At 45.0% G+C, this 109,550-nt stretch overlaps 1 protein-coding gene, 1 long non-coding RNA gene and 1 pseudogene across 4 annotated transcripts; all 3 read left to right on the forward strand.

Annotated features, from left to right (window-relative positions):
- Nucleotides 1-434: 434 nt before the first annotated feature.
- On the forward strand, nt 435-86,618 carry ARMC3 (armadillo repeat containing 3). Of its 3 annotated transcripts, XM_090049844.1 has the most exons (16): nt 435-514; nt 14,315-14,383; nt 14,722-14,897; nt 16,112-16,306; nt 20,355-20,538; nt 31,682-31,834; nt 31,962-32,067; nt 58,135-58,384; nt 59,567-59,703; nt 63,092-63,260; nt 65,476-65,576; nt 67,318-67,419; nt 71,539-71,628; nt 75,446-75,649; nt 83,095-83,257; nt 86,138-86,618. In XM_090049844.1, exons 1-16 carry the CDS (start codon nt 487-489, stop codon nt 86,345-86,347), a joined length of 2,337 nt encoding a protein of 778 aa, XP_089905970.1. In that variant the 5' UTR covers nt 435-486; the 3' UTR covers nt 86,348-86,618. The 3 variants fall into 3 exon arrangements, with proteins under 3 accessions (XP_089905970.1, XP_089905971.1, XP_089905972.1); XM_090049845.1 differs by lacking the exon at nt 71,539-71,628; XM_090049846.1 differs by lacking the exon at nt 83,095-83,257 and having other exon boundaries at nt 86,138-86,249.
- Nucleotides 42,405-44,372, forward strand: LOC149864986 (uncharacterized; annotated as a pseudogene).
- A 12,921-nt stretch (nt 86,619-99,539) lies between the features above and the next one.
- LOC149864987 (uncharacterized) lies at nt 99,540-103,515 on the forward strand. Its single transcript, XR_016442704.1, has 3 exons — nt 99,540-99,941; nt 101,255-101,415; nt 103,316-103,515. It is a non-coding gene; the product is annotated as an uncharacterized LOC149864987 (long non-coding RNA).
- Nucleotides 103,516-109,550: the final 6,035 nt, after the last annotated feature.

The raw sequence follows: 109,550 nt of genomic DNA on the forward strand, positions 1-109,550 counted from the left end.
TGCAGTTCTAAAACTCTACTCAAGTCCTCATTGTGACATCACATCCATGAACTATCAAGTTTTATTTATATGGGATGCATTATGTTAATTTCTGCTGTGGCTTAGGGTTGGAATTCTATTACAGAATTTTAATTATGTAATCTTATGTTTAGACTTTTATTTTAGGTTATTTTTTTCTCATTGAAATGTTTCTCAGCATTTGGTAATCCATATAAAGAGATTGGTAACATATTATAGATAAATTGATATCTGTAGTATAATATCTATAATCTCTTTATGTAGATTATGAAATGTAGAGGGACATTTCAAATGCAACTAAAATGTGTTATGTTAGAACAAAAATAATTTCAGTAATTTAAATAGGATTCTTAACTTAATTACTGTCTAGGTGATGAAAACAAAGTGACACTTCTGAATCTTGGAGCTGTGGAACCTTTATTTAAACTAATCTCCCATGAAGATCCAATTGTTCGCAAAAACGCTACCATGGCATTTGGTATCATGGCTTCGAATAGTAAGACTCTTGAATTTTGAAAAATTTTCATTGAGTTGTTATTTTTATGAACAGAATTGGCAGAGATCTATGGGATGTTAAAAACAAGGAAATATTGGTACATATTAAAATATCCTGTTAATGTTTGATATCTTACTAAAATAAAAACATCCACATGGGAAAAAAAGTGGGGTGGGCAGGGGGAATTTGTCTGTGGTGTAACTCAATTGACTTAGGGTAAAAAAGTTTCTGGTTGAGCTCTAAACCACTTAAAATGATGTGACTGTTCAGTTTAAATTCTAACTGCTGAAAGCCTAGTATGTCTAAAAAAGCCCGAGCATATGAAACTCCTGGCTAGCCAGTATGGGTAGAATACATTCTCTCCTTTCACAGAAGACAGAGAGAAACAAGAATTGGTATTTACCGTCTCCAACAAATGTCTTAATTAAATTACAGCTAATGGTATGTCTACAGGTATATATGTACCTAAGCTAGTTTTTAACTAGCTAGCTCAGAAACTGATAGCACTGTAACTGCAGCAGCACGGAGCTTACCATGGGCTACAGAACACACCTAAGAAGGTGGGTAAATACTTGGGTGGTTTGTTAGTGGTCTAGCCACTGCAGCCCCAAACTACTGATACCCAGGCTCACTGAACTATGTCCACACTCCACTGTGATTGTCCTATGAAGATAAAAGAAATATATAAGACAAGGTGAGTTTCAGTGGACACTTTTTATATTTTAAACTTTTGTGTGAGGCTTCATTTCAATATATCACAGTTTGGTAGATGACTGATATGACTGGAAAAATATGACTGATATGCCTCATGACTGGAAAAAATCCTTCAGAGGCTGCCTTCTGCTTTCCACATCAATTTCAAGTTTCTGTTCCTTACTTTATCTTCAACCCCCCACCTGCTTACATTTTTGCTCTGATTTCTTCCTCCTCTTCTTTTCCCTTTTTCTCCACCCCAAGCATTTCTTCCAATTTTCCTCTCATGGTCTTCTCCCATTTTAATCTTCATGTGACAACAAGATGCTAGCAGCTATGGGCCCTAGGCTTATGCCTGGAGTTTCTATACTTTCATCTGTCCCTTAATGAAAGGGACATCACCATATGCTATGACATACTCCCCTTTTTGTGCACCAGTAATTATGCCAAGGGGGCAGAAGGTCTGAGAAGCTGACTCTGAATATTCACATCTAAGTCCTTCCTTTATGTTGTTTCAGCTTTAACTGTATCATTTCAACATTTTGACATGCTGGTGTATCTCAATACAGCATCATAATTCTGTGATACTTCTGTCTGAAATAACACATTCCTGAAGTCTGCTTCTGAAACTGTGGACTAAATCCTGTTTTACTTTATGCACCTAAATGGTATGATGCAGCTTTGAAATGGTAATTTTGTCATTTATGCACAGTTTGTGATCCAGGTTTGTGTACATAAGTGTGCACATGCCCACAAGTGTTCTCTGTGGGGCTGTATGATGAAATAGGATTGTTCAGGTAAGCATTTAAGGCTGGATAGATCCCAAAACTTTAGTTGAACAAAAAAACACAACTAGCAAATGTTAAACACTAGCAAATGAGAAGGACACTTCTGCGCTTTATCCTAGCATGGTAGTTATGAGGGCACGTGCCTGGGCAGCAGGAGACCTTGGTCCTAGGTCCTCTCACTCAGAAGAGCTTAAACTGTCATCTCGCTTGACAGCACAGTGCCCTGACCAATGTACCACAGATTAGACATTTTCCAAGTGTTTCTCCTGCCCTCTTTTTGAAGCTGGTCCCATGAGAGGCATGTGGGATCAGGAAAAGCAAACATATCAAAAGTTATGTTGCCCAGTCAGATGGATCCTGCCCTGGAAAGGAGAGGGTCCTGCCCTCTAAATTGGACTATTGCTTCCAGTGGGACAGAAGCTTCCCTATTGCTCTCTGTCTTATCCAATAAATATTAAATACAAGATGTAGTGGGCCAGTTTCAAGAGGAGGGCTGTAGCAAGGTCCTGGCCCCAAGGGTGGCCTTTATGCCCCCTTGTGGCCCAGTGACTCCTGCCCCACTCCAGCTTCTTGGAGTCTCCTCCCTTTTCTTTCTCACCTGCCATACCTTGATGGAATTTATAATATTGCAGGAGGCTGCTCCAGGGTCCCGGAATGAGCCACAGTCCCTTGACTGTCTTGTGCTCCACATGCTCAACTGGTTATGGTCTTGCCTTAGGCACTAAATTGCTTTAGGAGCATTAGTCTTATCTTCCATCCTTCCCTGTAGCTATGACTCACAGATGATGCTTGATATCACTTTGGGGGGCAGGAGCTGGCCCCAATGCAACACTTGGCCCTTTCTGGCCTCAGGCATTTGTTGGGACTTCAGCTTTCTCGGCTTTGGCCCGTTGTCTCTCGTTATGCCCCCTCAGCCTGGGTCCAGTGCCCCAGACCTTAGCTTCTGGGCTCTAGCTTCATCTTGCCCTTCTTAGGCTGTTTGGGCTCCTGGTTCTGGTCTTGCCATTCTCAGACTGCCCAAATCCCTGGTGTTCCTGACCCAGGCAAGGCCTTGCATCCCAGTCCCTTTAAGGCCTTTGTAGGGCTCTGTTCTGGGTGCCTCCCAGGTGCTCCTGTAGCTTCCATACCAGCCTTTTAACCACAGTCTGGTCCTCTGGTCTTAGACTTAAATGTAACACAAATATAAGCAAAATGCTTCTTAAACTAAACTTTACCCCCACTCTGGGTCAGTTCCCCACTTAAGTCCTACTTCCTTTTTAGTGGCTCCATCTAGCTCCCCTGGATAGCATGGGTGTCTGTGGGCCTGTTTCCTGAAGCCCTCTCTTCCAGGAGCTCCTTCCCCCACAGCATGCAGGGTCAGACTACTCCTTTTTGCCTCAGGCTCTGGGCTTATATCCCCGTTTTGGTCATGTACCTCCCCAGTCATACACAGGGGCTTCCCCTTTTCCTAATAGCCAATCTGTGCTCCTCTGCTGCAGTCCCACAAAGCAGGCTTGGCCTGCTGTGCTCTCTACTTGAAGTGACAGGAGCCACTGGTTTCCTGTCACAAGGGCTAGAGGGGAGTCTGGATAATGCCTGACCTGTGGCCTGGTAACTGCAGTGTTAGACTGATGTTGTAGCCACAGTGGTCTAGGAATTATGCAAGAGTCAAGGATTTCTTTGGGTGATATCTGTTATTGGAACAATTGCATAGTTGGAATAGAGTCACACAAGTTTTTGAATGCAAGTTATTCATCTTCAGGTCATAGCTGACTTTTCTTCTCAGACCTTCCAAGCCAGGGGAATTTCTTTGCACTTATAAAAGGTATCACCCAAAGAAATCTTTGAATGGTAACTTATAGCACTTTCCTGGAGCTGTAGGTTTACATCCACTCTGGGTGAGGGTATCCTAGATCTCTTGCTTCCTAAAGCAAGTACCCTAACCACTAGACTATTGGGCTATACTGTGGGAAGGCTTCTCTTCCTTTTCCATTTTACTTCCTGCAGGTATGCCTACAGGGGCCGTGTCCAGATGAGCGAGCACATGCTTGTTGTGGCACCTCAGAGCAGTTTGAGATGCCGCAAGAAGCACATAGGGAACAAAAAAAACCTGTTCCCTCAGCACGGACTCTAAATTTGATACTGGGAAATCCTTGTATCAAAAAATATCCTGCTGGGAAAAACAGGTTCAGGGCACACTCCTGGAATGTACCTTGATGCTGGGTCATCCAGAGAGGTCTTCTAGGATGTGGACAGATTGTCTGTATGCCTGCCGCATGCCCCTGCTGCTCCAGCATGCTGCCTCAGTGCCCTGGGGCAAACAGGAGTGGGGCAAGTTTGCAGCAGCAGCTCAGACGCAGGCTCTGTCCAAGGTAAGTAGGGATGTGGGGGTGGGGGGAACTGTGGGGTTAGGGGGACTGCTTGGGAGGGGTGAATACCCTGCACAGCCCCCCTGCAATAGTGGTAGCAGCAGCAGTGGTACTTGTGGCCAGTCCTGGAAAAGATCCCCAGCTGCATGGTGCCACCTGAGACCAGGGGCTGTATATGGTGGAGGGCACCGGCCCAGCCCACCAGCATGCACCTTCAGGCAGGACCAGGCTGCTTTTGCTGTCACACAAGGCTCCTGTCACTGCATGCAAAAGCTGTGTGCTCTTGAGCCGAGTTGGGTCCTGCCTCCATGTGCCCCACGTGCTGTTGGGCCGGGCTGGCTCTATGCAGGCAGGACCAGGCCTGGCCTGATAGCATGTGGCTTCTGTGTGTGGTGCTGGGAGCCCCGCATGGCAGCAGGAGCAGCCTGGCTCTGTTTGAGAGTACGTGCCAGTGGCCTGGCCAGCACCACGTGCAGCTCCCAGTCTCAGGAGGTGCTGCATGCTGCTGGGGCTGTGCCTGCAACAGGCCATGAGTGCCCCAATGGCCACTGCTGCGGGGGGGGGGGGGGGGGGGGGGGGGATGTGTGCTGTGCAGAGGGGAACCCACCCCTCCCAAGCAGTCCCCTCCACTCTCACAGTCCCCCACATCCAAAAACCACCCTCACAAGCCCCACATCCCCCCAAACCCCACATCCCCACCACAAAGCTCACACCCTATATGCCCAGCTGCCAGACAGGATGGGATCTGCTGGTGGGAGCTATGGCCCTGCCCCAAGCTCACACCAGTGCTAGGACATGTGGCCTCAGCTTGGGGGGCTCCTGAGGCCAGGAACCACTTGCAGGGTGTGATGGGCTAGGGGTAGGGGTTGAGGTGATGGCAGGAGTGAGCGAGAGAGAGCACCCTCGGTAGGAGAGGCCACCAGAGCTGGGCTTAGAGCCCCCCTGCCCCACTAAAGTAACCTGTGCAGAGAGAGGCCGGCCTGGAAGGGCAGGGGTTTGCCCAGTCAGCGGCTTTCCAGGAACATCAGGGATTTCTGGGATCAGGGCATAGGTGCAGGGAGCAGAACAGCAAGGGCTGGCACTGCTCAGAGCCACAAAGCAGCGGGTGGGACAGCTATAGCTGGACTTACGTCTTGGTGCTGGGGCGGAGCTGCTGCTAGCAGAGAGCTAGTGGGGGTGGGGCATGCAGGGGCTGCAGGTCAGGAGTGAGGGGCACGGCTCTGGCATATCAGTGCTGCTCAGCTCCCCACATCCTGGTGAGCAAAGTGGGCAGGAACAACTCTGATTTTTTCTATGATAAAAAGGCAAAAGCAAATGCCAAAGTGTATAGATATTTAGAATTAATTTTATTATGATGATAGAGGTACTGGTAGGCTTCCAAATTGCTTTACAATTGTAAAAATATTAATAAAACATTGTCCAACTGATCTCTCTCTCTCTACATATATATATATATATAGTGGCATTTCTTTTTAATTGCAGAAAAACACAGATTTGGGGTAATTTAATGAGAGAATTTGAGTTTTTATATCAGAGAATTTGCCATTTTTAAACAGGGAACACGAGGATCTCTGTTAGTGAGGCAAGTGGCAGGACCTGGGCAGAGAAACCTGCCCAGGGCCAGCACTGGGGACCCAGCTGGAGAGCAGATGAGGTGGCAGACCTCCTGGACATTTGTGGCCAGGAGGATATACTTCAACAGTTCAGAACAGGCCACTGCAAGGAGCTGCTGCAGTGACCATACCATAGTTCATGCAGCTGTGCAGTCCCCATCCGGGTCTGGCAGGTATGCAGCCATGGGGGCTGCAGGTCCAAGAGAGCAGATGCAGTCACAGGTGACAGCAGTTCACAGCTGGGCAGTAGCTCCCACTGCCAGACTGCTGCAGTGGGTAGAAGGTGCAGGGACCACTCTAGGTTAGGGCTGCTTTAGCAGTCCAGCTGGCACAACGGGCTAGTGTCCCCAGATACGAAGTGGCTGGGCCTCAGAAGCTCCTGTCTATTTGTAACATTCAAATACCGTGGGCCCTAAGGCCCACCCAGCTAACGAGTAGCCCCTATTGTATGGGGGCTAATGGGCAAATGCTACAACAAAATACTTGGGACAACTAATGAAAAAAATAGGATAGGAGTGTCATGTGGGTCAAACGGCCAAAACATGAAAATAAGTGCGCCTGAGGGGGATATCAAACAGAGCACCCCAGGCTGCACCTACCAGTTCTCAAAGACGTCCAAGGAGCCGGAGGATGCTGCCCACTGGTGCTCTGCCTGGAAATGTGCAGAGACAAGTGAAAGTAAAGCAGCCCTGCAGTCTCCAGGCACCTTCCTGTCCAGAGCTTCCTTCCTGGTCAAGTACAGGACCCACTTGGCAAGGGCCATAAGGAAGTTGACCAGGAAGTCCCGGGACTTCGTAGGACCGTAGATGGGGTGACCAAAAACGAAAAGGTTGGGGGTAAAATTTAATTAGAACCGCAAGAGGAGGTGGAGGGGCTGCAGCCTGGTGCACTTGAGGGTCATGTGTGCTATTGTCTCCCTCTGCCCATTAAGCTCACCACATACATGCCCATGGTGACAGCTCCATGGATGATCTGCCAAATGAGTTCCCCAGTGGCTTGTGGGGTGAGGGTGAAGGTCAAACTCAGCCACTGGGGTGCCCCAGCCATGCCTTTCCCGAGCAGGTCCTGCCATTTGGTGTCTCGGCGGGACGTGAAGGCAGCATGATGGACAATGCAGTGTATGAGCATGTAGAGGTGGTGGTGATGGACGGTAGAAAAGCAGACCGGTTTGGTGTCCGCCAGCCTGCTCTGGTGGTAGAGTGGGGAGTGCCGTGAGGCCATGCAAGGCACTGGCCCCAAGACAAACTCTGGTGGGCTGGAGGACACAGGAGGGCAGGGACTGCCACCATGCAGGACCTGGTCAACAAAGGAAAAGGCGTTGAGAGGTAGGACAGATTTCACCTCTTGGACCAGATGGCAGGTTGCAAATGTCATGGGTAGACCCATGCACCAGGCCAGTGCAGCGGGGTCCACCCACTCCTGCCTATTGTAGTCCAGGAGGTCTCCAATACGGGTGACACCAGGCAGAATGAACCTGTTGCAGCTGGGGTGTCTCTGCCATCAGCACCTCCAGCTGGGGTTCCAGAGGAGGGACTCGACAAGCAGGGCGGCACCCTGAATGACTGTTGTGGGGGAACTGGCTTCCAGGCCTGGAGGAGGTCCTGATAGAAATCTGGCAGCCCTTGTAGGTCTTGCAGGGAGAAGCCCTGCAGACTGAGGAGCTGCCAGTCATATCAGAGCCCTCAGAAGTGGCAGAGGAAAGTGCAGCCCAGGTGGCCCTATGCTGCATAGCTACTGACACTGTATAGCAGTCGCTGCAGGGCCTGAAGGTGGAATGACAGGACCTGGCTGTGCAGGCAAACCAGGCTCCGGCCACCCTCCTGCAAGGGGAGGCTCAGGACCTCTGCAGTGACCCAGTGCATTTCCGGCCAGAAAAACTCCAGCGCCCATCTCTGGAGTCCCACCAGGACCTCAGAGAACACAGGTAGGGTGTGTAAGCGGTGCCAGAGCATGGATAGGATCAGCTGGTTCAGCACCACCACTCTCCCATGCAGGGAGAGATATCTCAGGAGCCCTGTCCATGCCTGGAGCCTCTCCACCACCCTTGTCTCCAGCTGTTGCCATTTCTCTGGTGGGGAGGGGTCTGTGGGGGACAGGTAGACCTCCAAGTAGAGCAGTGAGCCCATGCTTCAGCAGATCCCATGGAGTGCGGGTGGGAGTGAGCCCACCTGCCACCATCACCCACTGCCAAAACAGAGCTCTTGGCTCAGTTGACCCAGGCAGAGGAGGCCACTGAGTACAATGCCCAGCAGACCTCTACTTGTGCCAGGTCACCCGAGTCCTGGACTGTGAGGAGTACATCGTCAGCATATGCTGACAGGGCCAGCCACACCACTGGCTCCCGGAGCATCAACCCTGCCACCCGCTTCCTCAGGAGACTGAGGAAGGGCTCCAGGGCCAAGATGTACAGGTGGCCTGACAGCGGGCAGCCTTGACACACCCCTTTTCTGAACGGGATGGGCTCCATCAGGGCTAGGTTGAGCTTGACCAAACACTCTGCAGAGACGTAAAGCACCTGGAGACCCTGCACAAAGTGGGGCCCAAAGCCAAAGGCCCACAGCATGCCTGTGAGGTACCCATGATCCATTCTGTCAAATACCTTCTCCTAGTCCAGGGATAGGAGGGCAAAAGACAGGCCCTCCCAGTGCACTAACTCCAGGAGGTCCTGAACCAGGTACAGGTTGTTGATGATGGAACATCTGGGCACTGCGTACGTCTGGTCGGGATGGGTCACGTCCGTCAGCATGGACCACAGGCACAGCAAGATGGCCTTCGCTGCCACCTTGTAGTCTGTGCAGAGGAGGGACATGGGATGCCAGTTCCTCAGGTCATGGGGATCCCCCTTCTTCAGCAGGAGGGGTAGCATGGCCCTCTGGCAAGACAGGGGAGGTTCCCCACTTCCCTCGGATTTGGCCCAGACTGAAGCAAGGTGCAGGCCAAGGATGTCCCAGAAGGCCTGGTAGAAGTCCGTGCTCAGCCCGTCAACGCCCGGCGCCTTGTTGCCAGGCATCAGGTGAAGGGTGGCCAAAAACTCAGCCAGAGTGAGAGGAGCTTCCAGTCAGTCCCAGTCACCCACGCTGACCTGCAGAAGTCCCTCCCACAGGGTCTTATAGGTTTTGGTGTCAGTTGGATCCAGGGCGAAGATCTCTTCAGAGAAGGCCTGTGCATAGCACACCTAGATCCATCAGGAGGGGTGCCATCACCCGCCAGAAGGCAGGTGATGTACATCTTGGCCCCCCGCCTCCTCTCCAGGGCATAGAAGTGGGAGCCATCCCTCGAGGGAGCTGGGTGTGCGAGCGGGCAAACGCACCACAGGCGGGGTGGTTGTCCAGAGCATGAAGCTCTCCCCACCTCCCCCGACACTCTCCGTAGAGGGATGGGTTGGTTATGTTGGTGGCCAGGCACCTCTCCAGCTCTAGCACTTCCCGCTTAAGCTGCTCCTAGACCACCTCCCTCTGCCAGATGTACCCTCAAGTGTAGCTGAGGCAAGAAAGCCAGATGCGCACCTTCCTCACATCTGACCATCTGTGTTCCAAAGGGAAAGCTGCCCATTGCTCCCTCCAGGCCAGCCAGAACTCCTGGAAGGCCTCCCTGAAGCCCACATCCTCCAGCAGACTGACATCGAAATAGTGAAGGCAGGGGGGTCAGTAGAGTGACAGGCATGCCAAACATCCACTGATAGATGGACTGCAGGGAGTAGTCCATCAGGATCTCCCCAAGGATGCCCATGGTGGTCTGGTTCTGCTCCCTGCCCAACCGGTCTCGCGCATCTAGGGTGATGTTAAAGTCCCCACCAAGGACCAGGCAATTGTGAGGGTGCCAGTGTATGTGGCTGCCTGGTGGAAAAAAACCACCAACACCAGGTTCCTCACAGGCATGTACACATTCAGGACCAGCCCCTGCACCTGGACCCAGAGATGCAGTAGGCAGCCCAGCACCACCTCAACATCCTGGAAAACCTCCGGCTGCAGGTCTGGGGAGAACAGGGTGGCTACCCTGCAAGAGGTGGCTAAGAGGGGACTAAAAAGACCCTGCCTCCTCACTCTAGCTGCCAATTAGGATCATCAGTTGGAGTCATCAAGGTCCCTTTAAGAATACCACAGGGTACCCTCCCTTCTGAAGGAAGGAGAGTGCCCGGCATCTCCAGAGACCCTTCCTGCAGCCATGGATGTTGAAGATTGCAATCTTAAATGACCTCATGGCTGGAGGTGGCGGGGGTGGGTGGAGAGTAGACGGTTCAGCAGGGGCCTTGCGCATCTCATTGCCCAGTGTAGGGTCTGCTGGCTCTTGCAGTACCGTGCCATTAGTATAGAGGGTGTCTACAGAACTGCAGGCCTGCCTGTAGATCCAGGCATTGCAGCTTTTGGGCCCCTTGCCTTCGTCTGCCAGCACCCTCACAAGGATGCTGTCAAAATCTCCCCAGTGGTCCAAGGCAAGCTGTACCTTGCTGGCGGATCAGCAGGTATAGTCACGGTCAAGAAATGCAAGTAGCTCACCCCTGGGGACTGCTGGGACTGAGATGTCTGCAGGGTCCATGGGGCCTGTTGGTTCTCAGGTGTCCTCCTTTGAGTCCTGGGGCACCATCTGAATCCCCTGGTCCGCTAAGACCCTGGACTCTGGCTAGGAGTTCTGCAGCCCCTTGGGACAGGGGTGGGGGTGCAGCTCCTTCATAAGATGGTGGGGTAGAGCTGAAACCCTAGGGGTCTGTGCAGGGTCCCCAACAAGAGCAGCCTGTTGATTAGGGGACCTCACCATGACTCCCTCTGTTGCAGGACTATGGGGCAGGCTGGAGGTGAGGATTCTCTGGGAGAGGAAGGCAAGAGACCCATCAGGCACCAGGTTGGCCTCAGCTCTGCCTTGGGGTCCTGGGAAAGGGCACCTCCTCCCTCAGGACTCACTGGGGTGAGTCTCAGGGCCTCTGTATCCCCCAGATCAGAGGGAGACAGCTCTACTGCTGGGCCTTCCTTTGGGTAGGCCTCAGCCTCAGCACCTGTGGTCTCAGGGGGTAGGCCCTGGTCAGCAGAATTAAGGGCTTCCTTCATGGGTGCCTGTTTGGGACAGTCTAGCAACCCTGAAACCTCCTCCACGGGGATCACCCATTTGATCTTTCCTAGCATTGGGGTGTCAGGCACAGCTGGGGAGGTCCCCAGAGGCTGGGCCACTCCTTCCCCCTGGGTGGTGGTCTTGGGATGTGGAGAGGAGTCCTCCACATCAGAGGGCTGTCTTGCCTTTGCGCCTGGAGTGGACCTGCACTCACTCAGCCAAGGGGTGATCCTCAGGTGGATAGGCTCCAGTAGGAGAAGGTGAGGGTGAAGGGGTGGGGCAGCTATGATGAGGGCATGTCTAGGGGCAGGAGGGTCCTTCTTCCTGTCTCCCCTTGGTTGCTGCTGCCCTCCCCAAGACTCTGCCAAACTTGGTTGGGGGGTGGGGTCCCTTGAGCTCACAGCAGGGCTTGTAGATGTGACTGGAGTGCCAAGGGGGCCTGAGGTGGGAGGGGTGCTAGTGGTAGGGGCACTCCTCTTGGCAGTGGGACCCATGGATGCCCTCCCCACCTGGCCTATGGGGCATTCATGATACAAGTGCCCCGGGGCATGGCACTGGAATCACTACAGGTCCCCCATTGTATAGAAAGTCCTCACCAGAGCCCCCTGAAAAGGAACTGCCAGGCCCCACTCAGCCTCCAGCTGTGCTCCCATCACCAGCTGGATCATAACCTGGTGACAGAGAGCATGCAGGAAAAAAAACCAGGAGGGCTATGCTTTGAGAATGTGGGGGGGAGGTGGAACACACAAGGGCTGGGGAAACTCGAGCTGGCTTACTCAGCCACACAGCAAACACCAGGGCAGAGTAAGTGGACCACACAAGGGCAAGAATAGACAGAGAAGGCTTGTGAGGCAGATGTAAGAGATGGCAAGAGCAGTGGAGGGGCTTTGTTTGTTGAAGATCTGTCTAGGAGCCCCTCAGGCCTTCAGTCAGGTGTAGGCAGGAAGACAAAGGAGGATCAGATGCAGTGAGGTAGCTGTGGGGGAAGGCAGGAGCAGTCAGCCAATTTGGGAGTAATCCCAGTGCAGGTGTGGTGTTAGGTGGTGCAGCAGGGAATCTCCCTCTCCCGAGAAGGGGCAGCAGCAGAACAACAGCAGTGGCAGCAGCAGCAGTGATGGTAGGAACCATCCAATTCAGCCACTCAGCGTGTGCTTCTGGTGGAAGTGGAGCTGAAGGTGGGGGTTGGCCTGCCAAGGCAGCTGGGGCAGGCAAGGTACCTTTAGGCTCCAGCAGTGATGGTGCAGAAGGGGTCCACAGGCAGTGCAAGCTCCTTCCTCAGGCTTTTCCCTTATTGTGGCTTGGCAGCAGACTGGGCAGCAGGCCAGAACAAGGGTGCAGAAGCTGGGGTGCAGTGGGCCTCTTACTGAGGTGGGGCAGTGGCAGCAGCAGCAGCAGTAGAAGCCCAAGTCAGAAAGGGGCCATCTTACTGCCAAAAGCTCTGAGACCAAGCTAGCAGCTAGCAGTACCCAGAAGTAGGAGGAGAAGGGCTATCTTCTCCCCAGAAGCTCCTGGGAACTGAGCTTGCAGCAACCAGCAACACCAACAGAAACATCAGCAGCAGCCTGGGATAGAAAGGGGCATGGCTAGCTTCCAGAGGCTCCTCCCCCAGAAGCTCCTGAGGGCAAGTGGCCTTAGGCTGCTCACCAGGGCAGCTTTTTATACTGCTGGGGCCAGCACCTGTGCTGGCCCCAGCCTGTAACTCGCCCTGGCTGAAGATCTGGGAGGAGCCGTGCAGGGTCAGTTTCCCCAAATGGGACAATTTGCCCCACACCAAAGTGTATCCTCAGACATGTGTGCCTCAGCACAAATCTCTAGCACATATTTGTGCTGCTGCTATCTGAGCTGCTGCCAGTACATGTGCCTGCATGTGTGGATATTTGGTTCCATAGGGACAAGCAGCAGTGGTGCACCTTGCACTGCTGCTACTTGTCCCTGGGGAATGCCCATGACACGTGTGCTTTGGTGCGTGGCAAGTTGCCCCAGGTGGGGCACTGAGCTGGCCCCAGCAGCCTTACCTGGGGTCCTGAGGGGCTCCCAGGGCTGCAGTCATGGCAATTCTGCCATGCAAAGCCTGGCCGGCAGCCACAGGGTGGCCCTGGGTAGCCTGGCTCCACTTTTCAGCAGTGTGCACTGGCCGAGACTGCGTTGCACCAGTTTTTTCCCCTGCAGTTTTTTTTTTACCCCTGGGTATCTGGGGGGTCAAAAAAACCTGCAGAACCCCCAGTGCAGCACACACTCGGGGGCAGTGTGCCATGCAATGCAGAGAACACTGGACTGTATGGTATGTGGCTCTGCAGACAAGTTTGCAGACCACATACCACATGACCATGCTTGTCTGGATGTGCCCAGGGTGATTATATTTGGCTACAGGGCAAAATAAAATCTGAAACTGTGTTTAAGTGCCAAAATATACAGTTAGGTGGTTGCACATATGCCATTTAGGCATGTAAAGTAAATTTATCCCTGGTCTCCTGTTGACAGTGCTTGTGTTAAGCAAATGGCAACAATAATTAAGTCTATTATATGTAGTCTTTATCATGCTTTTAACAATACCCACCTATTTTACATGTGAGATTTGCAATGTGTGTTGTGAACAGAAAATTAGAAAATGATGGCTTTATGAAACAAATCATTCAAAGATTATTTTTAGTACAATAAAAATACTTAATCTCTGCAAAAGTGTTTCAAGACGTTGGCATTTCATGTTTGCCATCCAAGTCTTTGCAATGATTAGTGGGTTTGATAAGTTGTTAAAAAAATCATTTTCAATGAAATACTGATGGCATTTTTGGATGCTTTTTGTAAATCAATATGATGTCATAGAGGGGCCAGCAACCTTTTGCTGGCACAGGCTGGAGCTTGTGATCCGGATATCACTGTAAGGTGACATGTTTCCATCCTTCTCTGCTTCCCCCCACCATCTGAGCCACCAGCTGCCAGATACCTGGCCCCTCTGCAACAAGGATGAACTCAGATGCTGTGGAACAGCAGAGGGGAGTGCTGTGGAAGGGTGGGCAGCATAGCAGAGTTCTATGACACTGATTCTCTGTGCTGGATCTGGTATCTGTGGGCTGGATCAGACTTCTTTACAGGCTGAATCTGGGCCACAGACTTAGGTTGCCAGTTTTAGGTTCTGTGCCCATCACCATTCCACTGTGAGGCTTTCCAGCTCAGTCAATTTCTTAGGTTTAGGGATTCACATTAAGTACCCTCATTAGGGTTTTACTTAGTTTTTCATTTTCAGAAGCAGCTCTGTTTATGTGTTCTGTTGATTTAACCAGACAAAAAGCTTCATATTTATGTTTTTCATTGTAGGTGATGTCAAGAAATTATTAAGAGAGCTAGATGTCACAAATTCACTCATAGCTCGGTTGGTGCCAGAAGGTAACTTGCAATGACACTTCTTTGTACAAAAATACTGTCAGAAGTAATTTCTTGTTGCCATTTGATCAGGCAATTTAATAGAAAGCTTCCTTGTAAGTTATGATTTGTCATAACACGTTTTAGATAAGTGATTGACCTTGTGCTTTTATAGACACAGCTCAATTATTCACTGAGTAGTATGGCATGTTATGTAGATTAAATAGCAGGTTTATAGAAAAGTCAGATAAGATTAACAGCAAATGTTATTGACTTTCAAATAATATTTTAAATGGTTGGATGAATGAACATGTACCATGCTATATAAAATCTAACTGAACTACTTTATTTTCACCCTGTAGAAGATGTTATCATCCATGAATTTGCTAGTCTTTGTCTAGCACGTATGGCGGTTGAATATACCAGTAAAGTACAAATATTTGAGCAAGGTGGGTTAGAACCACTTATCAGACTGCTAAGTAGCCCTGATCCTGATGTTAAAAAAAACTCTGTTGAATGCATCTATCGCTTGGTCCAGGTAAAACATTATTTTAAATTTCCCTATGGAGATTGATCATGTTTTTTCTTCTAATAAATAGACTTAATTGATTTATTTAAAGAATTTAAAACTCAAAGCACATAATTCTTATTCTGGCTACACTTTTCCATTAAAATAACTTAGTTGACTTTGGTGCAGTTTTTTCTTGTATTATAGAAGCGTGAGATCTCTATCAAACCCCCAAATGTTAAAAAAAATGCAAATCCCTTTTCTAATTTGAAAGATTTTAGCTGAAAATTGAGGGTTATAGAACATCCTTCTTAAGCTCTGAACAAAACTGCACAGATGAAGTAATTAAAATTTGTATCTTGCCTGGTTCTGGCCAACAAGCTCTTATAGTTAGGGATTGAACTTCTTTCCAACTGTAGGTAAATAATGTTGGCACCTACTTTCCGGAATTGGAAGGAGAGTATTATCACTGGCTACTTGGTCACAATCACTGCTAATGTCACCCATACGCTGCTTAGCAAAAGAATGGTGCATTTGTATAGTAGTTCTTTTCAGAGGCTTAAGTGAATCAGTTCAATAATGAATTCAATTCATGAGGCTATCTTTTTTGGGGCATCAGAGCATGTCTTTATTCTGAATCACATTTTACTGTTTCTCTTCTCTTGCTATCTGGTTGGCTTTGTTGTAGGGTATATCTGGATAACTGCACCTGGTGCTTGCTTAAAGTGATAAGGAGAAATCATATGCTGCACATGTGCAATGTGCTATTTTAACCAATTGTAACTTCTTTGTTTCTTAACCATGTTTAATATGATTTAGCATGGAGTCTCATCAAGCAATATGTGAATGTGTGTATATATATATGTATACATACAAAATCATAAATATAAACAATCTGTTTTAAGTTTTCAAAGCATGGAAAAGAGATGAAACAGGGCAGATATTCTGAAGTGTAAAAAACCTATTTTCACATTAAAATAATTAAAAATGATCAAACTAATTTTTATCATACTTTCCCAAAAATCCACACATGAGTTATAATGAACACAAGTGTTTTCAGCTTATTTTCCCCGCTTTATATGCTAACAATAAGATCTTAGAATGAGTCTATCCTCAGCCATAATGGGGCAATATAATGAATACTTTAGTTACAAAATTGTTTGAAATTTTTTAGCATTGTTTTGGAATATTTTATTCCATATCCACTCTTACATACATTGTTACAATTTGGTATTTTACTACAGGATTTTCAAAGTCGTGCTGCAGTTCGTGAGCTAAATGTGATTCCTCCTTTGCTGGAACTGCTGAAATCTGAATATCCAGTTATTCAGCTATTAGCACTCAAAACACTGGGTGTAATTAGCAATGATAAAGAAACCAGGATAATACTGAGAGAAAATCAAGGATTAGAACATCTTTTTAAGATACTAGAAACTAAGGTATAATTTACTGGAAATATTCATTCAACTATAAAAAAATCATGAAAAAGTGGGTGTCAAATATTTTCTATCGAAACTTCACCCACAGAAAATTCCAACTAAGAGAAAGAAACATCATTGTCTTAAGTCTGTAATTGAGGGGAATAATATATTTTTTAAAAAAGTGGTAGTAGCATGTTTTATTGTATTGTTCTATTTGATGCTATCAGGGAAATGACAAGTTTAGAGAATAAATCAACTTCAGAGGATTGTATCTTTATGCTATCCCTGTGAAAAGGCAAACAAAATACTTTATTTTCTCTGAATTTTCTGGGCATGTCCACACATGCAAGCACGCGTGCTTGCAGCAGCTCAAATAGAAGCGGTCCAAATTTGAGCCAGGGCTTTTTGCTTCAGTGTACGTGCTCGGACATGCACTTTGGTGTGGAGCAAATTGTGCCACTTGGGGCAAAATAACCCTGCCTGGCTCCTCCCAGACCTTCAGCCAGGGGGAGCTAGAGACCCAGGGCCAGTACCTGTGCTGTCCCCAGCAGTATAAAAAGCTGCCCTGTCCTGGCTCCAGCAGTATAAAAATCTGCCCTGGCAAGTAGCTCAGGGCTACTAGCTCTCAGGAGCTTCTGGGGCCCAGCCAATTGGTACCTGGGGACACTACCCCTTGTGCCAGAAGCAGCCGTGAGAGTTCCCTGCACCCTCTACCCACTGCAGCAGTCTGGCAGTGGGGGCTGCTACCTGGCTGTGACCTGCTGTGCACCTGCCAGACTTGGATAGGGACTGCAGAGCCAGTAGAGGTGTCTGCCCCTTTGGGCCAGCTGCCAGTGGACTGTGGTTGCAGGGTTGGCCTCTGTATGGCACTACTGCCATGTGTGTCCCCTGCCCAGCCACCTGTTCCGGGTGTGGTGGCCTGCTGTGAACTAACTGTCAAAGCATATCCTCCTGGCCCCATTTGGCCACGAGGTCAGCCACAGTCAGCTGGGTCCAAGGTGCCAGCTCTGAACAGACAGGGTCCTGACACTGGCCTTCCCAGCAGGAATTCTGGTGTTCCCTATTCATAGTTTCATAGTAGCTAGGGTCAGGAGGGACCTGAACAGATCATCTAGCCTGACCCCCTGCCACAGGCAGGAATGAATGCTGGGTTCACAAGACCCCAGACAGGTGATCATCCAACCTCCTCTTCAGTTTGCCCAAGGTAGGGGCGAAGACCACTTCCCTGGAAGTTGGTTCCAGATTTTGGCCATCATAACTGTAAAATGTTGCCTTCCGATCTCGAACCTAAACCTATTCTCCATCAGCTTATTACCATTATTCCTTGTCATCCCAGGTGGTGCCGGGGACATACACTGGAAAACTTAAAAATCCCTGATAAAAAAAAAAATCCCAACGTCACTCTGTAAAACACCCCCAAATCCATGTTGCTCTACAAGTAAAATAAAAGACCACTATAATGAGAGAGAGAAAACAAGACAGGGACAGCAATCAGTTGGACAATATTTTATTGATATATCTACAGTGGTAAAGCAAGTCTCTTATCATAATAATTAAGTGAACGCTAAATACATGTTTCATGAATTCATGAATACACGTTTTGCTGCACTCCCACAAGTAGATGGCCCCCACAGAAGGGGTTTGACCCCCCAACAGGGGGTTCAACCCCCAAACAAGTGGTACAGCCCCCAAACAAGGGGTTCAGCCCCCCAACAGAGGTTCAGCCCCAAACAAGGGATTCAGCCTCCTAACAGGGGGTTCAGCCCCCCACACAAGGGGTACGTCCCCCAATGGGGGCCAAATGGCCCCCACAGGGGCTACCACCCCCCTTCATGGCCCACATGCCCCCCCAACTGCTATCCCCCTGGCCCCATCCCGCACTAGTTGCTGCAGCCCCCACAATGGCTGCCCCCCCAGCCCCACTCCCCCACTCCCCCAAAGCCCCCCAATGGCTTCCCATCCAACCCCACCCCCCAACTTGTACCCCCAGGCCTCCCATGGCTAACCCTACAACTCCAGGCACCATCACAAAACCCAGGAAAAAAAACAGAAAAAAAAGGGAAAAAAAGCCTCTGATTACCTGAGAAGGCAGGGTGTGGGGGCTCCAGGGCCTCCTGGTAGAGCCTCCCTGGGAAGCACAGGACAGTGGGGGGGGAGGGGAAGCAGGGCCTGGGCTGGGGCTGTTGGGGCTGTTACCCTGCCTGGCACTGCGTGGGTCGGGGGGCAGGGATGGGGGTGGTAAGTGCTGGGTTTTGGGGGTTTTTTAAGCTATAGTGTGGGGGGGTAGGGATGGGGGGGCTTGGGGGGATGGGGCTGGCCAGGGCAGGGGGGGGTCTCAGGGGGGTGGCAGGGGGAGGGGCCAGCTGTGGCAGGGGGAGGGGAATCTCAGGGGGCTGGCAGGGGGAGGGGCCAGCCGTGGCAGGATCAGAGGACTCGGGCCTGGCAGGGGGAGGGGCCAGTCTTGCCAGGGGTCGGGGCCTTATGGGAGCTAGCAGGGGGAGGGGCCAGACCCAGTATGGGGAAGGGGTCTCTGGGGTCTGGTGGGGGAGGGGCCAGCTGCAGCAGGGGGAGGGGGTCTCGGGGGGGCTGGTGTGGGGAAGGGGCCATCCCTGGCAGGGTTTGGGGGGGCTGGGGGAGTGGATTGGGCTGGCAGGGGTCCCCCCATAGTCCCCTTCCCACTCCTTCAGCCCCCCCAACCCCTTATTCAGCAGTACCGGAGCCCTGGTGGCCTGGCTGGCTACGTGTTTCAGCACCAGGGTGAGGGGCCAACCATAGAGCCACTCTGGCAGCCAGAGCATCTCCATGGAGGACCCAGCCTCCAGTTGCTTCTCTTTTTTAAACTTTGGGTTTTTTAGACCCCTGGATATCCTGGGGTCTAATTTTCTCCTCACGCTGCAAGTTTGCAGGATGGGGAACTTCTTTTCATTCCTGCACGTGCCTGTTGCCTCACCTCAAAGGGGTTTGAGGCAGGGAAAAGGGCACGTGCGCGCTCGTGTGGACGCGCCCTCTGTGTGTAACCAAAATAATACTAATATGTCCAAGGAGACCTGTTTTTCACTTGGCCATATTGAATTCAGTGCATGGAATCAATGGAACTACTCGTGGCAGGCAACTTTTATGTAGCAGTTAGACCCAGAAGTAGCAGCAGCCTAGGTTACTTCTGTTACTGCTGCTGAGAGCTGAAATATTAGTCACTGGTGCTGATGAAAATATGAGAGTGATAAATCTAATAAAGGTTTCTTTTATTAACCATCAGCTGGGAGACACACAGATTTTGTTTTGTATCTTAGCTTTTTGGCTTTTGTGCATTTCAGTATTTCAGATAAAGTAAGATTATGTAGAGTGATAGTTGACAAAGCATTTTTGTTACAACTATATAGGAGGTGAATAGGGGTATTACAAAGGTTTGTTATTTCTGGTTTCAGCACTTTAGTTTCAGTAACATTGTTTTAAAATACACCATTTGCAATTTTAAGATATATATTTTTAAAATGTTACAAATACTGTAAGAATTCATATAATAAAATTCCATGTGAAGTTTTCTAAAAAGATCCTTTTTTGTCTTGAATTTTATATTTTGCCCACTGCTGGTTCCCAGTTCCAAAGCTGTCATTTCCCTAATTCAGTTTACATGCCCATGATTCCAGTTTCTTTTCCTAACATGGATTATTGCTGTGTAATCTGGATTGTATCACTCAATCCTCTCCTACCTCAGTTTTAGCTATCTGTGAATGAGTATAACAATTTGAGTATAACTTTGCCTCATGTGAATGCCATAAAACTTAATAAAATGGAAAGACTTTTGAAATTTTAAGATGGCAGGTTTTCTACAAGTGCCAAAATTGATGGAAGTCAATGGGAATTTCTCAGTTTTCTTCATAATTGTAGGTAGATTTGGTTACAACCATATACATGTTTTAAAGATTTATAACAATATTTTAAAAGATGTATAGCAAAATTCCTTTGGTATTATGATATGCAGTAGTGAATTATGATAATTATTTGGAAGGTAGAACAGTTAGATAAGTTTTAATCCTTATTAGAAGACTGTTTTTTTTCTTATTAGGAATTTAATGATCTACATGTGGAAGCTCTTGCAGTGGTGGCAAATTGTCTTGAAGATGTGGACACTATGCAACTGATTCAGCAGACAGGGGGTCTTAAAAAGCTACTTTCATTTGCAGAAACCTCTACCATACCTGATATTCAGAAGAATGCAGCCAAAGCAATTTCTAAAGCAGCCTATGATTGTATGTCATTCTTAAATTCTATTGATTTTTTTAATAGAAACCTGTTGGGATAAATGTTCATGTAGGCTCAGAATAACTTGCCTGCTTAAGAATAGTGATTGTGCTGGGAAAAATATATCCAAAATGAGTTGCAGTCACACAAATCTTAGTAATCCGAAAACAGTCAGGTACGTAAACCTCTAAGATTTTGCCTTGATTCATGTGTAATATTTTAGTGCAAACTACACCTTCTATTCACCATGGGGAAGTAGCCTGCAAAAATGTAGACCTTTATTTCTACTTTGTGATTTTAGATAACTGACATCTCACTGGCAGTGATTATTTTTTACCAAATAGCAATAATTGTGCTAATTTTCCTCTCAGTCTCATCATTATCGACAATCCTCAAAGTCAAGAACGATTGGCTGATAAGCCAAATCTGGGATTGACAGGTTCTCCTGCAACTCTGGCATTTGTTTCCATATAGGGTGGGTAGCTCTGGATTCTTGATTCAGTCCATGACATGCTGTTTCTGCTGCTTCTGCTTTTCCATCTTCTGTTGTTGTTGTGAGGTTTCACAGTACTGACTGACATCCTTGCAGCAGGCTCTTCCTCTATTTGGGGCAGTCCTGGGTGATAGTTTCCCATGAGTTAATATTGATGTTGCATTTTTTTCAAGTTGGCCTTGAGCACATCCATTTAGTGCTTTCTTTTCTTGAGCGTACTGAGCTGGGACAATAAAGCTCGCTCCAGGAGTCTGGAGTCAGACATTTGGATAATGTGGTCGGCCTAGCAAAGTTGATACTGGACAATCTTTGCCTTAATTCTCATGCTGTTTGCTTGTGAGAGGATGCTAATGTTGGTGTGTCTGTCTTCCCACTGGATTTGAAGGATCTTCTGTAGGCAACATTAATGGTACTTCTCCGGTGAGTTGAGGTGTCTCCTATACGCTGTTCACATCTCAGCTCCATACAGTGAGGTAGGGATCACAACGACTTGATAAACCATGAACTTGGTTTTGAAACTGATGTCGCAATCTTTGAACACCTGTTTTCTCAGGCCTCCAAAGGCTGCACTTGCACATTTGAGGTGATGTTGGATTTTTTCATTGATGTCAGCTTTCTGAGAGAGATGTCTTCTGAGGTATGGGAAATACTCAGCATTCTCCAGAATCTCACTGTAAATCTGAACTACCAGAGCTGGGGACAGCTCATTAAGAGCTTGTTGATGGAAGACCTCAGTCTTATGAATGTTGAACATCAGTCCCATTTTCTTGTCTTAAACTCAAAGGGATCTGTGATAGGTCCATTACTCAGAACCACCACTTGTATACCATCATAGAGCAGGAAAAGATGATGATGAATTTTGGTGGGCATCCTTACTTCAGAACAACCCCCCACAGTACTTCTCGGCTGACAAGAGTCGAAGGCTTTCATAAGGTCAAAGAAGGCCACGTAGAGAGGTTTATGTCCAGGATGACATTCAGAACAAGACCCCAAATCAGTATTCTTGCCTCACCATTTGTAGCCTTGTCAATTCACCCAGTCCACTGAGCTTTTGCTGGATTATCACCATGTTCTTTCTTTAAGGTTGATTGCTGTTCTCTCACTGTTCTGGGGTGGATTCTCCTTGTTTGGTCTTTTATATTTATTCATTCTTCAGCCAATTGCCAGCTGATGTTTTCCTTTTCGACAGTCTCACCCATACAGCATACAAAAGAATAAAAGGTTGAGCAATTACGTTAAGCTACAGAGCAATACAAAATGGAGATTCTTAAGGCAATGCAAAACTCAAGAAAATACATAATATTAAAAGCACTAAGCAAAAGTCTATTTCCATATTAATTATCAAGCTGGTATTTATGGTATTTGCATAGCACAATGACATAATCAAGTGCCAATGCTTAGATTTTGGGTGTTGCCATGATGTCTTGTACCAGTTTTTCTGGCAGAACAGGGTGTTGGTGATAGTGAGTCCATGTTCTGCACATTTGGTCAAGAGGAGGATGCGATTGGAATTGACCTTTCCAAATTTTTCTTTGCCGATCATTCCATTCCAGAGATTTGAGCACTTACTCTAACGTTGAAATCATAGAATTTGGCATAGAGTTCCTACTTGGTTTCATTGTTGGTGTCTAGAGTCATCATGCACTGATGATTGTGGTGTATTGGCTCCAAGCCAGTTTGAGATAGCGAGTCATGAGGTGCTTATTAATTCTAATAGGGAACTCATTGAGTTGGTTTATGAGTTCATTCTTAATGGCAAAGTCAGCTGCTTAAAGTTGGTGTTCTTCCTGTTTGCTCTTCCTGTTGACCCTATTCATCCAAGTGCTAGACCTTCTTGTAACTGCTGTCCTCATGCCAGTTCATGACTAGGAGCTCCAGGCTTCACAATCCTACTCCCATTGTCACTAGCTGGTCATTGAAGGGCTTGAAAAATGTGCTAAAGCCATTTTCATGGAAGATGCCTGAGCGTCATCTCTTTTATCATAGACAAATTGTTGCACATCAGCTTCCATGTGGTTCTTGATAGAATGGGACCTTGATCCAATGGCAAGAAGGCCAAGACAACTGGAGACCCCATTCTGCTGCAGCCTTTGTCCACCTTTGTAGCCATTGAGATTCTAACATCATCTTCTGCCTGCTCTGCAGTTGAGGGCTTGTAGACCAAGGGCTGGAGTCTGGACAGACTTATTATAGGGTGCTGACAGGTGTGCAGCTCCCTGGTGTAACTTATGGCACTTCAGAGAAAGCACTGTTAGACTGACCTTCCCAACCCAACAGATGTTTGCTCTGGAGGTTGGGGGCTTAAGCTCTACTTTAGAGCTGATCCAGCTGAGGAACTGCATGCCTGCAGCTGCTTTCTCCTACCCCTACCTTCCCCCTCCCAGCTCCAGTGCTGTCTGCACAATGGAAGGGGGAGAGAAAGGAGGGGAGGGAGCTGAGGCTGGGGTTTATCCAGCCTGTGCTGGAGTTGGGGCAGGTGAATTGGAGGCCTTCCAAGGCAGTGGATTGGAGCACCGGGTGCAGGACTGGGCTGCAACAGCCCAGCCACCCAAGCAGACAGAAGGTAACAAAGTCATTCCACTTGCAGTGCCTCCATCTGAACCCTCATATAATGAGGGTAAATTTGTCATGTGATAGGGGACTTTAACACTCTCTGCAGCTGTGCACTTTTGACAGAGCTCTGCAGTTGCACATTTCTGACAGAACGCTTTCAAGGGGTCAGTCACACAACAAATGTAACTTCTGTCTGAGCCTATAGTGGCAACCTGTATTCACCATATCACAGCACTGTCAGAGGATATATGTGGATTTTCAGACGGGAAAGCATTGCCATCTGTTCTCTCCACCACAACTTGCTGTTGCTGCTGCTGTTTGGTCCACAACTGCTCATTTGTCAGATTTACCCCTGCTTTTTTCACAGCTGACCTTCCCTGAAGGTCATTCCACTATCCACCACCTGTGGATGTGCTGGGTAGCAGCACAGCTCTGCCACCAGGCCTCAGTCTACAGTACTTCATCTAAATGCCAGGCAAGTTACTGTAGCAATTCCTATAGTAGAGAAAAATTAGACTTTAAAATGTCCTGCAATTAAAATACTCAGTAGAATTAAACAGTTTCATTGTTATCGTTTTATAATTATTCATTTCATGGTTCCTACTTTTAACAGTATTTTTCTTTAATTCACTGTAGAATTCTGAATTATGCAGAATGTATTCATCACTTTTGTCCATGTGGATGCTGTTTAAATAAGTCTACTTTTGAAGTTACTTCCATACAATACCATTTTGAGCTATAATCTAAGCTTGGTGGTGCTATATAACAAATTATAAGAAGCCTTGTACTGTACATAGTATGATCCTAATTCTATCCAGGGATTGTGCTGACATAGACCAAGACAGCAGAGCTCAATATTTTTGTTCAGAGTGGAATTATAATTTTAATTTATGTAGATTTTGCAAATATATTATCTAACTTTATGTTTAGAAAAAAATATTTTTCTGCCTCCGCTGTAATACAGATCTCTTCCTTTCCTCACTGTACATATGTTTTCAATTCCTCCATCTTCTTCCCTGCTTGAATAACTTGAATATTTGCTGATATCTACACGTGTACGCATTTGGGAGCAGATTTGCTCTTGCCCCCTGCAGCAGCCAGGGAAGCTCTAGGCTCCCTCTGAGTGATAGCCCAGGCAGGGAGCACAGGGAGCTAGGAGATTGCTCCCTGCCTCCAGGAGCTGCCTGCTGCTGGGGTGGACTCCAGTGGTGGATTTCGGGCAGGGACAATGTCCCCCTGCCCTGGCAGCAGGGAGCTCCTGGCTCCAGCTTTCTGATCAGAGACAGGGGGCTCGGAAAGAGCTGCAGGGGAGGAGCAGGTCCCAGGCGCCTGCCCTCTGCCCCAGTCCACCAGTTTCTGCCCAGCTGGGGGCTTGCTGCTTGCTGCCCCACTGCCAGATTGGGGCAGGGGGCTGGGACCTGCCCCTCCCCCTCAGCTTTTTCCAAGCCCTGTGCCTCACTTGCCCAAGTAGGGCACAGGGCTGAGAAAAAGCTGCAGGGCTGTAAAGCGTTTTATGTAGATGTACCCAGTGTAAATGAAACTCCCTCTTGTAATTGAAGACATACCCACCTTGCTTTTGCTTAACATTTTGTGTTACCTTGGCATAAGCATGTAGGAATAGACTGTTCTTCAGGCACATGTAAGAAGAATTACCAGTAATTTATTACTATATCACACATGATCTTATTAACTATAAGTGTCAATGATGATGCATCTTCCCATTATCTTTCTTTATAAGCAGAATCAATGTGGTTCCATTATAGAGATTTGTTCTCTTTTTTTAGTTTGCCATAGCTGGCATAGATGCAGTAAGTTAGAATAATAGAGATTAGAGAAGAAAGCTAAGAATATTTGCTTCAAAACACTAGGATTTAGGGTTGTTAGAAGTCAAATGAAATGCTAACTTGTTATGGGGGTATGGTAGGAAACTGGTCCAGTAACTTACAGTGGCCCCATCTACATGAGATGCTGAATTTGCAGTCATTACTGCTTGGTCATTTAGTACTTGCATAAACAAGTATTAAATGACTGTGCAGTAAGTAACAAGGGTTACTGTGCAGTAGTGCCAACAAACAGCTTTTTATGACACTGATTGCACAGTAGCCTGAGACTACCGTGCAGTAGCATCACATCACAGTTTTTGCCATGTGATGCTAGTGTGCCATAGTCTTGGGCTATTGTGCAGTTAGCATCTCATGTAGACGTAGCCAGTGGGTCCTAAACATGGCACCAGGGGATGAAAGTGGTTAAATATATTGCAGATTTCCAGGCTTATTGTCTAAAATTAGCTTCTCAGCAGCAAAGGTGGTGGTATTTACTGCAGTGTGTACCAGAAAGAGTGCAGGGAAAAATAAAATAAATAGAAGTAGTTGCTACAGTATTCAAGTGAATGTTTTTGTTTGCATTTGTTTTTTGGGGTGTTTTCAGTTGCTCTGCTTTTTTTTTTTTACTGTAAAGTTCATTGCATCCGTAACGTGCCTAGTTTTGATATGAAACTACATTTAAATTCCATTGTTTTTCTAATTAAAATGTGTGTACTTGATTTATTGACGTAGAGATCCAATATAGAACATTATTATGGCTGCTTATAGACATGGACAAAAACACCCAGCGCTTTAAGCTCAGTGTATGCCTGCACTGACCAAAGTACATGCCCAGAAGAAACGTTGTGTTAGCTAGACCCAGCTCGCCCACTGTCTGTACCCATACAGATACTGCAGAGCTGGGTCGAACTAAAGTGCTGCCTCTTCCAGTAAAGTGCTGTTTTGTTTTGGTTTTTTACATCTGTTAGCAGATATAGTTCTGAGTTAACATGTGACTTCATTAAAATCTGTTACAGCCGCAGACTAGCCTGCCCTCAGTTTAGTGAACACAGCTGGATTTTGAGAACATTCTCAGCAGGGCTGAGAAAAATTATTGCCTTGCACTAAAATGCAATACTGTAACTCAGCTATGATGGTATGTGTATCTATTTTTTGACTACAACAGTTAAATATGGAGCCCTGTCAGCTTCTGAAAAGAGTGGTGTTGGCTGCTGGCTCTCAGCTCACTTTTTTTCTCTGGTGCTTCTGATGTAAGCAGGCAGTTTGTTTATTTTGTTGTTGTTAACCATTTTCTTCCTTTGAAAAGACACTTGCCTTAACTTTTCTTTGTGATAAGGGAGACATATCACCAACTGGTTACATTCAAATCAAAACAATGTAGCCAGGACACATACTGTGGTAAATTTTAACAGCATCTTTACTACAGTTATTTTTACATAAGGCATAGCTGATAGGTTTCTATCTCTAACGATTGTACCAAGAACCATTAAATGATTGCTTTATTCCACAACAAAACTAGATTTAACATGTGTCCTTCATACCGACATTATTTTGTACATTCAGGTATATACTGTTGTATATTGGCTTTGGCCCTGATTCACTCCTTATCTAGCAAACAATGCACTAAGTTACCTGAATGTAAAAAAGTGAAAAATGGGTTTAAATACTATACCTGTAGTTTAGTAATATTTTAATACCCACTCTTATCCTCACTTTGCATTAATATAAGTGATCATGCAAGGTTCAGGGAACCTTGGGCTCTTTGTTTTTAGTTTTGGAATATGAAGGAAAAGAGAAAAAATAACAAGGAATATATATGTTAGTTCCTGAAGTCCCAGTGCACCAAAATTGAACAGAAATGTTGGTGTTCCAGACTCTTCTGGCTGTTAGTGTGTGATTGCTTTGTGCAGTGTTAAATCAATATATTTAAACGAGTTAAGGGTCAATGGATTCATCCCTGCAAATATGGTGTTGGCATCTGAATAGGATAGGTGCTCCAGTGTGAAAGGATACTTCTTTATTGCTCATAAAAAGTCCATTCTCCTTTTCTGTAATAAAAGCAAAAGGGAAAAAAGCTCATGCAACTAGAAATATGGTCAGCGGGAAATATTTCTCTCTTACATAGAATTGGCAGATGGAACTTAATGGCAATGCCTTTCTTTAGGTATGCACTGTATACAGTGGATTCACATCAAAATCTGCTGTTCTAGATAATTGAAAAGTTCCCTATTTTTTGTAATATACTGTAAATGACTGCTTCTGCTTGTTAAAAGGACATACTGCATGGTATTATTGTTCACATTTTGCTTTCATAAAGGCAGTGAATATGTTTTAAATTACTAATGACATCCTAGATCGTAAATGACATTTGAAAAAAATAACAGGATATTTGGAAAATATCAAGGCAAAACTTGCTATTTTAAAGAAATACATATATTCCAATGACTAACTTTCTACATAAAAAAATACTGAAGCCAGAAGACCACCTAGAGAACATTATTAGGGATTATGGAGTAGTGTGGCAAGCAACAGGCCAGAGGCAAAGTCTATTGCTTGTCAAACTAGTCTGTAATCCTAATTAATGCCCTCTCCAGAGAGTTGGTGGCTAGCCAAAAATATAGTGGCCAAGTTTGTTTCTGCTTCTGCTAAAATATGTTATTTTTATGTCTTATATTTTTGTGATTTAATTTATGTATTTTGAGTGTATGTATATTAGAAACTGTCTGGAAAAGGGAAAACAGTTAGCCTTCTCGTATGTATGCCCTGAACCATTTCTGTTTTAACTGACTTAAATCTAGTTTCTTGGTTTAATGCCCAATATGAGAAATTTTTGGTAGCAAACCCAAAGTGATCACAGACATTAAGTTTTATTATAAAGAGTATTTGGCTGTTTTTTCCGGTAGGTCAGAGATTCACAGTCAAGTACTGCCCTCAGTTCTGAACCAGAAAAGTACTTGAGAAATACTGGCAAAAATTGTATAAGTCTCACTGAAAACTTTGACTTCTAGGTCACCTCAGCATTTTTGAAAATTTTATTACATTTGTATCACTTTAAGTGTGCTTGCATTGGAACTACTTGAATTCTTAGTTATGCACCTGTTTAAGTGGGCCCTCGTAATTAAAGGAAGAACAGCAGATGTGCTGCCCTTTGGAGCTTTTGCTATGAAGTCCTCCTGCAAGCAGAGCAACTAAGGAGGATCCACTCTGATGTGCAATTTCTGATTACCCAGCACTAGGCAGTTGGCAACAATATGCATGCTAGCTGGGTGAAGAAGGGAGCTGGATATGCCCTATAAACTTCAGACCATACTGACCATACTGGGGTGGATGAATCTAAAAATGTATTAATAAGCCCTTTTTTAAATGCTGTGGAACGATTCTGTGCTACTGCATGTACAATGGGAAATGATTTTTGATGTCCCATAATTCCTAGGTCTCACAATTCAGTGTAGTGTGTAGAAGAACTGAGCTCTAAGTTACCAGCTGTGATGTCTTTTGAAATGTTCTTTCTAGGTATGCTTTAAGAAGGATGTGCGAGTTGCTATGCGGTATCTAAAATACACTTTTTAAACCAGAGTCGCCTTTGTTTAGTCCATGCACAACTTTTACTGGCAAGGTACACAGAACAAAGATAAATGTACCTTTTATTTCTTTATTTATAAATCTCCTGTGCATTAATTCTATTATTATGCATTAACTGAGGGAAATCTATATCATAGAATCATAGAATCAATGAGTCAGAAGGGACCCAGACAGATCATCTAGTCCGACCCCTGCCATGGGCAGGAAGGAGCACTGGGCGTGGGAGGGGTCATAAGACCCCAACCAGGTGCCTATCCAGTCTCCTCTTGAAGATTTCCAGGGAAGGTAAGAGCACCACCTCTCTGGGGAGACTATTCCAGGCTCTGGACACCCTTACTGTGAAGTAGTTCTTCCTAATATCCATCCTAAACCTATCCTCCCTCAGCTTGTGGCCATTGTTCCTGGTGACTCCAAGGGGGGCCCTGGTGAACAGACTTTCCCCGAGTCCCGGTTGCTGGCCCCTGATAAGGTTGTAGGCAGCCACAAGATCCCCCTCAGTCTCCTCTTGCGGAGACTGAAGAGATTCAGGTCCCTCAGCCTCTCCTCATAGGGCTGGCCATGGACGCCCCCAACCACACGAGTGGCCTCCTCTGGACCCTCTTCAGGTTCTCCACGTCCTTCTTGAAGCATGGCACCCAGAACTGGACCCAGTACTCCAGCTGTGGCCTGACCAGCGCCGCATAGAAGGGGAGCAAGACCTCTCTGGACCTGTTAGTGATGCCCCTGTTGATGCATGACAGGGTGCAGTTGGCTCTGCCTATTGCTTCATTGCATTGGCAACTCATATTCATCCTGGAGTCAGTCCTGACTCCAAGATCCCTCTCTGCCTCTGTGCTGCTGAGAGGGTCAGCCTCTAACCTATAACCATAATGCTAGTTCCCTCTCCCCAGGTGCAGCACCCTGCACTTGTCCTTCTTGAACCGCATCCTGTTCAGATCTGCCCACTTCTCTAACCTATCCAGGTCTGCCTGGATGCGGTCCCTGCCTGCCAGTGTATTCACTTTACCCCACAGCTTGGTGTCATCAGCAAACTTGAACAGGGTGCTCTCCACACCCTCGTCCAGGTCACTAATGAAGATGTTGAACAGCACCGGCCCAAGAACTGAGCTCTGGGGGACTCCACTGCCCACACCCTCCCAGGTCGACATCAACCCGTCCATCACCACCCTCTGGGTGTGCCCCTGGAGCCAGTTTGCCACCCATGTGACTGTGCATTCGTCAGTGCCGCAGTCCCTCAGCTTGCCCACCAGAATTGGGTGGGACACTGTGTTGAAGGCCTTCTGGAAGTCCAAGAAGATGACATCGACTTCCTCCTTCACATCTACGCTCTTTGTTACCTGGTCATAGAGAGAGACCAGGTTAGTCAGGCAGGATCGGCCTTGCACGAACCCATGCTGGTTACCCCTCAACATCACTTCCCCTGCAGGACTCTCACAAATGTGTCCCTTGATAATTTTTTCAGAGACCTTCCCCAGGATAGAAGTGAGGCTGACTGGCCTGTAGTTGCCAGGCTCTTCCTCCTTTTCTTGAAAATAGGGACCACATTGGCCCTTTTCCAGTCCTCAGTGACTTGGCCCGAGCACTAGGAGTCCTCGAACAGCCGTGCCAATGGCTCCGTGATGACACCAGCCAATTCCCTCAGCACCTGCGGATGAAGGTCATCCGGGCCCGCCGACTTGGACACATCTAAGCCCTCCAGGTAGTCCTTAACTAGGTCTGAACTAATAGTTGGGGGACTCGCATCCTTCCTGGGCCTCTCTACGCTATCACCCAAGAGCACCCCATTGTCAGCGGACAGGAACACGGAGGCAAAGAACTTGTTGAAGAGTTCTGCCTTCTCTCGTGCGTCCGTCACCAACTGCCCTGCCCTGCCTTGTAGGGGTCCATTGTTACCCCGAGACTTCTTCTTGCTGCCTATATACTTGAAAAAGGACTTTCTGTTATCCTTAATGCCAGAAGGTAATCTAAGCTCCAGTGCTCCTTTAGCCTTCCTCACCAAATCCCTACAAGCTCGGGTCAGGGAGGTGTACTCTTCCTTTGTCCCTGCCCCCTGCTTCCACCGCCAGTACACATTTTTCTTTGCCCTCAGGCCAGCCTGGATATCCGCGCTCAGCCATGAAGGTTTCTTGGACCCTTTTCCTACCTTCCTGCGCAGAGAAATTGCATCCTGCTGCACCCCAAGGATAGCCTCCTTGAGGAAGGAGCACCTTTCCTGGACCCCCATACTAGCTACCCCCTGGGCTCCGAGTGCTTCCCTGACTACTGCCCTGAGCACATTGAAGTTGGCTTTTCTAAAGTCAAGCATTTGCACTGTGCTAGTTACCCTGTATGCTGTACTGAGTAATATTTGAGTAAGTAGAGAAAATGTGAAGTGTGCATAAACTTCTGGGAACAAATTTTTCATTGTATTAAGCTATTTGTGTTTAAATGTAGTAGTTAAAATACATCTTTTTGGCCTGATTCAAAGCCCGCTGAAGTCAATGATAGACTTTCCATTGACTTCAGTGATCCTTGGCTCACGTCTTTTGTGTATATTTTATAAGTGCCACTGCATAATATCAAGACTCACACATCATGTCTTACTCTCATGTTTGTGTCAAGAGCAAGAAGCAAACATAAGGTCAAATTGTTATCTTGTTGTCACACGAAGTCCCATTTCTATGAATATTAATGTTGTTATTATTTTTGTTTTATGTAAAGCTGAAAATAGAAAAATTTTACATGAACAGGAAGTTGAAAAATGCCTCATAAACCTTTTGGGAACTGATAATGATGGAGTAAAAACAGCTGTATCCCAAGCTATTTCTGCTATGTGTGAGAATCTTGCTAGCAAAGATGCTTTTGGAATCCAAGGTGAGTAAACAGGCGAGGAGCTGCAATTAGAATGCGTAGGCTCCATTCTATAAGGAGCATACTGCCATTTTGCAATTTACCATGTCTAATTTAAAGCTGCATGTATACAATTATATTTTTTTCAAAGGGATTCCCCAGTTAGTTCAGTTGCTAAGCAGTGACAATGAAGAGGTAAAAGAAGCTGCAGCTATGGCTCTGGCTAATCTGACAACAGCCAACCCTGGCAATGCACGGTAAGTGTACAGTGAATCAAATGCTGTATAAAATGCTTATCTGGAGAAATAACAATGTTTTGATTATTAACCCCCCCCCAACTACTATCTAACCCCCAAGATTGATTTATTGCTTCAGTTTTGCTTTAGCTCCTTTTCCAGAGTTCTTCAACCAATTAACCAGAACAGGTTACTTTCCATAGCTGTAACAAATCCTCTGGCATCCTTTGCTTTGGCAGAGAGAGATATGAAGTCAGTGTAATTACAGCAGAGATGTAAGTAGTGTTTGTGAGGAACATAAGGAATACATGATTGATAATCCAAGGGTTTGAACCTCTGCATATATTTGAAGAGTTAAGATCAGTAAGATGTTCTTTGAAGTTTGAGGTTTCTTGCAACATTTTAGAACCTTTGGAAATCATTTTCTGAGGTGGAAAATATTTTCATAAAACATTCTAAGGATCACTTCTGCCTTTTCCTTTCTTATACCTTCCCAATAATATAAAATGTTATTAGTGTTACCTTTTTCTAAAGACAGCAAAAATGTAATTGCTGTACTCAAGTAACAAAAGGTGGATGATTTCACCATAGATTCTAAAATAATTTAATCATAATTAACTAAATTCTGTTATCAGAGATGTTGATGAATATGCAGACAAATCAGAGTAATTCCAGAGTTCTTTGCCAGGGAATTCAGAGCATTTAAGATGTGAAATTGGCCAATATTGCAAACATTTATCAATAAACATGTTTTAATTTTTAATTAATTTTGCTTTGGTTATGTTCATGCCACATTTGTATTTGATTTCTCTGAATATTTCTGAATTGGTAAAACACATTATTTTAAGTTTGTGTGCTTGTGTATTTGGAGAAAAAGAATTTTAAATGTGCATTCTGCAAGTGTTTATAATCCTTTCAAGGAACAGAACCTAAACTGTGTGACATAGTATGAACAGTCACAAGTAAATAACACTAATCAAATGACAAGCCATACATTAAATAAAACTCCCCAAAAGTTTCTTAGGATATGTACAAATAATTGTTACATTCAAGGTAATTATGACCTATTCACAGTTAGTCTGTGAGATGAAAATCAGTCATAACTCACCAAATGAATTATTTGTTACAAATTATTGACTCCGCATTAATAGCCAATAGCAGTAATTCACCATCACCAGGCAGAACTGTAATTTGTCACAAGAGGACAATAATCTGTTCTCAGGTTCATACAGTAGCTTTTCATTATGATATTCTGTTCTCCTAAGTGTGCACATGTCCAGTCAATGTCAGTAAGAGGTGCATGCACAATAAAAAAGCAGCATATTAGAATCTAGGGGTGTGTATAGACAAAACGGGGACCCTAAATTGAAGTGGTGGGTTTTTAAAAACACTGCTTCAATGTAGGGCAGAGTAACTCCCTGTGTTGTGTACACCCATGTCTTACCTGCATCTCAGGCAGTGGGAAAGGGAGGGTGAACTACTGGCAGGCGGAGTGGTCCCTGGGCTGCGGTGGGGGGTGGCTGCTGCTTCCCTCCACAGTGGCCCCCCCTGCTTCCCCTCAGTGGCACCGGCCCACAGGCACCCAGCTTGGGCGATCCCAGAGGGCATCTCAGACACAGAGGGAAGGACCGGGTCCCTGTGCAGCTCATGCAGACAGGCAGGCTCCAGGGGGGAAAAAAAAAGATCAGGCTTGCCACTTTTATCTTTTTCCTTTGGTGGAGCATGCCTTTCTGGGCTGCTGCCAGCCTGCCTGCGCAGCCTCTGAGCCAGACGGAGCCCGGTGCTTCAATCTGCAGCAGTAGGGCAGCAAACTACAACTCCTCAGAGGTGTTTTAGTTTGCTGCACCCCAAAGTCATTTAAGGTGCATTACACTGCTGGATGTGCTACTGCGGCTGGAATTAATGTGCAATATGCCGCTGATGCGTGCAAACATCAACACCCTTAAAATGGTGCAAAAGCATTTAACCTGCCTTATAGTGTTGTGCACACATGCCTCTTATTTCATGTACACATGCTCTAGGGATCAAACTTTCAGCCATGTTATAGCTGCTTTGAGTAGTCCAGCTTGTTGAAGATTCACCCCATGCAATGAAATCCATTGATGATATTGAGCTGATGTAGCAGTTCTATGCCACCTCCTTCAGTCCCCAATGTCAGGGAGATACTAGAATGTCTTTTCAGGCTTGTGGTCTCTAAATGTCAGAGGCAGCCTTCTGGTTACTCAAAACAGGTGCTAGCCAGGTAAAGGATTAGGGGAAAGTAGCTTAAATCTACTGGATTCTTTTCCTTCTTGCAGTGTTGCATCAAGCACAGTGTAAATAAACCATATAAGCTAGGTCTACTCTGGACATCAGGGACTAATAATTGACCTTAAATATGCATAGAGGATGTATGTTGTGTATGACTTGCTAAACTTTATTTCTAAATCAAAGGCATTAATAATTCAGAGATGAGCCAAAGCCTGATAAATGAGTATGTAAGGACAAAACCTCAGCTGACACAAATTGACAAAGTTCTAGCTCACTAGCTGAGAATCTGGACCATGTTTGTTTTGCATTCAGATTAATCAGAAAGCATGAAACCAGGTTTTCAATTTGAAAATAATTTATTCCAGTCTGACAACTCTCGACCACATTTCATCCTAGAATAGGTTTCTTTTTGCTCTTTCTTATAAAAGATTAAAATAGGAATATATAATAAAAAAGTTGATATATCTTTATAATGATGTGAAGTTGTTGTATAATGATTTTCAGAAGATTCTGATCCCAACTGAAACTAATGAGAATAAAACTATTGTATTGGTTGTATATTAGACCCTTCTTATAAGCCTCCCAGAGTGTTTAATCATAAAGCCAATGGCAACATATAAATCTTAATGTGACGAGACCAGTATAAGAACTAACTTAAAGGAGTACAACTGATGATTTTTATTTCAGATATTTTTGGTTAGTCATTAGTCAGGTAGGTCACAACATTTTATTTTATTAGAATTATATACACACACTCTACATTATGACATTTTATGTAGAATGCTTTTACGACCTGCATGAGTTGAAGGATGTTTGCTCTGCCCTTTCAATGTGTAAACTACACATTACAGGATGGAAAATGAATTTTGGATGTTGCATATTTTGATACCTTTTTTGTCAAGGATACACCATCATGAAGTACCACATATATTTCATTCAATATGATAGAGAATGCTGTTCAAAATAAATTATGGAATTAAGATTCTCACAAAAATATTTTGCTGGCTGTGAAGAATAGAGCCTTCCACTGATCCACAGTACAGGTTCTCATGCAGGCAATGGACAATGCTGTCTTCCTCATGCTGCCCCACTAATGTGTATCAGCCTTGACCTTAAGGGGCTTAGCTCCAGCAATGAAACGATAGTTCAGTATCCTCCTTTAATCAATCCTTTGCTGCTCTGCTGAGACAGCTAATAAAGGTGTCAAGCACAGCGTGGGGGGAGGGGGCAGGATTTGTAATTAGAAGACCTATTCATTAGAAACTGGACAGAGACTAGCTAAGCATTTAACTGAAGTCCCCAAACAGCCATCAACTGATAAAAAAGTTAGATAAATTGGTCACTCCAGCCTTTGAAATATTTAAATTGATGATCCAGAAGGGAAAGACTTGACATTCCATTGCCAATGTTCTGGGTCACCTGGTTCCATAAGAAAAGTGTAATTTAAATGGACCTTTATTTTGACCTTTGCAAGTATGCATCTAATATTACTGTTGCTAATTTTTAAAATATTCCAGGTTTTACATATTTGCTAATAACTGAAGGCTATACTGAGCTACATTAGCAAGACAAAGCTCTCCATTCACAGAAATGCAACACGCTGGCATAGGAAAAAAATAGCAATGTCAAACGCTTCATTAGTTTGATGATTTACACAACCTACAATGATGCTCTGACCTGAACTGAGAACTGTTATATTTGTTTATTTGCAGAGTCATCAGGCTAAATAACAAAAACATACTATTGAAAAGTATACAGGAATTTAGCATTATATAAACATACTCTAATATACAACAGTCATGCCAAATATTGATTTGATGGTGGTGTTATGCATACATATGGATCATAGGTTTATATCCATCCTTAATGGGAAGCATTCCTTATTGGGATTTGTTTTAAGGCTTTCTTTTGATAAGAAGAAAATATTATCATCTCAATTGAGAAATTTTCACCCATTTTAATCTTTTACAGTAAGCAATATTAAATTTTATAACTGTAAAATGTGATATCGTTTTACCAACAAAACATTTTCAATTAAATGGCATAAAAGTCTGTGAAATCTGTCTATTTATAAAGTACCCAGACACCAGGACATACTCCTGAATGTTGTATATTGTGAAAAAATAAAAAATGTGTTAGGAGTACTAACATTAGTAGAATTGGCTTTGAGGTCACAAGATTTTTTAGGCCTAGAGTGCATTTCAGCAACATTTTACTATTATAACATCACTGCCATCTATTGGGCACTAAAATCATTCTAGGATGTATTTAAGTAGTTGTAGAACATGCAAGAAACAAGATTTGCTTGGGAATATATTTTATTAGGCCAATTTTGCAGTTGGGAGAGATGCTAGACAAGCTTTTGAATGCCAAATAGCCTTCCTCAAGTCTGGAAAAGAAGCAGATGCAGCCTAAGCTAAACACAGTACCAGTTAGAATGATTACTTTTGTTTAAAATTATGAGGCAGATGAAAGTGAACACTTTAAAAAAGGGAAATGAGTAGTAAACCAGTGTAGCGAAGAAGTTATTTGATGTAGTTACAGACTAAATGGAGAGCAGTTGAAATAATTAAACCTAACTGTAAAAAAAAATAAGACAATTGAAAAGGGAGGAGGCTTATTATCACCTGTAGAGCAAAGACAGGTTAACAGAAGGAGCGAGTAAAATATAATGGGAAATCCATGGGTTTGGTGTCCACTAAGGTTCTTTTTGTTCTCAGGTCCAGCTTCTGGCAGTATTCCCTCTTCCTTTTAAAATATGGTGCAATTCTGTTGCCTCTCAATTATGTAGGATAAACTAGCTGTGCTGAAAATAAAAATTAAACATTAAATGAAATTAGTTAGTTATCCTAGGAGGTAATGTGAACTCAAGCATGTTAAAAATCTGAAACTTGATTGGATGTAAACCTGTCTGACCATATCTTCTTTGTGTGGTGTTATTTCGTTTTAGTTGTAATTTTTAATGGCTGCCTTAGTAATGCTGGTTACATTTAATTTTAAGGAAGAAATAGGCTCCTAAACTTAGAGGTAAGCTCAGTCATTCATCCCATCCAGGGAAATAAGGAAAAAACTATGCAATTTATATTTTAATATTTAAGCAAAATGTATGGCTTTAGCTAGAATTTGTCTGGAGGGAAGAGGGAGAACAGTTCGCTTAGGATGTATCAAGGGCGACAGGGAATTATAGTACATCATTGCTACTCTGACAGAAAACAGGTCCAGGTAACCATTAGTCACCTGCCTGAGATTTTCTAAATAATACATCAGGATTTGGGGAATGGCAAACTTTCATCCCAAGAAGAGTAAGGTTACCAAATTAGAAGGTGTTTAATTTTTAATTCCTTAATTTTGATTTTTAATTGGACTAAATGGAGCTGCTCATGTCCGTAAAATTCTATCCCCATGAGGAACAGTTTAGTCTCTTTGTAGTACAGAAAACCCTCGCTATTCGTGGGTTCGGCATTCATGGTTTCAAATATTCGCAAATGCCGAACCCACATTTTAAAAACACTTGCACTTGCCGCCGCCAGGCTCCTACCACCGCTGCTAGGCTCTTGCTACTGCCGCCCCACTCCCACCACCACCGCCGTCTCGCTCCCACCATCGCCAGTGCAGCCATGACCCCCACCCCAGCCGCTCGGGGCACTGCATTCATTAACACAGACAGCATTCATAAACACAGTGCCTTATTTGCAGATTTTGCCATTTGCAGGGGATTTGAGAACATATCCCCCGCGAATGGCAAGGGTCTCCTGTATCTGTATGTCTGCTTACTCAGGTGTGTGTTTGCAGGATACAGATGTTAGACTATACATCGGGATTTTGCTGTTTTTTGACAAGGCTGCTCTAGCATCTGTTGAATAGAATGGGACTCAGACTATTTACATGAATGAGCAGGGGCTGAAGTGGCATGGATGCTAAGGTGCACCACTGACCTCCCAGAGGTTGCAAGTTTGAGGCCATAGCAGAAGTGCTTGTGGCACAGCCTTATCAGGTTCAACAAATTTGCAAATTCTGCTCAGTACTTTGTCATGACAAGAGGAGAACCTAAATGGGCTGTGGATTGTCTCTGTGCTGAAATTCATATGCTGGTTTATTGATCCAGATTATCTCTCATTCCATTGCATATGGTTAATGCTGTATAAATAATAGTAAACTGAATCTCTTCTGTGCTATCCTTTCTAAATAAAGAGTTTCAGTATTCAGCAATAACATTCTTAACCTTGGCAGAACGCTTTAAAACTGGGGAGTGCAACACCTAACTTGTTCAGAGAAGCATGAGCTTTCATAGGCTCCAGCTGACTGGGTCAGGTTCACACACAGGCAGATTAATTTATAGAGTAACACCTCCTTCATTTTGATCTTTTAGAGTTCGCAGTGAAGTATTAATGTGTAGGACTATGCAAATAGGTATTTGGTCATTTATAATACAGATTTTATAGTGTTTCTGATTTAACAGTCTGATTCAATAGTGTTTCTGTTTTAGAACAGAAATCTTATACTCCTGAAGGAGGAACAAACAAAAGAATTTCACTAGCTGTATTGTATGACAGGAATATGTCTTAATACTGCCCCCTAGTGCCAGAGTGAATTCAATTTTTATGGCATTGTGCTTAAAGAGGAGGGCTTTTTGTTTAGTTGTCAGTGTTGGTGTTTTTTACATTAGTACCAAAAGGCTCCAAAAGCTATTGGGCCATTATACTCTTCGATACCTCTGTTCCCTGCAGTGCAATCATCAGGCTTCTTAGCTGCAGAAAATAGATACTGTTTCTGGAGCCTCTAGATGCCAAATCTTAGTTGACCAGGATAGTTTTCCTTAAAAAACACAAGACTGTCTACCTCTAGGTTGGAGACTGTTAAGCTTGAGAGTCAAAATAGATTTTCATAAAGTAGTAGATGTTGCACACCTCTCAAACTGTTGAATGTCACTGATAGATGCAATGATTTACTGAGTATTACATTTAGTGAATAATCTTATCAGGCAGTCTTGCTGAGACATTTGTATTTATGTGCTAAAAATATCATTAAAGAAACATATGTGTTGTAACATCAAACAAAATCAGAAATAGAAGGTTTAACAATACACCGTAAAGATGTCATTCTACCCTCTTGTGAATCGTAATGTGACACAGCTCCTTTGGAGAAAATATTTGATCATGTATTTGGAGACCGTGTCATACACACAAGAAGTAGAATCACGGTTGCATAAGGAAACTTAAATCTGGAATTTTCGTAACTGTTAAGTGCTTGACTTCACAATCTCAGTAACATTGCTTTAATTTTGTGCTTTGTGTCTAGTTTCTTAGAGGTTATTTTAAAGACAAAACAAAATCTGTAACAATTCCTCCCTTATGAATTATTTGAAGGGTTTGAACTTCCAGTATGGCAATATAGACTGCTGCCATTTGAGCTAAATTAACTGTTGGCAGGGAAAGACTGTCATTTTAAAGACAGGATGGACCTTCAAAGCCAGGGATGGTTGTGGAGAGATCTGCCTGGCACAGCATTGTCCTTTATGCCAGGAGCTGGGGAAATTCCTGATTCATTTGGTATACCTAGAGGAGAAGATGGGTCACAGGAGCTAAGCTAAATCTAGGATGTGGCTGACAGTAACCTGGACCTGGTTCTCTCCTCACCTTTTTAAACTTCCCTGTTACTACTAATCTGGCATCTCCTGGATGTTCCCACAGGAGTGTCTGCTACTACTATTTGAGCAACAGTTTGGATTCCTGCCATAGGATGTTCATGTTGAGTTAATAGTTTTCACATGCTCCAAAATTATTTTGACCAGCAGAAGTGTGAGAAGGGAAATATGAGAGGTAAGGGAGTTTTGCGATACCACTTACTGGGAGAGATACTGAACAAGCATTTGGGCCCAAAGTGACCTTCCTTTTGAGAAATAGTGATGCTTTGACAACTAAACCATGGTGCAATCTCAGAGGTCAAAAAGTAGTTTTCTAAACAAAAGCTTTTATTTTCTCTTCTTATTTTTAAGCTGTTTTGCAAACAGTGTGGTGGTAGAATTTCTCAAAAAAAGTTGCAGAATATTTCAGGATGACGAGTTCAGCTTCCTAAATACAGAGTTCATAATGGGAACCCCTGTAATATAGAATCAACCTTCAGTATGTTGTAGTGTTATAATTGACATCATGGTAACTCTGTGAAGTAAATTTAATGAAAGCTGTTGAAATGTGTTAGTAGATCTCTGAACAAGTGTCTGCTATTCTAGTCCTCATCAACCCTGGCAGTTTAAGGCCTAGTGGCTCTGGATCACTAGGTTTATTGGTAACAGGACAGAAATTTGTCCCTGAAGCAGAAGATGAGTATTGCTTGCTTAGTGATATCTAAATTGTAAGTTATTCTGTCATTTTTCTCACTGTAGCATCTATGTAAATGCTACAATTAGGGGATCTAAATCTCACTGGAAGGTGGTTTCTATATACTCCTAATACATACATTTGCCTTAAGCTCACTTGTACATCACAAAAATCTGAAACACTAAATGATGCCTTAAATGATATTGTAAATGCTGAATGAATGTGTATTAAGTAATAGGTTGCTTTTAGAAATGATTAAATACCAAAACAAGGTGAAGTTTCTGATACCCCCAAAAACATTTATTGCACATGATTAATCTTGTCATATTATAAGACTAATTTAATGAGGAGTCAACAAACCATATAATAAAAACAGGAAGAACAAATATGCTTCATTAGGATTGCAGGCTTGTTTGATTCTGCTGTTTCCTTGGGCTTTGAATTTGCTTTAAATTCAGGAATTATGTAATTGAACTGGATCAAAAATGCCTGGTGTGAAAATGAAGTAAAATCATTTAACACGGATAGGGCCTGATTTTAAAAAATGAGTGCATGTAATTAGATGCATAATTTGTATGCATAATTTACATGCAATTATGTATTAAAATAAGGTATGCACTTATATAAATGGCCAGCTAAGCACCTCACACAATCATGGTAATTTTGCACAGAAATTAAACATGCAGTTGCAAGTATATTTTGAACACAAAGTCCATAAGGAGTCCGGCATCATTTTTTGGAAAAATAGCATTTGATAGCTACAATTCAGTGAAATCTTTCTCTTGACAACTGTGTCGTAAGGGCTTCATAGAACAGAAATGAAAATAGAATATAAACAAATATATTTAAAGTAGTGGTAGAGGGGGCAGAGACTAACATACTGGTTATTTGTCTTTTGAGTGCCAATCGTTTGGGTGTTAATTAAGCTCAGCCCTAAGTAAGCTGTGGCGCAGGGCTGCATCCCCCAAGATAGCTATGGCAGGGCTTTTGTGAGACACAACAGATACAACCCATCTCCAAGCTTACCAGTGCACAGGTGAATGCACAGTCCTCACCATATATTTGAAATATGCTTCTGCTTCCCTCAAGTGGCACAGACATGAGAAACTAGAGGCATGAGACCATCTCTCTGTCTCATTTAGGATACAATATGTGGAACTGTAGTTGCTCAAACTTGCTTGGGACTGTAGTTCTGCTGGACAAGGGTCAGGGACAGAGGAAAAATGCTCCTTGGGCCCTTTCCTTCACATACATTACCTGAAGAAAGTAGCTCATTACTATTATTGCAGTGCTATTATTATTATTGCAGCCTAAGGGGCCTGCTGTGCCAGGCGTTATACAAATGCAAAACGAGGATGATCTTCTCTCTAAAAGGCTTGCAGTCTAGATGCAGGGAGTTGTTTTCTAGCTTTCACTGATGCAGATATTTTCATCTCTCTCTATGTTTTCATTTGGACAAAACTGTGATCTCTCTTACTGTACCCTCAAGTTACCAGATTTATAAATTGACCTTTCATGTGATCCACAGGAGACATAGGACAGAATCCTCTTGTTGCAAGTAACCACATAAGTAGCCCATAAATGCCACCCATGCATCTATTTATGATTCTACTCCACATTTTTTCTGAATGAACTAGAGATACACATGTGGATGAACTATGTAGCTATGCTGTAGCCATGTAAACTGCTTGTGTAGCCAGGGAGCATGCTTAGTACAATTACATGCCAGCATAGTAGCTGCATGCATTCCAAAGGGATTCTCCTATGTAGCATTAGCTGTCCACAGTCAATATGGGCCATAGCTGGGTGAGAAAATGTGATTGTACTAACAGGATGACTAGCAGGACTTTGATGTTCACCCCAAATACTGCTGCTGAATCACTTAGTAACCTAATTGCACCTAGAGCACATAAAAGGGGCTGTAGGGAGAGAAGCATGTGAGACACCTGAGCCAGGCAGCTTGAGGCAACTGAAGGGACTCCAGAGACAGCAGTTAGAGATGGGTTTAGGATATGCAGTTTAGCTGTAAGAACTGGAGGTCAGACTGGGACTAGAACATAGAAGTGGACTTATGAGGAAGTCAGCCCAGGCTGCGGACAGACCTGATAGCCTGCATGACCAGGATGCACCCAGGCAGATGAGTGGGTGACTGGGAGGGAAACCTGAGGGCAGCTGGATGTGTCTACATGAGCCACTTAACTGTACAATAACCTTGTTTACTGTGCAGTAAATGCACATGTCTACACATGTGCAAGCTTATTGTGCAGTGAAAATTGCTCATTGTGAGTGCAAATGGGGGTAGCAAATTTACTTGTGATTAGTTACTGTTCAGTAACTCACATGTAGACACAACCTGGAAGCATATATGCTCCCAGGTCAGCCCTGCCACTAGGGGGCTAGCCTGAGGCTAGCCCCAGGGCTCCGGGCTGGGAGCCTCTCCTACCTCAGGGCTCGGCTGCATCTATGGCAGCCCCTGCCTCCATCCCTTCAAAGCTTGTATGCATTTTGAGCCCTGGGGCACATGAGCAGGGAGCCCGAGGATACTCCAGAACCCTGTGTCCCCCCTGAACAGGCCACAGCCTATCTGTGCCAGCCTGCCTGTACCCCATTGCCCCTGCCTGGCACAGCAGTGCTGTGCAGCTGCCAGGTTTGTAGCATCCGGGTCTGCAGGGTGCTGCAGACTGCTGCAAGCTGTTGTAGGCTGTTCCCAGACCTACCAGCACCCAGGCCCAGCTGCAAGCAGCTTCTGGTTTCTGCGGCCAGTTCCAGCTGCCCGCAGCCCACCCCCAGCAGCTTGCCCTGAGCCTGCAGGTGCTGTGGGGCATTGCCTCAGCTGCACGGTTGTCAGTCCCATGCCATTTCTTTGTATTGGGTGCTGCAGGCATTCACCATGGGATAGCTGCACAGAGGCCTAGAGAGCTGGTGCAGGGCCTCCAATGGCATCGTCCTTGCCTATGCCTTGCCCACTCCCATGCCTTCCACCCAGGGCTCCAGATAGTTCATGGAGCAGACTGGCAACCTCATGGCACTGTGAGGTGGGCAGAGGTACAGTGCAAGTTTTTGGAGAGTGGGTGCTCCAACACCCATGTCTATGAGGGGCTGTCAGGCCAGATGCAGGACTGTGGGCACGACTGGTTGGTGTGGCAGTGCTGCATGAAAGTCAAGGCCTTGTGGGCACAGTGGGTCATTGTGACTGACCACAGTTGTCGGTTGGGGAGTGCCCACAAGTCCGTGCCCTTTATGTAGCAACTGACAGCAATTCTTGTACCCTGAGACCCAGGCTGCAGCTATACTGTCTACAGCATCATGAACAGCCTGCCTGAGTCCCCACCCTGGCCTGGCACTTACAGTGACATATCACCGAGGGAGGGCCCCTTGGGCCTGCAGTAGCCTTCCCCACTTGCAGCCTCCACTGGCAGCTCAGGGAGCCAAAGCCAGCCCCTGCTCTGACAGCCACACAGCCTCAGCCCCAGCCATGAGGTGCAACCAGCCATGTCACTGCTGGCTGCCAGTAGTGCCAGCTCTTCCCGGACAAGGGCCCCTGACTGGGCACCTGCACACCATGCCTTGCCATCCAAAGACACTGCCCAGAGCTGCATGCTGTCGCTGCCAGCCTGACCCAGCAGAGTCACCGGCCATGCTAGCCCCACCTATGTGGTAAGGGCCACACTGGGGGAGGGCCCTCCCTGCCCTGGCCCCTGCCTCCCTGTACTTCCCTGGCCCCAGGTTGCCCACAGCACAGATGGAGGCAGGAGACCATGCAAAACTTTACTGAACAACCCATGCCCATGTGCACCTTCTTATGTGCTGAGTAATGTGTTGAGGTTGGCAGCAATGTCCTTCTCAGCTGCAGGGGGCCAAAATGTGTAGTGCAGCCACAGGTAGCCCTCCAGGTGCTGGCAGAGGTTGTGGAGTAGCCTCAGCTTGTTCCCTGTGCCGTTGTAGCTCAGGGTCTCTGCCATGCATGCAGGTACACCCGAGGCACCATGGCGATCATCACCAGCAGGGCATAGTGGGTTGGGAACCCCTCGGTTCATGCAAACAGCTCCTCATGCACTGCTTGTGATGTGCAGCAGGGGCATGCTTGGGCTGTAGCACCAGCATGAGGGGGGTGGCTGACCTCCCTGGAGAGGCCCCCTGTGGGGAGGGTCGGGGCACAAGCAGCTCCTTGTCTCAGTCATCCATAAACCCTGTGCCTGGATACCTGGGCTGGGCTGCAACATATGAGAGCAGCTGGCCTGCAGGAGAGACGGGGGATCAGGGTCTGGAGCAGTGGCAGCAAGTGCTGCCAGGACCCTAGCCTGTCCTGACTGGCAAATGGGGTGTAGGAGGCACACTGCCTGCAGCCAGCACCCAGCAGCCCATCTGCCCCTGGGGAGTGAGTGGGGACAGGGGACACAGCCAGTAGCCACATGGGCCCAGCCCAATTTACTGTGGTCCCTGGGCACCCATGCAGACATGACACCCAATCTGAGGTTGGGCACCGTACAGCCCCTGGTACAGAGCGCCTTATCTGAAAAATGTTGCAAACTCTCACAAACAGCTTTCTCATGGCTTTGTTGGTCCAGTAGCTGTACACAGGGGAGAGACCACACTTGGCAGCCAGGATGTGGGCTCAGGGTTGCTGCCGCCCACAGCCGGGGCCCTGCAGATGTGCTGGCTCTGCCAGAGGTGGACTGAGGACCACACTGTCCTCTGGGACCAGCTGGTGATGGCATCAGAGGACCAGCTAGTGGATTTCATAGATTTCATAGATTTAATTGACATTACAGCTGGAAGGGACCTCAGAAGATAATTGAGTCCAGCCCCCTGCCCGAGGGGCAGGAAGTTAGCTGGAGTCATAGGATCCCAGCAAGATAAGCATCCAAATTTCTCTTCAAGGCGTTCAGTGTAGGTGCTCGAACCACCTCTGGTGGCAGGCTATTCCAGACCTTGGGAACTCGGACAGTGAAGAAATTCTTCCTTATGTCCAACCTGAAACAGTCTTGCGGGAGTTTATAATCGTTCAACCTTGTCGTCCTTTGGGGCGCTCTGGTGAACAATTGTTCCCCCAGATCCTGGTGAACACCCCTTATAAACTTATAGGTGGCCATCAGATCACCCCGGAGCCTGCACTTTTCCAGGCTAAAGAGTCCCATGGCTCTCAGCCTGTCGTCGTAAATTCTGTTTTCCTGACCTCTGATCATGTATGTGGCTCTTCTCTGGACTCTCTCAAGCTTCTCCACATCCTTTTTGAATTGTGGAGCCCAAAACTGGACGCAGTACTCCAGCTGCTGCCTCACCAAGGCCGAGTACAATGGGAGAATGATGTCCCGGGATTTGCTTGAGAAGCATCTATGGATGCAAGCCAGTGTTTTGCTCACTTTACTAGCTGCAGTATCACATTGCAGGCTCACGTTCATCTTGTGGTCAATCATGACCCCCAAGTCCCTTTCATCTGTAATGCTAACCAGTGTAGCACTGCCGAGCCTATAAGGATGCTGTAGGTTTTTCCTCCCAAGGTGGAGAACCTTGTATTTTTCAGTGTTAAACACCATCAGGTTCTCATCTGCCCATTTCCTGAGCCTGTCAAGGTCAGCTTGGATCGCCCTCCTATCCTCATGGGCCTGGAGGGCAGAGGACATCACTTGCAAGGATGCACGGGACCAGCATGAGGAGGCGCAGGACTGAAAGGACCTGGAGTTCTGAGTGCAGCTCCTGGCCCTGGAATGTGAGTGGGTGGAAGTGGTGCTGAGCAGAACACCATCCTGCCCAAGGCAGTGCAGGCCATGGATGACAACTGCCAGTTGCTGGACACCATTGTGGCCCTGGCAGTTGCCTTCATGTCACCTGCTGCCCAACTCCTGGCTCTAGCCCTGCCTGCCCCCTGGCAGCCACCTGCCACCCAGCAGAAGGCCCCTGGCCCAGCCCCTGCCCAGGTCTGCCACTCACCCTGGATCCACATGGGCATGGAGCCAGAGCTGCCTGCAATGGAGCCAGGACTGCATGCTGGCCCTGTTGGGCCTGGATACTGGCTGCCAGAGGGGGATTCACCCATGCCAGGGGACCACCACCTGCCATCGCCCCTGGGTGAGACCCCTACCTTACTGGGCTCACCATGCCATGCACACCTGTGGGGGAACAGCCAGAAACCAGGGTTCTGGCCACCTATCCTTGGACTCTGCCCCATAGGCACTCCCACCCTGGGATGGCACACACAAAGTACATTTTGTAAATAATTTGCATAGGGAAGAGGGTGTGTTATTGTTGGTGGGTGGAGTGGGTGCTAAGGAGGGAGGGGGAAGGTGGGCTGTGTTTGTTGAGGAGGGAAGGGGAGGAGGCTCTGTTTGATGTGAGGAGAATAAAAACATTCTTATGAGATGTGTTGGCAGTGAGCGTGGTACTGGGGTTGGGCAGTGGGCGGGTAGGGGTTCAGTGGGTGGTGGTCCAGGCTGGCTATAGCAGGGAGTGCAGGAGAAGGTGGTCAGCTAGTGCCTCTCACGGGGCTTGCTGCAGACACATGAACCCCCATGGTGCCTCTAAGCTGGCCCGGGTAGCCTGTTGCCTTGCTAGCTGCCACCCATGCACACTGAGCTAGGCTGCTCTCACTGATAGGGCTCAGCTTCCCTGTTACTCAGCTGCAGCCTCTGGGGAGGGTCTCACCCATGACACAGGCCTGTCGTACAGCTGCCTTGGCTGGGGCTGAATGGGCCAGCCCGGGTCTTAGGGACAGCTCAGTGATAGCCACTCCCCATGCCCAGGTTGGGCTGTGCTGGGCAGTACCACACAGAGCCCGGCCCCCCCCCCCAACCCTGCAGCAGTGGTAAGGGGGACAGCAGGAGGAGGAAGAGTTCCCCTCCAGCACTGCACACAGCCCCTCTCCCTGCCCCATGGTGGGAGGAGATGGAGGTGGAAGAGTCCCCCCCTGAGGCCAGGCAGCACTATACAGTGCCCCCTTCCCCACCCCATAGGGAGAGAGGGGGAAGTGGAAGAGGAAAAAGTCCCCTTTGGGGCTGAGCAGTGTGGCAGAAAGCAGAGGTGCGGAAGATGGAGGAGGAGGAGGGGGAAGAGTCCCCTTCTGGGGCCTGGCAGCACACCACAGAGCCCCTGTCCCCACCCCATGGTGGCAGAGGGTGCAGGGGAGGAATGAGGAGGTGGAAGAGTCTCTCCAGCACCACACAGAGCCCCCTCCCCACCCTGCAGTGGGGAGAGGAGGAGGAAGAGTCCCCCTTTGGGACTGGGCAGCGTGGCACAGAGCCCCTCTCCCCACCCCACAGCAGAGCTGTGTGCCTGGATTTCTCCCAGCTGTCAGGGAGCTGTTGCAGCAGACATGGCTGTCCTCCTCCTTCTTCTCCCCTGCCACAGGGGTCTGGACATAGGGTTACCATACATCCGGGTTTTCCTGGACATTTCCTCTTTTTCGGCCCCCTGTGTTGCGTCCAGGCAGGGTTTTAAAATAAGAGCAAAACATCTGGCTTTTCTGTTTTCTTGGGCTGGCTACCTGGGGCTAGGAGCAGAGGGCAACATGACTGACTGTCAGGGGTTACATGCTCCCTGTGCAGGCTCTAGCAAGCTCCCAGGAAAGAGACAGAAAGCGAGAGAGAGAGAGAGTCTGCATGCATACGATGTGGGAACTGCTTGGGCCATAGGGTGAGGGGACAGGGGTCTGCGGGTCAGGAGTGAGGGGCACTAGCAGGGCTGTGGGGGCAGAGGCTGTGGGTTCAGAGTGCAGGACACCGTTAGGGTTGGGGGACAGAGGCTGTGGGGGGGCAGAGGCTGTGGGTGGGGAGTGAGGGGCACCAGCAGAGCTGGGGGGCAGGGCAGGGCAGGGTGGGGCACTGCAGGTCTGGGGTGAGGGGTACTGGCAGGGCTGGGAGGGGGACAGGTGGCTGCAGATCAGGAGTGAGGGGCACAGGGCATGGGATAGGTGACTGTGGCTTGGGTGTGCAGGGCATTGGCAGAGCCAGAGGGCTGCAGGTTGGAAGTGAGAGGCACCAGCAGGGAGTGGGGGCAGGGGGGTGGGCAGGGTACTTCTGTTTGGGAGTGAGGGGCACTGGCAGGGCTGGGGTCAGAGGGTCTGGAGTGAGGGACAGCAGTGGGGGTGGGGGGGGCAGGTGGCATTTCAGTGAGGGGCAACAGAATGGGCAGGGGCAGGGCACCAACATGTTATTGTGCCCCCTTATATTCCCCCTGCCTCTCCCCCTCCCCCCCAATTACAGGTGTCCTCTCTTTTTTGAACCCGGAAATATGGTAACCCTAGCATGCCCCTGCCTGGCCACACTCCTTCTTTCCCCACCTTCCTAACCCTGCAGGCCAAGGTGGGGATTGAGACCCCTCCTCAGTCATATTCAGGCCTGCTAGGGCCTGGCCACACCCCTTTCCCCCTTTCCCAGCTCAGCTTCCCTGTGGAAGGGAAGTGAGGGCTGCTCTAGTGCCCCCAGGCTTCTGGCCTGAGCTACTGCAGGCATGTGCATACATTTCCAGAATGAATAGTGGATGTCTGTCCACTTGCAAATCAGTTGAATTTCTGCAGGTTAGACAAACCTGCAAAGATTGAATAAATTCAGGCTCAGGCTTTTTGAACGTCTGTCCCTAGCCCAAGACTGTGCTCCCTTTACTTGCAACTACCGTGTTTCCCCGAAAATAAGACACTGTCTTATATTTATTTTTCCTCAAGAAGACACACTATGGCTTATTTTCAGGGGATGTCTTATTTTTATTAAGTATAGTACAACAATCTACATTTATTCAAATACAATTAAGTCGTCTTCTTCTGGAACGTAGGTAGGTAGGTGCCGCCTGTGGCAAGGGAGCGCGGGCCGGGCCGGGGGCGGGGCGGGGCCGGAGGCAGGGCCTCGGCCGGGCGGTCCAGCTCCACGGACAGGCGCCGCACGCGCTCCCACAGCATGGCCGCGCGGGGGTGGGGGCGGGGGCGGCCGCGGTCAAAGTCGGGACGCGGACCTCGCACCGGGCCGGCTGTCACGATGGGGCAAATGAGAAGGGCTGCCCGTCTTATTTACCGCTTCGCGCCGGTACGCTTAGCCACGCCTATCACTATGTCTTATTTTCGGGGTATGGCTTATATTGCACAAATACGTAGAAATCCTGCTACGGCTTATTTTATGGGTATGTCTTATTTTCGGGGAAACACGGTACTAGTCGCAGGCCTGCCACCTCCTGCATTGTCCGCGTGATTTGAACAACGAGGCACACAAATTCATCCTTCCTGGCCTGTTTCCCTGTGTGTCCCATTGCTCAAGCTGCAGGACAATGCAGAAGGAATTTGGGACACCTATCCTGAGGGATGGAGTGCCCTGGAGTGCTCAGGGTAGAGAGGACTCCTAGGCTGGCTATAGCAGGGAGTGCAGGTTGATTAACTTGTCTAGAGACCACTCTTGAGAACCTTGCAGCAGCGCCAGTGCCCAGGGGCTCACTTTCCCTGGAACCACTGGTGTCAAGTGGGATGTATTATCCCATGATGCTTTACCTACCTCTGTAACAGAGGTAGTGTATGGTGTGTCAAGTGAACAGAGATCTGGGCCAGGCACCTCAGGGCTGAGTTCCTCTGAGCCAGCATGGGTGGCTTTGAAGTAAAATGAAAATTTTGTTGGGTTTCTAGGCTCCTTCAATGAACTATCCAGCAGACTGTGCTATGTTCACCACCACTGGGGCTGTAGGAGTCTTGTACACACACCCTTGGGGCTGTAGGACACATGACACTGCTGCTGTCCTGGGAGTGGGAGGGAGTACTTGAAGTCAGGCAAAGGGTGATGGCTTGTGGGCAAGGAGAATGTAGGCCTGTGCCCAGGCTGGCCCAGACCAAGGGCAGTGTAGGTGACCCTGGGGTCATGTCATTTGATGGGATGCCTCACAACACTTCCCCCACTGTCATATGCTGGGCCATATGCTCTATGCCTGCTCAGCCTAACAAGGCAAAATGCCATTCCCAGACCCCTGCTGTACCTACTCTGTCTTTGGTGGTATATCAGTGCTGCATTGACCTTGGGAATACTGCTGGCCTCCAGTGACTGGAAGCTTCCACATATACGTGGATAAAGGCCCCTTGGTCAAAGCTCTTCTGTACCTCCAGTACGCCATGTTAGAGAAGTGTCTTGGCCAACCACCTCAAGTCGCTCCACTTCTTTTAGATGGACTCTACAGTCCATCTCTGGGCTCCCATGGGGTTGACCTGCTGCTGAAATTTTCCCCACAGGCAGACATGCTCACTGTGGGGGTCAGAAGGAATCCCATCCCCCTCAGGTGTTGGGCCATAAAGTCATTGGTGGGCCTGTAGCTCCTCAGAGATGAAGTTTTGGTGACGTAGAGGAACATCATGGGACTTTCTTTCTGTCTTCTCTGCTAAGTTGGCTCTGTACCTCAGTGCACAGCCACTGTGTATCTAGATTAGGGGTGTGTGTAGAATTTAAAATTTCCTGGGCTGTGCGCCAAAAGGGAAGCAAAATCAGCTGAATCTCTGGGCACCTAAGTTGCCCTGTTTCAGACTTCCTAACTTAATCAGCTATGTGGGCAGCAAGGGCTTCTCCTGTACAACCTGGGACTGAGAGTAAGCAGCTTACCCTTTTTTAACCCAGAGCCATGCATGTCTGAGACCATCTTCTTATCAGGGATGCTTTTTTCTACAGCTACTGAGAGCAGCTCCAGATATTGTGCAACCTACATGAGTGATAAGCAGCTGACCAGGCTTCAAGAGTGGGTGCACTGCCTTTCTTTATGGGAGGGCAGGTGTGAAATTGTCCTCTAGAGACATCTCTGCATCTCCCAGTGCATATAATGAGGGCACTCATAACCCTCGGAGCAGTAAAATCACACCTACATTTTGGTCATGTACCTGCAACATATACAAAATCTACACTAATTTGCATACTCAGCCAAGTTAATAGGATTCTGCCTATTGTGTTTCTTCCTTCCAAACATCTTATAAAAACTGATTTTCTTATATGTGCCAGTCATAGTTTTATTACAATTGAATTGAATTGTACACTAAAAGCAGTGATTCAGTTCTTTTGTTTCACATAAAAAATAGTGCTATCTTCCTCAAACTTAAACGTTTATTCATTGAGCTGAGAATTATTTTTCTGGTAAATTACAAATATGTTAATAAATTTGTGAGTTGAAATCCATTTTAAAATGGTTTTTTTTATGAAACTTAGTATTTGGTGACAGACCTTTAACTCTGTCCTTTGGTAACACCATAAGAGAAAAACTGAAAAAAGAAGTCTTTAAAAATTAAGTTTTATCTAGTCTGAGACCATGAATGCTAAAATGCATTATTTATAATTGTATGATTATAACATGGCCTCATTACAAGGCTGTCTGTCTTAACTTTGTATTACATACCTTAACCTTAACATTAAATTAATTTGTTTAAAGTTTAATGTTAATTCTGAATTATTTAACTTATAACATTTATTTTTGGATTATGTTCTTGTCATGATTTTAGTCATAGATTACAGCCTGAGATTACTCTCAGATATTGCTCCATATCCATGAGGTTTTTGTCTGAGAATACTACTAGAGGGTTTAAAGAAATGACCTGGTTTTCAAAGGAATACAGAAGATGCTTTGTATATACAACATAATCTTTTTTGTCATCTTTTTTCCATTCTCCTGGTCCTTTCTCCTCTGTAACTGTGTAACTTGCTTCTTCTTGAAGCTGTAAAATTGAATGGAAAATGATCTCAGAATTTGTATAATTTACTATTTTGCATATTCAGGCTTTTTTTCCTAACCAAAAGTGAGCCTCTCTTATGCCTGTAAAACATAATCCAAACTTGGGGCTGGTGCTGAAGTGTGCCACCCCAGGGAGGCCGGGAATGAAGCATAAAGCAAATGTATTCCTAGAACTCTGGAAGAAGCAGAGAGAAAGTTGTTGCTACAACATCCTTGGAGAGGAGGCTTCTCTCCAGCTCCTTTGGAGAAGCTAATCCTTGAAGATAGGGAAGAACAAGCACTGTGGCGCCCGAGGTGCCTCCTTCCACAGGGCTTTAAGAGGATAAAGTCCTATACATCCAACTGTAACACTGAGTCTACTGGTAGTGTCCAGTCTCACAATCTTTAATGTATTTATGCCTCCACACTCCTCTGAGGTAGGGTAGTACTATAATTTCTTTTTTTTTTTTGCACGCAGAGAGAGAGCAAGAGAGAGAGAGAGAGAGATAGTGACTTGCCCAAGATCTAGAGACAGACTGTCACGGCAAATAATTGCCCAGAGGTCTCTCTCTCAGGCTGATGCTCTAACCATGGGACTGTCCTTCTTCTTTACAACTCTCATCCCCAATTACGCAACTGTGCAGGGCTTTTCCTTAGGTTTTTAGTCCCCCTAAGTATTTAAGTACCTCAAGTACCTCAATTCCCATTGTCTGCTAGGTTGATTTTTAGTATGGGGGTTTTTTTTGGTTTTTGTTTTTTGGTTACTAGTTCTTTGGTGGGAATTTTTAGTATTCTTTAGAACATTACTTCTGGCTCTCTGGTGTGTATTACTTAATTAGACTGTGGCAACAGCAAAACCAAATATACCAAGTTTCAGAGTGTACTTATACAAAAGTCAAACCCAGGACTGAAATGTACAGGTCTAAAGTTCTAACTGATGTTACCCCTCTTTTCCATTGGCAGAATGAAATTTCTTGTAATGCTCATGTATCCTTTTATCAGCAGTTTGATATACTGCCAAACCTATTCAAAAACTTCAAACTTCTCTGTTGCAGGAAAACAGTAGGTATACTGGTAGTGGGGGAGTTGGGTTTTTTTTTAGTTTTTAGAGAAAGACCAGAGATATAAATAAGAAATCACAAGAAAAAATTCAAATTGCCATCTGCACATTTTCTGTGTTAAGAGCATTGCCAACTTTTTGTTTAATAAACAGATGATCCTAATGTAAAATTACTAAGAAAAGATAGTAAGTTGGACATATGCCTCAAATCATTTGATCAAACATCATATATAAACTTATGAGAGAAAGGACTCAGTTCTTAACAGCATGTTTCCAATAGGAACACTAGGATTAATAGTAAAAAGAAATGAGGTGCTTATTGGTGCAGATGAAATTAGAAATCCATCCAGTCTAGCATGGAAGGGGGTCTTGGCAAAAAAGAGAATTAATGCCTTAATATACAGAAGGAACAAGTACCTTAAAAGTGTTTTAAGGAAGTAAGCTCTAGGCCTACCTGTCTGGTTTTGTCAACGGTTGATAGACTTGTATGTTCCCGGAAAGTGTCTGTAGTGGGCTGGTGGCCTAAAATGGTATATATTTCCATAAGAATGACTGAGCTTTTCTGGGAGCAGGACAGCAGTTTCTTCCTTGGTCCAATCCAAGTTCTCTCTTGGGGCTTGAGTCAGGAAAAATCAAGATTTGAATACTTTAACAGGTGATGTCACCAGCTACATTCAGGATTTTTTCTTTATTCCAGATGTTGAATAGGGAAATGATAATGAACATTTTCTGTATATCAGTGGTGCTCCAGGATTTGGCTCTGCAGGCCAGATGAATAGTGCAGGAGCTGGTCTGCAGGCTGGATCAAGCCTGGCACCACATGCTGGAATTGGGCCCTGGGACCCCTGTCCAGTCTTGTATGTTGGGAGCAGGCCCTGTGCACCCAATCTAGCACACAGACTTTTTGGGAGCCCTGCAAGTCAAATGATGGGTGTCAGGGGCTGGATCTAGACTGCAGACCAGTGGCTGAATACCAGCAGTCTACATTATTCTTATTTCCCAGTTTGTACCAGCTCTTTTCATTAGACATTGCTTTCTAAAAGATTAAATAGTTCTTTCCAACTTGGGCTTCAGGGTGAAAGTTATTTGGGTAGCCCGGAGTAAAATATTTGCAGTATTCATCTTGTTTTCTGGTTTTTCCAATGTGGTTGCTGTTGCAGAATGATTTTTAAGAAACTTTTCACGTCTGAAAGTTTCTCCTTGTAGGCAGAATCTTATTTCACGGCACATGCCCAAATGGGAGTTTTCTAGCCATCTGACATTTTTGGCATGTACGCATATTGTGTGACCCTACTCCCTATTCAGTGTGAACACATAAGCATCCATGCAGCTATTGAGTGTGCCCAGTAAGCTGTGCACTGGCCAGACACGTTCATAGCTCTGCGTGTTTATTCAAGTCATGAAGTTCTATCCAGCAACAACCCATGATTAGTAGAGCTGTGTGAAATTTCACTGCCAGTTTTGTTTCAATGCTGTTTTGACTTGTTTCGAGGTTAAAACAGTGAAATTGAAATGAAACAGGTATTGTTAAAACAGCCTCGAAACAAAACGAGGCAATTTGGAATGTTTTGAAGCTGTTTCGACATTTTGCCCATAGGCTATTATTGGGAAGGTTGAAACAGCCTATAACTTTGTCATTTCTCACCGGATTTGGATGGAACTTGCAGGAACAGTAGCTCCTTGTAAGGGCATGAAGTCTGCCAAGTTTCAAGGAGATACATATAGGGGGGTTGGGAAAACTGCACCCCAAAATCTTAAAAGCAAAACTCATGTCACGTGTATGTGTTAAGCCACAGCAGGGTCAAAACTACATGCATGCTAGCCCCTAATGAGGCCACAAAGCCTGCCAAGTTTCAAGGAGATAGGTTCAGGAGTTTGGGGGAAATTGTACCTTAAGCTGTGGACAAGCAAAACTCATGACATGAGTGACACTGTGTGTTAAGGCGCAGCAGGGTGAAAGCTGCAGGCCTGCTAGCCCCTGCTGAGGTCACAAAGTCTGCCAGCTTTCAAGGAGATTGTCATGGAAATTTTTTGAGTATGTGCTGCCAGCACAGAAGAGGTTAAACTGACATGCCCGGTTTGAAGCTGTGAGTGGAAATTTCCAAGGCTCACCCAGTCCTTGCCCCCTGGGTGACCTGCGGAGCTGTCAATCATTGTTGACCTACTTTCCCCACAGACATGCTCAGATTGTGTCAGCTCCTGACTGAGAGCATGCTCAGTCAGAACCTGACATGAGGTAATCGGACTAGAAATTTCTCTGCGGAGAGCACGTTGATTGGCTACTAAATTGATATAAAAGTTCTGTGAGCCCCTCCCTCGGGGGGAGATCGCGTGGACCAGAGACAGAGGCTGCTGCTGCAGGGACTGTTCTCTGAGTCAGGCTTCAGGGCCTATTGATCTCCTCCTTCGGTGGCTTCATATTGCTTATTGTATTACGGTTTTGACTACGTTCATCTGGCTTCCTGACTTACCTTTCGAACTGATTAACGGCTTACGATTTCGGATCACCCTATGGACTTTGTTTAACCCGGTTCTGGATCATAGACCTCGGCTTTCTTCACCACCTACGACTCTGCTCATCCCTCCAACTGACGTCTCCACTGCATCACCTTCTGGCTACTGACCTCAGCTTTTCTCATTCGACCACCCGATTTGTCCATTGCTGTGGACTGGCGTCACGCGGTTCATCATCACCGTGTTACAGTTCGTTTTATTGTTTGTTTCGTTGTTTGTAATCCCCATTTATGAGCTGTTGACCAGCCCTGGGACTAGGTCTTCGGACTGAACCTCGTGGGCCAACAGACCCCTTTGTTGTTAATTGTTTGTTTGTGTTCCAACTGTAACTGAAGACCTTTCTGCCTACGCCTGAAGCGTAAGTCAAATAAATTCACCTGTCTTTCTCAATCCGCTCCGAGTCCCTAACTCCAGACTCTACGCCGCTAATCCCACCTGTCCGTATCTAATTGCCACCCCGGCCCACCGTGACCTTGGGGCCCGATCCTTCGGTTTTCCCCGACAGAGATAGGTGCAGGGGTTCTGCGTTCTGGGGCCCTGCACCCCTAGCTGCTGACAGGCAAAACTCATGACACGGGTGCTTGTGGGACTGTATCTGTGTTGAGGCAGAGCAGTGTGAAAACTGCAGGCCAGCTAGGCCCTGCTGTGGCCACGAAGCCTGCCAGCTGTAAAGGAGATAGGTGCAGGGGTTCTGGGGCTCTGCACCTCTCGCTGCTGACAGGCGAAACTCATGACATGGGTGCTTGTGCAACTGCTGCCTTTCATCAGGCAGCGGGACTGAAGATCCCCATCACTTGCCACCACAGACCTGCGGGTAATAATTGACCACAGTATGAACATGAGCTGGCAGTGCAATGCTGTAGCCAGCAGGGCCAGCAATACCCTGGCATGCATCAATTGATACATTGCCAGAAAAACCAGCAAAACTATTGCAAAGAAGTGATTCTCTTGCTCTACTTGGCTCTACTTGGCATTGGTGAGACTGCAGCTGGAGTACTGTGTTCAGTTCTGGGCTCTACACTCTAACAAGGACGTGGTAAAGCTTGAGAGAGTCCAGAGAAGGGCTACCCATATGATCAGAGACTTGCATGGCAAGCCACATAAGGAAAGGCTGAGGGACCTGGGACCCTTCAGCCTGAAAAAGAGACGGCTGAGAGGGTACTTGGTAGCGGCTTACCGCTACATCAGAATTGTACTTCTAGGGCTCGGTGAACAACTGTTCACCAGGGCACCCTGGGGGAAAACTTGGAGTAATGGTCACAGACTCCTGGAAGATTGTTTCAGGCCTATTTCAGGCTTAACATTAGGAAAAACTACTTCACAACTAGGGTGTCCAGACTGTGACCATCGCTCCAAGAGGTGAGAGCACCAAAAAAAGGAGCTGTCTGCAACCTCTCCCTTGAGGGCAGAGCAGGGGTGGATTGGCCCACAATGTAGCGAAAGCCACGTTCTAAATCAGTTCTCAGCTGCAGTGTGAATCTTCTAGGGATTTTTGGAGCTCAGCATGCTCTAACCTTTTTCCTTTCAGCTCCCACCTCTTGCCCTGATACAGCTTCCAGGGACTACAGTGTATGCCCTCACTGCCCAATGCAGTACCATGTGGAGGTACCTGAGCTAGTTCAGCTACTAGAAGCAGTATAGCAGCATTAGTACAAAGTGCCACATAGGCTAATTTACTCCACAGAGCTCTTTAGTCAAGAAGTTACACTGCTTATAGTACCGAAAAGCTACCTCATTGAGAGCTAACTCAGGTAACTATACAGATCACCACATTGAGAAGAGGTGATGGAGGACCGCTGCACTAGATTCATGGCCACCCAGGTTATCCCTGACACTGGGAAAATGAAGATTGCAGCCCAGGAAAATAAACTATATGTGCAATATAGTTAATAGTGAGAAAAAAAAGAGATTGATTTCAGAATTACTGAGCATTTGCTGATCTTCTTGACTAGAAGTGGAATTGGACACTAAATAACTTGCTTAAGACCTCAGAAGGAGGTCCATAAGTGGGGTTGAACTCACATGTTTCAGATCTTATCACCTGTTCAGATTATGCTTCTCTGTTTTACCCAATGAATTCTGTTTAATTTCTGGTACCAGAAAGAGTGTTTTTCATGTTTGTTGCATTTACATACAGTAATTTAGGATATAAACAATCACTATTGCTGTTTTCTAATATTTTATTCATGTTCTGCTGAGATGCAGTATTGATTTAGTTTGTAAATTTAATACATTAAGATTAAAAACATATATTTGACTTTAAAGTAACCAAGATTTCCCCCTCTCCAATTTTACTAGTTCTGTCGCCGAAGCTGAAGGAATTGAGCCATTAATAAATGTCCTGAGTGCTAAAAGAGATGGGGCTGTTGCTAACGCTGCGATAGTACTAACAAATATGGCCATACAGGAGCCATTACGTCTCAGCATCCAGAGTCATGGCATTATGAATGCAATTGTAGAACCACTGCAGTCTACCAACAGCCAAGTACAAAGCAAAGCAGTGCTTACTGTGGCTGCATTTGGTTGTGATGCTGATGCAAGAACTGAGGTGAGGCTTAGAAGTAACTCCTGTCTGTTTTGTGAGATGTTGGTTATTCATTACATTTCTTTTTTTAAAATCCTGATGTTTGTGTTTTTCTGAAAAATCCTTCAGTTCATATAAAGTATGTCATTTTGTGCTTCTTTAATGGATAAAGTTTTATTCTGGCAAGCTCTGTTCAGGTTGTCAAATATTTAGGAGTTTCTCTAATCTTGATTTTCATTGCTGTAGATATTTGTAAATTAATTGGGCTGAATTCATCTATTGTGGAACGCCTATTTCAATGAGCTTTCACCACATATGTATGTCTAGATTCCCAGACTTGAGAAATAGTAAAAATTAATGTATGCGTCCAACAGGACTCTCAGTCCTATTTTGAAGATGGGAAACCCTTATCTCCTTTGTTCTTTTACTATCTACCTCAAGGCTTTGGTGTCATAGTGACTGACCCTGTGATTAATGAGTGGCAGACATGACTACAGTAAATATAATTCAAACAGAAGGTAATTTTAGTGGGACCTAGTAAGTAAGCCTGGGCCTACCTATTTATCAATAGACATGTTGTCTTCTGTTCATTATCCAAGGATGGTGTCTCACACATTCACACACCATAAATTGGAGCCTTCTCAAGGGTCAGGGCAGCTGGGCAGGTCATGAAATAGGGGCATGGGATAATCCATCTGTCTGTCTTTATATATTTAAAACATATCTCACTAATAAAATCAGAATGAGTGATATTTCCAGGAGAACTTTGGAAAAATATTGTAGCACAAAGGATGGGTATTAATAACATCATATGTACAAGGGAACACAACATTTATAGATATAATGATGTAAATTAGTTGTCAGGGGCATCAGGACTTAGAAAGTGCTGTACAACTCTTCATGGTGACCTCAGGATGCACAGTATTTAGAGTATAATATAGTGGTTGACAAGACCAGAGGCAGAATGGGAATGCATATGTGTAGGTCCAGCCACACTCAAGCTCCCTTCAGGGTCAATATGAGGGCATGCAGGGATATTCAATATGAGGGCATGCAGAGATATTCCTCCTTATATAACTGTTCTTCCAATCCCCTCCATCTACTTCTATATTTTATCTAAGGGCTTTCAGATGGGGGCTTGCACAGATCCACATTTCTGGGCTGAATGTAACCCTTCAGAAGCAATCTCTTTATGTCTGTTTCTAGTTAAGAAATGCAGGTGGACTGGAACCGCTTGTTAAGTTGCTGCATTCTAGAAATGAAGAAGTCCGAAGAAATGCTTGTTGGGCTGCTGTGGTTTGTGCAAGTGATGAACTAACAGCAGTTGAATTATGCAGGCTAGGGTGAGTAGAAATAGTATCAAGAGGTGGGGGGGATAGTGTTGTCAAAGACTGACAAAGCTTATGTTTACATATTTGTGCCTGTAGGCCAAAGTTAAATGTGCATTTCTTGAGCAGAAGTAGTTCTCACAACATAACACTTATTTCAGAGGGAATGTTCTTGATTCTATATATCAAGTGTACTGAGAAAAACAGTACCTTAAATTGGGCTCTACTTGTCCAGAATTCTAGAAGTACAGTTAGTGCTGATATTATGACTGAACCTAATAAAACTATGAGTTCACTTTTAATATGAACCATATCAACAAAATTAGGATTTACCATGCAGAGATCATATATTTTTTAGACTACCACTTGGCACATCTACACAAGGTGCTAACTGTGCAGTAGCTAAATAATAATGCACAGTAGCATGTCACAGCACTGACAGTGATAATATGCTTCTGTACAGCATTATTAGGCTAGTGTGCAGTAGTGTCACTTAAAAGGCGTTCATGGGCACTACTGCTCAGTAACTCCAGTTACCGAACATTTATTTAGTACTTATTTATACAAGTACTAAATAAATGTGTATTAATCACTGTGTAGACATGCCCACTGTGGGCCAAATTCAGCTCACACTGAACACATTTCATGAGAGGAGAATCTGGCTTCCATATCCTAATGTAATGTAATGAAATATCCTAAAAAGTAGCTGTGCTGGAACAATACAAAAAGTATACTGTGCAAGGGAATTACCGTATATAATTCCTCCTCAAAGACTGCAGCTTCTGCACATCAAGCTTATACATGTGCTCTGGGAGTGGGCCAGGGGGTGCTTTAATTAGAGCAGCTCTTGGAGCTGTGGCTGTCAGAGCCACTCTAATTAAAGTGCCCGGAGTGTCTTGTGTATCAGCATCCCTGAACTTCAAGATGGTGGTGGGAGCACTTTTTGTAAAGCTTATCAAACAAACTTTAGATAAAGTGCCACCACTCCCATTCTGAAGAGCAGGGGCACTGATACATGAGATGCGGGAGACTGCTGGAGCACTGTAATTGCCACATTCCAGCAGACTTGATTAATCCAGTCTGCTCCGCCACGCTGAAATTACAGTGCATCTGAGCAGCCTTCCTGCTCGTGTATATGCACCCAAACGTTTCAGCTGAGGAAATGATGTTAAGCTGGAGGGTTTATGACAGAACCAGAACTTTCCAGAATGATTATATATATTTTTTACTATAAAATGCATCTAACTCTCATAGCCCTGCTATTAAAACCCATACTGGATACTCACCAACCTGCTCCATTTGGACCCCACCATGTTAGATAAATGTACTTTCTGGTTATTCAGGTTTGGTTGACAGGTCTGTAATTCCTTGGCTCTTCCTTTCTCCCCTTTTTAAAGATGGATATTATGTTTGACTTTCTCCAGTCTTCAGGGACTGTCCCTGTTCTCCATGAGTTCTCAAAAAACAATCTCTAATGGTCAGAGATTGTGTTAGCTTGTTCCTAAAATACTCTGGAATAAATTTAATCAGGCCCTGCTGACCTGAATATATAATGTATCTCAGTATTTTTAATCATTGTTTCCTTGTTCTGGTCTTCATTTTTGTCTCCAAGTTGTTAATATTAATTGAGCTAAGCTTTTGATCATAATTAACGACTTTTGTGAAGACTGAAGTAAAATATTCTTTGAACATATCCAACTTCCCTTTGTTATCAATTATTTGCTTTCCTTTTCTGTTAAGTAATGCATCTATGTTTTCCATCCTCTTTCTCTTATTTCTAATGTGTTTATTATCTTTTCTTATTGTTTTTTATGTCCCCTGCTACTTGGTAGCACTACAAATGAACATCTGTCCACAGCCTGACACAGGCCTTGCAAAGTGCTCTAACATAATTATTTCACTTCAGATAGCACAAGAAATATAGTGGGTGCAGACAGAAGTAACAGTTGAAACTTCTGAAATGCCTTTAAAACATTTGAGAGGGCCAGTTGTACAGATGTACAAGCCCACTGCAAAATGGCTAAAACACTCCAATATAGTACCTCTTGAAATGAGTTACTATTCTGGAGCATTTCAGTTTTTGTTACTTGTGCACTGGGACAAGGAGCTGTCTAGCTTTTGAGTCCTGCTCTGAGTCCCAGGGCACTGCCATGTCCCTGCAGGAACCCCTGCCAGACCTTTGATTATCTCTGCTGCTGCCAGAGCCAAACAGGAATCAGAGCTGAACTAGCCTCCTTATTCCCCTTTCTCAACAAGACCCTTGCTGACTCCCAGGGTCCTCACCAGATCTCCTCTACCACTTTGCTTGAATGAGAGGGGAAAGGAGAGGTTTCTGGGTTTGGTGACTGGACAATTGGAATCCTGGTAGCAGGAAGCTCCTCCCACCCACCTCCTCCTGGCACTTACCTCTCCACTCTGGTAGTCTGCTCTCCCCTCTACCTTCCCTCTCTGTGGGAAGTAGCCTGGGGGGTGGTGGTGGGGGGCACAGTCAGAGATCATTGCAGCCTCCTTTAGTTCCCCTTAGTTGGTGCTAGCGCAGGCTGCAGCGTTTTGAAATGTTCCAGCTGGGAAATGTCACCAAGCTTGTCTGTATGTCCCCTAGGTGAAATAATTCCTTTTTAAACATTTGCAAGTGCATTTCACCCACAGATTCCTAAAACACCTATATGCCTGCCTCGCTTTCCTTTCCTCTCTTGAACATTCTTTGGGATTTGGATCCATATCTTCCAAAGAAGCCAACGTCCTACCTCTCACACATGGCCTTGTGGAGTTTTTCTTTCAAAGTTTGCCACCTTATTCAAGGATGCAGTTGCTCTTTTGTTCTTCTCAGGTTAGACCAATTCAAAAATCAACCTGTTCAAGGATAAACATGTTGGAACCACTCCTGTCTCTATGCATGAAAGACCATAAAGCAAAACACAGTAAAAAGATAGTCACAAAACATAAGGATACAGAGTTCCTAGAATTAAATTGGCATGAATACTTCTTACATAGATAAATTCCTGAAATTGTTATTTACTACTGGTTAACTTGCCAAGTCCTTATCTGAGTTCTGAGTGTGTTTCCTTATTCTCTACTTTTACTCCAGATCTCTTTTATAGTCAACATCTTTCTAACTGAAGGGATTCTTTCCAAAAATCCTTTCTGTGATGATTTAATTGGCTGAAGGAATTGCTTTTGATTCTGAGCCCTGTAAAATATGTTTTCTCCACACAGAATCCTATGCAGCATTCAGAGTTCATTGGTGGCCCAGAGGACAGGAGGCTAGGATTGAGTAATGAATACATGTCTTAGACACAGCAGTACAGATGACTATCTCTAAACTGTGTTATAAATAACTAACTAGCCCTTAATGATGGACTAATCCCATTAATTGAACAATTGTTTGTATTGTGTTGTACAGCGCATTAGATATCCTGGAAGAAATTAACCTGTCCATGGGGCGCAGAAATCACTTCAGTGAAAGAGCTCTGGACAAGCTACTTGATAACAACCTTTCACAAAAATACAGCCAGATGGGGTATTTATCATTCAGTAACATCATTACTGACAGCTTCTATGATTATGGTCAGGTAAATTACTTTAACATTAATTTTAAGATGCGTGATGGGCCTTGTGCTTTAGTCCTTAATTAGGCAGAGTAATGAGCTTGTGACCTCTTAGTGCCAGCAGAATATGAAGGAGTCAAAGCAAGGGCCACAAACTGACCCCCTGAAATTGTCTTGCATTCCTTCTAATGCTGATACACATGATTAGGTTTTTAATTTCTTTCATTCACAGTTGATTCCATATGTGTTGTGATGCTGCTCTCACAGAAGAAATCTTTATGATCCCCTGTATGCTGTGCAACCTGTCTCCTTTTCTAGATCCCACCTCAAGACATTCAACTGTGTTCCTGTTTTCTTTTACCACAATATAACCTGCCACCTAAAACTTGTCCTTTTCACAAAAAGAACTAAGGAACTGGTACATGCACAGATCCAAGATTTTGAAAAGGGGGTGTGGGCTATAGGGGTGGGTGGAGCCATCCCACTCCCAGGAGGGAGATCACACTGCAGTAGCCTATGCCAAGGACTTTTTTGAGTCCCCAAAATAAGTAGGACTCCCTTGCCTCTTTACCCCCTACCATGAATGACTCATGCCTCCTAAGGCTAAGGGGGGCATAGAGACCGCCCACAGGCAGCGGCATTGTTGGCAGCGGGGAAGTGGCGGCGGCAAGCGGGGACTGCCCGTAGGCAGCTGCGGTGACATCAACGGTGAGGGCAGGTCAAGCAGGAACCACCCAGAGGCAGCTGCAGTGATGTCAGCAGTGAGGCTGGGCCAAGTGGGGACCACCCACAAGTGGCCATGGTGACATTGGCAGTGAGGGTGGGCCAAGTGGGGACTGCTTGCAGACGGCCGCAGTGGTGGCGGTGGGGGGTGTGTGTGCGGTGACTGCCCACAGATGCTGGTGGCAATGGCGGCAGCAACCAATCTCAGGGGGTGCATGTGCCCCCCGTACCCCTTCTATGTGTCGCCTATGCCCCTTACCTCACTCTGGGCAGCTCCTACCCTCTGGCACTCAGCAGCACCTCCATTCCTCTCCCTTTTTCCCCTTCCCTTCTCTAGCAGGGGGTGCTACTAGACACAGGAAGGGGGGGATCAGCCTCCCACCACTGCTGTCCCCCGCTGGTCCAGGGGAGGGGAAGCCCCACAGCTGTTTCTGCCCTGCTCCAGCCAGGGACAGCCATGAGAAGCTCCATGGGGTGTTAGGCTCAGCTGAGGGCAGCGGCAGGTGGGTCCCCCCCTTCCAGTGTCTGCTCCTTGCCCAGTCCCCCACTGGCCAAGAGCAGACTCAGGAAGGGAGGACCACTCACCAAAGCTGCAGTCCCTGGCACAGCCAAGCACTCAGCATAGCCACTCCCCACAGTTGCAGAGCTGAAGAAACCCAGGGGTGAAGATGGGGAACAGGGACCTATCCACTGCCAAAGCTACCAAGCCTAACACCCCATGCAGCAGCTCCCAGCAAGCCTCAGCTGGAGTGGCATAAATGGCCTGGAACTTCCTCTGCCCTTGTCAGCTGGGGCAGTGGCAGGTCCCCCACTTCCTTACCTGCTCTCTTCTTGGTCCCTGGGTATCCCCACCAGGTTGGTGCTCCAGCTGTGTTTTGGACTCTGCAGGGGAGCCAGGCACCTGTGGCTGCAGGGAACTGGAGTCACCAGCAGGGGAGCTACACTGTTGAAGCAGAGTGCAACTACACTACTGCACCCCCCCAGATCTGCCCCAGATATATACATAATTGAGTGTGTCTCTCTGTCATAGCATTCTTTCCCAGAAAATGCCACTTCCATAAATACCACCCCTACTTTGTCATCTAGTGTTGGGTTGTTTTTAAGTTGGGAATGGGATTTTCAAAAGTGTCTAACTGACACTCAGTGCAATTGTGCTGCCTAGTTACTTAGGTGCTTTTGAAAATCACAAGCTAGATTTTAAAGACTTCAAAAGCACGAACCTGCCTGTCTTTATTTTAAACTTGTTCAGGATGCCATATTAGTAAGAATAACGACACTTACAGTGTTGTAAAGTAACTTACATTGTAGTTACTTTTAAAACATCTTCTCTGTGACAGGTAAATGAAAACATGATTTTATATATATTTAGATGCATTTGTAATTTTAAATTTTCGTGTTTATTCTGTTAAATATTTGGCATCTTAAATTAATCTTTTTAACTTATTCTTTCAAAGTAAGCTATTCACCTTTAGTGGGATAAAATATCTTGTCTCTTCTAATTAATTTTTTTTTGTAGGTAAAACCTGGAGTGAAACTTTTATCTTTGGAGGAACTAAGTACACAAGAGCTTAATGATCGTCGAGCTGTAATCTTAGTTAATATTAAACCACCAGAACTGTGAGTCACATTTGCTTTGGATTATTGAATTTTTTTAAATAACTTGGGCTTTTCACTTTGCCTTTCTGATAACCCAGTAGTGCTATGATATTTTAGCTTGAATTTTGTTATCTGCTTTGTTCCTAATATTGTTTCAGCTCTTACAAAACAATAATTCTGCATTTTATAAAGAATGCTTATAGTTGCTTATTTCCTTTGAATAGAAGCAAATTATTCAGTTGCTTTTACTTTCTTGTACTAATGAGCACTAGAAGCTCCTCAGTGTAGCACCCTCTGACTAATTCCTCTGTGTGTGTGCACACACATGTGTGTGTGGGGTGGGGGGGCAGGACTCCGAAGCTTTTAGCTAGAAAAGCCAGTATCTGTATTACAAACCAAGACCTTTGGGTGAGTGGTGCTCAAAATCCAGCCCATAGACCAAATCTGGCCCATGGAGCTTTGTCATCCAGCCTATGGGGCTCCTCACAAGTCTGGAAATTTTGTAGGAGAGGAGCTGTGGCAGCATTGGTTGCCATGGCTTTCAGAGTCAGATCCAGCGTGTGGGGCCAGGCCAGCACATGGAGTTGTTTTGTGGAAGGATCTGGTGCATGCAGCTGGGCTGGCATTCCAGATCACACCCATGGACTAATACCACGTGCCAACCCCATGCTGAATCAGGCCTACAGACCAACCTTGTTTACAGATCTGGCCTGCAGACCAGCCCCACACCACTCATTCAGCTTGCATGGCTGAAAGGTTGAGCAAGACTGCTTTAGCTGAATTCCAGTCTCTGAATTGCAAAGAAGCCACATTAAAAACAAACAAATAAAAAAAACCCAGCGCTTTACTTTAAACTCTGCTCCTTCCTGGGTCGAGCCCAGCACATGCCCAGAAGAGGCAGTGTGTTAGCTGGATCTGGCTCACCCAACATCTGTATAGATCAGGCACATTAGTGGGGCTTTTTTTGGCACTTTTATCTAAAACTGATTGAATCAGCTTTAGATAAAAGCTTTAAATTGAATCAGCTTTAGATACAGACTCTAAAATGCCCTGCTGAAGCGCCTGACCTATACTGATGCTGTGCAGCAGGGTAGAAGTAGCGCTCTGGTTCCTCTGGTAAAGTGTGTTGTTTTGTGTTTGGGTTTTTTGGGTTGTTTTTTTTTTTGGCAGGGGGGTTATAATGTCTGCAAGCAGCCTTGTTCATTATCTTCCTCAACCAAATGATTGGAGCTTTAAGCAAAGATAGGACATAGCCAAACAGCTATGCTTGTAGAGGGTCTTTACTTTTTGTGGTGGAGTACGACCACCTCTTTTCCTATGCAGATAAAAGTTCACTTAACAATTCCTGCTAGATTTCAAGATTGAAATCTGCCTTGGCCTCACTTAATTTATTTAACTGTAAATAATTTAATCTTAACAGCATCCCAGATTATAGAAGGCTTTGTCAGAATTTTGTAAATTGTAAACCCTCCCCTTTTCTAATCTCCACTATCACTACCCTCCCTTTTTAATTTGTATTTGATACAGTAGGTCTTTGAGAGATCCTCAACCTCATCACTCTTTGCAGTCCCCTAAAGTTGTACTTGATTCCATCAAATATTCTTTCTTTGCTTTTGTCACACACGTATAACCCTATCATCAGTATGCTGGGCACAACAGCTGAATAATATTTTACTTCTTGTATAAATATGTTTGTTTTGTTTTAAAGGTAAAATAAGCCTATTAGTATGCAGTAATGTAAAAATACCTTGTATTATTTCAGTGCCATTACTGTGGAGGAAAAATTACAAGATCTGGTTTATGGACGAGCCGTAAATTTGTCACCATCATCATCTTTTAGAAAAAGTAGTAAAGAAAAAACGAGGTATGATTTTTGGATTTATTAGCAGTCACTGAACTATAAGGGTGCAGACACCTGAATTCAAACAAGGTTTAATGACTTTTATTTGTTTAAAAGCCAATTTGAATGGAAGGGAAACAGTTCCTAAATTTATAGTGATGCTTTTTTATTGTGATAATATAATGATGGGTATTTTCTTAGGGAATGTAAATGTACCCTTGGACTCATTTCTCTTTTCTGCCTTGGGGAGCTTTGAGCCCTCATCTCCCATATATATTCTGTAACCACCAACTTACAGGCGATTTAGGGTAGGATTTTCTCAGTCTCGGCTATTTAAACTGTTCCACTCCGCATGAAATAGTTAAGTATTCATCAGGACAGAGCGGGGGACAGTGAGCATGACTATGGCCTACCAGTAAGGGCACTTATCTGAGCTAATTTCAAACTCTTTCAGGCAGAGAGCATTGAACTCTAGTATCTCATATCTTCTGTGCTCTAATCACTGTGCTATTGGATAAAATTGCAGTTGCACCACCACCCTGATGACAGTAGAGAAAAGACAAACCTAAATGCCTAATTTCAGGGTTCAGGGATCAGGGTTCTCAATCCTGATCAATATAGCCTTCCATTTGTGTTCCAAAGTTAGGCGTTGTATCCCTTGATCAGTGTGGTATAATCCGTGTCCCCCACTTTGACATTTACGTAGTTTAGGGAGCTCTCCAGGAAGCATCCTAGCTTTTGTAAATCTCATTATTAGGTACCTCAATCTCCTTATATGTAAGGAGCCTATGGCCGAGATCAACATAGAATTTAGGCACCCAAAGTGGGGCTTAGGCAGAATGTAATACTTAAATCCAAGAATACAATCCTCAAAAACTCAATGTAATCCCTTAGGAACTTTAGGGTTCCTATACATGTACTTGGGGGTGGTAGGGAAAGAGAGAACCACCCTAATTAAAACACCTCACCATCATATGTATTAAACATCTTGCTTTTCAAAATGGCTGTGGGGTGCTTTAAGTAAAGCTCATTTGATGGAGTTTAGTTAAAGTGCCCTGCAGCCATTTTGAAACACAAGGCACTTAATGCAGGTGACGGTGAGGCATACTGGAGCGTTCTAATTGGAACGCTCCAGCAGACTCGATTAACTGAGTCTGTTCTGACGCTTTCTAATTAGAACGTGTCAGAAGACATCTATAGGCAACCTTAGTTTTTGCCGAGAATGTTTCAGTGCCTAAAATTCTCCTTCTAGCCATGCCAAGAGCTGTTGCTGTCTATGCAGGGCTGAGCAACATGATGCATATTTCACACTAAGTCTGATTTGGGAATCGCATTCCTCCACCAAGTCACTTGAGGGGTCAAAACCAATAGGTGTGCTTAGAGCAGGCCTAACACACATAGGACTAAGTTCTATGCAAAGCACAATAGCCAGGGCCATTTTCATTCAAAAAGATTGACCATCGTGGTAATTAGAGCAGTGGCTCAGAATATGTGAGACCTGGATTCTCAGTCTGGCAGGATTCAAATCCAGCAGGAAGGATTTAAGAAACTGTTGTCTTTTCAAGTTTCCTTCTGCCAAGCTTAGATGGCCCTCTGCTTTATATGCCAGCTGTTGTGAATCCCATTCTGAAGTGCCTACCTCTCCCTCTGAATCACAGGGGGAGTGCAGGTGCCTTACTAGGAGCTCTGGATTCTAAGCAGTAGAACACTGAAAAATAGGTGCTAGATCTAGCACTAGGAGCCAAAATTTCATTTTCAAAAGAGGTATAGTCTTTAAACAAATGTAAAAAGAAAGTGTACATACAATATGTAGCCCTGCTCACTCAAATATGATGTAGAATTGGAAGTCACACAAATAAGTTGTAAGCCCAACGGAGTCCTGTCACCCTTGTCCCCAAATCAAATTGGCCTACAAATTTATTTCCCCTTCAGTTGAAGAACTGTTTGAGGAGGGGCTGTTTCCTCTCTATTCTGTTGTCATGTGGGTGCTGGTTTGAATACAGAGATCTGTTTAGTGAAGAATGTAGCTCAGAGTCTCTTCCTCACTCAGGCTTTTATAGATCTTTTCATCTCCTTTCTTCTTTGGGTCTTTTACAGAGAGGGGAAGGAAGAATAATTCAGACATGGCTATTTGTAGTGTCACAAAAAGAGTGTGGTGGGGGCATGCGAGGCTTATACACTTGCACTGTTCCCTGACTGGAGTGCTACAAATAAAAGACTCCAACATGTTCCTGATAGGCTTCCAAGGAAGGAACTGATCGGGTTGCTTAAAAGTCGCCTGTGGTGGCAATAGCTGATCAGGAGGAAAAGGGTAGGGAGAGCAGAGGACTGTGGGATGCTGGGGGCCTGAGAGGACCCCTGTAGTTTTACATTTAACTGTACAGTTGTTATATGTGATGCTACCAAAGGTAGCACTGCAAAAAAGTTCCTGTTTGAAATGGGTTTTTTTTTTTACAGCCTGAACATATATGGACACTCATGTGTGTAACAATATAAGGGAGTATATAGTGCTACAAAAGTAAAATGTATCCAAGACCCAAGCCTGATGTCTCATTTTTTGGTTAAAAGTAAAGTTTTCTATAATGTCAACCAGGAGCAGCCATTTCCCTTGTGGTTCCTGCTGATGTTGGGCAGGAATAAGAGAAGAACCATGGATGCCTATACATGTGCGGGATGCCTGCTCTGACAAGTTCTAATTAAAATGTGTTGGAGCAGACTCCCTGTCATGTGTTTTCAGCATCCCCACATTTCAAAATGGTGGCAGGGGCACTTTAACTAAAGCTTGTTGAATGGCCTTTAGTTAAAGCACCTCTGCCACCATGTTGAAGTGTGGGATGCCGAATACACAAGATGCTGTGGGTGTTTTAATTAGAACAGCTCCCAAAAGTTTCTGTAATTAAAAAACCTCCTCCCATGATTCCTATACAGACACTAAGGGAAGCAGTTTGGTAGCTGAATCTACCTGCTTCCCAGGGATCAGATGTATCTGCATCTGCTTGCTTGCTAATGTTGATGTGCTTGGTGGCTATGTAAGATGTTCTACATGTGTAGGAGCATAGGAGGATTTAGGATTTTGAAAAGAAAGGTGCAGGTGGTGTGGTGCCTCATCACATGTAATACCACAAGTTTTCTCCAGCTAAAGAGAAACTAGAAGCTCTACTAATACGTTAGGGACCTAGTGCTATATTATTCATTTTAAGATCAAAGTAAAAACAAATATAACTTATTAGAATGTGTACCAATCTGCTAGATTATATATTAAACTTGAAAAACACAACAAAGCAAACATAGTCTAAAGGATATTGTTTTATTAGACCTGTTGTAATTGTAGCTAAATGTATATCTCTTATTCATATTTATAAAAGAAAATCTGTCCTTCTTGAACATCTTTTCTGTGCATCCAGAATTTCACGGTCAATCATTTCCATACCTGAGTTAATGTTCACCTGAGTTAATATTACACCTGCGTTAAGGTTTTTAGATAGAACTAAAAACAGTCTGCAGGGCTGTGAAACAGAAGAGAGAAATTACCAGGAATAGCTAACAGGCAAGAAGAAAGGATAACCTGATTAATGGAATATCAAGACAATTAGAAAGGGGAGAGGGTCATTAACACCTGTGGAGTGAAGGGAGCTTAGGAGGAACCAACCAACTGTGTATTATAATGAGCCATGAAGTCAATAGACTTCCTCAACACTGTCTGAATGCTGCTGCCTCTCTTGGGCAGTTGGTTTTAAAGTTTGGATGGAGCAGGAATCAAAGAAGGGGTGCAACTGCACCCTTGCATCCCACTGAATCAGCCCCTGCACAGGAATAAGAATGTAGAATAACCAAGGCACTTCCTTAGATAACTGCCAAAGCAGGTCGTGGATGTGAGAACATATAGAAATAGATGTTTTGGTGAGTGGAGACTGTCAAGGAAAAGACAACCTGGGAAAATGGCAGAGACAGGGGAACTGTCTCCAGTTTTTGCTCAGGGCTTATCCAGAAATCATGCACCCTCCTTTTCTGCATACGTTTTATGGCTGGAGAATTTGGTGACTTTTAACAGGGATTATGTGTTTGTGTGTGTAAACTGAAAATATTGCTCTAAGAACATAAAGAGAAAGTGGACAATGGGAAATTACCTTATAATTTCAATAGTGCAGTGGTATCTCCTGTGGACGAAAAACAAGAGTCTTCTGGACGACCTTCTTCACTCAGCAAAGGCAGCACTAGAGAGAAAGGATCCAGGTATTATAATTTGGATGATGTATTTTATTTTAATTTATAGCTTAAATGCAAATTATTGGTAGATAACAGCTACGGATTGTTAATAGGACTCTCAGGTCTGACGGAACTTCTCTTGGTGCAGGGCACAAGGGGGTGGTCAAATGTGACTGTAATATGTTGGCTTCCCTTGGTCCTAAGACAGTGGCGTCCAACTTTTTGGCCCTACAGGCTGGATGAGTGGTGTGGGGTAAGTCTATGGGTTACATCTAGTCTTTGGCCTGATCGAACACTGCTGGATCATACCCCAGTCCTGCATGCTATGTCCTGGGTGTGGGTGTGGCCACATCCTCAGCCCCATGTCAGACTGACCCGCCACCCAAGACCTGCCACACCAGATTGAATCTGCTGCCCTGCTCCTGCATATACTGGATCACTCCAGCCCAGGCCCCATGTTTGCTGGATCAGCCCCTGGCCTGGCCCTGGCCCTGGCCCCAGCTCCAGGTCCATGTACATTGGATGAGGTCTGCTGCCTTGGCCTCATGTGTGCCAGAGTGGCACCTGGAAATTTGATGGTGGGGGAGCAGCAGCAATGTTACTTGCTACTGCTCCCCCAAACCACATTTCCAGACCCTTGGGGAGCCCCACAAAGTGGATCACATGACTCCCTACATCAGATCTGGCCCAGGGGCTAGGGTTGAGCATACCTATCCTAATGTTCAGTAGGCTAATATAGCTTCCTTGGCACAACCTAGGACTGCAGTCATTTGTGTCTAGCCCTACAGCCAGTTTCCTTAACTGCTTCAGTAGCCAAGACACCAGGTTTCAGCAGTTCCTCAGGAAAGCCCCTTGTTAAAGGGTAGGTAGTAGGGTGACTCTGGGGACTCCCCCATGCTAGGGGAGTCACCAGCTGGCCCGCAGCAACTTGGCTTTATGGCCCTTCCGTACTAACAAAGTCATTACTTGAGCTTTAAATGCTTGGCAACTACAACATACTTAACTTCAAATGCAAATCAGAGAAGGAAATGTGGAGCTTTGAAAGTAGAAATCATAGTGAGAAAAAGTGTCATAAGCTAGTTTACAGATGAGACTTGTTTTCAAGGCTGTGCAGAACTATATGCCTTAAGGAGAGTGGAGGAAGAGAGCCCTTTGGCATGGGGTGTACTTCAAACTCCTCTGGACTTCCCTGTTCCCTGGATGGATTAACCTTTAGAAGGCACTTAATCAGCCAGTATTTCTCTTAATGAAACTAGCAGAACATAGAAATAAAGAAGTTGTACTATTGCTGGTTCTGTGGACAGCTTTCCTGAAAAATATGTTAAAGACAAGCTTAATTTATAAGCACCTACTGGGAATTCAGTTTTTCTTATTATAGTATCTGTTCTCAGAAAAGGAAGGCATGGTCTGTCTTATACAACCAATAAATACAGATGTAGAACGTTTTTACTCCTTACAGTATAAAAATATTGCTCTAAATTTTTTCATATAGGTAGCCAGTTCTGGACACTATGGGCTGTCTGTGGAAACTTTGTATATCTTCTTGGTAGTGCCATCACTGATACTGACTAACCCTCAGAGATGCTGTTTAGTCTGGGATCAGGGGAGCACAGCATAAGGTGGCCAAAACCCATATCATTCATCCCAGCTGCTCCTTTAATCAAAGAGAAGAGGAAAGATAAAAACGACATAGAAAGGGGTGTGCTGGTTCTGTGCCACTTGGGGATTCCACTGTGTCCAGGGAATCCCTGGAGGCACTATTAGAGAAACTTTCTGTCCCCTTTGCATTGTATAAAGCAATTCAAAGATGCTAAAACAGAGCTTGGGATCTGGCTCAGCAAAAATAAAGTGTTTGTTTATCATGAGGTTAGTGTAAGATTTAAGGTGCCCTTGGCTAGTTATTTCTTAGATTTTAAGTGTACAGGTTTTATTAGTAATGCAGCAGATCACTGCTTCAACAGCAACCGTACCTCTTTTGAAACAAAACATTTTGAAACAAAACATGAAAAATGCTTCAGCCTGCCCAGGGTAAACTTGTTCAGATACAAGGTTTTGTGCAGTCAGAAACAAAGTGATTATATAATTTTGAAAGTTGTGATCAGGGATTTTGCTTTATAACCCCTGTGTCATTCATTCTGAATCCATATTGTTTTTAATTTGTGCAGCATGCGGGATTCAGCTGGAAGCAAACAGCTGAATCCAAGTCTTAAATGTGCTTCGAGTTTCTCATATCTATCTTCTGTTGATTCTTTTACAAAGTACACTGAGCACACTTTAAAACAGGATTATTTTAAAGATGTGCTAGTGTTATAATGTGACTTAAGAGGAAGTGCAACTAACATTGCTTGCTGAAAATCTTTGAGTGATATGTAGAAGAAATGCCTGGCTGGCTGGTAGTCAGAGACTGATGATATATTCAACATCAGTTTTGATCAATACACTGTGATCAATTGCACATTTGAAACAAAAGGTGTCTTTAATATAGACTTTGAGTGCATATGTCTGCTATGCTACCACTTTTAAGAAAATATTTTGCAGAATTATTTTACTCCTTTTGTAGAAGATGGTCAAAGAATAAAGACCTGTAAAGATGGAAGCAGAGCTGGGTGTTTCAGTAGGAAATTAGCTGCCTTCTCACACCCTTACCACAAAGTGATGGACTTGATGCAGGAATCACTGGGTAAAAATCTCTGATGTTTGGTTTGCAGTGGACTTTTCTTTATTTCTCCAAGAATACCAGAAATACTGGAAATTTACAACATGTACCAGAACTTTTAAAGACAGGGGCGATTGGATTTTTTTTGTCAGACTTCAGTGCTGTCTGCTTCTGATTCAAGTTGAATTATGAATAACCAATCGTTGAGTTACAAACTTGACTTGTGCATTGTGACTCTCAAATTCTTTGAAGTAAGACATGACTCTTACAACATGTGACTTCTGTATGTTGCTATTAATAAACTATTGTAGAGTATTTAGCAGCAGAGACAGATTTTGACACCATATACATGGTGCTTGGAATTTTGTAATCTATGCTATGTTCAATGACTTAACCTTTGTGATGATTTAGGAGACTTCTGATGTGCTCAGGCTGCCTGTAAAGGTATGAAATGTGTGCTCCTCTTTCTGAAATATCTTTGGATGATATTTCCAGCAGTATATCAGTTTCTATGGTTGTTTCATTTTCAGGCCTAAACTTATAGTATCTTTACATTTTTGCTAGACTTCTAGGATTGTCATCCCTGGTTATGTGCATTTCTTAACTTATGAGCACCAGTGAAGAAGAAAGAGAAAAAATAGCAAATTCTTTGGTTTCTTACAAAACTTAATGGTACATGTCATATGGTAGCCAAAGTTTGAAGTAGCTTGCTTGATACCAGTTCAGGCATTTGGTTGATTTCCTGATTGTTTGTTTGAAGTCTCAGACTTCTTTCAAGTGAAAACTTTATAGCAATTTCATTGTTTTTAAATATTAATATTGTATATGAAAAAAAGTTTGCAAGTACTATGCAAAACTGTCTCATTGTTAATGCCTTTATTTACATTGGCTGAGTCTCCCACTGCAGACCACCAAGTGGTATAAATAATGCTTGGCAGGGGGAGACACATTGGGTAAATAGAAGCTGTCTAGTCAGGATTTTTCGAGCACAGACATGCAGACAATGCCATGTTGTTCCTAAATATCAAAGCACTTTCCATAACTACTCTCTGTGGATTCAGAATTGGGTTTTCCTAATTCCCTCTGAACTAGGGTTCCCTGATATATCCCAATACAAAATCATGCAGCTAGAATTTGAACTTTTGAGAGAGGGATTTCAAAATAACTATGTATTGTTTTCTTTGTAAGGAAAGGGAAAGGAAAAAAAGAAGAAGAAAAACCAAAAGAAGAAGAAGAGTTCCAAATTGCACCTAAAATCCAGGAGGAAGTAACTCTTGAAAAGTTACCGTGGCTACCACCATTTGACTTCATTCTACTGGATTACATTAAGGATGCTTCCAAAACAATTCTACCACTAGCAACTACCAAGGAACAAGTTGTGGCACTTGCACAGTAAGTACTGTATCATGTTTGAAAAAAAAAATACAAATGAAGCTTAGTAGGGAATAGTGGTCTGACCCAGGAACATTTTTGAGAATTTGAAAGTTTTCCCATTCCAAGATGGAACAAAAGACAAAAGTTTAAAAAACGTCATGGACTTACAATCCAGAGCATTATAGTTTAGTAAGGTAAAAATATTTCAACCCTTTTATTCAAATTTTTACTGCAAATAACCCATATTTCAAAACATGAAGCCATTTTTGAAAAATGCAATTTTTATACAAAATGGTGGATGGAGACATTTTAACAATTTTGAATGTCTGTTTATTTTACAAAATGAGAAGTGTATCTGACCTGACCATTTACCACAGTTTTCCTTGTCTGCCTTTTAGTCTGACATGTTTTCTTGTGTTGTCTTGAACATCCCTTATCAGTTATGTCATTTTTCACCTTTGGTTTCCTGATTTTGTCCCTGCAATTTCTTGCCATTTTTTGGTGTACTTGCCTTTCCTTCCTTTAACCGTACATGCCTCTTTGGACTTAGCTATGAAACTCCTTGTGTAGCCACATCAGTATTTGTGGTGGTTCTTATCTTTTTCCCATGTTGGAAGCCTTCTTGATGAGTCTCCGATACTGCATCCTTTAGGAATTGCCAAGTGTCCTGGACCTCTTCAGTCTGTCTACCAATTGGATCTTACCTACTATCTCTCTGAATTATTTGAAGTCTACCCTTTTGAAATCCAGTATCCTTATTTTGCTAATCTTCTGTTCCTTAGGATCATGAATTCTACAATCACTTCCTCACAAGTTTCCTTTGTAATAATTCTTCTTTATTGGTCAGAACAAGATCCGAGATATATAACTCCTAGTTGTATTATCAACTTTGGGGAACAGAGAATTGTCTTCTACACGTATTAGGAACTTACTTGACATTTTGGGTGAAATCTTGCTGCTCTTTATGTACCTATTCCAGCAGTATAGTGGCATTTTGGTACTTAGTACGGCTTGTGATTCTGTTACCTTATATGCCCTGTAGTATGGGCATATAAACATGCACACACACACTGAGACTGTGCAGTTGGCTACAAAGTGTTCAGGCAAATATCCAGCTATGCACACTCCTTTGGTGAAGAAGGAGTGTCCTCCCATGTCTTAGCCCAAGCCCCCTCTCTTCCTTGCCCCCAAGCCATCTCTCTGCATCTCTTTGACTTCTTACCACAGTGCTAGCCACTATGTCACAGATTATGATCTAGTCCTTCATCCAGGGCACTTTTAGAAGCTGAGCCATTCTACTTTGAATTTACTGTTCATTGGATAACCTGGATACAGAGTAATGCACATGGGAAGTTCCTGCCCCATTGGAAGTAAGAGTCCGCTCCCTTCCAGAGCAGGAGCCTTTTCACTGATCCATGTGTCTTTTGGCTTGGCCTCTATCTCTGTGCTCCACATATCTCCCTCTCTTGGGAAATATGTACTATGACTTGAATTCATCCTGCTTGTTCACCATATGCATTTATATGTATGCATCAAAAATACCTTGCTGATTTCCCTTTTTCTTCTTTTTTTTTCCATTCTGCCCAGGAAATTATTTAGCCATTCTTCAGAATTAAGTCTCTTCTCTCTTGGTATTGAATGCATTAAAGTGAGTAGGTTTTCTCTGCCATGTCCTACAGAACTTAGTTTTAATCACTCTTTACTGTGTTACCCAGATGATGCCTGAAGATGCTTTTCCATCTCTGAACAGCAGTCCTCTTTCCCAGATCATCAACCCATTGATGAAGAATCCAAATCCAAAGCCTTGTTGCCAACACCAGCTTCTGAGCTATGTGTTTTTTCTTCAGTAATGAGAGGGTCCCTGCTTGGGCCTTATCTTCCAACAGAGAGGGTCAATGAGAATGTCACCTTCACACCAAACCTCTTTATACTCCTGTCTAGAGCCTCCTGATCTGTCAGGGTTATTCCTAGTAGTATCATTGGTACTCACCGAACAACCAAGAAAGGGTAGTGGACTGATATGATGATGAGCTCTAACAATCTCTCTGTTATACCCTGAACTTATGATCCAGGCATGCAGCACATCTCACAAAATTCCAGAGTTGGATGACATTTGGGTGCATGCATCCCCCTTCAGGAGGGAGTCCCCAAGCACCACCACCTTCTTCTCCCTCTTCAGCATGGTGATTATGGACCCTCTCTTCCTAGGGCCATGTGACTCCTGCCATTTGATCTGTGGGGTATGTCTCTGATCTCTGCTTTCTATTGTTTCCTCTGTGGTATTCTCACCAGTAGTTCCTGTGCAGAGTCTGAAAGTAGTATCTTACTTCTATCTGCATCTCGTGAACTCAGGTGATCCTTTTGGCTTATCCTCTCATTATTAAATGCGACATAGCCCTCCCTAAAAATTGTTGAACTAAAATGATGCTTGCTACCATCACATTGTTCACTCCGCCTGCATGTTAATGCTCTTTTTTCCTATCCTGTATGTTTACTTTGCAAGCTTTTTGGGACGTAGGCTGTCAGTGATTCTGTGCCAGTATAATGCAGAGCTGTGGAACTGGTGGCTTCTGGTGGACTGCAAGCCACACGAAGCCTGTGAATGGTTAACTCATGGCCTTTAGGCTCTTGTCCAGGCACTGCTTCCCCACATCTCTTCTGCTGCCCCTGCCCCTATTACTGGGGTCACTAGGCTCCCCCTCCCTTCTCCAGCTTCTGCTTTCTGCTTCTGTCCCTGGGGGCAGAGCTGCGCAGACCAAGAGGTCTGCAGCTCACCCAGTATGGAGCCCGAGGAGTAACATTCCAGACAACTACAAAATTTGATAAAACTTGTCTTCATACCATGAGTATTCAGCTGGTGCAAAGCAGGGTGCCAATTCATGGTCATGTGTCAGACACACAGAGGTATTGCCTTATTATCATTAATCTGATGAAACAAAAGGAAAAACGTAAGTGAAAAGCCTTCTACTTGGGCTTTACTTTGTATGTTCCCTTTTAAGCCACAGCCTGCAGAGAGAGAGAGAGAGAGAGAGAGTGTGTGTGTGTGTGTGTGTGTTGAGGATGCTAAGGGGAAGCAGCTGTAGGAGATCCCAGAAGTATTCACCTGCTTAGGCAGAATGCCTCCGGGTACCCTAAGAAGTACAGCTATTGTGGGAGTGGGCCATCCTTTAAAGCAGTGATTCTCAACCAGGATGCTGTGCCATGTGATCCTTTCAAGAGTGACACAGGGTGCCTATTATGTGTGCAAACATGATTTATGAGATAAACCCAAACATTTCAAATAGGAATCCACAGTATTAAAAACATTCTGACCTGTAGTGGTCTTTGCAGCAGAAAAAATGCTTTGTTATTTTTCCTTGGTCAAAAAACAATTTTTGAGTGCCTTGAATTTAACAAGACATGCTCTGGAGCTAAGAGACGTGCTTCAGGTCTAAAAAGGTTGAGCACCATTGCTTGAAACCATTCATTCTCAACTGGGGTCTAAGAGCACCCTAGGGTGCCATGAGATCCTTTCAAGGGTGCTAAAGCACCTGGCCTCTGTGCAAGGTAAACCCTCTCCTTCCCTGTCTAGCATCCTGTGCCCACCCTTGTGTTTCACAGACAAATGGCACCTGCAGCTGCTCCCCTGAGGACTCTTGCTGCTGCTCCACCCTGTCTCCTGGCAGCTGCTGTTTCAGCTGCGCCTATGCTCTGGAGTGGTGCTGCAGGTGGGCAGGTGTGTCCAATGCCCTAAATGACAATGGAAAGGGATGCAAGGGCAGGTGGCTCTGATTGCCAGCATGTGAGACCCCAGCAGAGCAGTTTTAGTGTTTCTGAAGGCTATGCTTGCCCTTTCAGGTACAGACCAGGAGTATGGAGGGGGCAGACAGTGAAAAGAGGAGTGCACAGAAGGTTGTGCTCATGCCCCTGCTGCCCTCACCTGGGACCAGATAGATTCTAGTTCAGTGTTTGTCAGCCAGGATGATGTTAAATGTTTGGCAAACTCCAAAGCAGCTTTCAGCTAGTTGGATCTGAAGTTCTCTCTGTGGTTGGACAGTAGGGGCGCTCCTGCACTGAGCTTCCCACCTCACTGTGCCTGATCAAAAACCACAGTCCACAAGCCTGGGGTAACCACTGCCACCACCTGGGCTTGGGTCTTTGTTAGGGCTTTGTGCAGCCTGGGGTACACAGACCCTGTGGACTTTTGGGTGTTTAGGCCACTGTGGAATTTCAGGGTGCTTTCTTTTAGCCTGAAGCATTCACAAGTAACCTCCTGGGCAGGACGGAAAGTAAAAAGCCTCACCCACCTTAGCCAGCCAAGCAAAAGGGAGCTAAAAAAGCTTGCCTCACCTCTCTGAAGCATATACACAGTGAGGCATGCTATAACAGATAGCTGTATTGATCAGAAAGGGAGAGAGGAAGGAATACGAAACAACAGAAAATTGATAGAAAACCCATTTGAGCAAAACAGAATAGGCTTGTTGGCCCTTTTGATATGCATCTAGTTCACTGAATCTTAAGTTACTGGCTAAATTTCAGGTAAGTTACTCGCATGTTCATCCAGAGGCTGATGGAGTTCTGGAGGCTGATTGCTTGTATTAGTGTCCCAAAATGTCTGACCACTCCAACATGAAGTGACTCCCTTTTAAAGCTTTTGTGACCTCATCACTAAGTCCCAACCACAAACAGGGGCTACATGATGCAGACCAATCCTTTTAACAATCATCAGCATCCTCAGATGAGAAGGATTAGGGTTACACAGGGTTGTTCAGTGGGAAACACAAGACAAAAGGGAAAGCAAGGTCCCCCCTCCCAATGGTACCACTGAGGTGACTAGGTGGATCAGAGTTTGGAACAGAGGGGGTTGGGCAGACTCAGAGCAAGGAGGCAGACAAAGAGGGGGATTTCTTCACACCTCCCTCACTCCTTTAAAAAGCCTGTGACTATTGCCTGACAGGGCTGTGGGCACTGGCATGTTTGGTCCAGAAAGGTTATTGTCCATACCTACAAAAAAACTACATAACACATAAAACTGGCTGTAACAACAATGCATATCAAACATTACATCAGGAAGATTTGAGCTGGCCAAGTGCCGGGGCACATTGGGGTGGTCTGGCGTCTTCCAGCCTGTTACCCATAGTCCTTTATGGACAGTGAATTCACTACCACCTTCTGGCTTCACTTGATATGTTCCACTGTCACGGTGAACTCTTGAAGCTTCTCTGCCCCTCTTTGAAGCTTGGTGTTGGTGTTCTGTGTTTTCTACAGCCATTGGAGTGGGGCCTGGTTTGACAGGACCGTGAACTGCTGTTCCCACAGATAGGGCCTCAACTTGTTCAGTACCCAGACGATTGCCAAACACTCCTTCTGAATAGATGACAGGTTCCACTCACAGGGAATTAACTTCCAGCTTAAGTAAGCCACAGGGTGTTGTGTCCTTTCATGCTCCTGCAGAAGTACTGCTTGAAGTCTGGTGTCCAAGGCTTTAGTGCCCATGCAGAAGGGTTAATTATAGTCCAGTGGTCTTAAAATCAGTTGTTTGATCAGGGCAGCCTTCAAGGTCTCAAATGCCTCTTGCCACTCCTGGTCCCAGACTACCTGATTAGAGTTGTCCTTTTTTGTCAGCTCATGCAAGGGAGCAGTGGTAGTACCAAAGGAGGGAACAAACCTCCTGTAGTACCTGGCCAGACCAAGGAAGGCTCTGACCTGCTTCTTAGTTTGTGAGGTAGGCCAGTTTCCAATGGTCTTGATCTTATCCCACATCAGAGTGATCATGCCTCCACCCACACAGTGTCCCAAATACACCACTTCAGGTAATGTCAACTGGCATTTCTTTCCTTTCACAATTAGTCCAGCCTCTTTAATCTTTTCCAGCACAGTGGTTAGATGAATCAGGTGTGATTCAAAGTCCTGACTGAAAATGGTGAAGTCATCAATATAGGCCACTGTAAACTGCTCGCATCCTTGCAGCAAGTTATTAATCAGTTTCTGAAATAAGGTAGGAGAATTGCGCATACCAAAAGGTAGGACTGTGAAAATAAACAGTCCTAAAGGCATGGTAAAGGCAGACTTGGCTATTGCATCTGGATCCAGTGCCATCTGCCAGCACCTTTTAGATAGATCGAGAGTAGAGATGAACTTGGCTCAGCCCAGGGTGTCAAGCAGAGAGTCCATCCTGGGCATAGGGTGAGCATCAGGGGTAGCAATAGCATTCAGCTTCCTGTAGTCCACACAGAACCAGATGGTCCCATCCTGCTTCCAGATGAGTTCCACCACGCTGGCCCAGGGACTCATTGAAGGCTGTATTGCCCCCAACTGTAGCACATCAGCAAGCTCTGCGTAGCTTGTCTTTGTCCTGGGAGGGCAGTCAATCAGGCAGAAGAAGCTCCTCTATCCCCGCTTCTCCGTCCCACTCAGCATACAGGATGGAGAAGCAGGGATAGAGGAGCTTCTCTTGGTCCTCAGGTGATTCCTCGATAGAGAAAATCCAAAATACAACATCACTTCTGTCATAGTAGGGTTTAGGCATATTCACATGTACCACCTTAGGCCTTTTGCCTGACCCGTTCATGGCCATCACATAAGCCATGTTATCCAACTTGTCCTGGATGATATGGGGACCTTCCCAAGCCACTTGCAGCTTGTCTGTCTTTAGAGGCAGGAAGACAATAACCTTCTCCCCTGGTTCAAAGATACACGAGCAAGCCCCCTTACGCTCATGCATCTTTGAGTGAGCCTACTCTCCATCTCAAAATGTTTGTATTTCTCTGCATGAAGCATGTTATTTTGCAGCTGCTTAACTTTTTGTTTATATCACTCTTGAATCGTTGTAAGTTACCAATAATATTTCAGAATTTTTAGCAAACTTCTCCTGCACTCCTCTGTTCATGAGAAGGTGCTTTACATAAAAATCTATAAAGGCACTATAATATCCTCTTTCAAATTCCACCTTATTATTAAAACTCACTTTGCTCTGATGCCCGTAAAACACTTGACAGTGGCTAGATGTATGGTATGTTTTGACTACCTTTGATTATACTAAACTGCTACTGTGTGAAACTGTCCCCATCTTTTGTTTGTTTCATTTACCTTCTGTCTCTGTTCATATATTGTACTAAGGAAATATCTACACAGAAGTCACAGAAATGCTTTTCAGGGTAAATTACCCTGCTCTTTGCTGTGGCTAGCTTGACACCAATACCAAGCTAGCTTTTTTAAAGCTAATTTGGATATTTCAGTGCTATGCTTCAGTCACTTCTGCTTCCAATTATGACATATCAGAATGATCTGAATTATCACTTTAATTTCTTTAGTGGTGAGTATATGTACAGTTACTGAACACTAAAAATAACACTATATATAACCAAAGCAATACAGTTTTTTATGTCATACAAATATTTTTGTATATATGAAACCTTACCTTTAAGCTTGATAAATAGAAAAGAAACAATACATTTAATTGATCTTGGTGTATATTAAAACAGGTTCGTTGCAGGCAATATGGGTGGTCCTATTGAAAAAGACAAATTACATGACTTCAGCTGGGAACTTCATATAAGCGAAATAAAATTTGAACAGAAATGCAATGTCATACCTATTGGAAAAATCAAGAAAGGGACCTTCTACCACAGGGCTTTACTTTTCAAGGTAGTTTAACGTATCTTTATCAGTTCTAAAAATATCCTGTGTTACAATATTTTTGTTAATGAGATAGCTACTGTACTGTAATTTCAGTTTTGATACAACCTTGTAGCATTTATCTGTCTCAGCATTTTAGTTGTGTATATATTTAAGTAATTTTAAATTTGGCAAACATTGATAGCCTATTGAATGAGAGCCAGCATGGCTTCTTTCTGTAAACATCCTTGTTTTTATAAGCAAGATTGACATTGCCTTAAGTGATATCGGCAGAATACTTCACACATGGCAAAAGCCATAATGTTATTTTTGTCATGAGCTACAGAGCACTGCATAACACAATTCCCATTTCAAAAATAAAACTATTGGGAAAGTCATTTCTACATGGTGTTTGCGTGCAGTACTCTGATAGGTCACAACGTCTTTCATTCAGTACAGGTGTCACAGGAGACTTATGAAAGTTGTGTGCTGTTAGCCAAATAATTATTTCAAATATGAGATAAAAGAGTAGAGAAATAAATATGTCATATGCTAATAATAAAGTATTAAATTGTGCAAATAAGCTCATTTAAACTATAAGAAACTGCAGAAGTTGCTAAACATCAATAGTTTTTCTAATATTTAAAGATTCAGTTTTGTTTAGCTACTTATCACAGGACAGTTTAAGTTCAAATCCTGAAAACGAAGAATAGTCCAAAGGCTCAAGTTGTGTTGTGATGTTCCTTAGGTGAACAGTGGGATGAAGAAGCCTTTGTAGCCTCTGCCCCTTATTACCACCCCCATGCCAGGGGAGCCAAACAGCATCTCTTTACAAAACCATGTGGCCTGGGCACATGTAGAGAGCATCACTGGGGTGAGCTCTCCAGCATTCAGGAAAAGCATTTTCTGTACCCAGTCCCCAAATCTTCTGCTTTCCTGTGTAGTTAGAAATAGGAGCTTTATCCCACTGGGAACTGAGAAGTCCAGTTTCCAATAAATGACACAGCACTTGCTTCAGGCCTGGAATTTTGGATTCTAAAAATTACCTAACATTACCTTTTGTAAGTAATAGTGCAATTTTAAAGATTTCTAAAAGAACGTGCTCTACTGAAGAAGGGATATGAGAAATCATCCATTAGCACTTTTAAATGTCTCTAAGCTGGTTCTCAACCTTTGTCATGTGCATCCTTTCTTCCATTTAGTTGGTATCCCCCTAACTAAACAATATGGGAAGGGTCAGGGTATCTGTGGCCTCAAACTGAGAGCTCATGCTCTGAAATACTCCAGAAGCCGTGGGTTTGTTTTCTTTGATCTCCTTTAGAAATAGGTTAATGACACCAAATAATAACACAGCAGAAAGATTTTACTAGTAGTCATTTGGGATGACTCCTGAGTAGAACTCCCAAGAATATTTCTGGAAGTGGTATCCCTTCTGCCTCTCCATCCTGCTGTATCCCATGTGCATGTGGTGAGACACAGGGCTTAGAGGATTCGGTAGCCAGTGGGGAAGTGGGACATAGAAGGAGACATTCCTCCAATAGGTAGCTGCAAACACAAACATCCTCTCTTCCTTCTCCTTCAGGCTACAGACAGAACATCCCAGAGAGTGAGCCCAGGAGCCAACAGGATGTTTGTACAGAACGATGGTGAAGTGCAGAAGGGTGCTATAGTATCCATAGGAGCAGGGAAGGAGGAATGGGAGCAGGCACTGAGTATCTGATCTGTTCATAGGGTGAAAGGCTCCATTCTGTCTTTCTCTCACCCACCGGTGAAAAATACAGTAATGCAACTTGCCCCTTTTAACTTCTCCTTCCCCTTCTGGAAGAACATCTGTGGTTTTTAGGCTGGTGGGCTCACTTCCTACGATCCTAGGAAGAGAGGGGAAGACAGGAGCAAGGGCCTGGAGTAGGGCTCTGAGTAACAATAGGAAGGACTTCCTAGGAAACAGCACAGTGGAGTTCTGCAGAGAAGTATGGCCATCCTAAACTAATTGTATTGGCAGTGGGAAGAGACGAAAGAGCCTACATTCTTTGGTGGGGTATGGAGGAATAAATTAATAAAGGTATTAGGGGCAGCCTTGTAAATTCCCCTCCTTGCTAAAATTTCCCTCACTGTGATGCCCCATAAAAACTCAGTGAAGGATTCTCTCCCCAGAGCCATTTCCTAACTGAACCAAGGAAAGACATCCTTGCCAGCCTGCAACAAATTGCAAAAGTACAGGGCAGCAAGGAAGAATCCTGAGAAACAAGGTTCATATGTAAAAGTTAATATGTTAATCACAGTTCTGAGCACAACAAACTATAAGTGTTCTGATTTCCAGTTGTTTGTCAGTAGGTTGTGACACATTAGCAAGTCTGAAGAATGAGAAGCATGCTTCTGAGATATGTAGCAACCTAATGCCCATGCTAATCATCAGACCTTCACAATACAGCGCCATAAAGTCTTTCATGTTAAGTCTGTAGGTTGAGAAAGGGGGAGGAAAAAGTTGTAAATGCTTCAGGTCAAAAACATGTCCTCCAATACGTTTAGAAAATATTGGAAAAACTGTGGCATCACATGTGCCAAGTTTTATTTGAAATCTAGTCAAGTGGCTGACAACACAAGAATGTGTCAGTTTCTGAAAAGAATTCTAACTGCTGTATTTCACTGCTGCTCTGGTAGAAGATGGTGGAAAAAATGCAAAAAGAATCCTTGAAAGAACTACAGGAAAGATCTGCCAGTTGCAGGATCTTGCAAGGCATCTAAAAAATATCCATTATAAAGTTTCTTTCAGAAAAGCTCATCTTCCATTTATTATCTTCTTTTACTTATTTCCTTGACCCAGCTGTGCATTTCAGAGACTAAATATATTGTGATACTTTTCAGCAGCTAGTGATAACTTTCATTATTCCTTTTTGTTTACTTTAATAGGTAATAGCAGACAGGATTGGCATTGGCTGTACTTTAGTTCGTGGAGAGTACACGAGAGCTTGGAATGAAGTTAAATTAGTTGACGACTCCCCTCAAGGAATAACTGGACTTCTGCTTCCTCCTCAAGTATATGTCATAGATCTAATGTACCAGCCAGGCTGCTTGATGAAGCAAGGAAGTGCAGAGGCAGATCACTATAAACTAATTTAATCCTAGTATCAGATCCCTTGAAAAGCAAAACAGTCATTTTTAAAGAAGTTTTATTCATAATTTGTATGAAGCATAAACATTTGTGGGCTCAACTTTCTAATGTTGGTGCCTAAGTCACTGTAATAGTTATTTAAATGGCAGTTTGATTTCTAAATGGCCATTTCCGATTGTTTTACTTCTGGTTTGTTATCCTGAATGTGGATTTAGGTATTCCTTTTGGTCATCCAAGTCTGACAGCTTTGAAATGTTATTCATTCATTCTATTTCATGTTGCCTTGCAGAATAAAATGTAGAGTTCTACACTGTAAAAATGGTGGATCAATTATACTTAACTGTGTAATATCATTTCTCATAGCAAATATATCCAAAGTGTTTAAGAACTAGAGGGTCTATTATCCCTTCCTTAGGCTCCCTCAACTTCTCCTGACATTTATAGGCATCCCATATACATGAGGCAAGGAGAATAGAAACCTAGGGAAATAACTAAGCATGTATACATCTATTTGTAATACTTTTTGTTAAATTAAGCAGAGAACTAAAAATTATTTAAGTCATTACACTGCTCAATGTTCTTTACAGGTCTTTAGCAAAAAAGCTTTGTTTAACCTGTCCCCAAACTCTGAGAATATTAATGATGCAAAGTAGAGTTCCTTAAGAAAAATACCACAATTCAGTCACAAATTTCCCCTTTTCAGAATGAATTATTTGCTGTCAATCATCATTTTACTTACTGTCACATCCCCTTTTGCTAGCCAATTCATTTTTTTCTCACTTAGCCTACACTATACCAGTTTGTCTTGGCACAGAGGAGACCAACTGATGGTTTGATGCTTGGAAACCTATGCTTTCTGCTGAGGTATGGAAATCTCAATTTAAAACCGTCATTTCTCATTTGAAGATAAAGTGGGCCATGGATGGAGCACAACAAAGTTGTATTGAAGGTATATGGCATATGTCAGAGTGGGTACATGTAAGGTGAAATTTGCTTTAATACAAAGGACCCATACAAAATTGGATGCAGCAGATTAGTAGGGATTTTGTATTAGGGTGAATTTCGGAAGATTGGCAAATAGAAAATGATCTTTATATACTAGCTATTAGAAATGTTGTTTTTACTATTTGTCACAATGCCAGATGGAAATAATGAGCATTTAGTGAGTAACAAATAATTAATAACCTTGTAAAAATACAGCCTCTTGGGGATTCTCTGCGAGTTGGCAGGTGGATAGCAGAGTGCTTCAGCAGGGCTGCCAGTGTGTGGAATTTGTGAGTTTGAGGAGATAAGATAAAAGAGATTTGTAACTATTGTGTTCACTGCTACCAGTGAAACAAGACACTACCATTTCCCCCAGCAGCTCCTCTGACATATATAATGTTTTTCTGATGGGCCATTTGGGAATATTTTCTCCCCATTAATTGTAAATTCACTGAATTCATGGACAGGTGTTAGCATTATACTTTTGGCAATGCCATGGCTTTTGAAACAAATTGCACAAAACATCTGATGGCAGAACTGGGCTGCAGGCTGAGGATGGTAGGAATTGATGAAAGGTAACATGACTTGGTACTATCTCCAATAAGATAAAAAAAACTTGAAATTTCAGAAGGGCAGCAAATGAAAACAAAAGATTAATCCCTTTCCTACTATCTACCAATAAGGGTATTTTTGTAAGTTAAAGTTCTGTTTTTCTGGAGTGGAACTGTAATGTGTGACTTACTCTTTTCTTCAAAGAGTACTTGAAACAAATGCAGTTTCAGTTGTTTCTATGAAGAGTCAAAGCAACAGAGATAAAATTCAAGCAATTCACAATAAAGAACAGAAAAACTCCTGTTTTAGACACATAGCAAACACATTTGACAAGTAGACACTCAGCAAAACAAACAATGGAAAAGAAACAACTTTGTACCATGTAATTTTTGACAACATTTCTGTAAAAATGTCATGTGTTTACAGTCTAGCTGGGAATAATTTTATGTCTTTTCTGTCACATTTTTAGCTTTATATTAGTTGAATCCCATTTCTTCAAAACTATAAAACACAAGGAAAAATGTGTTTGCTAAGCAAAAATTGGCAAGAAATCCACATACATAAGTGTAATATCAATCCAACATCATCAGGGTACAGAAAGCTGCATATAAGCATTCAGCATGAAGTGCTTTTCCTTAGGATTTCACTAAATGTAACTCTGGAGGTATTTGAAAAATAAATCATTGCTTTCTATTGAATATGGAGGTACTCTTGACTGGATAGTCAAACCAGTCAGTTAGACAGCTGCAGTGTGCCTGAGACCTATGCAGTTCACAGCAATAGAATGAGTGATTTTACGTTCATACGTAGTGTTTGCAGGGAGTATACAAGAAAGGTAAAAGGTAAAATACCCCAGAATTCAAACATAGGTTGTTTCCTCCTCAGCCTGGGGGGATTCCAGTGCACTCCTCCCATCTCCCAGCAAAATGCCTCACCACCAAAGTATAGATTAACATTGGTGAGAATACCCTTCACCCCTCCCACTGAATCTGAGCCTTTGCGGAAAAAGAATTCAAGGTCCATTGGTCCACAGGGAAAGTGAGTTCTGCATTCAGGTCCCTTCTCTCAGGTGTGGCTCTGGCTCTGTATTTTAATCAAAGATGGTATACTGTAAAATACAAAATAGTACCTGACAAGTATGACATAAAAGTCAGAGGAAGAGCAATGAAAGTGTAGGTCCCTTGTTGAATGCAGAAGGCAGTCTGGAAGAAGCAATGAAGACTGAAGTATTTAATACCTTTTTTACTTCTATCTTCACAAATCAGCTACCAGTTACCAGGAAACATTTGCCTAGTGGAAGAATGAGTTTAGGATTACTAACAGAAGTTAGATGCTTTGAAGTCAGTGGATGCCTATACACATGCAGCAAAGCTGCTTCAATGCACTGTAATCACAAAGCATTGGAACAGACTCGATTAATTGAGTCTGCTAGAATGTGGTAATTATCACACTTCAGCAGACTCCATCACGTGTATCAGCTTCCCTGCACTAAAAAATGGCAGCAGGGACGCTTTAACTAAAGCTTGTTTGACAAGCTTTAATTAAAGTGCCCCCACCGCCATTTTTCAGCTCAGGGACACTGATACACGTGACGTTCCAGGAGCTTTAATTAGAGCAGCTCTCTAATTAAAGTGCTCCCTCCCCCCCCCAAATCCTGGAGCATGTGTTTAAATGCCCAGTAGGACCAGACAGCATATAACCTAGACTAGAGTTCTGAAGGAATTGGCTGAGGTAATTTCAAAGCCATTGCCTGTCATCCTTGAGAACCTGTGGAGATCAGCTGTGGTCCTGTCAGATTGGAAAAGGGCATCTGTAAGAAAGAGAGGAAGGAAGATCCAGCGAATTACAGTCTGACATCAATACCTGGAAATATCATGAAGCAGATAATAAAGGCATCTATTTTGGACCATCTGGTGGAGAACAAAATGGTCAGGAACAGCTAGCATGAATTCACCAAGAGCAAGTCATGCCTGGCCAATCTGATTTCCATCTATAACAATGTGACAGGGTCTGTGGATTGGGGGGAAGGGGTTGGGTAGGGAGAACTGGATCCTTCCATAATACCTTTACTTTAGCAAGGTTTTTGACATTGAACACTCCCACAATGTTCTTGTTAATAAGTTAAGTAAATACAGATTAGATGAAACTACTGTAAGTACGTTGTAGATACAAAACTAGATGGATCATCATGCTCAACAAGTAGCCATCAATGACTCAATATCTAATCCAGAGAAGGTATCAAGGGGTTTCCCAGGGGGTCTGTCCTGGGTCTGGTACTGTTTAACATCTTCATTAATGATTTGGACAAGGGATTGAATGAACACTTAGCAAATTTATAGATGAAACCACATTGGGTGAGTTGAAGACACTCTGCATATTAGTGTTAGGATCCAGAGTCACTGTGACAAATTAGAGAAATAGTCTGCAATCAATCAGATAAGATTCAACAAGGAGAAATGCAGTCCTCCCTTCCATAATTGCATGCAAAAATACAGACTGGGGAATGACTGATTAGGTTTCATAGTTTTGTAGTTTGTAGGGTCAGAAGGGACTTGAGCAGATCATCAAGTCCGACCCTCTGCCATGGCAGGAAAGAGTACTGGGGTCATAGTTTCATAGTTTCTAGGGTCAGAAGCGACCTGAGCAGATCATCTAGTCCAACCCCCTGCCATGGCAGGAAAGAATACTGGGGTCAAACGACCCCAGCAAGATATTCATCTAACCTCCTCTTAAACACCCCCAGGGTAGAAGCCTGCACCACTTCTCTTGGAAGTTGGCTCCAGATCCTAGCCGCCCTGACCGTGAAGTAGCGCCTCCTGATATCTAACCTAAACCTACCCTCTGCCAGCTTGTGACCGTTATTCCTGGTCACTCCTGGAGGTGCTCGAGGGAACAGTGACTCCCCCAATGCCTGCTGATCCCCCCTGACTAGTTTATAACAGGCCACAAGATCCCCCCTCAGCCTTCTCTTTTGGAGGCTGAACAGGTTCAGGTCCTGTAGCCTCTCCTCATAGGGCCTGCCCTGTTGTCCCCATATCATACGAGTGGCCCTCCTCTGGACCTTCTCCATGTTGTCCACATCCCTCTTGAAGTGTGGCGCCCAGAACTGGATGCAGTACTCCAGCTGCAGCCTGACCAGTGCCGCATAGAGAGGGAGGATTGCCTCCTTGGACCTGCTTGAGATGCATCTGTGGATGCATGACAAGGTGCGGTTGGCCTTCCTGACTGCCTTCCCACACTGCCGGCCCATGTTCATCTTGGAGTCAATGATGACCCCCAGATGAATTTCCGCCTCGTGCTAACAAGAGGGGAGTTCCTCAACCTGTAGGTATGGTGCCAGTTGTTCCTCCCAAGGTGCATCACCTTGCATTTGTCTGTATTAAAATCCATCTTATTCTGATCCGCCCACCCTTTTAACCTGTCTAGGTCTGATTGCAGCCTGTTGCATCCTTCCAGCGTGCCCACGTCCCCCCACATCTTAGTGTCATCAGCAAATTTGAATAGGGTGCTTTTTACCCCCTTGTCCAAATCACTGATGAAGATGTTGAACAGTGCGGGCCTGAGGACCGAGCCCTGCGGAACCCCAGTGCCCACGTCCTTCCAGGTTGAGAAGGACCCATCCACTACCACCCTCTGGGTGTGGCCCACCAGCCAGTTGGCGACCCATTTGACTGTGTCGACACCACAGCCCCTCAGTTTCTTAATGAGAATGGGGTGAGAGACAGTGTCAAAAGCCTTCTGAAAATCCAGGAAGACTATGTCCGCTGCTACCCCTGCAGTGGTGATCTGATCGTAAAAGGCCACCAGGTTGGTCTAACAGGACCTGCACTGATGAACCCATGTTGGTTGATCCTAAGCATGCAGTCCCCTGCTGGCCCCTCCTGGATGTGTGCCAGCATAATTTTCTCAAACAGCTTGCCTAGGATTGAGGTAAGACTAACTGGCCTATAGTTTCCCGGGTCCTCCTTCCTGCCTTTTTTGAAGATGGGGACCACGTTGGCCCTCTTCCAGTCCTGCGGTACCTCACCAGAGCACCACGAGTGCTCGTAAAGTTGTGCCAGGGGACTTGCAATGACCTCGGCCAGTTCCTTTAGTACTCTAGGGTGGAGATCGTCTGGACCGGCTGACTTGAATACGTCCAACCCCTCCAGAAGCTCCCTAACTAAATCCTCGCTAACCCATGGCCCAGGTGTGCCTCCCCCGGGGCCCGAGGGGAGCCCGGCAGGGAGGTGGCTGTTCTGGTCTCTACTTAGGAAGACAGAGGCAAAGAAATCATTAAACATGTTAGCTTTGCCGTCTGGTGTGACGACCAAGTTTCCCGTCGCGTCCTGCAAGGGCCCCACATTACCCGGGACCTTCTTTTTACCCCCTATGTATTTAAAGAAGGACTTCTTATTGTCCTTAATCTGGGAAGCTAGTCCCAGTTCCATCTCTGCCTTGGCCTTCCTAACTACCCCCCTACATCCCTGAGCAACTACAGAATAGTCCTCCCTGGAGATGACCCCTTCTTTCCATTGGGTGTAAGCCTCCTTTTTAGCAAGGAGACATTCCCGGATGCTTTTGGTGAGCCACGGAGGCTTGCGTGCTCTCCTGCTCCCTTTGATCCTCATGGGGATTACCTTCCTTTGGGCTTGGAGGATCGTCTCCTTAAGAAGCGACCACTCTCCTTGGACACCTGGCTCCCCTCCCCTCCGGGACCTCAGCGCTTCTCCAATTATCCTCCTTAGCTCGTTGAAGTCTGCCCTCCTAAAATCTAGGGCTGCTGCCTTACTGCATGCCCTTGCCACCTTGTGCTGGATGGGGAATTCCAGCAGGCGATGATCGCTGTCGCCCAGGTGGTTGAGCACCCGCAGCCCCCTCACCAGGTTATCACCCGTGGCCAGCACTAGGTCCAACAAGGCATCCCCCGGTGGGGCTGTGCACCTCCTGGGTTAGATGGAGGTCTTGCACTCTGGCCAAGAACCTATGTGAGCGTTCAGACCTGGCTGACTGTTCTTCCCAGCAGATGTCCGGGAAATTCAGGTCCCCCATGACTACCACATCCTTAACCTTCACTACCTCTGTGAGCTGACCCAAGAATTCCTGGTCAAGCTCTTCTCCCTGGTTGGGAGGTCTGTAGTAGACTCCCACCGTTAAGTCCCTTTCCCCTCGACTGCCTTGTACTCTGACCCAAAGCACTTCAGAGTGCCCCTCCCCTGACTCCTTGCTAATGAACGAGGATGTGTATTCCTCCTTAATATAGAGCACCACGCCCCCACCTCTCTTTCCTATCCTGTCCCTCCTGTACAGCCTATAGCCCTTGACATTCACTGCCCAATCATGTGTTGTGTTCCACCATGTTTCCGTAATCCCCACTATGTCCGGGCTGGTGTCAGCCAGCAGGAGGGTGAGTTCCTCCTGCTTGTTGCCCATACTACGAGCGCTTGTGTAGAGGCATTTGAGGCCTCCTGTGGGTGTGTGTACTGACCCCCTAGTCCCAGCGTTACCTTGGCCCCTATCTCTTACCTGTTTATTTGCTTCGCTCGTTGGTCTGGACTGGGCTGTAGTTGTGGGTGCTGTTTGGTCTGGCAGTCTGATGTTTTCTCCGCCCTCATCTTCCCCTTCCCCCAACGAGCCTAGTTTAAAGCCCGCCAGAGAAGGTCCGCCAACCTAGAAGAGAACACACGCTTACCTTTGGGGGAAAGGTGGAGCCCATCCCATCCCAGCATGTCTCTCGTCGTGATGTGCTGGTTGTGGCTGAGGAAGCCAAAGCCCTCCTTGAAGCACCATTCCTGTAGCCACCAGTTGGTCTCCGCCATGCACGTTTCATGCCGTCTGCCTTGTCCACTCACTGGCAGGATAGAAGAGAAAACCACCTGTGCACCCATCTCCTTCAGCACGCACCCCAGAGCATCAAACGACCCCAGCAACATTTTCATCTAGCCTCCTCTTAAAGACCCCAGGGTAGGAGCCAGCACCACTTCTCTTGGGAGCTGGTTCCAGATTCTAGCCCCCCTGACTGTGAAGTAGCACCTCCTCATAGCAAGCCTGAATCTACCCTCTGCCAGGTTGTGACCACTATTTCTAGTCACTCCTGGTAGTGCTCAGGGGAACAGGGACTCTCCCAATGCCTGTTGGTCCCTCCTGACTAGTTTGTGAACAGCCACTAGATCCCCCCTCAGCCTCCTCTTGTGGAGACTGAACAGGTTCAGGTCCCATAACCTCTCTTTGTAGGTCCTGTCCTGCTGCCCCCTGATCATGTGAGCGGCCCTCCTCTGGACCCTCTCCATGTTGTCCAGATCCCTCCTGAAGTGCAGCGCCCAGAACTGGACACAGTACTCCAGCTGCAGCCTGACCAGTGCCACATAGAGGGGGAGGATCATCTCCTTGGACCTGCTTGAGATGCATCTGTGGATGCATGACAAAGTGCAGTTGGCCTTCCTGACCGCGTCCCCACACTGTTGGCCCATGTTCATTTTGGCATCAATGATGACTCCAAGATCCTTTTCTGCCTCTGCACTGACGAGAAAGGAGTTCCCCAGCCTGTAGGTATGGTGCTGGTTCTTCCTCCCCAGGTGCATCACCTTGCACTTGTCGGTGTTGAATCCCATCCTATTCTCATCCGCCCACCCCTGCACCTGTCTAGGTCTGATTGCAGCCTATTCCTCTCTTCTAGCATGCCCACTTCCCTCCCCATCTTAGAGTCATCTGTGAATTTGAACAGGGTGCTTTTTACCCCCTCATCCAAGTTGCTGATGCAGATATTGAACAGTGTGGGCCCGAGGAGTGAGTCCTGGGGGACCCCACTGCTCACAACCCTCCAGGTCAAATAAGACCCATCCACCACCTCTCTCTGGGTGCAGCCCTCCAGCCAATTAGCGACCAATTTGAGTGTGTAGGTGTTGATGCCACAGTCCCCCAGTTTTTTAATGAGGATGGGGTGAGAGACAGTGTTGAAGGCCTTCCTGAAGTTCAGAAAGACTACCTCCACTGCTACCCTTTGTCTAAGATTTGGTGACCTGGTCGTAGAAGGCCGCCAGGTTGGTCTGAGAGGACCTGCCTCTATTGAAAGAGGATGATGGTGAAATTTTCTTCATGGTCATAGGGTACAGGATTTGAAGCCATGGCCTCAGACTGCAGCAGAGGAATTTTAGGTTAGATAGTAGGAAGAATTTTCTGACTGTGAGGATGGTCAAACACTGGAACAAGCTACCTATAGAAGTTGTGGCATCTCCATCCCCGGAAATTTTCAAGAACAGGTTAGACACTTGGCTGGGATGGTTTAGTTGCAGATGATCCTGCCTGACCTGGACTAGAATAGATGACCTCATGAGGTTCCTTCCAACCCTATGATCCAGTCTGAAGCACTCTCCTGTAAGGTGGAAGGTGTAGTATGGAAGCTGGGTCTTCCATTTTTTGGGTGAATTATCTTATCACTGGGCAAAATATAAAAGCAGGTAACCTCACCACCACTGCTGCCTTCCCATTCAGCTGTGTTTAAAAAGGAAAGCATGAGCCTTGTCCTTTGTTTGCTTCAATGGATTCTATATGGACAGAAGCACTTTTACACAGCTCTACAGAGACATCTGAGCTCCAAAAAGGGGTGGGTGTCTCTGGCATTTTCTGTGAGTTACTTAAGTCAGCTGCACACTGTGCTCATTTTAACCAACTCCCTGATGGTCATTCTGAATCCCATTCAGAAGCATCTACCTTTCCCCATGCATTGGACTAGGAGCCTAAGAACTAATTCCACCTCAAGAGTCTTCGTGTGTTAGGCTTTGCAGTACCCTTAATTGGATCTAGGCCTAAAAATTTTATTTCATAGTAGCATGAAAATAAACTGAGAAGGGGAAGATGAGGAAAAAAACCCCTATCATTGTAGAATACCACTCAGAGATAGTTAGCTGTGTTATTCTGAAGTCAGACAGAAGCACCTTTTAGACTGACTAAATCAGAGAGGTATACATAGCATAAGTTTTTGTGAACCCAAGCTCACTTCATCAGTTACACACAGAGCCCCTTAATTTACTTTTTTCTGAAAAGTAATTGTTTTAGACTTAACCTTGGAAAACATCAGTGCAATATGTAATCCAGGCTCATATGATGACAGATTACACAATGAAAGGTAAGTTCACATCTCACCATTCTAAGTAATGCGAATAGTTAATGTGGTACAAGTAGTACACAGAAGTCAGTGGTATGGCATGTGTAATTATAAGTCGCAGTGGTGCTGTATGTCTATAAATAGTGAAGTGTTTTGGGATGAAAAGCACTATTGCTTTGATTTTGCAGGCTGCATCGTGCTTGCAGGTCCTTTTGTTGGTACAGTGACACATTAAAGCTAATAGGAGTCTAAATGGACAGTTCAAGCCTTAGAGCAGACCGACTCAGACCCCTTTCCAGTAAAGCTGTATGGCCGTGCCCAGACAAATGTGGATGTGTGATATGTGGCTGCTACCTTGCAGTACAGGAGGGGAAGAGAGGGATAGGTTGACCCTGGGAGATCCTGCTGTCAAAAAACCTGCATTGAAAAAAAGCAAGGCAGTGCACATGGCAGCAGTGTGCATTGCCCAAAACTGGAGCCTGGCTGGCTGGAGCCACACTCCAGCTGCTGGCCAGGCTTTCTGCTGGGATAACAGTTCTCTGAGGCCCCCAGGACACAAGGTAAAGCTGCTGGAGCCAACACAGTCACTGGTCCCAGCATCGCTTACCGCACCGTGGATAGCCTGCCATGTGACAGAGAGCATGTGGCATGAGCATTCCCCAGGAATAAGTTGCAGCAGCTTCTTGTCCCTCAGCAAACAAACTTCTGCACTTATCTGGATGTGCCCTATAGGTGCATTTTCCTGGGAAACCGTCTTAGTAACTGCTCATCACTGGATGCAGAAAGGTTTGTTTTGTACGTTCCATTTTTGGTAGTGAACTCTAGTGCTTTTGAAAGGTCCTGTGGAAAGTGAGACCTCTGATTTTCTTAAAACAGGTGTAGAGGCCATGCAGATCACTGACAGTGGTAATGCAAGAGTTTCCACACGGCTCCACCAGAGTTATTGATGTCGACATTCCTAGATCTGGAGAAGCATTCAAGATCACTTACACCTGTTTTCTCTTTGTGTTAGTAGGGAACAGATGCTATGCAACTGTGGAGTTAACACATTTCAAATAGTATCTGGTTGATGTTCCTGCTGCCATGCAGATTTTGCCCCCTTGAAAGTCTTTCAAACTGGCCACACAATAGTTTGCAATCAGACTTGGGTGCCCACAGCCTCACTGTCTGGCTTTGCTCCCTTGGGAGCCCCTTAGCGAGACCTCAGAATGCAAACAATAACCCTGGGTCCAAACAAACGAGTAAAGCAAACCTTCAGCCTTTCTTCCAAAAACAAAAGAGGGCCCTTTAGCTCTGGTCCTTCCTAGAGGCAAGTCCTTTTGGCCTGAGTTTCAGTCTGCTTCATACGCACGAACTGATCCTCCCCCCAGCTCAAACTCTGCTCTCTCCCCAGTTGGGTTTTAAACTGCCAGCTAATCCCTCACAGCTGGGTTTCTATAACAGGGCCATCTGCCTCCCCTAAAGGTCCAAACTGCTTTGTTACATACCAGTTATGTTACAGCAATGGCTGAGGTGTGCTAGTATGTCACTTTCTCAGCTGTGTTTTCACTTGCATGGTAGAAATTGAAATTGACTCTTCTCCCAGTAAATGTCTTCATACTTCTCATTATCTCTGCACCTTGAGAAATCCCAGGCGTAAGATATTCCAACTAATTTTATGCTCTTTTTCACTGATTGCTGTAGTCACTGGTTTTCCCCAGAGATCTCTGAGCTTCTATCAGCCCAGTAGCATGCATTTCAAAGTAAGTAAATTAATGTAATCACAGTAATCTGCTCAGTCAGTACAGCAGGTAGTTTGGGTACCTTACTCATGGATGCTCCAAACCCCATCAACTCCTTCACTCCAGTTTCTAAGCCCTCGGATGGATGGATGGATGCATGCATGCAGAAGAAGAAAATCTAAAGTGGGGCCATAATTCTGCGGTAGTTGTGTTGGTAGTGGAAAGGTGTGAGCACTTTTAGATGTTGTTGTACCACGTGTTATTGCAAAAGTAATTTTGTGAGTGTTTGTGGTTGTATAGACCAAATCCCAATCTATACCTAACAGGTATTTATACAGTTTTAGGTATCTGAATCACTAAACATGATCTGAATGCTGGCCCCAGCGCCAAAAAAAGTTGCCCTGTGCTGGCTCTAGCAACAAAAAAAGCTGCCATGGCAAGTAGCTCAGGGCTACTCGCTCTCAGAAACTTCTGGGGGAAGAGCCTCTGGGAGGAAGTTGGCAAAGCCCCTTCTTGTCCCAGGCTGCTGCTGCAAGCTTGATCTCAGGAGCTTCTGGAGAGAAGGTGATGAGGCCCTTTCCTGCCTCTGGCTACTACTAGCTGCTGGCTTGCTCTCAGAGCTTTTGGGGATAAGTTGGCCACACCCCTTCCTGCCTTGGGCTGCTGCCCCCCCATGGGGGGGTCATCTGCTACACACAGTTGCCCCCCTCAGGAAGGGGCCCACTGCACTGCACTGCACCCCAGCTTCTGCACCCCTGTTCTGGCCTGCTGCCCAGCTTGCCGCCAAACCACGGTCGGGGGACAGCCTGGGGAGAGAGCCTGTGCTGCCTGTCGGGGTAAACCGAACAGAATGAATCGGGCCCCAAGGTCACGGTGGGCCGGGGTGGCAATCAGATACGGACAGGTGGGATTATTGGCATGGAGTCAGGAGATATGGACCCGTAGTGGATTTGAACAAAGATGAATTTATTTAACTAAGCTTTAGGCATAGGCAGTGATGTCTTCAGTTACAGTATTAACAACAGAGAACAATGAAGGGGTCTGTTGGCCCACGAGGTTCACCGACAGGGCAAGCCTGTCGGATAAGTCCCAGGGCTGGTCAACAGCTCATAAATGGGGTAAACAAACAAACAGAACTGTAACACGTAGGTCAATAACCGGGGTCGTGAAGCCAGTCCAGTGGACAAACAGATGGTCGATGATGAAAGCCGAGGTCGAAAGCCAGGTAAGTAGTCACGTCGAGGTACCGAGGGTGATCTGGAGACAAAGTCAAGGTCAAAGCGAAAACAGTCCAATAACCGGAGAATCATCAGTATAAGGAGAATCCAAATCGTAGTCAAGGATGGCGAGAAGTTAATCGAAAGCCAAATAATCAAAGCCGCAATCACTATCAGTTAAGGACACAGAGTGCCAAATCGAGGGAGGAGATCAATAGGCCTAAGGGCCTGACTGAGAGACAGTCCCTGGAGCACCAGCCTCTGTCTCCAGCTAACACAATCTCCCCCCCCCCCGAGGGAGGGGCTCACTGAACTTTTATCTGAATTTAGTGGCCAATCAGAATGCTCTTCGCAGAGAAATTTCTAGTCAGATTACCTCATGTCAGGTTCTGACTGAGCATGCTCTCAGTCAGAAGCTGACACAATCTGAGCATGCGTCTGTGGGGAAAGTAGGTCAACAATGATTGACAGGTCCGCAGGTCACCCAGGCCGCAGGGGCTGGGTGAGCCTTGGAACTTTCCACTCGCAGAGTCCAATATGCATGTCAGTCTCAATCTTCTGTGTTGGCAGCATCTAATCAAAATTTTGCTCTGACACTGCCCTTGGGCCCCTCCCCCACCGTCACTGCTGGAGCCTAAAAATGCCTTGCCTGCCCCAGCTGCCTTGGCAGGCCACCCCCTGCCTTCACCTCCACTTCAACCAGAAGCACACGCTGAGTGGCTGAACTGGACAGCTCCTACCATCACTGCTACTGCTGCTGCTGCTGACCCCCTCAAGAGACAGGGAGATTCCCTGCTGCACCACCTTGCACCACTTGACACCACACCTGCACCTTAATTGACTGATTGGGCCTAGCCTCCCCCACAGCTGCCTCACTGCATCTGATCCTGCTTTGTTTTCCTGCCTACTGCTCTGTTGCTGAGTGCCTGGCTGGAGGCCTGAGGGGCTCCTGGACTGATCTTCAACAAACAAAGCCCCTCCACTGCTCCAGCCATCTTTTACACCTGCCTCAGAAGCCTTCCCTGTGTGTTCTTGCCCTTGTGGGGTAAGTCCTGTGATCTACACCCCCTGCCTTGGTGTTTGTTGTGTGGCAGAGTAAGCTGGATGAATATTTCCTAGCCTGTGTTTGTGTGTTCCCTCTCTCCCACATTCCCCAAGCATAGCCCTCCCAGTTTTTTTCCTGTGGGGCTGTAGCTCAGTGAGCCCTTCCCCCTTTTTCCCCCATAACCCCAGCCTGCCCCTATTAGATTCACCAGCCCCACTGGATATTTTGGTTTTCTTTATTATCTTCCCCTCCTTCTTGTGAAACAATGGCAAGGCAGGAACTTTCTGGGGGGACAGATGCCCACACAGAGCTTCCTGCAGCCCCCTCTATGGGGGGCTGTGGGGTAGTCACCAGGTAGGGGCTTGTACCCATATGCCTGGTGGACATTCACTGGGTCTCTCCAGGGCGCTCACAACCTTTGGTCGGTCTAAGTGGGGCTCTTTCTCTCTCTTCCCACCTGCCACGACTTGGATGGTAAAAAGGATTTATTAGAGATGTTAATGAAAGAAAAGTGGTGACTACCTGACTCCATCATGACCAACCATTGGTTCCTGCTCCGGTTCCCAAGGTCGCAAACAGGGGAAATGGCTGAATGACAAGACTGAAGAGGTTCCTTGCTTGCCTTTTTTTTATTATTGAAACATCTGTGGGATCTTTAGTCTTGGAGGAGAGGGTCCTGATCACTTCCTGGGCTTATTACAAGGCTTCTCCTGATGTCAGCTTCCCCACGCTTCCAGGCAGGCTGGGGAGTCTCCTTTTCCTCTCTCAGTTGATTGCAGCCACACGAGGCTTATTAAGCAGTGCATAGCTGTTTTACAAGCCAAAAAAAACTTCAACGAAATAAAAACAGTAATATGATGGAAGATGCTACTTTCCCCATCCTCGTTCTTCAGCGAGCCCTGGCTTTCTCTTCCCTCAGGGTCTGAGCTGCAGTTCCTTTGGGAAGGCAGGATTTTGTTACCTTCTTTTAGGAGACTACACTGTCAATTTCCTCTTCTTGCCGTGGTTGCACCTATTTAATTGGCAACCGGTGGCAATTAATCAGCATTCCCGATCAAACAAAAATAAATGGATCTCACAGCTCTGAGCATCTACCCGCTTTAACTCTCCCACTGCTCTCCCCCCACCTCTGACTTTCTTTTTTCTTTCATCTCTTTTTCCTTCTCTTCACTTCTTTCTCTTTCACTTCTCGGCCCCTCTAGAGCCCAACTGGGCACTTACCCAGCTCCTGGGGCATTAGTCTAGTGTCGTGTGCTCACAGCCTCCATCCTGCCAAGCTTCCTGCTTCCTTGCCTTCTCTCTCTTCCCTTCAGCTCGGCCCCTGGTCCCCAGATATTGCCCCAGCAGCGGATTTGCCCCAATCTCGGATTTGCCGAGGGGATAACACTGGTCTGGGGCACACCGGGAGCTCCTGCCGCAGCATGGCGGTCCTGTTCTGGTGAGGATGGTGCTCCTGGCCAGAGCAGCATCCCAGGTGAGTATCCTTCAGCTCCTCACAGGGGCATATCCCAGCCAAGCCCTCAAGGGGAATGCCCCTGCAGCCTCCACCAGAGAGGCAGAGTCTGACCAACCTCCTCCAGGAGTAGACAAGACTGCAGCCTCCACTGCAGCGGCAGGTGGGACTCTGGCACAGAGCCAACAGGGCCAGGGAGTTTCCTCTGGCCAGCCTCCCCCTCCCCCCGCCTGGCCGGAGGGGTTCCCAAGCCCACACTCCTGCCATCAGGGACTAAGGGCAAGGGAAGTGAGAAGCGCTCCTCTTCAGCCTCCTCCATAGCTGGGGGTGGGCAGGGCCCTTCCCAAACCTAAACCATATAGATAGATAGATAGATAGATAGATATAGACCATATAGATATAGACCATCTATATACAGAGAGAGAGAGAGAGAGAGACCATATATAGAGAGAGACCGTATATAGAGACATATATATAGACCATATATATGTAGAGAGAGACCATATATATATACACACACACACCACATATATAGACCATATATATGTAGAGAGACCAGAGAGAGAGAGAGAGAGACCATATATATGGTATGTGGGGACACTCCTCCTTATGCCAACTGGACTGCTGAAGCAGCCCCGAGAGTCCCCTGCACCCTCTACCCACTGCAGCAGTCTGGCAGCAGGGGCTGCTGCCTGGCTGTGACCTGTTGCCACTTGTGGATGGAGACTGCACAGCCAATAGAGGCACCTGCCCCTCTGGGCCAGCTGCCAGTGGGCTGTGGCTGGACAGTTGCCTTTGTGCGGCACTACTGCCATGTGTGCCCCCTGCCTGGCCATCTGGGCAGCTATCATCCAGAAGATGTTCCCATAAAGTGACCAGCTTTGAACTGTCAAAGCATGTCCTGGTCCCAAGTGGCCAGGAGGTCAGCCACCTCCAGCTGGGTCCCAGGTGCCAGTCCTGAGCAGGCTCTTCTGCCTGGATCCTGCCACTTGCCTCACTAGCAGGAATTCCTGTGTTCCCTATTTAAAACCTGCAAAATCTCTGGAAAAAAAAAATCCCAAATTTGAGAGAGAGAGAGAGAAGTAGAAATTTTGTGGCAGCCTCAACACATTGAAAACCAGAGGAGTTTACTTAAATGTGAAACTGAATTGTCAGTACAGTGGACCTTGTGCTATTTTGTTCCATTTAATTTATTTTACATTGCATTCATATTTTTATTGTTGCATATGCCATATGAAATTTTTTATTGCCAATCCATGATTGCATTGTAAGAGTTGTCACTGGGGAGCTGGGATGCTAGTTGGGACTCTGAGATGACAGTAGCCAAAAGCTTCTATAAAATGATCAACAAAGATATAGAGCTTTAATAGTAACTAGAGCAAATGTTTAAATTTAGAACTTGAATAGTCAACACCACATTGAGATAAAGTAGCAGATGGTTCACATCTTCAGAGGTATTTTTCAGGCTGAGACCATGGGATGGCAACACTGCACTTGTTTTACATGGTACATGCTTTCAGGGGAATCTTTACAATGATAAGGGCTAAAGCTTCAGCACTGGAGCACAACCACGCTATAAGCAGTGGGTTCTGTGGAAAGTTCCACAGCTTTGGACCTGGAATTTATATAGGGCTCTGCAGTGATTTATAAACAGGTAGCAGACATTTCATCTTTAGTAGCAGCTGTCACAAACGAACAGGGAAGCAGACCAAAGTGACAGCTGTTGCCAAAGGTGAAATGTCACATATTTCTAGCCACAGGTAATGGAAAAGGCATTCTCAGGTATATTTTATGTACCATTACTATATACCCTGCACATATGAGCAATGGGACATGATGTAATGTTTTTTGACAACTCGACTGAACTGGTAAAAAATTCAATATTTTTCTTTTTAAAAAAAACACATTTTTAATCGCTCAGGGTCAGGCACTGGAATTTCGTGGCATGAAATACCAGGCAGCTCCTCCATGTATTTCACCTAATGCAGCATGAAGTAAATGTGACTGACACGGTCAATACGACAAACCAGTGCAAACCAAAATATCAGCGGAAATAGAAGAGCAATGGGTTTGCCGAAAGCCATAGTTTCCGGACAACAGCTATGCCTTCAAGATGTTATTCATTTATAGAATAAAAGTGTTCTCAGGTGTTAAAAATTAAGTTCTGCCTATCATTGACTATACTAATTTATGATCTTTTTACTGTTTACCTTGTCTCTCTCCTCCCTTTCCCTCCTAGTATTTTTTTGCTCTTATTAGGTATTGTCTAGGGGGGCTTTGGTATATGCAAGAGTTAACCTATTCTCTTTCCTATTAATACAAGCAAACTGATTGAATTGTGTTAACTCTTTGCTGTACACACACTGTTCTGTCTGTACCTGTTTAGCTACTTCACATAAAGATGTGCCAGCAGCAAGTTGCACTTTGTGCCTGTAGCCCAGTGTACCCAACATGACTTGTAGGCTCTTGACATTTTGTTGGGTTTTTTTTTTTTACGGCTAGTTGAGAGAGACTACCTGCAGGCTGGAAGAACTGGAGGAGCAGGCATTAAGCTCTCAGGATCCCTTTCCTACAGATTTCAGAATTTCATAGATTTCATAGACATTAGGGCTGGAAGGGACCTCGGAAGATCATCGGGTCCAGCCCTCTGCCCAAAGGGCAGGAAGTCGGCTGGGGTCACAGGATCCCATACAATTTATTTAGAAGAATGGCTTTCACCATTTCAAAACTATCCTCTGCAAACATTGTCAGCTCAGAGGAATTCAAAGGGAAGGCTATGAACCTGTCCTGTATTGAGATGATTCTGATGTTGCCATCTGAAAATGGGGTATGCTGCTGCTGGTGGGTCAGATAACCAAAAAGGAGTGAAATGTGGACAGGTAACCGTGCTTGTCTCTTCTGAAGTGACAGGAGCAGTCAAGGATAAGTGTGAGACTAATTGAATGGGATTAAGCTACATTGGAAGGGGCAAGTGTCTACATTACCACTAATGTGATTTTACTTTATCTGAGAACTTAAGTCTATTGCAAAGTAGTTTAATTATTTTGATTGAAGAGAAGAAATATATTGATATATGTGGAGACTAAACAATTAAAAGGCAAGGGTCCCTTGAAGAGAAAGTCAAGGGTCAGTCTTCACTATGAAAGCTATAAAAGCCTCCACTATAAAACTATTAAGGGATTTTACCCATATAAAAGACAGCATTTTGTGCTACAAGTACTCCTCTTGCCGGCATGGCTAAACAACCTCCCCAGACAACATAAGCTATATCACACATAACAAAACTCTTGCTATTATAGGATAAATATGTGAGGTTTTGCTGACAAAATGATGTCAGTCAGAGTTGTGACTTGTTCCTGCTCCCAACAAGCATAGATAGCTCTGCTGGCAAAACTCCATTGCAGAAGTGGCTGTCTTCTAGTTCTTCCCAGCAGCACTGGGAGTCCATGGATCTGCTACACTGGAAAATCAGTGCGCTTCTAAACTGCATTAACTAACAAGTTTTACTTGACATATCTGAGGCACAAGTTTTCATTTTGTGTGGATGAGACATGTCATGTATATTTAACATGTTACAGGCCCTCAGTGCTACAGAATCTCTCCTGCTATGTCTGTGCTAGCAGAGCCCCCTTGTGGAGATGTAGCTTAGCTACACTGTGTCCCTGCCAGACAAAGGCGAGCTGACAAAAGCTGTTCTATCAGTCTCCTGCAAGGGGTTTGGCCAGCACAGCTCTGCCAGCTAGGAGGTATGGTTCTTTTTTGTGCTCCTGTCTAACACAGTGTTGCCACCAGGACCTTGTAGTCAGTCAGTCATGGGTAGCCTTTGGTGGTTTGAGACGAATCATAACCTGCTAACCTGTTTTCAAAAAGCCTCATCGGTCCCAAGTGCTACATGCAGATTAAACATGTTCATTAAATAGTTTTCCCTTTGTTACCATTGCTATTTGACACCTTGCTCCCTCTATGCCGCACTCTGTTGCACAGGTATGTTTGCTCTTCTCACCTCCTTATGATTATCAGCAAAGTTATGCAGGTCAGTTTTAAATGTACAGCTGAATATGACCCCAGATATGAGATGGTTTCTCCCCGCCAAACCTACGCACTGTTATTTTTTAATTGTAAATCTATAAACATCACTCCTTGTGTATGGATTTGTCTACTTAGATGCCTCACCTGCTTTACTGGTAACATGACAACCACTGTAGATCAGTGCTGAAGCCTGCAGGCAGTTAGGTGGGTCAGGTGTATATATATGTACACATCCATTTCCAAAAAAACAGCTGAAAAGGAACCCTTCAACAGGAGCTGAATTTGGTGAAAGGAACATGCATGACATACTTCTTTGATTGAATTCGTGGCACTTCATGGTGAATGGGATATTATTGGTGGGTGCTGGGCATATAAAGAGTCACAAATTCACATCAGGAACCCAACCCCTAAAGGAGCTGCGGTATTAAAATACAAGAGGTTAGTTCTAGTTTATGTCTGTTGCTGGGTAATTTAGTTAAAGAGAAACCAACTCTAGCAAACACAGTGGAACCCAGATAGTTCATGAGGGCTTGCAGACCAGCTGGGAGGGTTATATACACCCTTAGTGAACAGCCATGTGGGACTTCTCTGATGCTACATCTAATTGCTGCAGTTTTTATTTCAAAGGGTACCACTTCTCTGGCCAGCTATGCAGAACCACTGGCATGCTGCAACTGAGTGGAGAAGCAGCACCTTTTGATGGAAAAGAAGCATCAGACAGCTGCATGGCTTATCCTTTATTTGGCAATGATATGTGAATCACTCAAATATGACTGATCTGGCTTACATAAGACTACCATTTACTGGGTCAGCCTATAGGTCCATCTTGCTGAGTGTCATACAGGGTGTCTGTACACAAGCCAGGACCCTGCTCTGACACACTGTAATTACAGTGTGTCAGAGCAGCCAGAGCATGGTAACTACTGTGCTCCAGCTAGCCTCCGCATCTTGTTTTTAAGCAACCCTGGGCATCAAAATGACAACAGAGGTACTTCAAAGTTTGTTCGACAAGCTTTAGATAAAGCGCCCCTGCCATATTTTGAAACATGGGGTGCTGATACATGAGATGCTCCAGGCATTTTAATTAGAGTAACTCCTGGATCCACACTAATTAAAGTGCCTCTCCCCACCTCCCGCAATGCCCGTAGTGGCAGAGAATGGAGGCTGAAAGGGGGAATGAGCAGGGTATGTCCACAGTTTTTCCCACTGTTTCTCTCTCACTTGTAGCGTCCAGCATTTAAAGTCCAGGAAGTTCTGATTCAGAGGCTGTGCCCCGAACTCCCATACACAAGAGCTGCTGATGCCCCTTTCCTCCAAGAATTTGTCCAATCCCTTTTTTGAATCTGGCTAAACTGTCAGCTCCCACAACCTCTAGTGGCAATGAGTTCCACATTTTAATTACACACCGTGTGAAAACAAACTTCCTTTTGTTTGTTTTAAACTTACTACCTACTAATTTTATTTTGTGATCCCTAGTTTTTATATTGTGAGAGATAGTAAAGAATAAATCCCTATTTACTTTCTCTTCACCATTTGATATTACATAAACCCTTATCATGTCCCCCAAGTATCTCTTTTCTAAACTGAATAGGCCTAGCCTCCTTAGTCTCTCCTCATATGGAATCCCCTAAATACCACTAATCATCCTTGTTACCCTTCTCTGTACCTTCTCTAGTTCCTTTCTGTATCCTTTCTGAGGTGTGAAAAGGTATGGGAATTGGGCACAGTATTCAAGGTATGAAAGCACCATGGATTTATAACAGGGCATAATGATGCCGTTTAAGGGAAGGGGGACTGTCTGAGAGGATCCAGGTGTTCTGCACTATTATTATAAAGCCTTTTTGTCTCTTGCCATTTCTTGGCATGTCTTTGAGTATTTAAGAGCAGGTTTCTGGTGAAAGCCTGTTTCTTTGTGCAGTTAGCAGCTGGCACTGGACTGTTTAAAAAAATCTCTTTCTGCTCATCTTTTAAAAACATGAGAGTCCCCAAGCACATAACTGGACAGTGCCTCATATGATCTGTAATAAGTGAACCTTGACCTGTGGAACTGAAATGAATCAGTCATGTTGGAGATGCTTTTTGCCTTTGTAGAGCTTATCCCTCTGAAGGCACAATAGAAGTACTGGGAGACAGACACACATCTTTAGCCTAAAACACACAGCTCTTATAGGTTGACTACATAAGAAACCAAAGTATTATATGTGTTAGCGTTTGCCATTTCACCAGCAGTCTGTGTGTCTGCCTGCCCACCTAATCCCTTTGCATAAAAAATTGCCAAAACAGCTATGCCAATTAGCAAGCTTAGAAAAAAAATCACACCTCTAACTGATATAGCCATGCTAACAAAATCTTCGTGTAGATGCAGCAGCAAAAATGTCCCTTTGAGTCCTTTCATTGCCTTATTCTTGTATAAACTGCATCAGCACTAGAGTTTGCCAGCGTATCTCTACCTGAATAGCCTTTCTAGTGTATACAAGGCCATAGGGGGTTATACCACTGCCTATCACTGCTTATGATTCATATTGTTGTTTCTAGACCTTTCACATCTATAGCAATAACAAAGACCCTAATGGGCTTCCTGGAGTCTCTGGCATATCTCTCTTTTCAGGTTAAAAGCCCTGCCTTGGGGTAGGGTTTTTGATTTTTTTAAAGGTGTACTCAGTTCAGTTGTTAGTGCACAAGTTTGGCTTTTTTGTTTTTTAACAAAGGATGCCAGTGTTGTATGAGGAAAAGGTCTCCAAAGTACAGCTGAAGCCACGTTGGGATTTTGATAGACCCTTACATGGTGCTATGGAGGAGTGACACGTTACTCAACCCACTAGCTATAAAGCCAGAGACCTGCAGGCTCAGTGTGTGTCCAGCCTAGCTGAAGAATCCCTTATGTGGCTCCTACAGCTCCTCTGTACCATAAGAGAGACTGCAGACTCCAATCAACAGGGGAAAAAATAACGGTGTCCTTGTTGGAAGAGGAGAAGAAGAATATCCTTTAAATGTGTATTAATTAAGAGATCATTATGTGTAAATACAATTATAACAGATAAGAAAATGTGTTTTAGAAGCAATTGGTATGCAAATAAAATTATAAAGTTCTCTTGTGGCTGAAACAGAAAATAGTCTTATCTAGATTCAGTGTTTCTTATTACTTAATTACCTCTCCAGACTTTCCCTATTTCTAGTAAAATGCCACTTGCCTGTGTTATTATTTGTTTGATTATGATATGGGATGGGGGTGGGAGTTAACCCTTGTCCTCATTCAGATCTTCAATCTATCTGAGACATCTGAAAAAAGGAATGTAATGTTAGATAGAAAAGTAACAGCAGTGATTTCTTTTATTCCTTTTTATTCAGATCTCCTTTATGCAAAAGACATTTGGGGACAACTTTTTAGAGGTAGGTAGACATCTAGAGGTACAGTAAGTCACATAGGGCCACATTTTTAAGGAGTTTCTGATGCCCACGGTCTCACCCAGGCATCTAGCAGGGCTTTCAGAAATGCCTAGCACTGAGCTCTGATTAGTGTCATATGAGCATTAGATTTTTAGGCAGTGCGTTGCTCAGCATTGCAAGGCCCAAGAGGCTTAGACAATTAAGTCCCAGTTTTTTAAAGTAACTTTGGGCTAAATCCACAAAGGCATTAACAGTGAGCACGCAGCCCAGAATAAATGAATATTTATACATCGTATATTAAACATCCATTGGAAAATATGATTAAAACTAAATCAGGGTACATCTACACATGCATTAATGCGCCATTCTTGCTGCTCAATAAGTTTAGTACCTGAATTAACAGGTACTAACTCAATTTGCAGAAACTGGTGCTACTGAGCAGTAGCAACGGTGCACAGCCTTTTAGTGATGCTAATGCGCAGTAGATCAATTCTACTGCACATTATCTTGGCTTTTGCCATGACTTGTTAATGTGCAGTATAATTAGTTTACTGCACATTTAGCGTCTCGTGTAGACGCATCCTCATTGGAGCAGGGACTGGAACCAAGGTCTTCCCTCTCCAGGCCCTGACTACTAGGTCACAGAATCAAGCTCCCTGCTGCTCTCTCTCTAGCCTAATACATTTTTAACTTTTCTTAAAAATCAGAACAGCTTTAAGAGGCAAAACTGAGATAGATGC

The sequence above is a fragment of the Crocodylus siamensis genome, chromosome 5, assembly GCF_052110815.1.
Source record: "Crocodylus siamensis isolate JL-2025a chromosome 5, ASM5211081v1, whole genome shotgun sequence".
In the NCBI taxonomy this organism is placed as follows: Eukaryota; Metazoa; Chordata; order Crocodylia; family Crocodylidae; genus Crocodylus; species Crocodylus siamensis.

Bases quoted from the DNA above. Each gene is read 5' to 3' on its own strand.
- ARMC3 (XM_090049844.1), top strand. From the start codon at position 487: ATGGCATTTGGTATCATGGCTTCGAATA. The intron at 14,384-14,721 runs GTAACTTGCAAT...TTCACCCTGTAG, and splicing joins AGCTCGGTTGGTGCCAGAAG to AAGATGTTATCATCCATGAA. The intron at 32,068-58,134 runs GTAAGTGTACAG...CAATTTTACTAG, and splicing joins GCCAACCCTGGCAATGCACG to TTCTGTCGCCGAAGCTGAAG.